The sequence below is a fragment of the Mercenaria mercenaria genome, chromosome 17 (assembly GCF_021730395.1).
Source record: "Mercenaria mercenaria strain notata chromosome 17, MADL_Memer_1, whole genome shotgun sequence".
Taxonomy (NCBI): Eukaryota; Metazoa; Mollusca; class Bivalvia; order Venerida; family Veneridae; genus Mercenaria; species Mercenaria mercenaria.
The window spans coordinates 10,472,396-10,616,574 of NC_069377.1; the positions used below are offsets into that span (position 1 = coordinate 10,472,396).

At 35.6% G+C, this 144,179-nt stretch overlaps 5 protein-coding genes and 2 long non-coding RNA genes across 23 annotated transcripts; 2 read left to right on the forward strand and 5 right to left on the reverse strand.

The window, feature by feature from the left end:
- Positions 1 to 377: 377 nt before the first annotated feature.
- Positions 378 to 63,269, reverse strand: LOC123537616 (protein kinase C and casein kinase substrate in neurons protein 2-like). Of its 14 annotated transcripts, none has more exons than XM_053529001.1 (12): positions 56,371 to 56,507; positions 36,865 to 37,136; positions 35,777 to 35,976; positions 34,768 to 34,905; positions 30,607 to 30,633; positions 22,830 to 22,955; positions 18,160 to 18,260; positions 15,581 to 15,701; positions 12,759 to 13,009; positions 7,155 to 7,265; positions 3,884 to 4,059; positions 378 to 2,881 (listed from the first exon to the last, which is right to left on the reverse strand). In XM_053529001.1, the coding sequence occupies exons 1-12, from the start codon at positions 56,406 to 56,408 to the stop codon at positions 2,769 to 2,771; spliced, it is 1,674 nt and encodes a 557-aa protein (XP_053384976.1). In that variant the 5' UTR covers positions 56,409 to 56,507; the 3' UTR covers positions 378 to 2,768. The 14 variants fall into 14 exon arrangements, with proteins under 14 accessions (XP_053384976.1, XP_053384978.1, XP_053384977.1 ...); XM_053529003.1 differs by lacking the exon at positions 7,155 to 7,265 and adding an exon at positions 9,885 to 9,911; XM_053529002.1 differs by lacking the exon at positions 30,607 to 30,633 and having other exon boundaries at positions 56,371 to 56,506.
- LOC128550275 (uncharacterized) lies at positions 17,086 to 18,031 on the reverse strand. The gene is made up of 2 exons (XR_008368190.1): positions 17,443 to 18,031; positions 17,086 to 17,278 (listed from the first exon to the last, which is right to left on the reverse strand). It is a non-coding gene; the product is annotated as an uncharacterized LOC128550275 (long non-coding RNA).
- LOC123537618 (uncharacterized) lies at positions 59,154 to 60,594 on the forward strand. Its single transcript, XR_006683577.2, has 2 exons — positions 59,154 to 59,660; positions 60,044 to 60,594. It is a non-coding gene; the product is annotated as an uncharacterized LOC123537618 (long non-coding RNA).
- Positions 63,270 to 75,533: 12,264 nt separating the features above from the next.
- LOC123536052 (GDH/6PGL endoplasmic bifunctional protein-like) lies at positions 75,534 to 89,939 on the reverse strand. 4 transcript variants are annotated; one of them, XM_053528996.1, is made up of 5 exons: positions 89,743 to 89,849; positions 86,969 to 87,088; positions 86,093 to 86,741; positions 85,445 to 85,536; positions 75,534 to 79,545 (listed from the first exon to the last, which is right to left on the reverse strand). In XM_053528996.1, exons 2-5 carry the CDS (start codon positions 87,024 to 87,026, stop codon positions 77,921 to 77,923), a joined length of 2,424 nt encoding a protein of 807 aa, XP_053384971.1. In that variant the 5' UTR covers positions 87,027 to 87,088; positions 89,743 to 89,849; the 3' UTR covers positions 75,534 to 77,920. The 4 variants fall into 4 exon arrangements, with proteins under 4 accessions (XP_053384971.1, XP_045174770.2, XP_045174773.2 ...); XM_045318835.2 differs by having other exon boundaries at positions 89,793 to 89,842; XM_045318838.2 differs by lacking the exon at positions 86,969 to 87,088 and having other exon boundaries at positions 89,793 to 89,939.
- Positions 89,940 to 90,003: 64 nt separating this feature from the next.
- LOC123536053 (isochorismatase domain-containing protein 2-like) lies at positions 90,004 to 98,402 on the forward strand. The gene is made up of 4 exons (XM_045318839.2): positions 90,004 to 90,216; positions 93,294 to 93,404; positions 94,280 to 94,412; positions 95,876 to 98,402. The coding sequence occupies exons 1-4, from the start codon at positions 90,033 to 90,035 to the stop codon at positions 96,057 to 96,059; spliced, it is 612 nt and encodes a 203-aa protein (XP_045174774.2). The 5' UTR covers positions 90,004 to 90,032; the 3' UTR covers positions 96,060 to 98,402.
- A 3,013-nt stretch (positions 98,403 to 101,415) lies between these two features.
- LOC128550208 (uncharacterized) lies at positions 101,416 to 105,701 on the reverse strand. Its single transcript, XM_053528739.1, has 3 exons — positions 105,620 to 105,701; positions 102,053 to 102,177; positions 101,416 to 101,539 (listed from the first exon to the last, which is right to left on the reverse strand). Exons 1-3 carry the CDS (start codon positions 105,683 to 105,685, stop codon positions 101,416 to 101,418), a joined length of 315 nt encoding a protein of 104 aa, XP_053384714.1. The 5' UTR covers positions 105,686 to 105,701.
- A 19,674-nt stretch (positions 105,702 to 125,375) lies between these two features.
- On the reverse strand, positions 125,376 to 132,560 carry LOC123537214 (uncharacterized). Its single transcript, XM_045320851.2, has 3 exons — positions 132,198 to 132,560; positions 131,112 to 131,761; positions 125,376 to 130,512 (listed from the first exon to the last, which is right to left on the reverse strand). Exons 1-3 carry the CDS (start codon positions 132,398 to 132,400, stop codon positions 125,681 to 125,683), a joined length of 5,685 nt encoding a protein of 1,894 aa, XP_045176786.2. The 5' UTR covers positions 132,401 to 132,560; the 3' UTR covers positions 125,376 to 125,680.
- Between the last annotated feature and the right edge of the window lie 11,619 nt (positions 132,561 to 144,179).

The window sequence follows — 144,179 nt, forward strand, 5'->3', positions numbered from 1 at the left end:
ATAATCTAGCATACTATTTTAAATAATGAATGTTGATGTTAACAAGATAAATGAATACATTTTCTCATATATATTTCCTATAAACAGTGACAGTACAAAAATTGACCTACTTCCTGTAAAAACCTACCTGAAAAAGACTATATATAACTATAGTCTTTTTCCTAAATTTTACATCAGAATAATATTTTGTAAATAACAAATGTCAAAGGTCAAAGGGAATGATGTTTTGAATTATGAAACAGATGATTTTTGAAAAAGTGAAATGAGCTGTGCCATGAGAAAACCAACATCCGCACAGTCTGGTCAGGATTCATGCTGATCGCTTTCAAAGTCTATTGCAATTAGAGAAACTGTTAGGGAACAGCATGGATCCTGTGCGCAGGCTGGTCTGGATCCATGCTGGTCGCAAAGCCACTATGTTGGTTTTCTCATGGCACTGCTCAAATTATACATCAACACCCTATCTCTGAATACATATTAACTATTGTATGTAATAGTTTCTCTGTGACTTTCAACCTTGCAGCATTTTTTTTCTCCTTTCAACTGAAAAGGCTCTTAACTAAAGAGTTACAATTTTACGTGCAGATATTCACCTGGGTAATATGTAAAATGATATTTTAGGAAGTTTAAAGTTACAGTTACAAATAATAACATTTTGGCTACATAATTTAAAGATTTCAATTACTGGTAATTCCTAACTCAACTATAACGAAATATTTTTGTACTTTAGTATGCCCTCTTTTTTAGCAACATTCTTTGGACAAAAAATCAATTCCCCCTTGTCTGAAAATATCAGTCATAAAAAAGCTGTTACAAACTATAGCAAACTCTGAATACAGTATAAATATACAAAATACTTTGTGCATGAAACTTCTTATAGGCGGGCCGAAGATTAAAATACAAATATGACATTCTTACGGAACCGCCAAAGTCATTTAACATTCATTCTATTCCTAATTAACATTATTTATGTAACATTATTTTGTACAAAAAAAGTATCAAATGTTTATATATTACACATTTATAAATGAACAATTACTACATTATTACATTAATGTATATCAAAAGAAATATAATCTGTATTTCCAGAAGAAATATAATGTTAACTACATAATCTATATTCCGAAAGGAATATTATGTTAATTACATAATCTATATTCGAAAAGAAACATAATGTTAATTACATAATCTTTATTCCATAGTCAGTCTGACTGGAATAAAATTTATATTTTAATATATGAAACCTTTTTGCATTTTTGTACAGCTTTTAAACGTCCATTAGCAATACACAGCTTTACCCAATGAAAATCATGAAATATTCACAATTGCCGCCTTAAATAAAAATTGCTGGATGACTGTCATGCATCACGAGTACGAAATACCAATTTTTTTATACAACAATTTCTGTAATGCCCTTTATCTAAACAGTACTGTAATCAAATTACTTACATAGAAGCATTTTTTACCAAATATGGTGTCATATGCAAAATCTAAGACTAAATCAGAACAATCTAAATGTAATTATGTGATTATTTCACATTTTCATCGGCTTATTTTCACTACACAGCTCACTTTATACAGTTGAGTATTTTTTTTTCAAAACAGATCATTATTTAAGGGTTTCTTTTTTTTGATAACTGCCTCTTGTTCTCTAGCATTTTTAAAAAGAATTTTGTTACCTTCCACACTGAAGCATTTTAAACATATTCATGCTAAGCCAATTTTTACATTCTGTTGAAATTTATTAGAAATTTCACAAATCAATTCAATTACTTTCAATAGTGTTCTACCTTGCCCCTTTTAAAAGCTAGTCCAAAGCTATGAAGACAAGTTTTGGAACCAGTCACAAAACTTGGGCATCTGATTGGATAACTCTGGGCCTGATCTTCAAATTGACCGTTCTCTGACTGGTCTCCAAATTCAGATGTATAACCATTGGGCATGTTCTACAGCACAATCACTTTTCACATTTTTATCTTTAACAAAATTGTTAATGTACTTTTACTACACCCATAATGCTTCCGACTTAATAATTCACATCACAAAGTGAATGCAAGAGAAAATAAATTTTACTAATTTCATTCACACTGCCATCTGCAGTTACCATTGCACTTCCGAACTTTTCACACAAAATTGAATTATAACCTAGATACTGCAGTGGTAAATGAAATAAAGCTTTCCTTTGACCATGTCTTGTTTGTTTAATTTCTATCTGGACCTCCTTGGATGCAGCCATTGCTGGTCAGCATAAGGAACCACCTTCCCGTCTGTTTCACCAAAATTTTTTTTTTTAAGAGTCTAGGACAGGGAATCGAAATAGAGGCCGTTATGTCAGCACCTAGCACTTATGCCACAATGTCTATACAAAACTGCATCCCTGACAAAACCCTTCCCCCACACCTCTGAACCTAAAAAAGATTTCATAAATGATGCTAATCTATAACAGTCATTATTCTAGTAAATATAGGCTGTTTTGTGAATGTCTACATTTTTTGTCCCCGCACAAGGGAGAAAAATATTTTTCTTTAAAATGATATAACAATAACAATAGTATATCTACATATTACATATACATCTATATATAAAATTTTGTGTAACAATAACAACTTTTTTTAATATCTTCAACGTCTACCTCGGTGCGTTTACTGTGTTTTAACATATCATCATACAGTTTGTATACTGCTATACTTGTGTTACGAAAACTACACATCCATATTTGGCAATTATGTTAATGAGATAAATGCTGGTTCCCTTCCTTGTATACTGTATTATTGTAGATCCTCCAGATAGCTGAAGGGAATCAGGCCTTCTCTCCCATCTTTGCACATTGCCTTTACCCAGCCCATATCATCTTGGTCAGACAGTCTGGTAATTATATCACCTGAAAGATAAAAGCATAATTGAGCTGCGCCATGAGAAAACCAACATAGTGGCTTTGCGACCAGCATGGATCCAGACCAGCCTGCGCATCTGCGCAGTCTGGTCAGGATCCATGCTGTTCGCTAACAGTTTCTCCAATTCCAATAGGCTTTAAAAGCGAACAGCATGGAGCCTGACCAGACTGCGCGGATGCGCAGGCTGGTCTGGATCCATGCTGGTCGCACACCCACTATGTTGGTTTTCTCATGGCACGGCTCATATATTTGTGTCAGTAAACCTGTATAAAAACAAAGAAGACAAGTGGTGAGCTAGTGGTTGAGGTGTCGGTCACTCAACCAGGAGGTCATGGGTTGGACACTTTCTCATACAACAGAGTAGTGTTCTTTCCAAGGCTGAAGAGTGATTCAAATAAGTATAAAGAATAATTTCACATTCTGGAAGTATTTCAGGACAACTTTGCAAGTACTACGATCGCAGAGGAAGACCTCTATGAACAGTGACAAGCAGTAGCATGGGTGAGGAGCACTGCACTATGTACAGTTTGTAAGACTGAATCCTGCCAGTTACAGAGTTAAAGCCAGTGTCTTAATAACCCTTTACTGAAGTATTGACTGGAAGAAGTTGTTATGCATTTAAAAAAGATTCTGTTTTGAAAAACTTCCTCTATTATCAATGTCACCTTTTTTTTGGTACGGTTTTGAGCAGTAATGGAACAGTTTAGGTCATATGGCATCTTTACATCTATTAATGGTTGGGGAAGACCCTAGTTGCCTCTACGGCATTATTTCTGATATGGGCTGACCTCTGGATAGGATCACCTTTCGCAAGCCATCTGTATGGCTTTCTCACATGAAGCCATGAGCAGTGCTCAAACCACTTCAACAGTGTTCTTACAGTCAGATGATTCAAACTCTGAGCCTATTGACAAGGTGGCATCATAGGCCCCATTATTTAAACAGAAAGGTATTCAAACCGACCAAACAAATTTCCATCATAACCCTACCTGCTCCGGCACTTATTTCATCTTCCTCCTCCGCTTTGTACTCGTACAGCACCCTTGCCGGTACCGACATGCAGCCACCACTCCCTTGGGTCGGTACACTCCCTTGCGATCCATGCTCATCATCGGATTCTGCATCACCAAAAGGATTGCTCGCTACCTGTGGTGGCGCAGGAGCACTGTATAAATAGTAAACATGTAAATTATTTTAGGATGATAAGAACAAAGAAGCTGATTGGTCAATGTAGAAAACTGTATTTCAAAGTGACCAATCACAAGTTAATACACAAACTAATGTTCTACAACGATCTATATCTTAAGTCATCTCTAGCACGATCTAACTACATAGAGACATTTGAAATCTTACACATTTCCATCCAAGCAAACCTATTTATAGAACAACCGTAATGGAAGCATTAAGGAAATTCTACTATTTTCAGCAAGTTTATATACTACCATCAATTTTACATGCTACCAATACTTTGAAGAAAATCAACTTCTGCTGTTCTAGAGTAAAAGCTCAAGAAAAAACCCCTGGATATTTATAATCTTTTATTATAACCTGTTCAGACAGACTTAGATGACATTATCCCCGAATGCGTGAAATATTCGAGATGATGAGAAACTGTACAGTTTTTATAAAGTAACAATAACTGTCAAATAATTTCAGCAGAACTGACTTTTGCAATTAAATTTTTAAGCTTAGGTATATGTTAAATAACGTAAGGCACGAAAAAATTTAAATGAATAAAAAAATATGTGAGCATGTAAGATGTGAAAAAAAGCTGATAAAATGCATATATACGTGTGTATTGTAAACTGTAGGCATGCAGCAATACTTCATTCATTTTAATATGCAGGCTATTTTAAATTAAAAAATGCATGTGTTATTACTCAAAAAAACATTTCATTTATTTTACTTCAGTAGGAAATTACTTAACCAGTATGAGTTTCCTTTGATGCCAAAAATATACAGACTGCCAACAACTTATTTTGTTTTCATGAAATGTAAGTCCGACTGATTATGATGAGTAAATTATACATGTGCAAAATATCTTCAGTGACAATATTCACATCATAATGCATGTATCACCTCATATCAAACAATTCAATACATTTATTCTGTGCTATAGATCAATTCATCACTGAAACGAAAAATGCAGATTCCCATACACAAACATCAAATAATTATGCAGTATCTGTGCTTGCTGATGTAAAATGCACGTCAAGCTTGCAGATGTAAAATGCACGTCAAGCTTGCTGATGTAAAATGCACGTCAAGAAGCATCGGAAAGTCAAACAAACATTGTAAAAGCAACAGTTTTATGTCATTCGCAGCTGAAAGTGAAAACAATTCACATCTTAAGTTTGATGGCAATCAACTATCTTGATAAAAAATACTGGCAAATTTACTTTTCCGGTTTTCATGACAAAACTTGAACTTCCAAAGCTCTTTTTTTAATACTTAATTCATGGCGGAAGACGCTTAAGTCACTAGTAACTGCCTTCTGAACATTTTTTATCATTTTAACACACGGAATGTTTCTTCTAATAAGATTAGTGGATGAAAATAAAATATATCTCAAAGCTACATCTACAACAAGACTGAGATTTTGGAGTAAAAGGAACATACACTTTAAGTTCAAGATCAGTTAGCAAAAGTATTATGTAACTAAAGTTCTTCTCTCAATTTGAACATATACCCGTAATCAAAACAGAATTTACAATCAAAACCATTCAGAACTTTCTCATCCTACACTATATTATAATTCAATAGTCTTGTTTGTTTAACAATCTTCATATTGAATAATTGAACTAACCCATTATCATCTGGACGATGAAATTTGATTTCCTTTGCGACCCAGTGTAATCTATGATCAGCCTGCCATCTGCAGCTGATCAAGACTGCACTGTTCACTAAACAGTCAGTATCTTTTTGGTAAGCACCCCTTTTAACAGTTAATGGTACTGTCCAAATTGAAAGATGGACAAGTTCATTATAGAAATTCAGCAGGGAAAGGGAAAGGGAAGGTTCTACAGCGGGCAATATTTTCCCAGAATCAATCAGATTTATGATAAATATAATTTAATTTCTTTAGGGAATTCAAACAACACAAATACATTAATCTATTATATTTCTGTCTATCCTTTAGAATGAAACATGATCTTAAAAACATCTTAGCTTATTAAGAGAGCAGCTTTTGACTTTAATTTTCCATTTGTGCAATAAAGTCTTAGGCAGACTTTTTAGAAGACAAGGTACTCGCATCCCTTTAAAGCTACTTGCCCAGTTTGGCTGAATTTTGTCAGCACGTTCATTTTTTTTGTTTGTTTGTTTTGGGTTTAACGCCGTTTTTCAACAGTATTTCAGTCATGTAACGGCGGGCAGTTAACCTAACCAGTGTTCCTGGATTCTGTACCAGTACAAACCTGTTCTCCGCAAGTAACTGCCAACTTCCCCACATGAATCAGAGGTGGAGGACTAATGATTTCAGACACAATGTCGTTTATCAAATAGTCACGGAGAACATACGCCCCGCCCGAGGATCGAACTCACGACCCCGCGATCCGTAGACCGACGCTCTACCTACTGAGCTAAGCGGGCGGGCTTTCAGCACGTTCATGTCCACCAAGTTTGGCATAGAATGCATATATGACAATGAAAAAATGGTAAACTGAGTGAACCTAAGAGTCAGTTCTCAGTCAAAAAAAGCAGGAAGAATGAAAATGTTCTCCATTATTTCAAAAAGTGTTGCAACGCTTTATCCCCTTCTGCACAATATTTTTGGGTATTTTAAAGGCTATCTGGCAAAAAATCATGTCAGTAAGTTTGTACAAACTGCTAGTTTTCCCTAATACCATTGTTTTATGGATTCCAGAGAAAGATATTTTTTTGCCTAAAATGTGCAAACGAGTCCCTGCCTAAAATGTGCAAACAAGTCCCTTTAACTTTATAAATTAACATATTATAAAATACACTGTTAGAATGAAAGTTTTGAAATCTTCTATGTTAGAGTATTAGTGAAAAGTAATATCAATTAACATATGTTGATTAAACTGGCAAACATACATACGATTTGCATAACAATACATTGCACATAAACAACCAAAAATCAGGCAAAACTTAAAATACAAATTTACAGGGCATTCCTTAAGTGGAAAAAAATATGCTAAACAAAATACACTTGATAATTTTTGCATTCAAACAAGGAAACGTAACATAACTACTATAAATAGTAACAGCATTCCAAAAATCATTCAAATATTTGTTTACTTGTCTATAGATTTATTTTCAGCATTCGTATTTGCATTGTCTTTCTCACCCTCAGTATCTACTTTTTCTTCACCGCCAAACGGATTTAACGACTCGTCATACGAGTCCTGCCTAGAAACACAACAGAATACACCAACGTTAACTGTCAAACACTGAACCTTAAATGATTTTTCACATATACTCATTCATCTTGCCCATTACAAGAAAAAAACATGAAGCTGCGTTCAATAAACGCTTGATGCCCCCGGTGGCATCCTTGTCAATACAAAGCAACCTAAGTCCAAAACGAGGTCAAGTTCAAGGTCAAACTGAGGTCAGGTGATGTCTGAAGATGAGGAATGGTCACAGGTTACATCTGCATTAGTATCAAATCATTCTAGTAAGGGGTATTGATGCTAGACGTAATGGTCCCATTTGGTTAACCTTATACGTACGGACAAACAGACGGACGGACGAACGAACGAACAGGGTAATCACTATATGCCTCCCGCATCAGTAGATGCCGGGGGCATAACAACTTTTAACTGTATGTGTTGCGATAATTTCTTTCGGCCACCTGTTTAATTCATTTGATACTTTTGACGAATAATAGTTTGGTAAGAGGCAATGTCCAGAAATTCATTATAACATGGTATACTTCTTCAAATGGCCAGATGAAAAACAATGTCCGTCATTATAATGGTCTTTCTGTAGTCAACTTAAAACATATAATTTTGAGAACTGGTCTAAGGAATTGATTCAATTAGCCGATATGAAATCTTGATCTAGGCAAGATGTTACTGAGCAGCTGTAAAAAGATGAATACTGCAACATAAAACGTTTTTTTTTTACTCATCAAATGACCACACTCCACTCCACATAACAATTTCACTTTCAAAATAGCAAAATAAACTTTGGTTTAAGTGCACTGACCCCTGTAGAAGGACAAGCTGTATGCCAGTTAACAGAACTGAAAGTATTGGGTTAATACTGATAATAATCATATGAAAGGAGAAGGCAGGCTCCAAGTTTACAAAACTGAGTCTGGAGACCAGTCACCAGAAAGCAGCAATGTCATTGGCTAATTTCAAAAACTGTGTTAAGAAACTACCAATCAGACGCCGCCGCTCTGAGACTGGTCCCTTAACTCAGTTTCTGAAAACTAACATCAGTCAACAGTATCTTTAAGCGTCATTAATTCTGTTCCTCTGAGCAAGATACAGGTTAAGACATATAGTGTATGAACAATAGGTAATGTCCCTGAAATACCGCAACCAAAACGCAGAACTGGTTCCACAGATACTTGAGCCGTGCCATGAGAAAACCAACATAGTCGCTTTGCGACCAGCATGGATCCAGACCAGCCTGCGCATCCGCGCAGTCTGGTCAGGATCCATGCTGTTCGCTTTTAAAACCTACTGCAATTAGAGAAACCGTTAGCGAACAGCATGGATCCTGACCAGACTGTGCGGATGCGCAGGCTGGTCTGGATCCATGCTGGTCGCAAACACACTATGTTGATTTTCTCATGGCACGGCTCACTTCTTTTTTCTTCTCCTATGCCTACATGGGTTATAACATACAACTGACCAAGAAAAAAAACAAAACACACACCTGCATAAAATGAAAATTTTCACTAAACTTATTACAACAGTACAATATCCATGTATAATATGGAAAAAAGGTAAAAAAAACAAAAAAACAGCACGTCCACAAGATAAACTCTATGCTAAAATATGAAAATAAACCAAAATGTGTATACAGAAAGGTACATCAGTGCACCGGTAAATGACAAGACCTATTTCTTTATTTGGAAATGTAAGTCATTTTTTCTTCTCCCGTTTTTGGACTTTTCAATGTAACTCATTTACTGATCAACCATTTACTGCATACCAAGTTGCAAAATAAATTCATTTTATGTACTGACATTGTGTATCAATTAACACTGTCATGGTGAATGGAAGACAATCTAGTGCACACATCACAACATGTTACAGTGACACAAACTCCAGGCTCAAAACGCTGCTCTTTTCAAACCGACAATTTAGCCAGAATTCGTAATGTTTAATTGTTTGTTTTTGGTTTAACACTGTTTTTCAACTGTATTTCAGTCATGTAACGGCGGGTAGTTAACCTAACCAGTGCTCCTGGATTCTGTACCAGTACAAACCTGTTCTCCGCAAGTAACTGCCAACTTCCCCACATGAATCAGAGGTGGAGGAGTAATGATATCAGACAATGTTGTTTATCAAATAGTCACGGAGAACATATGCCCCACCCGAGGATCAAACTCACGACCCCACGATCCGTAGACCAACGCTCTTACCTACTGAGCTAAGCAGGCGGGCTAATGTTTAACTGTTATCAGTGTCAAGTTCAATGTCAACCTTGACCTATGACCTGCAAAACAATAGTGTCATCTACTACCCATAGACGAGTGTCCTATGAAGATTGACCATTGTAAGCAAAAGCATTCTTTAGTTACTGATAAGAAATTATAATATTTCAAATGGTATTTCAACCTATATACAACCATGTCTGGTAACCTGTAACAGTCATTGAGAATTGTCAACACTGACTGAAGTACAGTGATAAATCATTCCAAGGTAGTTAACTTTTTATATCTTCAAACTGCCAAAAGTTATCTTTTCTCAACACAAAAAGTTCCACAGCTGTATTGAGCCTGGTTTTGATACATGTATTATCTATTTTATACACAAAAACGTCTATATGTGATCATATATATATTACCCCCAGCCAAAATTATTGTCGAATAAGCTGTAAATGGGAATGTGGTATTACTTTATATACATGTATAACTACATAATATATTCTAAGAGAGTAGAATAATAAAACACAATAAATAGTAATATAAAACTGCTATACACTTTTCAAAAAATAAATTGTATACCATGATATTATTATTTAAATTCTTTTGAATTTTAAAGGCGTACACTAGAGTCTCTGTATAGCAGATGGGCGAAATTTTTCCTAAAAACAGAATTTCTTCAAACTTTGGATATTGAAGGACAATCATCTAAGAAACAAAGACATGCAATAAAAGTCATAGGTCACCAGTTTTGAAAGAGTTATCTGCCCTTGAAAACAGCATTTCTCCTAATTCTATTATTAGGAAAAGTTTTGCTCATCTCATATACAGTCTCTAGCATACGCCTTTAAAGCTCATGGTACCTGCCAAAATGGCTTTTTCATGAGAACATTGATGTACAAATTGCAAACTTTTAAAATAAAATTACATTTAGTTTTTATTTATTCCATTTGACTAAAGCAACCAAAAAATATAAGAAAATCAGTCCTGTCCAAAATAAGTTATAAAGAGACTAACACGTTCATGGTATACAATTTCTGTCTACTTAGATATACAGCTCCATTCCTTTACAAATTCAAAGCAATCTAGTATAGAATTATGTTTGCAAAGATGCTTCTGCAAAATCCTAGAATGATGTCTTGTGGCAACTCAAACATTTTCAAGTAAAGTGAATTAACAAGAAAATAGCAGAGATCATAATATATTTTAGAAAGCTTTATACAAATGGCAATATAAAATGCATTGATTTCTGATACTGCTGTGTTTCAAAGCAAGAGAATACTTCTGAATCAAGGAAATTATAGGGAAGATCAAATATTTTCTTAAATCTTTATAGACCACTTTTCTATATTAAATGCAAATTTTGTCTACAAGTATCACTATTTTGAATTCACCAGTCTTTTTTGCCTACACACTGGGGAAAGACAGTCAACATATCTGCATCGTGATATCACAGACTACTGTGAAATCATTAATATTCGTGGGGGACTAATTTTCGTGGATTTCGTGGTTGACTCAATCCACGAAAAATAATCCCAACGAACAAGTAAAATTTCCATTCATTTTATGTTCAAAAGTTGAAATCCATGAATACATATCCCCAAGAAATTGCTGTTTTGAACAAAACCACGAAATTTCATGCCCACGAAATTAAATGATTTTACAGTATTTACAGAATTCCTGTGCACAATTTACGATTTATTGCATCTCCTAAAATGTTAAAACCACATTAAGCATAGGTAAGAAAAGTGACATTCCTCAGCCCCAAGGACAAGGAAGATCACGTTTTCTCATTCCCTGTCAATGAGCTTGAGAAAACCCTGCTTCATACAGAGAGACATGTAGGATCCTTAGTGTCTCCTTCAATGGGTCAGTAAGTAAGAATGAGTATAGTTTTCCTATTTCCAAACTTGTAACTATTGTGCAGAACATCCTAAAGTGTATAACAGTCTTACATGTTGATGTAGTCAGAACACAGAGTAATCAAAGCAGAGAAAGGATGTGATACAGTCACCAGTAAAGCATACTTTAGCAATTCCCAAATAAAAATAAAAACATATATGAATAAAAGGTGAATTTATTGAATACACAGTTATTCCTGAATAAGAGCTGTATCTTTTGAAGAAATACCATATTTCAAGCGATAATATTTCTTTTACTTCAAGAATATAACCATAACCAAGCTTCAAGCATTATGTTTTCAGTACTAGCTTATGACAGGGCGGCCAACTCACTCAACTTATCGGTATAATACAAACGGAGTAAATCGCTCGATTCAGGTATAATTCTTACCTATATTTTCCATATTACTTGATAGATTTTAATAATACTAGATGCACACAGGCAACATGTCCAATCCACCCTTTGACCTCTAACAGTGACGTTGACCTTTGAGACAGAGTCAGTCTCACCGAGTTCAACATTCATACAAAATATAAACAAGATTCCTTAATGCATGTCAAAGTTATGGGTCAGACAAGATCTGACATGACCTTCGACCTCCAACTGTGACCTTGACCTTTGAGGTAGGAACCTGGGTTTGCACATAACACTCTGTCTCACTGAGGTTAACATTCATGCCAAATATAAACAAAATTGCTCCATGCATGTCAAAGTAATGGTACGGACAAACAAATCTGGATGGACACACGCACATACACCAAACAGCCATTTGGACAACTATGTCTTCGCTTCTGCAAGCGGGTTAGACAATAAAAAGCAGCAAAATTTTAAAAATTGGTGCTTTCTTGCCACAAAGCATGTTCCAGAAATTTTTGGTACTTTTCTCAAACACTTCGCCCATATGTTTATTTCATGGTCCAAATGTATTGATAAGGTACACACAGGAATTGGGGTGAAGCATTTGATGACAGTATTAAGTGCAGAGGACATTTTGTGCCGAGGAAAGCACTGTTTTCTTTTGTCTTTGACATTTTTTATTTCATTAACATCCATAAGTTACACGGAAATCACAAACATGTTACATGAATCGAGTGATTGTCCCCTTGTGTACGATATTAAAAAAGTCACATGGGTTGGGCAACCTGTATGGATATATACATGTAGTTCGTTACGACATTATTTACAGCAGACGAGTAGAATGCAAGACGATTTTCGCAAGCTACCATAAAAACACCTGAAACTATCTTCAGAAAGGCAAGAAATATAATATAACATAATATCCTATCGACCATTACCATTAATTTCCCATTCCTTTAGTATATACATATAACAAATTCCCAAAATATACCTGACTGTAGGACAGGATTACAAACAGGCGACAGGACAATACATACCTGGAAGCATTCGTATTCACTGTATCGGACGTTTCTGCCACCGTGTTGTTGTAGCCCTGTTGTGATGAATGAGATTGCTGGGAGTGAGTTGAGGTACGGCTAGTTTGTCGGTTGTTCGTGGTGGATGATGTTGACGGAACAAAGTGGTCCGGGTTCTGTTTGATGCTGGTTATAGTGATGCCACCCTCGCTTGTCGAAATCTGTGACTTCTTCTCCTTACCGTGTATGGGTTTTAAATCTGGTGAATACTCCTGTATAACATTTTAATTACTTTATATATACTTGGTGTACCGATTACCGGTGTATTAATGATTGATCTATCACAATATGCCTGATGCGACTATGCTTACTTAAAATCTCACTCATTTTTATGAAAAATCTTTTTCCCCACATTAAAGTTTAATTTTATTCACCAGAGAAAACATTTATTGGAAAGAATAGGTCATATTATAACAGACCGTGGGTGCCATCTGGGATATTTACAGTTACCAATTACTGGTGGAATTGTGGGAAATAATGCTACTGCACTAAACTTCCATCCAGAAGCACAAAAATAACAAGAAAACAAAGCTGAATGTTTTGGGTACTGGATTTTTTAATCTGCTGCAAACAAAAACTGTAAATTATAACATACAAAATGACTAAAAGTAAATAAATTTTTTCACAAAGAGAAATTTGTCACATTTTTCAGTAAAAAAGCATAGATAAGCTAGACTTATCGCATTCAGTAACTTAAACACAGTGGTGACACAAGAATTCCTCATGTTTCCTCAAAATTTTCACATTACAACAGTATTTAAGGTGTGTCCAGTGACCACACTTATCACATTGTCCCCACTGTACAAGTTCCAACGTGTCCGTCATGTTCATGGGCTCTGGCGTGAACTTTCCACAAACGCAACACAGGTCCTTTTCAGTGATATCCTCACTATCAAGGTCTTCCTCTGACTCCAAACTGTTACTGTCACCAGATGGACCAGGGATTGGTGACAACGGTGCTTTTTGTACTCTCTTTGTGCTTTTCTTTGGCACATCTTTCTCCCCAGATGGACCAGGTAATTCTAATACATTTTTGTCTTTTATGGTGACTTCAATTTCAACTGGAGTCATCAACATCTTCTTTGATGGCGATGATAAATCACACGTGATGGTAGCTCTCCTCTTTCTTGTACCCTCTGAAGTCTCCAGCACTTTCAATATTTTCTTACTGTCAAAGAATGATACATGCTCAGCAGGTTCAAGATTGTCACTGATGGACTGTTCTTCCTCACCTGTGCTTCCAATAGAAATTGTAGATGGAGCAGTCTTTGCAGTACCTATGGATCTCCGTTGGGGTTTAGCTAAAGTAAAGTCCGGGTTCCGTCTCTTGAATCCTGTATACCATGATGCAGCAAACTCAGGGTCACTCTGTTTTTTTCTTCCTAATGTCACAGCCCATTCAAATGCCAAGCTGAGAAATTCAGCACGGGTGTAACCATACCCAATGCTTGCCATATCACTGCTATGTTCGACTAATTTCTGCTCCTCCTGTGCAGTGAATATAGGAGATGGTCCACAGCTAGGCAGGTTTTCTTTCTCCCCTGTCACTGGCTGGATACCCAGGGTTCTATCACGTAGAGTGGACTCTGGTATACCGTATAACCTGGCTGCCTTGTACACAGACATCCCAGAACTGACTACATCCTCATATGCCTTTGCTATCAGCCCTGCATCATACTGTCGTTTTTTCTTGGTAACCTTGCCAGTTGTTGGTACCTGCAATGAAAATAAACAAAGAAAACTTACCACATGCAAAAAGCATTTGAATGCATTTTGGTTTCTTAATTTTTAACAGTAACAAATCCGAAGTTTAGTCCAGTAGCAGTCGCAAAATAACGTCAAAAGGCGCATGTGTGAGGCAGTACGTGATGACATCATTTACAGGAAGGGGATTCCTTCTGTCAAAATTTGTTTGGTGAATTATTCTTTATTCATCAAGTGATATTGATGTTTATGAATGAAATAAGTAAGAAAAATATATATTCCATCAATTCATATTAAACAAATAACTTACCCTTAGGAAGGACATATTTCACGGAAGATTTACTTTTGACGCAAGTCGTGTAATTTTGAAACAAAGAATTCCAGAAATACTCTTCAGGAAGTAAATATTCGGATATTTGGGATTCCACCAGTAATCGGTAACCATCAGTATTTAGTAAGGTGGGGATACACTGGAACATTAGGCGTAAAACTCAAATTTTGAAGTAGTGGGTCAATAAAAATTTCAAAATTATTTCATCCACTGGGCTCGGTTGTTCGAAACTTAAACAGACTGTTAAACTAATTGCCTGTCAAATTTTGGATAAAAATACTAGTCTTGGTGGGAAACACTAGCATGATGTTTTAATTTTATTGTAAAGGCGTTGTAGTGTTTATAATCCTTGAACCATTCATTTGTTTTTCTAAGTTTTCTAAATGTCGAAATATTACTATAAAAGTTAATCGACTGTTAGCTTAATCAACTGTTAAAGTTTCGAACAACTGGGTCTGTTGGCTAAATAACATGCTGTTAAGGCTAGTTGGTATAAATTGAATATCTCAGGTATGAACATAGCAAAACTATTACTGTTATATCCAGGGCACCATTTACACAAATTATTTCAAGTCTGTATAATCCTGTTTCATTAAGTCTAACTAAATCATGACTTAATTTGCTCTATTTTGCTTAAACATGCATAAAATCAAAATATTTCTTATTGAAATACAGGAAAGTCACAAAATTTTCACAAAATCATTTTCTATTCTTAAGTTCTGATTGCTAACACCGAATATTATATTACCTCAAATACTGGCCAAGCCATAGCCATATCAGCACCATGATTGTTTGACCACCAGCGGAGATCTTTGTCTGCATCTGTATTACTTATTGTGGAATGGAGCGTTGTGTATACTGATGAATATCTGAAATCACAAAAATAAGCATTTAAATATTTCATTAATTACCCTGCTAAATTTCTATAATGAACTTGTCCATCTTTCAATTTGGACAGTACCATTAACGGTTAAAAGGGGTGCTTACCAAAAAAGATGCTGACTAACTGGCCAACAGTGCAGACTATGATCAGACTGCACAGATGTGCAGGCTGATCTTGGGTCTGCACTGGTTGCAAAGGCAGTATCACTTGACTTGCCGCCAGCAGGCTAAAGGTTAATGCAGTTATTTTCAAATTCAAGCCAAATTAAACTAACTATATCAATAAAATCAGATACAAAAATTTGTAAAGATCATGGACACACAGAATTAGCAATCTTCCAGTGTTATTTTGCTGCAGCATCTCAATGTTTATGTCAAGAAAGATGTAACTTTATATCTAGTAAACATAACATATGTATAGCAGATCCTTGTATTACCACATGTCTGCTAAGAATTGCCTGATAAACAGCTGTTGATGAATATCATTAAGCCACCAACTACACATCACTCCACATCTAAAACTTCAGATTTTAGTATTATATTTCGAAAGTGCCTGGTCAAATTGTGTAAATAGCATGAAAAGTTTTTATTTCAACATCTCCGAAACTTATTGATCATTCACACATATACATGCACAACATTGCCATCTCTCTAGTATTTGCGGAACATGTATTCTTTCTAAACTTTATACAATCATACTGTCCAGGAGTCATTATGTGTACTTGAAGAAGGTGCTTGTGTATAAAGTCAATAAAAGCAAAATCAGGGTGTAGCACTCATTCAAGAATTTTATGTTGAACTTCAGACTTTACTATTTTGAGCCAGGGTATGAAATGGTAAAATTCCTTGCCAAAATTACTTGTAAGTCACAGCATACAACAATCTGACTAAAATACATCTCCAATTAACGCTACGCACATTGGATCTGGAAACGTGCTATTGATAGCCTCATATTGATGACCCTTCCGTTAGCCAATCCGAGCCTTACTTACAACATTCTGTATGTGATAGTAGATGTTTAAACAAGAGCTGTCGGAGGACAGCAACGCTCGACTATTCAACAGCCTTGTCAATTGAATGAATACAAAAGTTGAAAAAGGGGCATAATTTTGTAAAATGCAAAGTAGAGGTATTGAACCTCTGTACTGCATGTCATATCATGACAGTGAACAAGTGTGTGAAGTTTCAATCCTTTCCAATTTGTGGATACTGAGATACCAGCTTACATACAAAAACTTAACAAAAAATGCTAAGTCAAAGGGGCATAATTTTGTAAAAATGCCAAGTAGAGTTATGGGACCTTCACAGTGCATGTTAGATCATGACAGTGAACAAGTGTGTGAAGTTTCAATCCATTCCAATTAGTGGATACTGAGATATCAGATTACATACAAAAATTTAACCAAAAACTGCTAAGTCGAAAAAGGGGCATAATTTTGAAAAAAAAAGAGAGTAGAGTTATGGGACTTGCTTAGTGCATGTCAGATCATGATAGTGAACAAGTATGTGAAGTTTCAATCCATTCCCATTAGTAAGTACTGAGATACCAGCTTACATACAAAACCTTAACCAAAATTTCTAAGTCGAAAAGGGGCATAATTTTGTAAAAAAGCAAAATAGAGTTATGGAACCTGTGCAATGTAGATCAGTTCATCACAGTGAATAAGTGTGTGAAGTTTCAATCCATTCCCACAAGTGGTTACTGAGTTACCAGCTTACATACAAAACCTTAACCAAAAATTTCTAAGTCGAAAAAGGGGCATAATTTTGTAAAAAAGCAAAATAGAGTTATGGAACCTGTGCAATGTAAGTCAGTTTGTCACAGTGAATAAGTGTGTGAAGTTTCAATCCATTCCCACAAGTGGTTACTGAGATACCAGCTTACATACAAAACCTTAACCAAAATCGGGACGCGGACGCGGACGCATGGGCGAGTGCAATAGCTCACTATTCTATGAATAGTCGAGCTAAAAATCTATATTTAGCCTGGATTTTTAATATTTACAATTCTTATGACAACCACATTGTGACTACCCCTCGTGTTTTGAGAGATCATATGTCATGGTACGGACTTGGTCATGCAAGGTGTCAGACAGCCGGTTACCTCAGTCGGTAGGGCACTCACCCTGTAAGCCAGGGGTCCCGGGTGGCTTGACTGCACATTTTTCTCATCCTTTGACATTCGACACTATTCTGATTGTTCAGCCAAATGCTTGTTGAAACAAGTCGTCTGATTGGTTCAAATAAAATTAGATTTGCAAAAATAAAAAAAGCAATATCGGAAATCCAAAATATACAGAAGACGAATGTGAATGGGTCATTCTCAGATCTTTGTTTAGAAGATTGAGTACTTTAGTCAGATTGCAGCGTACAGATTATTTTTTTTCCTAAATTCCACATGACTGACCAATGAAAATCCTTGTATCTATAAGAACATATTCTTACCTTGAATCTACAGAGAGGTCTAAACATTGATGAATATCAAACATTATCTTCTTGAAAAAATCTATTCTTTGTCTCTCAAAAGCTTGACATTTTTCAAACACCTGAAAGCAGTGATATCATATATATATAAATACATGTAGTTCAAGCTGTGCAAAAACCATTTCTGCTAAACATAATTTCATAACTAAGAACCATGAATCAAAGTTTACTACATTTAAATCTGTTTAAACTGTTGCAAAAACAAAGAATAACCATATACTATGTATCATAAAACACAACCAGTTAACTTATAAAGACTTAAATTTGAATGCTGAAATGCAATTTGCGTAAACATTACAGCTTCCCACTGCCAGGGAAGCCATGGAATCTGGTTCAAGATCCCCAAAGGAAACAAGAGGACCATGATGGTCCTGAATCGCTCACCTATCCCCACATGACCCAGTGTTGAACTGAGTATGACGTCGTTATTTCTATTATTTAACATAGTGACCTAGTTTTTGAGCACATGTGACCTAGATATCATCAAGATAAAAAATTCTGACCAATTTTCATGAAGATCCATTGAAAAATATGGCCTCTAGAGAGGTCACAAGGTTTTTCTATTATTTGACCTAATGACCTAGTTTTTGAAGGCACGTGACCCACTTTTAAACTTGACCTAGATATCATCAAGGTGAACATTCTCACCAATTTTCATGAAGATCTCGTGAAAAATATGGCCTCTAGAGAGGTCACAAGGTTTTTCTATTTTTAGACCTACTGACCTAGTTTTTGACCGCACATGACCCAGTTTCGAACCTGATCTAGATATCATCAAGGTGAACATTCTGACCAATATTCATGAAGATCTTATGAAAAATATGGCCTCTAGAGAGGTCACAAGGTTTTTCTATTTTTAGATCTACTGACCTAGTTCTTAATCCCACGTGACCCAGTTTCGAACATGATCTAGATATCATCAAGGTGAACATTCTGACCAATTTTCCTGAAGATCCATTGAAAAATATGGCCTCTAGAGAGGTCACAAGGTTTTTCTATTTTTAGACCTACTGACCTAGTTTTTGACCGCACGTGACCCAGTTTGGGACTTGACCTAGATATCATCAAGCTGAACATTCTCACCAATTTTCATGAAGATCCATTGAGAAATATGGCCTCTAGAGAGGTCACAAGGTTTTTCTATTTTTAGACCTACTGACCTAGTTTTTGATCCCACATAACCTAGTATCGAACTTGACCTAGATATCATCAAGGTAAACATTCTGACCAATATTCATGAAGATCTCATGAAAAATATGGCCTCTAGAGAGGTCACAAGGTTTTTCTATTTTTAGATCTACTGACCTAGTTTTTACCCCCACGTGACCCAGTTTCGAACTTGACCTAGATATCATCAAGCTGAACATTCTGACCAATTTTCATGAAGATCCATTGAGAAATATGGCCTCTAGAGAGGTCACAAGGTTTTTCTATTTTTAGACCTAATGACCTAGTTTTTGACCCCACGTGACCCAATTTCGAACTTGACCTAGATATCATCAAGGTGAACATTCTGACCAATATTCATGAAGATCTCATGAAAAATATGGCCTCTAGAGAGGTCACAAGGTTTTTCTATTTTTAGACCTACTGACCTAGTTTTTGTCCCCACGTGACCCAGTTTAAAACTTGACCTAGATATCATCAAGGTGAACATTCTGACCAATTTTCATGAAGATCTTGTGAAATATATGGCCTCTAGAGAGGTCACAGGGTTTTTCTATTTTTAGACCTACTGACCTAGTTTTTGATGGCACGTGACCCAGTTTCGAACTTGACCTAGATATCATCAAGGTGAACATTCTGACCAACTTTCATAAAGATCCCATGAAAAATGTGACCTCTAGAGTGGTCACAAGCAAAAGTTTACGGACGGACGCACGCACGCACGGACGGACGACGGACGCCGCGCGATCACAAAAGCTCACCTTGTCACTTTGTGACAGGTGAGCTAAAAAAAATCAAGCCAGTAGTTTCAGAGAAGATCCTTAAAATTTTCTGTTCAGCCATACAGAGAAACTTGACACCAATCATCTAACAGCCATGTGAGCAGGTGAGCTAAAAAGCTATACAAATACAATGTCAAATATTTTCTATTACATTACTTGGGATTCTTTTGGCAGGATAACTAACCAAATACAAGAAAAATAATATACTTTTGTATACAGCAGCCATACATGACATTTAATACCGAGGTCAGACACAGAATACAGCATTGAGACTGGCTTTTGAAAACTTTTTCACTCTATCTATTGTTACATAAAGTGTTACACCATACCTCAGTTATTATCTTCTATCTCTTTTGAGTGATATCAATTCTAATACAGATCTTCTATCTATTTTTGAGTAATACCATACCTTATTCATTATATTTTCATGTAATTTGAGTTACAGCACACTTCAATAATAGCTTCTATATATTTTGAGTTATATCATACCCCTGTCATATTTTCCAAATATTTTGAGTTATACCTCGGTCCTACCTTCTACATAATTTGAGTTATACCATACCCTAGTCTATGCATTTTGATTTATATCAAACCCCAGTCCTATCATCTATATATTTTGATTTATATCATACCTCAGTCATATCTTCTATATATTTTGAGTTATACCCCAGTCCTATCATCTATATATTTTGACTTATATCATACCTCAGTCATATCTTTTATATATTTTGAGTTATACCCAAGTCCTATCATCAGGGCTCCGGAAATTTTGAGAACTCAATCGGTCCGAAACGAAAATCCTGACATCGGCGCTACCCCACCCACCGCATTACCAATATACCATATTTGTAAAACGTGATAATAAGCATGTCATGCATTAAAACTGAGTTACCGGTCAACGCGAGTTACTATACAATGAAGACAGTTATTCAGTGTTATGTGTGATCGTTACTTTGTTTAAATTTCGATGTTTTTCCGAGAAAATACTTGCAAGGATAAAATTACCGAAGCATACACCGTGTATCTAACTAGTCTAAAAGCCAACGCACGTGACTTCGGTACCGTATACACGGCAAATAATTTGTGATGTTTCCTCATTCTTTGACGGAATTTTATAAAATACAATGCGTCAAATTGAATTACACGACACATATTCTCTGCTATACATCCTCAGTATTTTAAGAATACTCTGCCGCGGACCAAATGTGTACGTTATGTGATCGCTGAGATCGAATTTCCCGCATGTGTAGTACCATTTTGTCACGCGGGTTGGCCACGGATATTTCATTTCACTGGCGTTGTACTTCAATAAGCAACTACATTTTATTAAGTTATATGTTCTCTTCTTATGTAAACAAAATTTCGTTTTGAAACGTTTTTTAAAAGACCGATTTGATAAACAGCGCCACTCCGGTTTTCTTTATCATTCGTGTTTCATGGTGTTTGTCAGTCCATTTTTTTTCTTTCTTTTTTTTTTTTGGACAGTCGGGTTGCAGAGACGATTTTCTGCACTTGTTTCAACTGGAGCCCCAACAAATGTATCATGTAAATTTTACAAACAAGTAATTATAAAAATTATATCGGTTTCCCGTGTGATGTCTCATTAAATGCAGTGACCATTTGTTTTTTACCCGTGATCAAACATAGCCTTTTGAAATAAACATCCGTCGGATTCTAAATAAAAGAAGTGGATCCCCGTCGAAAGGATTTGGATCCAGTCAGAAACATTTGGAAACCAGTCAAAAATGTTTAATTCATTGCAGATGGCTGTCTGCAAACATTAAAGGATGTGCCGCGCGAGCACTGATTGCGTCACGTGCTAATTACGGACCGATTATCAAGGTGACAATTAGACCGTCTGACACGTTTATTGATTATCTGAGTGTGTGACCAACAATTTCCTGCTTGGCAGGTGATCGTGTATTGAGATTTCAGACCGAAATTTATACTTTTCTCCATTTTTACGGGACCGATTTTTTTCGTTTTTTCACTTCACGAATCGGTCTGAAAAGTCAAAAATCAGTCCAAAACCGACAAACCGGCAAATTTCCGAAGCCCTGCCTATCATCTATATATTTTGATTTATATCATACCTCAGTCATATCTTTTGATTTATATCAAACCCCAGTCCTATCATCTATATATTTTGATTTATATCATACCTCAGTCATATCTTTTGTATATTTTGAGTTATATCCAAGTCCTATCATCTATATATTTTGACTTATTATATACCCATATAAATCCTGTAAAACAATTGGCTTGTATTTCACAATTAAATATGAACAGACAGACAAAAATTCCGTATTGTACCATTCAAATTCCGTATTGTACCTTCCGTATTGTATGCTTCCGGACTATTTTCATTAATATGCATGACCCAACACATTTCTATAAATAGCGCACATAAAAAATTCACTTAATTCCATTTAATATCGATAAACATTGAAGATTTCGTTCAAGAACAAAACAAGAATCAAAATGGTAAAGGTATATAATAAAAGGGTCATTATAACAGTAGCTAGATCTGGGACTTTGTATTCGGCTCTCATGGATTTTGCAAAGTTGGATCACACTAGGCGCTTGCGCGCCTTGTGAGATCCGATCTAGCAAAATCCACTCGAGCCGAAAACTGCGTCCCAGATCGAGCTACTGTTATAATAACCCTATTTTATATCATACCTCAGTCATATCTTCTATATATTTTGAGTTATATCCATTCAGATCATTCAAGCAGGCGTTGTATTTCTCCTGAGTTGATTCTACCTCTATCTGACATTTTTTCAACTTCTCTTGCAACTTCTTTAACTGAAATTAGAAAAGGAAATCATTTTTATTTATATGTTTCATTTTTATATATAATTAAACAATAATGCATGTGCATCAAAGTATTTATGCAGCAATTTGATTTTGAAAACCATCACACAATCCTAAACTGAGAATATCCCTGTGATAATGTGCGGTAAAATTACAATTATTATAATCATAAGCTATCATATCAAAAAGAACAACCTCATCAACATTAAAATTAAGGTTAGATTATGCGAATTTATGTCTGCTTGACTATGAAAATTATGAATTACTCTTCAATTTATTTGGAGATAAAATCCATACTGGTGCCGGAACGAGGCAAAGTCCCCACCCCATCAGGGTTTCTGCCCCACTACTGCCCCGGGAACCTAAAGTTTAGACAATTATCACAGTCATCCTCTTCTCCACTAATATTGTTTTTTTACAGAAGCCTTCCATTTTGATTCAAGTCTTACTACATCACATTTCTGACAACTGATCAGGGCCATGTTAAACAGTTATTTATCTAAAAACAGGTTTTTTTTAGTGATACCTCTGTACACTAATACATCTGACTTACTGTCATTCAAATCAGGCAGACATTCTTCAAAAGAAAAAAACGTCAAATCTATGGTGAATTTTTGTTGTTGTTGTTGGGTTTAATGTCGCATGAACACAATTAGGTCATATAGCGACTTACAAGCTTTCATGGTTAAAAAAAACAAGAGCACCGCCTTGCGGGTGCTGACGCTCATCTGATTTTTTTTAGTGTAATAGAAATATTGTCCTACCCATGATTTTCTAAGTCTAAAAAGGGCCATCATTCTTGCAAAAAGCAGGATAGAGTTATGTTTCTTGATGTACAGTGTCCACTTATGATGGTGAAAAACTGTTGCAAGTTTTAAAGCAATAGCTTTGATAGTTTATGAGAAAAGTTGACTTAAACATAATACTCAACCAAGAAAATGATTTTCTAAGTCCAAAAGGGGCAATAATTATTGCAAAAAGCAGGATGGAGTTATGTTGCTTGCTGTACATGGTCAGCTTATGATGGTGAACAAGTGTTGCAAGTTTCAAAGCAATAGCTTTGATAGTTTAAGAGAAAAAGTTGACCTAAACATAAAACTTAACCAAGAAATCTGATATTTTCTAAGTCCAAAAGGGGCCATAAATCTTGCAAAAAGCAGGACGGAGTTATGTTTCTTGCTGTACAGGGTCAACTTATGATGGTGAACAAGTGTTGCAAGTTTTAAAGCAATAGCTTTGATAGTTTAGGATTAAAGCTGACCTAAACATAAAACTTAACCAAGAAAACTGATTTTCTAAGTCCAAAAGGGGCAATAAATCTTGCAAAAAGCAAGATGGAGTTATGTTTCTTGATGTACAGGGTCAGCTTATGATGGTGAACAAGTATTCCAAGTTTCAAAGCAATAGCTTTGATAGTTTAGGAGAAAAGTTGACCTAAACATAAAACTTAACCAAGAAATCTGATATTTTCTAAGTACAAAAGGGGCCATAAATCTTGCAAAAAGCAAGTTGGAGTTATGTTTCTTGCTATACAGGGTCAGCTTATGATGGTGAACAAGTATTCCAAGTTTCAAAGCAATAGCTTTGATAGTGTAGGAGAAAAGCTAACCTAAACATAAAACTTAACCAGGCAACGCCGACGCAGACGCCGACGCCGACGCCGACAACCGCTCAAGTGATGACAATAACTCATCATTTTTTTTCAAAAAATCAGATGAGCTAAAAACCAAGTGCCCCTCCATGCATTATTTCACCACAAGCAGGCACCTGGGTAGAACCACTAATCTTCCGTTAGCCAGCTGGATGGCTTCCTCACATGAAGAATTCAATGCCCCAAGAGAGGCTTGAACCCACATTGGTATGACACAAGGGATTCAAAGCCAGCCACCCGGCCATAGAGGCACCCAAATTTAGAGTGAACCCTAGGGATTAAGTCCATGTTCTGGCCTGAATGGCCCACTCAAGATGGCCCTTTGCACTAGCCCTAAGACCCAGCTTAAAAAGAAGGATTTTAGTGTGGTCAACTTTTATATAACTTTAAAATATTTTTTATTTTCATCAAACAGAGGAGCTAAAAATGTCCTAATTCAAAATATTGTATCATTGATAAATTGCAAACATTGATCTAGACCCTAAATATTCAGATATGCTTTGTCAATATTCTTTTATATTCCAGACATATCCAATCTGCAATGTAATGTAAATCTCAGAACTTTTTTTCCAAAGCAAGCTACAACTTAATCAAGATTTCTCCTTCCGCAGCAATGCATTAAACCAAGTAGATACAAATCTTCCCCGGACATACAACTCACAGGAAGTTTTCGAAACATTCATCAAAGACAGTGATTCACTTCTTCTTGATAGAATGAAGTATCTTTTACCAAACCAAACAACAATCGCATTTCTGTGTTGCAGGTTTTGCATAGATACATAATATTTCAATTAACCGCCCTCTGTCCAAAGTTTTTTTATTTTTTTATTTTTTTCTTTGCTGTAAAAATCATGAACTTGTATAGGTCAGACAATCAATCATGAAATGTTCAACTGCTATGCCTCATACCAGTATCAGTACACTAAAAAGGGAAAAACAATTTTTTGTACAAAATGTTTTCTTTTCAAGCTCATCAATCAATCATTGAAAAGACATCAAAAAATGTCATAAGGCTTTGTTCAATAACCATCAAACAGAATTCTGAACGTTTTCTTTTTAATTTATCATTTTGGCTCTCGTTTTAACAAGTCAACAAAGTATTGCCATGCAAAACAGAGTCCCCTTACGGGAATGGCCTAATTTATCTTATTTATTTTATTTTGTTTGGTTTATTGTTGCACCGACACAATTATAGGTCATATGGCGACTTTCCAGCTTTGATGGTGGAGGAAGACCCTAGGTGCCCCTCCGTGCATTATTTCATCACGAGCAGGCACCTGGGTAGAACCACCGACCTTCCGCAAGCCAGCTTCCTCACGTGAAGAATTCAACGCCCCGAGTGAGACTCTAACCCACATCGATGAGGGGCAAGTGATTTGATGTCAGCTACCTTAACCACTTGACCACGAAGGCCCCTCCTAATTTATCTCATCTAATTATAATCTTATTATCTGTCAATGGTGCATATACAAGATGCTATATATATGCAATTATGTCATACTGGAAAATGTTTTGGTACGAATTTGAAAAGTATGAACTTTCATCAAACTCAAATGCTAGAGTCCAACTTTGGTCAAGTATGACAAGCTCTCGTCTAGTTTAATTATTATCTCATTTTTATCAAGTTCAAGAAAAATGGCAATTTCAAAGAAATTTTGTGAATTCAAATTTTTTTTATATAATTATCGGGATTTTTTTGTTTGTTTAATTATGAGTAGTTTTGTGGACTGAGGCAAACAAGAAATCCAGTACACTAAAACAATTAAAAGGAAGAGCTTTAGAGCAATAATTATTGTTCCATTTAAAAACACACAATCTCTTTGCTCAAAGTTCTCGAAAATTGATTCAGAAGAACAAGAAAGAGAGTATTAAAGCCAATTACGATCATGTTATGTGATTACAGAAATGACTTGTTCCCTCTTTATTCCACTTTTACGTGTCTAAAAACCACATCATATAATTTGTTCAATAGCTGTTGGGAAGAAGGAAACAAAAAACACAACCCATTTAAAGATACATTTTCAAATCCCGAACTACTTTTCTGGGAAGCAGGAAAAAAAAACACTACCCATTTAAAGTTACATTCTCAAATCCCGAGAACTACTCTCTTAGAAATCAGTGCTGTTTACAATCAATAAAAATCTCTTGGAGCGGTAATGACTATCAATTTTATTGAAGTGTCCTGGGATTTTGTTTGTATTATCTTGGATTGAAAGGGATGAATGGCTTTTTCACTTGGCAGGAAAATTTTGTCCTTGCCGAGACAGCAAATATTTGTTCTCTGATTAAATCCTTACCACATATTGTTATATTATTTCATAAAGGGTCAAACATTTTACTCACTGAGTAATGTCTACAGCTAAAATATTTTGTTAACTTGGTTAAGATTTTACACATTTTTTGTTTGGACAGGACATTATTTTATCATGAACTGTCTAAACAAATTTTTTAAAAATGCTGGTTTCTGACAATTAAAAAAGCCAAAAAACTTTTTTATGTTTCATTTTAAACTTTGTACTTTGTTTCCTTTTATCTCTGAAATGGCTTCTAGTTATAGAATGTAGTTATAGAATATCTCCAGTATTTGGACTTAACAAAGACACAAGTCAAAAAACATGTTTTTATGTAAGTACAAGGGTGGAATTCATGCACATATTGTTCACATTCTACAGTGATTAAACTGAATTTGGTAACCAGTCGCAAAACTCCTGCATATAATTGGTTGTTGTTTAGCACAAATTTGAAATCAACCAATGGCAAGGCTGCTTTCAAAGACTGGTCTCCAAAATCAATTTTATAACCTTATTCATGCTAAAAGGAATCAAAAGGAATCTCATGAACATGTGAAATTTAAATGCATGAACACTTACAGAAGCTATGTTCGCTGCACTACTTTCTGTCAAAATTTAGCTTAGACTAAGGAAACAAGATTCCGATGGCTGAAAAACTGGACACCGTTAAATTGTTAACTTAGATTACACATTTCACCTTTCATATATTTTGTTACTTCCTTTTTTTATAAACTCAATATTTGAGAACAAACTGACTGGTTTCATATATCAAAATATTCAGAAAGTGCTTTACAATATGCAAAATGTTGCCTCTAATCTGCTGAAATAGCAATATTCATAATGATTTCAGACAAATGCTGAAATGAAAGGAAGCTGAAACTGGTAAAAAAAGTATTACATTTACAACGTGAACTATGTATCTAGCTACACAAAGAAATTTCCTGGCAAACTCAGACAGTTTTCAGACAATAAGCGAAACGCTTCACAAAAGACACGGCCATGGCAACAACCAACTTCCGAATTACACGGACAATTGTCTGCAGCAAAATTTCCCTAAGTTGATTCTTAAAGTAGACAAGATAAGATGTATTCTATCTGTCAGAAAATCTATTTTGCTGAACTGATTTATCGTGTTTTGAAAAGGCCAAATGCCGTCTATGAAAAATAGAATATTTCCTGCTTCTGGTGCTGATACAATCTTACTGGATATTTTTCTCCCATAGGAACACTGTAAAACCATCATCAGCTTTAGATGAAGTCTTTGATTAAGATCCCTCTATTAAAGCTGCAGCAGTTGATGAAACTACGGCCATACCTATCTTAACGTGCAAATCAAGAGAAAGAGCAATATTGACCTTTTTGGCCTAATATGAGGTAAGTTACGGGAATCAGCAAATGTGACTGCTTAAAACAAGCGGCTCCTTAACAGAAGTTACCACTAACACAAGTTTGACCGTATACACATATATTTACATATTTTCAGCTTGAGCAATGTACAGTAAAACATTTATAGAGTAGTACTGCTGAGAACACTTGGGACACTGGAATTCATTCACTGTACACAGTTGTTAACTCAACAGAGCAGCACTGCTGGAAACACTTGGAAACTGGAATTTGTTTGCTGTACATATGTTGTAACTATAGTTTTAAAGCCATTTTCCACAGTATTTCAGTCATGTAACAGCGGCAGTTAAACTAACCAGTATTCCTGGATTCTGTACCAAATAAATACAAACCTGTTCTCCGCAAGTAATTGCCAACTTCCCCACATGAATCGGAGGTGGAGGATGAATGATTTCAGATACAATGTCTTTTATCAAATTGTCATGGAGAAGAGATTTATTTATTAAAAGGATACAAACTGATGGAATAGTGGATGAAAAATCAAAATCCTTTTAACTACTGTGGAATTGTTGTTTCTTATATTTTAATGACATGCTAGATTATTTTCTTACTATGATGATTTCCATTATTTTGCTAACCTGACCTATTATGTCAGGTTTTGTTTGAGGTGCCATTAACAGAGATTTTACTGTAGTGTATGCTAAAACAATAAGCTAAACATTTATGAGTTTACTAGAACGTGCAATGACAACATTTTAAAAAGTTTACACTTGGGCAATATTTTTAAAACTGTTACAATTAATATTAACATTTCTTTAGTGTGACTAAACAGTATTATTTCTATCATTAGTATTCAACTTTACATTTCAATAAACAGCATATGTAGCTAATCATTGCTTTATCTCATCAGTAGGTCAGTTTGTTATTTTGGGACAAAATGAACTGGTCATTTTCTATATAAACATTTTTTGCATCACAGTTTGACATAATGTAGTCATTCTGTCTGGGAAGGTTTTGTGGTCTGCAATTATTTACCCGAGTGAACTTTCAGATTTTAAGGAAATAGACTGGTATGACAATTGGCAATTTCTGTTCGACAATGTTTTCTCAGTTCGTGAATTCGCCATTACTCGACTGGTACAGAAAGCAACTGAGCAAAGAGCAACTACGTAACCAACCAAAAACTGCCAAAAAAACGCAAGAGAATAAGTAATATCAAGAATTGCGACTGTAACTACAGTAACACTACCTTAAATGGAAACGATTTTTCATTGCGTCAATTTTTAAAATCTTTTGCTTAGAATTTAAGTGATTGAAAAAACATGCAGCACAGCTTGATGGTGTTAGTTTCTTTACTATTACATCAATCAATGCAATCATATGATAGACGTTTGGACAACAAAAAGTGATTATTCAAACAGACAAAATATCTTTCATATCACTTGTGAAACAAAAAGAAATGAGCTGCGCCATGAGAAAAACAACATAGTGCGTTTACGACCAGTATGGATCCAGACCAGCCTGCGCATCTGCGCAGTCTGGTAGGATCCATGCTGTTGCTTACCATTTCTCTAATTGCAATAGGCTTTGGAAGCGAACAGCATGGATCCTGACAAGACTGCGCGGATGCGCAGGCTGGTCTGGATCCATGCTGATTGCAAACGCACTATGTTGGTTTTCTCACGGCGCAGCTCAAATGTTAAAAGGGACATGTACAGGCATTTCAATGACTATCAAGCAAATAACAATCATAACGTGTGAGAAAAAAATATCAACCGCAAGTCAAGTAGACCACATTCTTAAAAACTTCCCATTTTTTGGGGCATTTTTTTCTATTGTAATCTTCCTCATTTTTCTGCTTCTATCAAATTGTGATGCTGAATACAGAAATTTGAATAATTAGAGTTGTTAAGTAAAAATAGATTAACCATTTCACTTTTATGCGGAGAACAGAGGTTGCGATTTTATCATTTATGTGCATACGCATCTACAAAATAAGTCCCTTAAATTTTAATCGAGCCTCACTTGCTGCACATGAATCAACACTATTAAGACTTAAAATTTAGGTTTTACATGTACGTTCTGAATGTGTATGAGTAAACTGTGTGAAAACTATTCTGTCCTAAACTTTAATAACTCTGGCGCTTATCAAAAATTAAGAAGGAACGTGCAGGTGCCCATATAATTATGAAATCGTAACCTCTTTACTGTCTCAATATTACAAGCAAATGAAACAAAAAACATTTAGCAGTGGTCTACCTTGGTTGAATATACAAAAACAAATGCTCATAACTGCAGTCAATTATCATTTAGAACTTGTCAAGTAAATAAAACCTTTTCTACATAAAGGAGTTACCCGTGGTGAAGCCGTGCCCGACTCAATCTATAAATACAGAAAAACACCATTTACAGATATCGTTTCGGTATATCAGGAAAGTCTAGCATACGAATATACTACAAGATTTATTACCCATACAAAAAAGATCATTGCCCGAGCACTGTTCCTATCGTTATGCCGATACAGAAATGACATCTGGCGAAAAATGATTCAGCAAATGAACTGCGTAAATAATGCTGCAGCATTATATCTACCATTACTTGCAGACATACAATTACACTTTTTGCTAAAATACTATGGTTCAGTCTGCTCAATGATTTATTTCTGAAAATGAGAACAAGAACAGCACGACTGGTGCTATATCGCTCATCTCAGCATTGTTTATAAAACTGTATCTTTTAAACATGAAATCGTTGTTCAAACACTTGGCTCAACTTAGGGCAGCTCTTGACAGGATATAGTAGAATTTGGTTGAGTATGAGCCATGGATGTCATGTTCTCATTGGCTAGACTTCTTCCTAGACCTTGACAGAAAATAGTTGCAACCTTTCTGGTTGGTTACCTCTAAGACAAAATCATATGATAAGGAAGATTTTTAGACATTGTCCAAAATAGCATCACATGACACTGTAATATTTCTAAAAGTTCCAAATAAAGTTCAAATATGGTAAATGTTTTGGTTGTATAAAAACAGTGATCATATTTCGGAAAAACAATAAAAACAATTTAAGAGAAACTTTTTTTTTGTCAAGGAAAGAAAATAACTGAAAGAAATACCAGGGAATACTGATGGTACACCTGTTACTGGATAATCACACAGTGATACAGTCCTAAGAATTATTGACAGTACTGTTGCTATCATTGGAAAACTGTCCACTACATCAAGCCATCTTGGCAGTGTAGGCAAAACAATGCAAGATTTAAAATACCACAGTTCACGCTGATAACATTTTTTCCCCGATTACTTTCACAATGGAATATCTGATATCAATATTAAACTTTCTTGTAACCTGGTGCATGTATGAACATTTCAAAGCAAACCTCCACCATCTCTTGCCCTCTCCCCCACACCCCGCTAAACTCCCCCCACCCTTCATGGTCAAACACGAAATCATTTAGCATCCTAAGTAAGTTAATGATTCTTCAAATGAGCCGTGCCATGTGAAAACCAACATAGTGGCTTTGCATCCGCGCAGTCTGGTCAGGATCCATGCTATTCGCTAACAGTTTCTCTTATTCCAGTAGGCTTTGAAAGCGAACACCATGGATCCTGACCAGAATGCACAGGCTGGTCTGGATCCATGCTGGTCGCAAAGCCACTATGTTGGTTTTCTCATGGTTTTCAAATGAATATACAATTTCCAATTTGTATGCTTCTCTTTTTCAAATTATGAAGGCTTCTTTTTCATTTTCTCTCCAAATACTTGTGAGCACTCATAAAGTACAATTATCAACTGAAAACTCTTTTAAATTTCGGTTAACAAATGCACAATTGTCACCTGAAGGCAATTCATGCTATTGTGTGCTCTCTTTCCGTAAAATTACACTTACATGGAGTACAATATTTTACAATTCTATAAATTCTCCAAACGCTCAAATTTTAATTAGAATCTACTGTTAAGAAAACTTACTACATAATGGATTTCCTTATTAATGCATCCGAGATAGATAAAAGTAAGACAAAAATCCAATCAGTTCAGCTCTTATGGAAATTCTCTTCGGAAATTTCACAATTCTTTGGCCGAAAAGACATTCCCAAAGTAGACATAAGGTGCATTCATTGGCAACAAAGTAATTTGGGCTATATGTTTCACAAAATGAAACTCGAAATTCAACACACTCATTATTATCAAGACCCTATCTTCAGCACAATACCCCATTACTAAATATAAATTCTAATTTCTAATTTACCAATTTATTTCTTGACAAAAAAGAACGACTGAATGTGACCATATTATGCAATAAAACTGATCTTTTACATAAATGTTGTCAAACATGCTCAACTTACAGCTCTGACGATAATAGACCAGTGATATGACCTGGAGTATGTTCTCATGGCTAGACTTCTTCCTAGACTTGACAAAATAGTTCAATTTCTGTTTTACCTCTAAGACAAAATCATAAGATAAGGAAGATTTTGACATTGTCCAAAATAGCATCCATGACACTGTACTATCTAAAGTTCCAAATAGTTCTAATATGTGAAATGTTTTGGTTGAAAAACGTGACTCATATTTCGAAAACAATAAAAACAATTTAAGAGAAACTTTTTTTTGTCAGGAAGAAATACTGAAGAAATACCAGGGAATACTGAGTACACCTTTTCTGATATCACACGTGACTACGACCTAAGATTATTGACATACTCTATCATTGGAAAACCTGTCCACTAATATCATCTGCAGTGTAGCAACAATCAAGATTTAGAAATCCACAGTTCACGTGAAATTTGTCCCCGATACTTTCACAAGGTATATTCATTTTAAACTCTTGTAACTGGTGCAGTATGAACATTTCAAAGCAACCCACCATCTGCCCTCCCCACACCGCTTAAACTACCCCCACCCTTCATGTCAAACACGAACATTTAGCATCCAAGTATTACATGAATCTCTCAAAATGACCGTGCCTGTAGAAACCAAACAAGTGGCTTTGCTCGCCATTTTGGTCAGGATCACTGCTATCCTAACAGTTTTCTCTTATTCCGTAGGTTTGAGCGAACAGCATGGATCCTGACCAACTGCAGGTTCGATCCATGCTGTCGCAAAGCCACATGAGTTCATTAAATATGGCTTTCAAAAATACATTCAATTTTCCTTCTTTTTTAATTATGAAGCTTCTTTCTTTTCTCTCCAATACTTGGAGCATCATAAAGTACAATTTACTGAAACTCTTCATAAATTTCGGTAAAATGCCCAATGTCACTGAAGGCATTCATGCTATTGCTGCTCTACTTCCGTAAAATTTGATCACTACGGAGATACAATATTTGACAATTCATAATCCCCAAGCGCTTCGACATTTTATGAAACTCTACTGTTAAAAATATGCACCTAATTGATTTCCATATTAAATGATACCGAAATATATAAAGATGTAAGACAAAATCTCAGTTTCAGCTCTACTGGAATTCTCTTCGGAACTGTTGCACAATTCTTTGCGAAAAGAACATGTCCCAAATTTAAGACATTAAAATGTGCTTCAGGGTCACAATAGTTAATTTTAGTATGCTTTTATTTGACCAAGTGAACCTCGAATTCAAACCTCATGTTATCAAGAAACCCTATCTCACAGCAAACCATTACTAAATATAGGACTCTATTCTAATAACCAATTTTTTCCTTATCAAACAGAACGGGAATGTGACATTTTGCACAAAATCACTCTTGTACATCACAGTTGTATAAATCTTGCAATCCTTCGTAGCTGTGCACTGAAAATAAGTACACCAAACCTAAGCAAATGTTCAGAGTATATCATTGAAGATGAAAATAGTAATACCTGATACTGTCTTAGAATTGAAATAATATATCTCAGTGATTTTCTCTTTAATAAAATTACTTTGTTTTGTTCAGAGGAGTATTATTATATCACTCAGTCTGCGCTCTTGGGATATTATTCCTATGCATCAGAACTCATAACAATGATTTTATTCAACAACATGTCAATGTTTGAATATATTCTTTCTTGAACAATCTGAATATGTATACTGTTTTATCAATTTTTGAAAGAAAAGTGACATGAAAATTACCCAATCAAACAGTATATAAAATTCTTTCAGTCATTTCAATGATGCCATTTTTTCCCTTCTAAAGTTAATTTCAGTGAAATTGAAACAGTAATTCAAGTTTGATTAATCTGCATTTTTTGTCTTGCTGAAGAAGGTCTTGATAAGACCGAAACCGGTCCTGAAATTAAAATAGTCTTAACCTATCCCGGTGTTGGTCGTTTAGTACCCTTTTCCCACCTTTGTATTCTGTTGCATTTTTTTGTGTTAACACTGAAAAATAAGGTCCTTGCAAAAATTCAGGTTTTGATTACTTTTACAGGAAATATTTAATTATGGCACTAATGTTTTAAATTTTGTGACATTTTGTTCTCTCCTAAATATCTGATACTATTGCTATTGTCTGTATGTAGTTATTATATATGACAGGAGGGTTTTGAGTACAGTCGTACCTGATCTGATGACATGGCAGTGTCAGCCCGTGCGTTATTTTCCTGATTTGCTGTACTCTTCTCATTTCTACATGCTGCATGGTAATCTTTCTTTGCTGTTAGCACTTTGTTCAACTTCTTCTCCCACGGTTTTTGTACCTGAAAGTCAGTTAAAAGTGTTCACTTTGTTCAACTTCCTGTCCTGTGCATGAAAATTTGGTTAAAAGTGTTAACTTTGTCCAATTTCTTTTTGTACCGCGTTCAACTTCTTCTCCAACAGTTTTTTGTACCAAATATTAGTAAAAAGTCTAAACCAATTTTGTTCAACTTATTCTCTCATAGAATTTTTTTGTACCTGAATGTCAGATCAAAATGTGAATTTAATTGCGTTCATTTACTTTTTTCAATAAAATTTTAATAAATAACCTCTAATGATTAGCTTCTGGCAAGAATTATTATGACCTATTATCAAAAGTGGCTAGTTGCTCTGCAAACATATATTGAAACTGGAGTCATTGATTACAGCATTATAAAACCACACTCTATTTAATCTCCTGACAATTGTTATTCTGACCAATTAAGCAATCGGTCTAAAATTAGAGCAAACTAAATAATATATGGACCAAATAGCTCTGAAAAAGGCATAAAGATTGATATTTGGTTCATAGGGACAACCTTATGTTTTCATTGTACCCTAAAATATGGTAGAGCCACCAACCCCTAACATCCTGCATGGCTTACACTATGAAATAGTTTGATTTCATGGGCACAAACTTTCATGGTTTTAGCCAAAACAACTGTTTTGTTGGGATATTTATCAGCTAATTAATTACAACTTTTTAACATAAAATGAGTCAGAATTTTACTAGTTGTTGGGATTAAATTTTGTGGATTGACCAAGCAATGAAATCCACAAAAATGGGTCCCCTAAGATTATTAATGACTTCACAGTTTATAAGAATTTGGCAATGCCGAAAAACAGTTGCTAGGGTTCAAATAATTTGAACTGTGTCATCAATATTATGTTTACCTTTTTGAACTGATCGTCAAGTTCTTTTGTTTCCTTGAAGTGCATCATGGACTTGTGATAGTTTTCCTTTTGCCATTGTTTGATTGATGTTGTAACGTTGTTGACCAGTTTGTCGCCAACCTCGGTGTGTAAATCAGCAAGTTTGTCTGATTCTTCCAGCACTCCCCGCCATGCGCCTTGTGTTGTACCATACTCTGGACCTGATATTTTACAGCAAAAGTTTAAATTTCATCAAAAAATTCTTATGAACTGTTGTTTTTTTCTCTAACCATCATCAAGAATAAAAAGTTAAACTTTAACTTTTAACTTTGAAATAACAACAGTTTAACAGCATCAGTTTGAGAGACCAAGTTTCGCAGTATCATTATAATTCTGTCCACTTGGTCCAAATTACAGTCTCACTTCTGTGTTGGCTGAAAAATTCTTCTTTTATACTCAAAAGTATCATCTTCGACCTAACCTTTACAACTAAAAACATGGCATTTGCATTTTCAACAAGAATTCAGTCAAAACTTTCGAATCCAACATTAATGTAATTCGAACAATATACATTTTTTTGTTGTTGTTTAAACCATCATAATTTTAAGCCATATGGAGACTTTAAAGCTTTTAAATGATGGAGGAAAGACCCTAAGTGCCCCTCTGACAATATTTCAAGCACAGAGCATGTTCCAGAGTAGAACCAATACCCTTCCATGAGCAAGAATGAGATGGATGACTTCCTTTCATAAATTAAACTCTTCATAAAAAGCAAGGGTTTCAAACTTACTCCAGTCCACAAACTAATGGAAATGCCTCCATAGCACAGAAACATTTGACATTAGCCGACTGTTATTCTTAAATTGTCAATAATGTAGAATGTAAACACTAAAAGAAGACACATAGTGGCCCTCAAGACAATTTCAGGCATGGATAAGCACCTCGGTAGAACCAGTGACATTCAAAAAGCCAGCTGAATGGCTTCCTCACAAGATGACTCAAGCAGGGCAAGCTATTCAAAACCGACCAACAACTCTTCTCAACCACAAATACCCTCTCTTCATTCTTTCAATGAATACAATTTACATGCAACCATAACCAAAACTTACCTTTATCCAAGAAATCATTCCATTTTTTTGACCACTGTGATAATTGTTTAGCATAAGCTTTTTCAATCTCAGCTCGTGAGGTAATTAACTGTTTTAAACTACTACAAAGTTTATATCCATTGTCAATTCTGGTCACAGTTCTAGCATATTTTCCCACTTCCCAGAAGCTGTCACTGGACGCCTGTACAGGCTCGTCCCCGTTGTTTATCGACATTTCGCTAATCACGCCAGTATCTGATGAAGGTTCCTGAGATACTCGAGCAACTTTACCTCTGAAACACAAACAAGGCATCAATGAACTTTCTAGTCTCCAACCAGAATAACATTTGTTATAAATGTAAATTATCACTATTCATGTATAACCAGGATAGTATTTTTCATAATTTCACAATTTTCACTATGGTATATGCTATGATATACATACAAGACAATGTCTGCAATTCAACATACTGGTAATACACTTTTGTATATGTTTTCATGATTAAGCAACTAAGTGAAAACAACTCTGATTAAGAAACACATTTCACAAGAACTAATTCAGTTGAAAACTCAATGAAGGCCAATTCTGATAGGCTGCCATGACACACAAAAGTATAGAAAACAGATGGAACATGTAGTGGAGTAGCTGGAACAGTTATTAACCCTTAGCCTGATGCAGGCGAATTTAACAGCCTTTGCAAACAGCTTGGAACCAGATCAGACGCCGATTAAATCGGCGTCTGATCTGGTTCCAAGCTGTTTGCTTCTCTGACAATATTTCTTCCAATTTTGGAGCAAATTGAATGAACTTTACAATTTTAGCAGACGACATTTCCAGCAGACGACAATTTATCTAGCATGCTAAAGGTTAAAGAAGAGGCTTAGATACATGGACAAATTTCGAGTGTGAAGAACTAAGTATGATTAGCACAGGTCCAAATAAAACTGATTAATAATGCCTCAAAATTATAAATGTGACTTGAACAATCCTCTCTGAAGTACCATACATTAAAATCAGCTGTCAAAATTTTTAATATTCACATATATCAAAACCAAGCCATGAATTCTGAAACTAGAGCAGATTTCTCACAAGGAAGTAAAATATACACTGACAAAGTACACAAGTCTAAATTCCTTTCAACAAATTATAACAATCCTAATAACATCCAACAAGTGCAAAGTCGAAATTCCTTGTTAAGATATTCATAACCTTCAAGAAATAAGGAAGATAAATGTAGAAAATGTCAAAAGTGCATAAATAATTCAAAATGCTGTGTGATTTTAATTGTTTTAGAATGAAGAAGCAAAAACAATAGCTTACTCTTGAGGCCATGAAATATTAAATTTTCTTGAAAGAAGTGAGCCATGAAGGCTCAAAGTTGCTAACATGATCTTGACCTTGATTCCTACAGAATAACCAGAGAACCATTGGACCGGACACGCCCATCAATGCACTATCCTTTAATGTCTAAGTGTGACCTTGACCTTTGAACTACGGACCTGGTTTCAACAAACAAGACTCCATACTGGACGTCTAATTAGTCCAAGTATTTATAAATCTCATGCTGCACAAATGATATGACCAATGGACCAAACTTGCCTATTTGACAGTGCTGACTTGTGGTCAAATAATTATGTACATTATATAATATTTTAAAAAGTTGCATGAAAATTGCTCAAGACAGGCCTTTAAAATGTGTTAAAACCGGGATATATGATAATTTTGACTAATTCAAGGGCTGTAACTGTTGTGTTACAGAAGCAATCTTGCCCATTTAATACAGAACTCAACAGAACCCTTGTAGCCAAATACATTCTCTGTAAGTTTCATGAAGATTCTGGTAGTAGTACAGATGGAAATACCCAGAATACTTAACTGTTTTGGCCATATCAATACAACAGTTACATGAGAGCCAGATATATCCATTTGCAAGTACAACCAGTCATTTGCTGGCATGGGTAAAATCACTGGAAACACCAGTCCAGTGTGCATGAATGTTTTACAATGGCTTTCTAGTGCATTGAACAACTAAACTGCTAAAAACAACAGAGAAATTGTTATCACAGTGGTCAGGTGAAAACACTTGTCTTTTTTTTATGAATATGTTCTCTTGATGGTTTGCTTTGGAAATTCATACAATTTTTCACAAAATTAGATTTGTTTGCTTTTCTGAACTTCTTTATATATTTCTCTACAAAATTAGATTTGTCTGCTTTAAACATCCCCCAAAACAAATCTAGCCATCATTCCCTTTTGTCATATTATAACTTATCTACTATTCATTGATATATGACCTTCTGCTACTATAACAAATACAACTCCCCGATGGTCAGACATTGTGAAACTCAAGTAGGTAAATCGATAAAATAATAGTTCCATGAAGAAAACACTGTAATTACTACATACATTAGTACTGTATCTCAAGGGGGGTATCAACCTAAAACCAAAGTCGAAAATGTCACCCTTAAGGTGATGAGGAAAATAATTTTGTCTCAAATGTAAATGAGCCGTGCCATGAGAAAACCAACATAGTGGCTTTGCGACCAGCATCCGCGCAGTCTGGTCAGGATCCATACTGTTCACTTTCAAAGCCTATTGGAATTACAGATACTGTTAGCGAACAGCATGGATCCTGACCAGAATGCGCGGATAATAGTGTTCACTCTAGAGATTTACATTACAATGTACCTGGATTACATAATTATGAATGTACCCGTGTAATGCCAAAGATGCCAGTTGCAATTTTTACACATATCAAAATACAGCATTTCTTCAATTTTTAATTCACCGAATAGGTCTTATATAGCTTCAAAGGCCATTGTTCTACATTTGTCTTATATTGCCTCATAGGCATTAAGTTCTGCCCTATTTTTTCTTATTATAGCTTTCTAGGCTAAAAAGAGATACTCCTAATTTTGTATTCCTCTTAGAAACCTCTCTGTCGTTCATAACTGATTTCTCAATTGACTTGCGGAAGAAATTCTCTGTCTTATGAATACAGATACTTTATTTGGTAATAATATTTCCATAAGACCGTCTCTATGCCAATCAAGCTTAGAATTTGGCATACTTCTAGTGATAAATCATGGCAAAGTTAGGGTTGTCGTAAGTCAGGAAAAATACATCGTTATTTTGCACCCTGTAATTTCGGTTAATTCCGTATTCTGACGCAAAACTGTAGAAAAAGACGCAAGTAACTGAAAACAATTTCGAAGCATGAAGCTATAGCCAAATATAGCATTCATAAACTACAAAAAAATTACATAGACTTTTTTATCCTTTGCAACTTAAAAAATACTGATGAAGAAATTTTGAAACTTTGTCAAGTTGAGACTAAAATGAATGTTGAGATTTTGTCACGCTGAGATCCATCTCTTCTCAAACTTTCATAATGATAGTTTGATAAGAAAGATACGCATGAAAGTTTAATCCTGCCCTGAACGTTTGCTACATACTAACAGTACTGAAAAGTAATAACACTGCAGTCAAACTTAATTATTATACTCAATTGGGGTGGGTGTGTGTGGATGGTATCCTCAGACTGTTGTGCATCCTCCAAATGAAATTTTTGACAGTTCTGATGTATTTTGACATATATTTGTATACATAATTTTACCGATTTTGAAATTACTCAAAATTAACCATGCTTGCAAAAATCAATTGCAGGCCCGAGTCTAGAAGGCAGCTATTTTCTTTAAGTGGAAGTCCTAGGCCTATGTTTCTCTCTTTCGATCAAAACGAAATATAACTATCAAAGAATTAAGCTTTGTATACCTCTAAAATCTCTACATCTTTTCCGACATTTAATCATTGCCCAGCAAGTCTCTGACATAAAGAAAACAGTACTGAAGCTAAGACAATAGAATCATTATTGGATAAATCAGATACAAAAAATGTTTCTTCCAATTTCTCTACAGTGATCAATACCCTAAGTGATGAAGATGGCCCACTTCAGAGGTCAAACAATGCATTATGGGAATTAAGAGAAAAAGTTTTATTACAATAACTACAAATTTGGATCAGTCAGGGCAAGATAACCACTTGGGAGATTTATGAAAATTATGATCTACAATGCTATTTTACATAAATTGTATGTTGCCATCCAAGTACAAAATCTTTATTCATGAGAGGCATTTCAGTGCAATATTTTCAGTTGAACAAGTGCTTTATTTAACAAACATTTATGACAGTATATGATATATACACAAGGGCATTAATAATGCAAAATTATTTCATTTTGTTGGCATTAAATATTATGGTTTCTATGAGAACATGAATTTGTGGATTTCAAATTTTAAAAGATTAATAGAAACAGTACATATTCATCAGGATTTGATTTCCTGAATTGAAACGACCCCAAGTCGAAAAAGAGGCATAATTTTGAAAAAAATGCAAAGTAGAGTTATGGGACCTATACAGTGCATGTCAGATCATGACAGTGAACAAGTGTGTGAAGTTTCAATCCATTCCCATTAGTGGGTACTGAGATACCAGCTTACATACCAAGAATTTCTAAGTCGAAAAAGGGGCATAATTTTGTAAAAAAGCAAAACAGAGTTATGAAACCTGTGCAATGTAGGTCAGTTTATCACAGTGAATAAGTGTGTGAAGTTTCAATCCATTCCCGCAAGTGGTTACTGAGATACCAGCTTACATACAAAACCTTAACCAACAATTTCTAAGTCGAAAAGGGGGCATAATTTTGTAAAAAAGCAAAATAGAGTTATGGAACCTGTGCAATGTAGGTCAGTTTATCTCAGTGAATAAGTGTGTGAAGTTTCAATCCATTCCCACACATGGTTACTGAGATACCAGCTTACATACAAAACCTTAACCAATTAAGAATTTCTAAGTCGAAAAAGGGGCATAATTTTGTAAAAAAGCAAAGTAGAGTTATGGAACCTGTGCAATGTAGGTCAGTTTATCACAGTGAATATGTGTGTGTAGTTTCAATCCATTCCCACAAGTGGTTACTGAGATACCAGCTTACATACAAAACCTTAACCAAATCGGGACGCGGACGCATGGGTGAGTCCAATAGTTCTACTATTCTTTGAATAGTCGAGCTAAAAAGTACAATCTTAATAAATAATGTTTCGTTTCTTATTAAACATGTATTTCAAGCTGATTTTCAACAGCATTCAAAATAATTACAACCTGCACACTAGCGCAATTGTGACCTTTTGATGATAGAGGTTGAGCTGACCTGGCAAGCTTTGGATTTTTTACTAAATCTTTATTTTTTTCAGGCTTGATCCACAAAAAAAAGGCAGTCTAAAAGACAGCTAAATCCCCCGCCACTGCTCTGGATAATGAAAGGATAAACCCTTGACCTTTAGCTGTGACCTTGACCTTGAACTGACATGGCTGACTCCTGAATTCTGCACAACATCTTGATAAGGTGATAATTTGACCCAAGTTTCATGAAAATCCTTCAAGAGGTTTAGGAGATACAGAGCTCTAACCTATGACCTTGACCTTGAATTGACATGGCTGACTCATGAGTTCTTGATGAGGTGATCATTTGACCCAAGTTTGACGAAAATCCTTCCAGGGGTTTAGGAGATACAGAGTGAACACAAAATGGAAGGCTCAAACCTTTGACCCTAAGATGTGACCTTGACCTTGAGCCAGCATGGCTGACTCATAAGTTTTGCAAATCGTTTTGATAAGGTGATCATTTGACCCAAGTTTTATAAAATTCCTTCTAGGAGTTTAGGAGATAGTGAGCGGACACGAAATGGAAGGCTAAAACCTTTGACCTTGAGTTGTGACCTTGACCTTGAGTTGGCATGGCTGACTCATAAGTTCTGCACATCGCCTTGATGAGGTGATCATTTGACCCAAGTTTTATAAAATTCCTTCAAGGGGATTAGGAGAAACAGAGCGGACACAAAATGGAAGACTCAAACCTTTGACCTTGAGTTGTGACCTTAACCTTGAGCCGACAAGGCTGACTCATGGGTTCTGCACATCGTCTTGATGAGGTGATCATTTGACCCAAGTTTCATGAAAATTCTTCAAGGGGTTTAGGGAATATGAAGCGGACATGAAAGTGTTACGGACAGACAGAAGGACAGAGACCATTTCTATAACCCCCCACCACTTGTGGCGGGGGATTAAAAATCTTATCTTTTTGCAATAACTCAATTACGTCAAACATCGAAAGTTATTTAAGCCATCAAAATAACTTCATATGATAATAAGTTATCTTTGAGGAGCAAATATTTACCTACACTATTGTTTTTGAGAATTTCATTCCAGAAGATAACCTATGATCCTCTTGTTATAAAGTTTATCATAATGTCAATATGATTGTGTCCCTACCCATTCATCAATATGATTTAGCAGACCATTACTATGTTTGTAACAGCTCAATTCTTTAAAAAGGGTTTTGCCGAGAATATCTAGTCATAGTAAAGCATTGTTGAGAATTTCCTACTCTGTTTACATATTGGTGGCGATCTAAAACCAAACTGACGTAAGTAAGTCAAATAACTTTGTGATAAACTTGTAAAATTGTGGGATGATATCTGATAGTAACTATCAAAATATTTGATAAAAACAAGGATGATCTGTAATGTATCATGCACACTTATAAATAAAATTTTGTGACAAAAATTTGTCATAAATTAGAGTTTACAAATTGTACCAATTGGCATTTTCCATTCAGTTACTTATTTCAGCCTTCTCCAGTATAAACTGCTGTAATGGAAAGCTGTATGTTCTTATGAGCTATGGGCATAAAATGCCACATACAAGAAGACACCAGTGTGTGCATATGTTTGGTGTTTTCTTCAACAATTTTCAGCCATATAAACAATGGTGTTTACTTCAAGCAGTGCGCACAATGCCCAACTGTATAGTATTGGCTAACTGGAATATCACGTTGTGGACAATCGACCGATACCCACCCAGTCACACCATACCGATGCCAGGTTGACAATTCCTAAAACTATCCTCTTAATGCCGAGTGCCAAGCAAATAAGCTACAAGTACCTTTTTTTATGTTATTGGTATGACGGGGCCAGGAAACAAACCTACTTCCTCCAGCACTATGAGTAGGTTTTTGAGGCGGTACACAAAACAGAATTGCAAGAAAACTGCTTAACACCTTATGGCCCAAACTCTCACAACTAACAACAAGACATTACAATACTTCCGTTCAACATCCTAAACCTAACTATCATGATTATAATAAAAGAAACAACCAATCTGTCGACAGAATACCAAGTTTCTCACAATCAGACAATGAACTGCATCGGAAGTGAGCAAAAACTTCGATTGTTTACGAAAAGTCACAATACCCCACATGACACTATTAATCTTTTGATGTTTACCGAGCTCCAATGAATTATAGTCATTACATTACACCATATTTATGGTATGTTTGACAGTTACATGAGACAAACAAGCAAAGAAAGTGTTCACCTGTCCACAGTAATGACAAACATAACTAACCATGTATACTTACTGTACAAGGAAGCAATTAAGACTTATTTAGTGCACAATGAGTGATATTTATGGCAATTAATTGCAAAGTGATTCACACAAGGACATCTCCAAGCCACATTTCAGTATCTGTTTCATTGGTATGAAATGATTTTGATTTTATGACACAGTTAAATCACCGAGGGTCACTGAAAACTGTAACACCTCATTATGCAGCATACTGCTGAGTAAGTACGCATCATACTCCTCAATAAAGATGCAGCTTACTACTGAATACGCATACTGCTGAAAAAGAAGATGTCTGGGTCAAAAGCTATAAAAATGAAATTGAAGACCATTCTTCGAATGAAAACGTAACACTGGCCAATTCTTAAACTGTGTTCATAAACAACAAAATTTTATAAGATTGCCAGTATATTACCATGAGAACTGTGACTGTGACAGACATGTGCCTACTGGGTCTAACAGGAAGGACACCAGTAAGCATGATCCCTTGATGGAGTGAATATTTTCCATGATGACTTGATTGTGAGCAGTAATACCTATCTGCATTAAGGTGTCCTTCATCTCTGATTCAAGCCAGAACTTGGAAAACAAGACTATTAGTCGGAGAATCCAGGAACACTACTGTAAAAGCACATATTTTCGCTGGGTCAAAATTTCACAAATTTGAAATACAAAATGTATCAAGTATGTTCGCAAGGTTTTATATTCGAGAAATTGTAAAAAAGTTAATCTGCTTCTTTCGGCTTTCCAGTATGTTGGGTGTACATAAAAGTTACACCCGTAATGGCAAAGGGTCATTCCTGTTCAACATGTGATTTTGGCAATGCATAGCTGTGTTGAAAGCCACATGTGCCAATATAAGTTATAGTTTGCTAAACAACACTTAAGTATGACAAGGAATGCATAATAGGATGGAAGTTGCCAGTTAAATAAACAAAAATACAGTTGAAAAGTAGCTTTAAGCTGGCATCTTAGGAAGTTCTTTACCCAAATTCAACCATAATAGAAAACTGCACTCCGTCTGTTTACATAACTACATACAACAGCTGCATCATTTTAAACACTTAATCTAAACACAGATCTTTAAATACATAGTAAATACAGAAGCTTTTTTGCACTCTTATATAAAAGAATGTGTTTTAAACTGACCTGTTACATAGCTACTCCATTCCTTTCAACAACAAATATTAATCCACTCTAACTTTAGTATGAATGAAAACACTTCAAAATTTTCTTTAAAACCACTTAAACACTGCATGAAGACAAGGTATGCCTGAAGGGTGGAGTTGTCAATATGTGATATAACACTGATATAACACTGATATAACCTCGATACCAAACCTGTCAGCCAGATACACTAACTCGTCTTGTACCTATCCCTGTTTTTAAACTGGACACCTTCAAATCAATTAAATTTACAAGATCTTTAATCTAAGATCTATCAAATTTCAGAAGTGTTTTTTCAATTTTTATTTAAAGATCTTTGAAAATAAGACTGATTTAGTGATATAAACACAAATTTCAGAGAGAAATTTCTATTGTGATTGTGCGGCCTTTGAGAAGGTATAATAACAGCTCTTCTTCCCTAGTTAAACACCCCAAACGGAAACGTAAGACACAAGAAAACTGTCTTTAGATATTATACCTTTAAACAAAATGGTCACTATGAACAATTTCTTAAATAGAGAACAATTTCTTAAACAGGAAATAAACATGTATTTCACTTCCCAGGACTGGTAGGAAGATAATTTTCTTAACAGCTGTAGGGCGTTGATGAAAGTAGCAATTAAATCAGAATTTGCTGGACATGATTCAATCTACCTTTGCGACCAGCGTAGATCATGATCAGCCTGCACATCCATGCAGTCTGATCATGATCTGCACTGTTTGTTATTCAGTCAGTATCCTTTTGGTAAGCACCCCTTTAAATAGTTAATGACTGAAAGATAGACTAGTTCATTATAGAAATTTAACAGTGTAGGGGTTAAATCATACTTTGCTGGGGCTATGTGCCGGAAACAAGAGGTACAAAACTGAGCCTGATGGATCCTTTAAGCTCTAAGCTTCTGACTGGCTGTTTCTATCAACCATCGTGAAATTGACCAAAGGCACACTGGTGTCCAGCAAAGTAAGTGCAACAGGATTAAATTAGTTCTGAATTTTTAACATTTCTAAATTATTTAAGGCTTATCTTAACATAACCTGAAATAAATTGATAATAAATCATACAGGACCATCAAAGACACTGTTTTACTGTTCCAAATGTCTGTTTAAACACATTTATCTGCAGTAAGTAAAACTTAATCTTATTTCTGTTATAGTGAAACAAGAATGTAAATACTGTAGGCTATTTTAACCTCATAAGTGTGATACAGAGTTCTATATCTCCACACAATATGAAATACATGCTACTGACAATGTTTCCATCAGAATCCACTTCACAATATGAAATACATGCTGACTGACAATGTTTTAATACAGAATCCACCTCACAATATGAAATATAAGCTCACTGACAATGTTCTAATACAGAATACAGGTGGACGGATAGCTCAGTGGTTTGCACACTGGCCTTCCAATCCTGAGGTCGGGGGTTCGATCCCCGGCAGCTACTCGGGAATTTTCAGAAACGCTTTTCAGTGTTTCCCACCTAACTAGAGGTGTACTGGTCAGGAACCCAGGCAATCCTTGCGTGTATCAGTGCTATACACTGGGCACGTTAAAGAACCAGGCTGTCTATTCGCAACGAGCTAGGCTAAGTTAGCCGGACAAGCCTGTATCTGATTTCTGATCTCTCTGTCGTGGGGGCTTTGTCTCACTCTGTCCCTCTGGTCAGATCGCTCTGTGTCTGTACTAGTAGAGGATGAATTATGCGCCCTGTGTGGCTGCATTTGAACTATGTAAAGCGCCTTTGAACGTGAAATTGATCATGAAAAGGGCGCTATATAAATCTGGTATAATAATAATAATAATAATAATCCACCTCACAATATGAAATACATGCTGACTGTCAATGTTCTAATACAGAATCCACCTCACTATGAAATATAAGGTGACTGACAATGTTCCAATACAGAATCCACCTCACAATATGAAATACATTCTGACTGACACAGTTTCGATACACCTCACAATATAAAATATAAGCTGACTGACAATGTTTTGATACAGAATCTGCCTCATGATATTTAATACAAACTGACTGAAAGTTTTAAGGGGAAAGACAGATTTTAAATAATACCAATTTGTTGTACCTTTGGGCAATGCTTATCAAGAAACACAAATTGAAACTTCCAGGAAATTGCACTAAAAGTACCTCCCTAAGATGTATAAAGTTGCCTCTAAGATAGTCTCTAAAAGATAGCATCAATTATCCAAATATAAACTAGAATCAATTACTTAGTAATTTACAAACTGAATTTAGTAGTACAGCGAACCAATCAGAGTGGAAGTCATCATATTCCTTCTTAATACATCGGAAAGGCTTTGCATGCCAATGGGACGAAAATCGGCATTCAATCGTTAATGGATTACAGAACAATGTGGTGGAATCCCTACATTAAGAAAGACATCTGAAAAGCTTTGAATTCACCAAGGAAAAGCATGAAACAGATCATCAACCACCAAGAGTGTCAAATCATCAACTTTTTTGCTTCCTAAATGCAAGAGAAACAAAACATCGCATTCAATCAATTAGGATAAGAGAACAATGTAGCGAAATCTCTGCACGAGTAGAAAGTCAGCAATACCTTTTTTTTTTAAAAAAATAGAGAGGGTTAAAATGATTCTATAAGCTATCAATTTAGCTAAATGTATTAAATTGCTGCAAACATTTCATCAAAATCACTGACCGTATCATTAAACTCATCATTTTCTAAATGACTTGCCATGTACAGAATCTGATGATGAAAAAACAAACTTAATTCTGTTTATAAGTGACTGAGCATTCCCATTCCATCTACAAATATTGATCCCTACTGGGTGGAGAGTATGAAGCTGGCGGATCTAATAATATCATATGCCCTGTTGCATCTTATACTTGTGCTTGTCCTTTTAAATCACAAAAATAACTATCATACTACTTATGCATGTTAGTACGCAGCATTAATTACAATTCTTTAAAGCTCTTTTTTTTTAAAGAATCCAATAAATTTACAGTGATCTTTTCCTAATGAAAGTTCCAAGACAGTTTAAGTGAATGATGCGGTGCCACTGTTACTCTCACTTAAGTTGTTAATATAGAACCTGAGGAATATAGTAGCCTGATTATTTTCTTTTCTGGTTAAAAAAGGTTGAACTTGGAAAGCACTCGCATAACAAGTATATGAAGATTAAACAGGGAAACCCTTTTTTTAGAAATGACAATAAGAAAACATTAATATCTTTTAAGCTTAGAAGCTTTCCTTTGAAAAATCTATAAATTAATTTTAAACTTACCTTTTCTTTAATTTCCAAATGGTAATTTGTCCAAGATAACTAATATATCCTGTTACAAATGAACAGATTTCAAACTGATTGTAAACATTCAGAAAAAAACTCTCTTCTAACAGGAGTTAAAGAATATATAGCAATGTAGCATAGATTTTCAATACTGTAGCTTACAGAAGCTTCCAATATTCATCTCACCAGCTTAAACTGTTCCCAGCCCAAAACCGTTTCACTTACAAAAAACAATGTTCATTAAAACTACCGAGAAACACTGGAATATCACAAGTTTAACCACAATTCAGGTACAAAAATCCTTACAGAAAGTCGCAGGGGTTGTAAACAGTCGTACATTCTTAATAATGTACAGCCTTTTGTTAAACATTGAATGACGAGCCGTGGTATTTAAGACGTACATGGTGTACATAGTAAAGAATCAGCGGACCTGACAAGGGTGGTATAATATCAGTTTATGTCACAAGCTTTATTGACTGTTTGCAATTTTATTGACTGACAATAAACCTATACTGGTCATAATCTCAATCAGTTGATACAAGACCATGGGTGTTAACAATCAGCTGCTAAATATACGAAAAGTTATAAGGGAAGGTTTGCAACCCTCTATGCTGCTAAATCAGGCTTCTTATGTACCAGAAGAAGCTATTATCAGCTCGTAACAGACAAAAACCCTCCTGCTTACATCTACATACTTAGAAAAAAAAAACGTGTTTTATAAAAAAAATCAACATTTGATTAAGGCCACACCAAACTGAATCTATGTTTACCATCCCAGTCATTTTTACAAAACCTACCTATCCTTGCCATTTTTTTCAGTAGCTCTTTTGTTATCAAACAAGCCAAGTACATAAATCCAAATCCGATTTGATTAAAGATAGCAAAATGTTAACAATCATCTGAATGAGATTGTCAACAAGTTAAAAAGTCAAGTAATATTCAGTATATCATAAAACTAATCTAAAAATTATCAGTATGTGCAAGATTGCAGGTGGTTTAAAACAGTGGCAAAAATATTACTTTACTAGCTCTCTATATAGATTTCAGGAAAAACAAACATAATGTTTAATCGGAAAACAAAGAAGAAATCGGACATAAAAAAATATTAGAAGATGTGTACCTAGCCCACCATCAATCACTCAACATAAAGTTTTTGTAAAATCTCCACTATATTTTAAATTCACCTCTACTTTAAAAGGAAATGCCCCAAGGGTTGTAATAATCATCAGCGAAGCATAAATAGAACGATGTAACAAGATCGTCAATGACAGTATAGTGTACCAAAACCAGCATTATACAGTCCTTCTTGTTATTGTTGAGAAATTTATACGTCCTTAAAATATAGGTTAGGTGCAAAATGTACAATTTTATCAGATCTATTATTTGTTTCCGACACTGATACGAATGACAGAAAATTGATTTGTGGCACTTTTTACCTTTAATTCAATACCGATTGTCAAAAATCAGTCTTTTAAAACCAATGGTCATCCCCATTCTTGCGGAAAAAAATCTTTTGACATGGTCAACCTTGTGCGGACCTATTTAAATGGGACATACCAATGTTATCTGATCTTGATTAAATACATCATCTAAATGTAAATCAAATTCAAAGCTGAATGAAAATTTTACAACTGAGTGGGATTGTTCAGAAACGTAGAAGTACATAAAAGATACAATCTTTTGAGGTAAATGTCAATACAAGTAGAAATAACAAAAATCTTTTATAAAGTTCTTAACTTTTATGTTTTTATAAACAGATTTTTAAAAATTTCATAAAAAATATTATAGAAAATCATTAATTACTGAATTATTATTTATGGCAAGGATTTTACCTGATTTGAAGAACGACTATAACTACATTGTAACTAGTATTAAAACTACACGGAAGGCAAATGATATTAATATTCTCAAAGTGTGGTGGAAGTATAATTACATATAATTAGAAGGAAATAAAACAGCTATAAACCTTAACTGAAATACAACACATTTTTATCCACGATGAATTATGATTTTTGATAATTTATACGCTATAGCACCTTTATTATGCATAGATCTCAGCTGTTTACTCCCCTATGTTTGCTAATGTTGGGATAAAAATACCCAATGGTCTGAAACATCCTATCCAGTTGCACTAATTCAACAAATATTTTACAAGATACAAATTCTTATTTATAGTCCGGTGTTAACAAGATTTCGATATTAGGTACGATTTAGCTACTGACCGACTCAAAAGTAACTAAATTAAAGAAGTTTATACTACCTCTTGCAACGTTTTGTAACTTTTAACTAAACATAAACGTGTCTTGAAGTAAGCGGATGCAAGACTACATTCAAACCAATCTAAAGCAAAAACATCTTGGCATTCGCCAAGAATCACTACAGTATAAAGCAGTATTAATTAATTCCTTTCAACAATCCGATTCCATAACCCACTCTACAACATGTATTTTCGGAATTATCCTACTTATAACAGATGGAAACATCACAGTACCTTCTCAGATTTATCAATGCATAAACTTCAGTACACAGTGTATGACATCAAATCAAAATTTCTTTTCTCAACAAAATCAAATCTGTTACAATTGTAGACTATCTGTCACTCTAAACTTTATACATCAATTAATGTTACATTTATATTGCTTTGTTTGACTGATCATGTAGGTAGATAAAACTATCAATTCATCCTATCTATCCAGGACAAAAATTTATTCATAGACCCATAGAATAATATACTTATGAAATCTGTTTCATATTAAAGTTTAGCAGTGTATCACAAAACAACAGATTTTTTTTTAGTAAATGAACAGCATCTTGACCACAAATTATCTGTCCAATACATGTTTTACTGTTTGTCCCACAGAGTTGGATACTTAAAATATTCTAAAGGAGTTGTCCCCCTTTAAATAAGAATGTTATTTATAAAGAAATAAATGTAAACAATTGTCAAAAACAATGTTTTTCCTATTTATGTCAAGTTTAAACACTTGAACGATGTTGCAAATGCGTCAAAACGAAGACATGTAACAGCTTTTTAAAAATGTTGTTTTTAAAGGCGCTGAACTGTTCAGAAGTGTGGCCCCTTCATGCAGTCCCTTTCCGGAATTCAATATATATATGAGTAAATTGACACTGGTTTTGTATAATAATATAAATGTTTTATATGCTGTTAAATTTTCATGTAAAACAACGCTTAATCTTTCTACAATTTGATGATGTTCGAATTTTTTTCTCCGAAACATGGACCTAATATATCTTCAAAAAACTTTGTTCTTACAGCTTTATTTATGGCAACTCTCCTGTAGACAGAATGACACACTAAGTATGTGATTCAACCATCTACTTGGTACTCATCTACTTGCTGGATGGCAACCTGGGTGGGCTGGAGGTCTAGTGGTAACACGCTTGACTTGTCAATCCAGAGGTCCGGGGTTCGAATCCCAGTCCAGGCACTGGGCATTTCTGAGATGCTCTTGAGTGTCTCCCACCTAACTTAGAGGCCTGTACTGGTTCTTCCTAGGAAAGACGGTTTCACGTGTATCGGTGCTAATTACACCGGACACGGTAAGAACCAGACTGTCTATTCGCAACGAGCTAAGCTAAGTTAGCCGGACAAGTCTGTATCTAAAAGAGGATTTTTCTCTATCTGGGGGCTTTATCTCACTCTGTCCCTCTGACCCTTTGGTCAGATCGTTCTGTAGGAGGATGAATTTTGACACATCCGTGCAGGCTGATCTTGGTCTGCACTGGTCGCAATGGCAGAATCACTTGCCATCAGCAGGCTAAAGTTAGCAATATTGACCAGCAACCACAAAAAGATCCAACAATTAAGAAATGGAAAGTTCTAAAATATCATTACTAACAGAAAATTTATATACCTGAATCCAGGTAGAAACTACCATTCTTTTACAAGACTGATTCCTATATGAGCCACACCATGAGAAAACCAACATAGTGGCTTTGCAACCAGCATGGATCCAGACCAGCCTGCGCATCCGCGCAGTCTGGTCAGGATCCATGCTGTTCGCTAACAGTTTCTCCAATTCCAATAGGCTTTAAAAGCGAACAGCATGGAGCCTGACCAGACTGCGCAGGCTGGTCTGGATCCATGCTGGTCGCATACCCGCTATGTTGGTTTTCTCATGGCACGGCTCATATAAAGTACATACTGAGAGCTGCAATACACAGTGGAAAAATTGCTACAAAGAACTGCTCTATTGCAGTTGTTTTTTCCCGACAAACATTACAACTCCATTCTATCGTCATACTTATTAACCCACAAACACCTTGATAGAGAATTGCCAGCAAAACTGAAACTGAGCTTCACCAAAGAGTTGAAAGAATCAGTACATGCATGTTACTGCCTGATGCTGTCATGATATAGATAAACGCATGATTAGGTAAATTTTAACATATTTTAAGCTTGAAGTAATCATCAAGAAACATTTTATCTTTACACTATCATGATAAAACTATAGGAGTACCAAAAATGGCCCATTATGACTTGACCTTAAATCAAACTGGTGCACACATCTGGAAATATTTTCGAAAAACAATTTAAAATTTACATATCTTATTTTTTTGTAAATGAGGCAAGTATTTAATTCTTTGAAATGATGATAACAATTGATAACACAGGCAAATCAACCCATTTTATAAGCAGCTGTTTGATAAATTGTTGTAAACAATGTACCTTGTACACATACATATGTTAAGAGTAACTATGTGCAGAAAGTAGTGCATAATTATATTTTACATAGTACTGCACTGCATAAACAAAATGTTGTTTCTGTTAATACAACAGTAGTTTATATTTTACTCACCCTTCTAAAACCATTACTCCAAAATTTACTTCACTACAATCACTTATACGCTGAAAAATTAGGTGCGTTATACCGTATCCCAACCTAAATAACTGTAATATACTATTTCACCTGTTGTATTCGGTGACTACATGAATAAAATTCTTGATCAAACCGTGACATTTTATACACAGCTATTGTCAAAAGAACGTAAAATACCAAAATGACACTTTACCTGCGAATTACTTTAGTCCAGTATTACACACTGAAAATATTTGGGAAGGCCTTTATACTGCAATGAAACTGAAATTAAACACCTTTTTCTCATTCTTAACTCATATTTTAACCCACAAAATTCCTGTTTTAGCACAGAAGAATATAAGTTATAGTGTTATAACAACAATAATTACGATTCTTATAACATTTTTTTATTTTGAACCAATAATGTGACCCATACAAAGCCTTTGTGTTAAAACAAATGTTCAAATGAAAGCACTGCACTAAAGAGGACCGAACCAACCACAGGTAATAGGAACTTCACTTGCCACTTGTAGAAGGGATACGATTTATTTGGACATCATTATATATGAACTCATAAACAGTAGCCTGAAAATGCAATCCTTAGTTATCAAGATTCTGCAGACAAACCACAACAAGACCATTGTGTCTGTTTCATCATCCCTAAGCAATATGACAACTTTCTCACAGATAGAAATGCTACAATTTCACTTTTACTTTAGAATCTTGCCACTACCACTTCAAACAAAAACTTCTTTTCTACAGCCAAAAAAAAAGAAAGCAGCCATTACTTCCATTACTTTGTGTTACCATCACAATTTCAACTGATACCCCAAACCTATATACATGTATCCTGGTAAAAATAATTACAAATATAAACCTGTCATCACCGACAGAAAACCAGCAACTGCCGACACAAGAGTCTACCATCACCGAAACAAAACTTGCAACAACAGACACTGAACCTGCCACCACCAACACAGAATTTGTGATCACCGACAACCGACATAGAACCTGCCACCACCGACACAGAGCCTGCCACCACCAACACAGCATCTGCAACCACCAGCAGAGAGCCTGTCATCACCAGCACAGAGACTGCCACCACCTACACTGAACCTATTACTGTAGACATAGAATCTGCAATCAACAACACAGAACCTGCCACCACTGAGTGACTGACACAGAATCTGTCACCTAAGATATAGAACATGCGATCACCAACATATAACCTGCTCCCAAGAATGTTTACAAGTTTGTTTTGGGTTTAACGCTGTTTTTTAACAGTATTTTGGTTATGTAACAGCGGGCAGTTTACCAAACCAGTGTTCCTGGATTCTGTACCAGTACAAACCTGTTCTCCGCAAGTAACTGCCAACTTCCCTGCATGAAACGGAGGCGGAGGATGAATGATTTCAGACACAATGTCTTCTATCAAATCAACAACAGAAATTATGCCCCACCCGGAGATCAAACTCGCGACCCCAGGATCTGCGCTGTCCCAACTGAGCTAACTGGGCATTAAGAACACAAGAAAGAATCTTTTATTAAGAACCTGTCATTACATGACTTAAGAGTCTGCACTCCTGAACAAACCTACAATTGGTAATACACATACCTGATTTCCCCCTTTAAAAAAAAATCCTCCAGTTAAACAACCAACATAAGACCTTCCATCCTTCAAAGTGAAACCTTAAAGTTGATAGCCAGCAACTTAATATTCCAACCAACTCTCATATTCTTAACTAAACTCTTTCTGCAAATGCCAAACATTTTAGTACAAGAAAATCAGGCATGAGTCATTTAGGAGTAACCACAAGCATTAAATTCTATGCACAAGACTGTATAAAATAACATGACAGTTATGCAAATTAATTGCTTGTCTTTATTTGCAAACAAATGAGCAGTATTTAAAATGTCATATGAAAATAACTGGCAAACGCGGTCAACTAAAACGTAAGATATTTGTTTATCACGTTCCTAACATGTTTGCAAAAACTTTAGACATGAAAATAGAACTATACATGCATTCCTAGTTGTTGTTATAACAGCTAGAATGTAACTATCTTAAAAATGTCTGGTATACACAGAAGATACATGTTCTGTCTATGATACAAAGACGTCTGAGTTTCCAGGCTGTATTCTCAAAACAGAGGAGTATGCAGTCAAAGATTGAAAGACTTTTAAGGCTTTATACCCAAAGCAGAGAAGTATGCAGTCAAAGGTTGAATGAGAATTTCAAGGCCATATCCCCAGAGCAGAGAAGTATGTTCAAAGTCAAAGGTTGAGTGAGAATTTCAAGGCAATATCCCCAAAGGACAGAAGTATGAAGTAATAAATAATTGTTTCAAAATAAGAACAGATGCACTTAGTCCTTTAAGGCTTACAAATGCAAAGTATTCTATCAGTGTTGGACGAAAGCTTTTTGAAACATTCTGTTCCATTTCACAATAACGTTGTCAATCAAATGGTAGAGGGTGTAGCATTCAACAAGAAAGCATGAAAGTCTAGGAAAAACCCAGAAAAGTTACATCTCTGCCCAGAAAAAGACATACAATTATAATAGCATCAGGGAGCCCCATCTAAGTCTTTTCATCTTACAGTGATTTTCAAATTTCCTTTATTCCCAGCAGTCTTAACACTTCAAATCGGAATTAAAACATGACATGTACATGTACGTCAGCTGTATCAAGCGAAGGATTCAATTTCTAAATTTAATTCCTCGTTACCCGTAAGAAATCTGCCAGGAAATAAATAATTCATCAACAGTAAACACCAAAGCTAGATTTACAAGAGACATAAATAACGAACCGTTCAGCATTTGACAGTCTTCTGATAATAGATGCCATAATTATGTTATAATCCAGTCTTAAAAACGATACTAATCAATATTCAGTTAACATATATGAATAACTCTCCAAATAGATGAAAACTGTACTTACAAATCTACCGTATAAGACCAAAATAGCACACCACTTTTACATATTAGAATGACGACTGACCAAACAAACAGTTGGCATTTTCAAGATACAGAGAACTAAAATATAGTATCTAAAACTGATCTACCTCTAAGCTGCTCTCGTATTAAAAAGATGCACGCAATGTTTTCTTTACAAGTGCATTTTCTGGAACCAAATCCTGAACTTATCCGTGACAAAACTATGATTTCGAGCATGAAAAATCATCCCTTTACCCCATACAAGCACCTTTTGATATATCTCCCGAATCCTACAAGCAAGCACTGTTAGCTGCTTTATTTACCATTACTGGGACTCCCCTCACCACCTACCCTCCCCGTAACATAACAAAATTTCTTATGCTCTTATAAAAGGAGATAAAAGAATAATTTTAACAAGAAAGCTTTACATTTGATACAATATAACACACGCTTTCAAGATTTAAAATAATACTTGGGTCAAAGGTGACAAAACTGAGGTTAGAAACCAGTTTCAAAATTCAAGCAGCTGATTGGTTGATTCTGAGCTTAGGTTTTGAAATTGCGCAATGGCAAGATTGCATTATCCAGATTGGTCTCCAACCTCAGTTTTGTAACTTTTAAGTTCAGTTCTTATTAGGCACTTTACAGTAGTGTGTCTAAACAAGAGTGTGTACGTATGGAGGGAAAGTGATTGTGTTCAGCCACTGCAGTCTTCCTCAGGAAGTCAGTACTTTAACACAAACTATTTATCATCTTATAAGATGGCAACAACAAACTTTCCAGTAAAGATCTAATCTAACAATGGTCTTCATTCAGGATGACAAATCTACAGAGACAAATCAAATTCATTTTTTTCTCTCTAAAAACTGAAGCAAAAATTGCAATATATCCTCTAAATTTCAATCCTAAATGAAAGATTTCCGAAATTTAAATTTTTTGGCAGATTCATAATGTTTACATTTTTTTTCGCAGCTATGCTTTGACATTAAATCAAACAAACAAATAGGGCTTTTTATGATTGGATTTAAGATCCTAGTGGCCAATGTTACTGTTTCCGGATAGGGGCTTTTCTTTTCCGTATAGACAGTGTATCAAATCTTCATAATAAATTTCCAAACAAATCAACTATTTTGATCATACAGGAAGTTGAAATTTTACAAATTTATAAGTATCAAATTTGCTGGTACAGAACCTTGAGACTACTAGAGTATCATTAACAGGGTTAACATTAACAAAACAAGAAAAAATCTTGCAGTGTTCCAGATAATTTTTTGACCCCATGGGTAATTACCCCCACTTTTCAGAAGATGGGGGTAAATTCAAAATTCCAAACTCGGATAAAGAGTAATTTTAACAATACTTACCGTTACTATAGAGACAAAGACAGACATTATAACAACACCATAAACTGTCCTTTTCAGTAAGTTTTATCCAAGGATACGATTTTTTCCAACTTTCAATGGTAGATTCTGTGACAGCCACATGCGACTTTTTATTTTTTAAAACGGCAGAAATAATGTCTTCGATTATTGGTAGCACCAAGCTCTTAGTCGGTAGAGGTGTTTTAACCACAAAAAACTTATCAATTTTTCGCTGTTTTGCTTCGGAAGCCATGATAAAAAATAATGTGTCTACTTTCGTTTTAATACAACGATCAAACGCTTGATTTTGATAAGACATAAAATTTCTAGAGCGCCTAGACGACGCAGATGTTCAAGTAGACTAGTTTACGGTTTCTAAGACAGGTAGAACGTTTTAGCGAAGTTAATAGTGGTTACCCGTCGCATTGTTTATACGGAAGTAGTGATCAGCTGTTTTCAACATGTTTTCATTTAAATATAATTAAGGTACGCTTCAAGTTTTAATGTCGTGCGTAAGTTCAAAGTCATGTACGTATAATGTACGCATCAAAATGAAATCATGTGCGTTTTTAGTTGATTTTTATGCGTAAAATACGCCGATACGCAGCTTATCTGGAACACTGTCTTGTTGTTTTTTCTTCCCTATGATTAGGCAAAAGAAAGGAAGAAATACTTCTTATTCCTTTGGAAGTTCCATGTGCAACATAGAAATGTTGAGGGAATTTGGGTAACAATGTAGTCACTGCATTGCTCATTAATTCCATCAATGACATGACAAATATCTTCTAGATACAGAGTTTCATCAAGACCTTCCTGTTTCAAATGTATGGGTGATTTTTTAAAATAATTTATACATAGTATTTCAATTATTATGTCATTTGTTTCAATGAATATTGTCTGTAATCAGCCACTTATAGTTTAGAATTTACTATTTTGAGGTGGGATAAAACAAGAAATAATATAATGTGAAGTAGACCTCGATGCATTTAGTAATCTCTTTTATTTTTCAAGTTATCGTCTGGAAACGGTTTAACTATTCCAGTCACTGTGACCTTGACCTTTGACCTACTGTTCTCAAAATCAACAGGAGTCATCTGCTGGTCATGATCAACCTCCGTATTAAGTTTTGTGATCCTAGGCCCAAGCATTCTCAAGTTATCATCCTGAAACGGTTTAACTGTTCTGTGACTGTGACCTTGCTCTACTGATCTCAAAATCAATAGGGGTCATCTATTGGGCATGATCAACCTCCCTATTAAGTTTCGTGATCTTAGGCCCAAGCATTCTCAAATTATTCTCCAGAATTGGTTTAAATGTTCCGGGTCAATGTGACCTTGACCTTTGTCTTACTGATCTCAAAATATATAGGGGTCATCTGCTGGTCATGACCAACCTCCATATCAACTTTCATGTTCCTAGGCCAAAGCGTTCTTGAGTTATCATCCAGAAACTGATTGGTCTGCGGACTGACAGATCGACCGACTGACATCAGCAAAACAATATACCCCATCTTCTTCGAAGGTGGGCATATAAATTAATTTCAGCAGGAAAGTATTGTTCATGTGACATTCTATAAAACAATGCTTGAAATATGAACCCATACATTCTTTGCTGGTTTAATTCTGTTACACTATATATGGAGATTAGATTGCAGTTGCTTTTAAATTACCTGTCCAGCCAGTATTTACATCAAATAAGTGATTATAAAGGTCTTAGATGTCTTTCATGTTTAGTTATGTTATAATGTAGTTGTGTATTATCTTTTTAAATAATCTTAATCTTTTATGAAAGGAGCTTGAAAGGTAGTATCTTATTTTACCATACATTTTTTTAACTTTGCGCATTGAAATTAGATATGTTTTGAACATATTCAAGGTCAGGAGAATTACCACTAAATGTTTCCATATAGTACATGAGTTTTCTTTTACTATACTAGAGAAAACAATGTTTCATATATAAAGAAAAGTAAATTTCTTCCTTTTTAAAAGAAAACATGGTATATTTTTCTACTTTTGTTTTTCCTATTTGCATGTTCGTACAAAACAAATTAATAAGTGCAACTGAAACAACTAAAGAATGGTGTTTGTGTAATAGTATGCTGTATAGTGTGACCATTTTTTCTGAACTATGCTGTAGACTGTAATGAAACCTCTATTTTTGTAGTAATGTTGACTTCTCTCCTTAGTGGTACAGTCATGAGTGCAGTCCAGCTTGTTAGTTGTGATGAAAAGAACTTGAAAAATGCTTATGAGTTCAACATAGGCAAAAGAACAGGATAAAAAAAAATGTTAGCATAGTAAGTTTAAAGAGGAAAGAAGTAGGATTTAAAGGTACTGGATGGTTGAAACAGCTGCGTTAATTAAAGGATGGTAACTAAATGGCAAGACAAATAATTCCAGAGAACAAAGAGCTGACCTGCATTGAACCACAATATATGCACTGACACTATATAATATGAAGTTAGTAGTACATGACTGATTTTGAATATATATCAAGATGATCAAAATTTTTTTCTGTATTTACAAATAATGATTCTACGCCGTATGTTTGTTTTCCAAGCTGGAGAGTATACCTGTATCCATCATGTGACATCAGTACCAATTTGAGATTCATGCAGGACTTTTGTCATTTATTAAAAAATGTGTTACATGCTTCAGTTCAAAAGCTCATTCAGAATTTCAGAGCTTATGTTGTACTGTTATATGTCTTGATGACAATAAAACCAATCTTACTGTATGATTAGTCAGTCAAAAGTAAAATGGATTAATGTAAAAGTAAGCATATGAAACGATGAACAATAGCGTGCCAGATTTTTGTTAATCTTTAGCCCGCTGCTGGCAAGTGATTATATGTCTTTGCGACCACCGCAGACTAAGATCAGCCTGCACACCCGTGCTAGCTGATCATGGTCTGCACTGTTCGCTATTCAGTCAGTAAATTTCAGTGGACACCCCTTCAAATGATAAATGGTATTGCCCAAATTGAATGATGGACCAGTCCATTTTAGAAATTTAGCAGGCTACGTTTAAATGACTCCTGATTATTATATCACTCTAGTCAAAATAATTTGACGTTCAGATTGTTTTATATTTGTGACTGGTAATCTAAACGTCAAAACTTTGAAGGACCAAATGGAGGATGAATCACAGCACACAGTCATGTAAAGTTATTGGTTTCATCGCTTGCGCATACTGGCATGTATTCACGGTAAACGTTATTGTGTACAGTACATACATAGGTTTAAATCACCAGAAAATTCGTAATTTTGGATATTATTTGATAATTTTTACATAAAGCAATGAGGAATTGAATCCGCTTTTGATACATGTAAGTTTTATTTGAATTTATGGCCAATTCATGAAATAATCGGCATTTAAACCTATAGCATGTAAAGTGTCGGCAGCGATAAAAATTTCATGGAAACTGCTTCAACTATTTTGGTCTTGAGAGTGTTTGACGCGAGTGGGGATAATGCCCATACGAAAAAATTATCTCAATATTTCCTAGGATTGCCTCAAATTAGTTGGACTATATATCACTCTAGTGCCCTTGTGATGTAATTCCTTCAAACCTTAATGCCTAACAATGATTTTATTCAAGGACAAATAACTGCGATGTATTATTTCTTAAACAAAGAAGGCAAAAGATGGACAAACAAAACTTAACTCTAACAGTGTACGAAATTCAGATTTGAATCCAATAGCCCGTTCGGGCTACCAGATTAAAAATTTTCCAAGCCCGACACCAATTTCACTAGCCCGAACTTTAACACCTTAAAATACATAATTTTTGCACCATATAACATTTTGTTTCACAGACATCTCTATGCATGTTTGAAGTAATAAAAAAGACATACAGTACATGTTTGCCATGTTTTTAAAAAATTTTAACTCGAAATACTCCAGTCCAGATCAGCATCGTCAGAGTCCAAAAGCATCGGACATGACACTCCTTGCCAAAACGAAATCTAAACTGTTATGCCCGATTTCTTAGGATCCGCACTCGCCAATTACTGCAACTCAGACTGTTGACAATTTGTAAGATGTGATATCGAGTGCTGAATACACATTACACACACGCTGATAGCATAATTTAAGCTCCACCTACTGCAGGTACTTGTGAGATTTTCGCGAGAAGTGTGAAAGCTAATCAAATTATCCGTTACGCTAGAGGTGATTGTATTCAGCCAATTAGAGCTGCGGTTACGTCTTTGACACTGTTGTTTGATTGTCAACACGTAAGAGTGCAAAAACCAATAATTCCAAGCGTTTCTCAGTCTGGAAAATCACGATGCAGTACTCGTTTAATTAGCAAGTTTTTAACAAATGAGGAAAATTCGGTAGCCCAGTCGGGCTTGTACCTGTGGAAAATCGGTAGCCCGAGCTGAAATTTGGTAGCCACGGGCTGTCGGACTACCGTGAATTTCGAACACTGCTCTAATAAACCACAACGCTACGCCCCTGCAAGGAAATGTACCAGTTCATTTATGTACCAGGTACTTTATGTACCACTTTGAGACTTAATGTACCACATATATTATATAGTAGCTATACTTTCTATCTATATACCTATTGTGCATAGGTGATAATAGGTGATAATTTGGTTGTAATTTACTGTGAAATTGTTGATTAAATCAACAATATGGGCCGACATTTTAAATTGACTTAAATTAAATATTTAAAGTGATTAAACAGTTTAACAATGCATTTCACAAAATTGGAATAAGGAACAATTCATAGAGATCAATTAATGCTGGATTTTTTTTAAATTTTATCTTATTTTATATATGTGGTACATAAAGTCTCATAAAGTGGTACATAAAGGGCTGGTACATAAGTGGACTGGTACATAAAGTCCCACATTCAAATGTCAACACCTGACGGTAAAGAAAAGATCAACACGCCAAATTCGTCATTATTACACATTTCAAATGAAAAATTATGTCAGATGGACAGGAAATAGACTCAGCTGACATTTACTCTGAAGGAAGAACATGACAACCGTTGTTTAAAAGACAAATGTCCTCTTGAAAAATAGCAAGAATTCCAGGTGTGTCAAACTCTCGTGCCAATAAACAACAAGTTCGATAAACAATAGTTTTTATCAAATTCCTCCAAGTGACATATATGTTACTCACGTCTGTTAAATATAATAGATTGCATTAACTAATAATGCCAAAAACGAGCACTTTATACAGTCATGTTCGCTAAATTTTACAGTTAAATTGGACCTACTGTGTGATATATGCTGCTGCTGTCAAATCCAAAATGGCTGGCACGAGATAGGTGTGTCCATTGGTCAGTTGAGATAGAACGACATTTTTGATTGGCCGAAGTATCAATGGGACTATCTCAAAGTTATTAAAACGGTGCAGTAATGAAATTATCTCCCTTGAAATCAAGTTGGTAAAGATACAGTTATTCCCCTTAGTATTTGCTGAAAGAAATAATGAAAAAAAAAAGTCAGAAATCAGTGTAATAAAAATAAAGCAATAGAAATGGCAGTTCATTCAAAATCATTTTTGCTAAGGTAGCACATGCTAGTTCTGCATGTTTGGATCAATTTTTTTTCTACAATGAGGAATTTTATTAAACTCTGATTTTTCAAAACTGTAGAATATATCTAGAAAATTTAGCAATTAAAAAAATAGGGCTGTGTGCTTGATTTTGTGCTAGACTAATTTGAAAAATTTGGACCTCACACAATATTTCATAATGGGAGTCTATGGGAAAATCAAAACTTTCATAGCGTTGTCACGAATAGAAATTATTCTACAATGTAGATTTTGATGAAACTTCTTTCAGTTGTAAATAAACACATGACCTATAATACTGTGAAATAAAATTCATACTATTAGGTCAATGTGCTTATTTTTGAGATATTTGACCATGATTAAAGTGAACTGAACATTTCATGCTAATTTTAAGACATTATTTTGCATTGATTTAACCTGTCATATGTTTAACTATCATATTTTCACTTTAGAAATATAGTATTTAGTGCCTTTGTAATAAATTTACTCACAGATTGCCATTAATTCATAAAATGATTTTCATTTCTGTATTCTTATTCTACATTTTCCGGATAAATGACATTACGCCATCACTGTGCAGAACTACCTTCAATTTGCGGCTTGAACCCACATCGGTGAGTTGCAGCGACTTTAACCACTTGGCCACAGAGGCCCCCAGTCCCTCCCCATCTAAAAAAAAAACCCAAACGATTCTCCCCCATCTAAAAAAAAAACAAAACGATTTTCAGTCTTAAAGTAAATTTGACCTTGACCTTTTATCTACTGACCACAGAAACGATACACAATAGGCAATCATCCTATGAAGCTTTGTTGTATGTTGGCTTTGATATTCTCCAGTTATATGAAGCTTTGTTGCATGTTGGCCTTGATATTCTCCAGTTATATGAAGCTTTGTTGCATGTTGGCGTTGATATTCTCCAGTTATATGAAGCTTTGTTGCATGTTGGCCTTGATATTCTCCAGTTATATGAAGCTTTGTTGCATGTTGGCCTTGATATTCTCCAGTTATATGAAGCTTTGTTGCATGTTGGCCTTGATATTCTCCAGTTATATGAAGCTTTGTTGCATGTTGGCCTTGATATTCTCCAGTTATATGAAGCTTTGTTGCATGTTGGCCTTGATATTCTCCAGTTATATGAATTTAGCTTTGTTGCATGTTGGCCTTGATATTCTCCAGTTATTAATCAGGAATAAGAATAAATAGTCCATCCACTGGACAACCGACTGACAGGCATACCAATGTACCACTACTTCTGTGAAGGAAGTACTTGTGTAAAATGCTTAATCAACCTGGCTCTTAGGTAATGAAATTGAGTCAAACTGCAATTCTAAATTACCATTTGGTCTATTTCAAGACTCAACTCAAAAAGAAATCAGATTACTGACCCCAGTTTCATGAAAAATACTTAACCCTTTATCCTGCTAAATTTCTATAATGACCTTGTCCATCTTTCAATTTGGACAGTACCATTAGCTGTTAAAAGGGGTGCTTACCAAAGATACTGTCTGAATGGTGAACAGTGTAGACTCAGTCATGTCCAGCATGATAAGTTAAGTTTGTTAATTGACTTAAGTATGTTAATTTGCTTAAGAATAACTGACTTGATCAGTGTTAAAATTTTGAACAAGACTGGTTAATTCTTTCACTGCTTTTTGATTAGTATTAGACGTATCATGTCAGATGCAGTAGCCATTTTTCCTTTTTCACATTCAGGGGCCTCCTCTGCTATTTCCCAATGTAGCCAAACCCTTACAGAAGCAAGCCTCTGTGGCGTACATGCTGCGTATTTGCTGTGTATATGCCGCGAACACAGTAGTACGCCAGAGGAGTACATTTTATATACACCGCATGCCGCGTACATGCCGCGTACTATTTCGACGAGTACACAGCATGTACGCAGGAGGTCACTAGTACACTTCAAGTACGCAGCACAGACTCTGAAAATTTAAGGAGTACACTGCATGTACGCAGGAGGGACTTGTACAAGAAAATAGTACACTGCATGTACACCGCAGATACTTTGAAATTTGTGCAGTTCACTTCATATACGTGGGAAAGACTTGTACAATTTCTTTTGGCATTTATACTTAGTTTTTTTTTTATAAGTTAAAGTCTGAAGTAAACTTCATATACGCAGGAGGGACTTGTTCATTTTCTTTTGGTGTTTATACTTTGAATTTTTTTAGGTAAAAGTCTGAAGTACACTTCATGCAGGAAGGATTTGTACATTTTTTTTTTTTTTGGAAGCAAGAACTTGATTTCCGAGTAACTTTTATCTTAATAGCATTCTGAACAATGAAAATTTGACAAACTATTTGCAATGTTCATTTGTGAAGCTTACATCTTAGTGATTTCTGAGCTGCACCTTGCATGCAGTGTAAAAATATATTCTTTTTCATTTTGAATTAATTCTGGAGCTTTCTAACTTGGATAATTGAAAAGCCTTATTTGAACTTCGTTGCATTACATTTTGTAATACATGAAATAATTACCAAGATATTATGCCTCAACAGCGCCCGAATGAGAAGAATTAATAGCTCTCACTGTTATTTGAATACTCTTAAGCAAAACACCATTCTATCATGTTTTATAAAGGCTTTAATGCTCATTATGTTAACTCATTAAGGCCTCACAAAATTAAAAATTTGTTCATCTGATTTGCCGCTCATATTTTCAGAACGTTTTTGGCTAATTGTGCTCGCCCCATTGGAAAAAATCAATCCAAAATTTGTTGGTGCGCTACTTTTTACGGACGTAAAAGTGTATAAATGCTTAAATAATTCCAGTCCTAGATTGTTCTCAGATGGATTTTAATCAAAATAAATACATAATACACATACATCGTCTATAATAAATCATAACACTTATATTTAGTTGCATTAAAGTTGTTTCCCCTTGATGCGGTTACGCCATTTTCTTCAAATGTTTACCAAATTACATGCTACAAAAATTGATTTATTTCATTGAAAAGTGGATGAAGAAAAGCATACTAATTTATTTGATAACATCAATCTACATTATTTTGGTAAGGGTAAATACTTATTGATGCATGTCACTTATCTTTTTTCTGTTTTTTTTTCTGTCCAGATGATCAGCATTTGCATAAGGAAGTTGGTGGGGTAAGGAATTTACATTATCACAGCAGTTTCGTCACAGGAGTACACAGCATGTATGCAGCAGGAGTACACAGCATGTACGCCGCAGGAGTACACAGCATGTACGCCGCAGGGGTAGTACACCGCAGGCTCATTTGCATGTGAAAAGTGTATGTGCCGCATACATGCTGCGTACTATTTCCCGCATACTAAATTCCTCCAGCGTACATCCTGTGAACTATGTAGTCCACAGCATGTACGCAGCAAGTAGTACGCGGCAGAGCTCATTTGCATGTCAAAAGTGTACTACAAACGTACTATCAGTGTATGTGCGGTGTATATCCTGCATACTATTTAAAGCCCTTGATTTCAGTACACATCATGTATGCATCATATACGCTGTATGTACACAGCAAGAGTACGCAGCAGGCCTTTTTCTTCTGTAAGGGAATGCTACAAATTCAAAGAACTGGCTACAGATTTTTGGAAGTGGCTACAAGAATTTTATAACAAGAGCTGTCAGAGGACAGCAACACTTGACTATTCAACAGCCTTGTCAATTGAATGAATACAAAAGTCGAAAAAGGGGCATAATTTAGTAACAAGAGGGCCATGAAGGCCCTGTATCGCTCACCTGACCTATTGACCTAAAGATCATCAAGATTAACATTCTGACCAAGTTTCATTAAGATATGGACATAAATGTGGCCTCTAAAGTGTTAACTAGCTTTTCCTTTGATTTGACCCAGTGACCTAGTTTTTGACCCCACATGACCCAGATTCGAACATGACCTAAAGATCTACAAGATTAACATTCTGACTAAGATTCATGAAGATATAATCATAAATGTGGCCTCTAGAGTGTGAACAAGCTTTTCCTTTGATTTGACCTAGTGACCTAGTTTTTAACCCACCTGACCCAGATTTGATTGTGACCTATAGGTCATCAAGAATAACATTCTGACCAAATTTCATTCCGATATTATCATAAATGTGGTCTCTACAGTGTGAACAAGCTTTTCATTTGATTTGACCTGGTGACCTAGTTTTTGATCCTACATGATCCAGATTCAAACTGGACCTTGAGATCATTAAGATTAATATTCTGACCAAGTTTCATAAAGATATAGTCATAAATGTGGCCTCTACAGTGTTAAGAACCTTTTCCTTTTATTTGACCTGGCGACCTAGTTTTTGACCCTAGATAACCCAATATCGAACTTGTCCAAGATTTCATTAAGGATAATATTCTGACCAAGTTTCATTAAGATTAGGCCAAAAATGTGACCTCTAGAGTGTTAACAAGCTTTTCCTTTGATTTGACCTGGTGACCTTGTTTTTGACCCCAGATGACCCAATATCGAACTCTTCCAAGACTTTGTTGAGGATAACATTCTGACCATGATTCATTAAGATTAGGCCAAAAATGTGACCTCTAGAGTGTTAACAAACTTTTCCTTTGATTTGACCTGGTGACCTAGTTTTTTACCCCAGATGACCCAATATCGAACTTATCAAAGATTTTATTGAGGATAACATTCTGACCAAGTTTCATTAAGATTGGGCCAAAATTGTGATCTCCAGAGTGTTAACAAGCTTTTCCTTTGATTTGACCTGGTGACCTAGTTTTTGACCCCAGGTGACCCAGTATCGAACTCGTCCAATATTTTATTACGAGTAACATTCTGAACAAGTTTCATTAAGATTGGGCCAAAATTGTAACCTCTAGAGTGTTAACAGTCAAATTGTTGACGCCGATGCCGACGGATGGACGACGACGGACACGGACAGAGGGCGATCACAAAAGCCCACCTTTGAGCACTTTGTGCTCAGGTGAGCTAAAAATGCAAAACGGTTATAAACCTATAAAGTGCTTATCAGCTCATGACAGTGGACAAGTGTGTGAAGTTTCAATCCATTCCCATTAGTGGGTACTGAGATACCAGCTTACATATAAGAATTTAACCAAAAACTGCTAAGTTGAAAAAGGGGCATAATTTTGTAAAATGTGCCGTATAGTTCTTGAACCTTTGCACTGCATGTCATTTCATAACAGTGAACAAGTGTGTGAAGTTTCAATCCTTTCCCATTAGGGGATATTGAGATACCAGCTTACATACAAAAACTTAACAAAAAAGTCGAAAAAGGGGCATAATTTAAAAAAAACAAACAACAAAGTAGAGTTATGGAACCTGCTTTGTGCATGTCAGATCATGACAGTGAACAAGCGTGTGAAGTTTCAATCCATTCCCATTAGTGAGTACTGAGACACCAGCTTACATACAAAACCTTAACCAAAAATTTCTAAGTCGAAAAAGGGGCATAACTTTGTAAAAAAGCAAAACAGAGTTAAGGAACCTGTGCAGTGTAAGTCAGTTTATCACAGTACATAAGAGTGTGGAGTTTCAATCCATTCCCACAAGTGGTTACTGGGATACCAGCTTACATACAAAACCTTAACCAAAAACTTCTAAGTCGAAAAAGGGGCATAATTTTGTAAACATGAGGGTCATGATGACCCTGGATCGCTCACCTGAGTAATATGAGCTACATGTTTCAAATGTCAAACTGATGATAAAATATTAAGAAAGTCAGTAGGTCACATTCATGGTCAATGAAATTCAGTTTTACGATTTGTGTGCAAAACTGTGTATGTCATCAAAATTTCAAGGCTGTATCTTAAAAAACAAGAAAGTAGGTCAGTAGGTCAAGGTCACAGTCAAGTGACATCATATTACTTGGGGTCATCAGGTAATTATAATTGTTAAACAGTCTTGGAAATAGGATCAGATTATTTTTTAAGTATTTTTCTTATGTAACTCACATAATAACTAAGTGACCCCAGGGTGGGGCCTCTTTTAATCCCAGGGGCATAATTTGAACAATTTTGGTAGAAGACTACTAGACAATTCATCATACCAAATATCAAAAGCCTAGGTCGTATGGTTTCAGACAAGAAGATTTTTAAAGCTTTTTCCTATACAAGTCTATTTAAAACTTGGGACCCCCAGGGCAGGGCCTCTTTTCACCCAAGGGGTACAATTTGAACAATTTTGGTTGAGGACCATAAGACAATGCTACAAACCAAATATCAAAGGTCTAAGTGTTGTGGTTTCAGACAAGAAGATTTTTAAACTTTTTTTCCTATATAAGTCTATGTAAAACTTGGGACCCCCGGGGTGGGGCCATATTTGGTCCTAGGGGGATAATTTGAAGAATCTTGGTAGAGGACTACTAGATGATGCTACAAACCAAATATCAAAGCCCTAGGCCATGTGGTTTTGTAAAAGAAGATTTTCAAAGTTTTCCCTATATAAGTCTATATAAACCATGTGACCCCCGGGGCAGGGCCATATTTGACCCTAGGGGGATTATTTGAACAATTTTGGTAGAGGACCACTAGATGATGCTACACACTAGATATCAAAGCCCTAGGCCCTGTGGTTTTGGACAAGAAGATTTTTAAAGTTTTTCCTTTCGGTTGCCATGGCAACCAGAGTTCTGCATGGAATTCAATTCTTTGAACAATTTTGAAAGGGGGCCGCCCAAGGATCATTCCTGTGAAGTTTGGTGTAATTCTGCCCAGTGGTTTTCAAGAAGAAGATTTTTTTAGAAATTGTTGACGCACAACGCATGACGGACATCAAGCGGTCACAATAGCTCACCTTGTCACTTCGTGACAGGTGAGCTAAAAAACAAAATAGAGTTATGGAACCTGTGCAATGTAAGTCAGTTTATCACAGTACATAAGAGTGTGAAGTTTCAATCCATTCCCACAAGTGGTTACTGAGATAACAGCTTACATACAAAACCTTAACCAAATCGGGACATCGGCGCACGGGCGAGTCCAATAGCTCTACTATTCTATGAATAGTCGAGCTAATAATGTGGCCAAATTTCAGCAATTCAACTTCAGTTTGGCAGTTTCTCTCAAAAAGTGGCTACTATTTTCTGAGGCCCAGTGGAGGCCCTGACATTTTAACCAAAAAATCGTTTTACATGGTACTCTCCTTAATATTTTAACTAAGGGACCTTGCAATTATCCTGCTTGAATGTCTTGCATTATAATTCAGTTTTACAGAACAAAATAACATTTAAATGAAGGAAGCACACCTGTGAATGAGTGGAGCATCCGACTCCTGGAGGTTTCAAGATTCAAATCGTGGTGTGAGAGGATCTTACCAGTTTCCACATTCTATTCTATGTATCAGAAATCCAGGAACCAGACATCAAGACATTAATATACCAGTAATTAATAGGAACTTTCTTTACAGTTAGTTTATACTAATTCATCTTAGCTCGATTGTGATGAAAGCTTCAAGCTTATTTGAACCATTATCAAGTCTGCTTCCCGGAAAAAACAGTACTGGTGTCATATGAGGCGTTGTTGTGAACCCAGTGGTGCTTGAACCAACGACCCATGGGTTGCGTGGCTGACACCTTAACCACAAGACCACCGCTCCTCTTTATTTACAATTCAAAAGAAATAAAAGTATTTTTTCAAAACTTTTGCAGCAAATGGTGACTATGATCAATTATTTGGTTTCATACCTATACTGGATACGATGATCAAGAAATAAAAACAGCAATAAACTTTAATTCATGTTTTATTGTCATCAATAAAATAAGTATCAAAAACAAAAAAGGTAATTCATCAAAAATCAATGTTAAATTTGACTTACTACATAGGCAAGGCAAAAATTACAGCTTTGTAGTCTCTTATAATTCCATTTTGTTAGGCTTACTGAACCAATAACGATATATTATGTCCAACTTTTATATATGAAATTATAAACTTAAGCTCCACCTAACAGGGAATAACAGACTTCTTCGCAAGCATTAGACAGGACAGTAGAAGGGGACACTTAAAACATAAAGAGATATGTGCTGGTAAGGACTTGGGGAGAGCGGACACAGAGGTCCAGTGGTAACACTGTCTTACTATGAAACAAGGGGTCGCGAGTTCGAGCCCACGCTCCTCCAACTAAAAATTACTTACATGGGAATAAGAGTCCCATGTATGGGTGCGCTAAAGAACCAGGGAAGCTTCTGGAAATGGAGCGTCTTCTGTATCTTGCACTATCCTCCTACTTACATTACTAACAGTCTTCTGGAGGAGTCTCCCATATAGGTTACAGTTGGCGACTACAAAAAAGCTTATATACAAACAAACAAGGACTTTGGGCCTCCAAAAATATTAAGTAACACAATATACAACAGGTGAAAAAAATTGGTGTGGGTGTGGGATGTTGGAAGAAGATACTTATAAACAAGCAATGGAAATTAGAAGAAAAAAATTACAGGAGCAGAAAACTGGGGGAAGCCTGAATGTGTATGACTTAGGATATTAAGATACAATATCAAGAATCTGAAATAAAAGTAAACAAGAGGGCTGTGATTGCCCCATATCGCTCACCTGAGTTTAATTGCTTGTTTGAACAAATTTCTTTGCTGAAGCTTCAAAAAAAAAAAAAAAAAAAAAAAAAACTAGGTGAGAAAGGTTATGGTAAAGATTCTTCAAGATAGTACTGAAATCTATTGAAAAAATTAAACAGGTGGTCCAAAACTCTTTGCTGTAGCTTCAAAAACAAAAAAGTAGGTCAGTAGGTCAGGGTTAATAATGTTGAAGATGAGTATTGAAATCTGTATCAAAAGTTCTACATGTGGTCCAAATTTCCATGCTATATCTTCAAAAACAAGAAAGTAGGTCAGAAGGTCACGATTAAGACTATTCAAGACGAGTATTGAAATCTGTATAAAAAATTACACAGGTGGTCCAAATTTCTATACTGTAACTTCAAAAACGAAAAAGTAGGTCATGATTAAGACTATTCAAGATGAGTATTGAAATCTATATCAAACATTATACATGTGGTCCAAATCTTTTTGTTGCAGCTTAAAAAAAAACAAGAAAATAGGTCAGTAGGTCAGGGCTAAGAACATTAAAGATGAGTATTGAAATCTTTATCGAAAGTTATTGACGTGGTTCAAATTTTTATGTTGTTAAGATTGGTGTGCAAAACTGTATAAAGATGGGTGTGTAAAACTGTATTTGTCATCCAAATTTCAAGGCTCTATCTTAAAAAACAAGGTCAAAGTCAAGTGACCCCTAATTACTTGGGGTCATAAGGTAATTATAATAAAACAGTCTATGAAATATGATCAGAAAATATTTAAAGTATTTTTTCCTATATAACTCATATAACAAGTGATCACTGGGACAGGGCCTCTTATCTCCCCAGGGACATAATTTGAACACTCTTGTTAGCGAACCACTAGGCAATGCTACATACCAAGTATGCTAGGCCTTTCATTTAAAAAATTTCCTATATAAGTCTATGTAAAACTTGGGACCCCCGGCATGGGGTCACTTTTCACCCTGGGGTAATAATTAGAACAATCTTGCTAGAGGACCATAAGGCAATGCTACACACCAAATATCAAAGGCCTAGGGCTTGTGGTTTCAGACAAGAAGATTTTTAAAGCTTTTTCCTATACAAGTCTATGTAAAATTTGGGACCCCCTAGGGCATAATTTGAACAATCTTGGCAGAGGACCACTAGATAATGTCACACACCAAATATTAAAGCCCTAGACCCTGTGATTTTTAACAAGAAGATTTTCAAAATTTTCCTTTATATGTCTACGTAAACCATGTGACCCCCAGGGCGGGGCCATATTTGACCCTAGGAAGTTAATTTGAACAATCTTGGTAGAGGACCACAAGATGATGCTACACGCCAAATATTAAAGCCCTATGACCTGTGGTTTTGGATAAGAAGATTTTTAAAGTTTTTCCTTTAGGTTGCCATGGCAACCAGAGTTCTGTATGGAATTCAATTCTTTGAATAATTTTTTAAAGAAGACCATCCAAGGAACATTCCTGTGAAGTTTTATCAAAATTGGCCTGGTAGTTTAGGAGATGTTGTTTAAAGGAAAGTGTGGGCAGATGGACGGACGGACGGATGGTGAGCGATCACAATAAAAAAAATGAAAGAACAGGTGTGTGTGGTAGGAGCTGGGGTGCATGATATGGATGAGGGATACTACGATACTATAATAAGAAACTGAACAAAAGCAGAAATTCTACCCTTGGAAGCTTCCTAAGCTGAATAAAAAGAAGCAAAATTATCAAATTGTATGGAGAAATTCAAATATGAATATAATTGGGGACCACTGGTATTTTGGCCAACCCACATGACTTACACATTGGAAAATTAACTCAATGCAGGTGACATTTTTGCTTACAGTACTTGACAGATTTTAACAGAGGGGCCTAGAGTAGACATACAAAGTCTGTTGAGATCAAGTAATCTGTAATAAAGTTTATTTCTTTCTTCAGTATGACACTGATAATTTCTAAGAAAACCCTTTTCTCCCTAGGCTCAACTCAAAAGAACAGAGTTAGAGTCAGAGATAAGAGATACTGTTTTTTTTTCTTTCAGAAAGTGCTATTTGAGAGGATTTAATGGCAGGGATATTTATTTTAATTAAAGGACTCTAACAAGTAATGCCAGTCTAGGCCAAGAGCTCACATTTGAACAAATTCGATAGAAGACCTTACAATGATGCTAAAGACCAAGGTTTGACGATGTTCCATCTTGTGGTTCATAGGAAGAAATTGTTTAAAGAGTTTTCTTTTTTAAATTTCAAGTGCACCCCCCCACCCTCCCCCACCCCCCCTTGAACAAATCTGAAAGGGGATCTTGCCAGGATGCTACTGACCAAGTTGGGTGTATTTCAGAGATAAGTTCATTAAGTAAACTAGAATGTGTCTGTAGAACACTGGATGTGCCCCCACTGGTACATTTGTCACAAATAAGGGGCAATAATTCAAATGTTTGCAGTCTTAAGGAGGTATAGCCTAAACAAACATTTTATATAAAGGATTCATTGTTCTAGGCCATATACTTCTTGAGCTATGAGCATCACAAAAAAAATCCACTATTTTGGCTATTTCAAGGGCCTTACCTCTGTAATTAGTGCTAAAATCTCAAGAAGAATGCAAAATGTGCAAGGTCACATAATAACGACTCATGCACGGTTTCATGAATTTACATCAAATACTTCTTGAGTTAGGCATGTCACAAGATGAAAATGTGCATTTTGGAGAATTTCAGGGGCAATAACTTTGGAAATAGGGGGTGGAGCCTGACGAAAATAAGAGGTGCCCAAGTTTATATCATGATAAAGTCTTATGCAAGTTTTCTTAAATTTAAATGCAATACATGTACTTGGAGCTAGGCGCGTGAAAATGTGCATTTTTGACTATTTCAGGGGCCATAACTCTGGAAATAGGGGGCGGAGCCAAACGAAAAATAGAAGGTGTGCAAGTTCATATCATGAGAAAGACTCGTGCAAGGTTCCATCAATTTAGGTATATCAAATACTTTTTGAGCTAGGCGCGTCACAAACTTCCGACGGATGGAAACAGGGACGCACGGACGAGACCAAATCTAATATGCCCCTTTCACTCAGTGTTAGGGGCACAAAAATGCTGACAACAGCCGCTGAATCATCCACCTATACTTACTGCTCATCGCAAACCCTTGGTTCAGGAGAGCTAAAAATAACAGGTTGGTCATCAACGTCATCAAAACTCAACCCTTTGAATTCTTCTTGACTGTCAGAAAAAGCCTCCGCAGGTCTAGAGAGCAGGCTGGATGTTGGACAGTTTCAATTTCAAACTGAAGCAAGTGCTTTCCTGATAATCATGGATGTATGTGGAGTAGCACTGTCATGATGAAGACAAAATGTTCTATATTTCTCTGGTCTCACTTCATAGTTTTGTGCCAGATTAATTTTTAATTCATTTATTGAAATATGCCACTTATTTACAAACAACAGACTGGAAAATGATGTTGGAAACATCATTCAAATAATCTGCAAAGTAATGTTAACAAGCATTATAATCATTTTGCAGTGTTAAATCTGATCATTAATGTCAATTAAAGCAATTAGCTTTACTGATTAATTCTGATCATTAATGTCAAATAAACGCATAGCTTTACAGATTAATTCTGATCAGTAATATAGTAAAAACATGTAGATTTACAGATTTATTCTGATCATCAATGTCATATAAACATGTAGCTTAAATTATTTTAAATTCGGATTGTTAATGTCATATAAACACATAGCTTTACAGATTTATTCTTATCGTTAATGTCATATAAAGACAAAGCTTTACAGAATGATTCTGATCATTAATGTCAAATAAACATGTTCCTTAACTCTGCCAATGTGCTCCACTCATGCCTACTTGATGTTACAACAGTGACAGAAAAATCATTTGGATAGATAAATACAAATACAAAATGTAAGGTATCCTACCCAAAAATTAGTTAATATATGAGTCTAATAATACCGACAATTTCAAAGGAATATATCTAGAAAGAAGTATGTTACAGCACTTATCCCTAAACATTCTGAACACCCCACATAGTAATTAATGTCGGAACATAACTGTGAAAAGATAGTAGGATTTGCAAGAGTTCTAAATATAACCTATGATTCGAAAGTATAAATTATTGTAAGATGCATCAAAATGTATGATTCTGGACAAAATAAAACAAGGAAATACAGATAACTTTCCCATGAAACATACATATACTGAATGTTGACCAATTAATTAATCAAATGAAACCAACTCTTCTTACAAATGTAACAATATAATATCCCCAAAAATTATCATTCTAAATGTAAAAGAAAGTCTTATCAAAATTCACTATATTATAGTACACTTTTTTAATAAGTAAGTAATAAGAAAAAAATCAGAAAGTAAAACCATCTATATCATTGAACATCTCAATTTGACCCACATGTCATAACAATAACTTATCCACTGCAGCAATTTTTATTAACCTTTAGCCTGCTGGCTGCAAGTGATTTTGCCTTTGCAGCTAGTGCAGACAAAGATCAGCTTGAACATCCGTCCAGGCTAATCATGGTCTGCACTGTTCGCCGTTCAGTCAGTAAATTTTCAGTGAACACCCCTTCGAATAATTAATTGTATTGCCCAAATTGAATGATGGACCAGTCCATTTTAGAATTACAGCAGGATAAAGGTTAAGATAGTAGACCTGAATTCAAATCTGAAAATATAAACAATTACTTTATAGTATCTATGCAAACATAAAATAAACATGTTTGCGTGTATAGACAAATAATGTATGTTACGTTTAAAATAATACAAATCTAATACATATATAGCGCTGCACAGTATAAAAGTGTACTAATGTTAAGAAACTGCAAGTTTTTTTCTTAACAAATGACTCTTAGTCAGACATTTAATTGTGAATGTAGCTCTACAAACACAGTCAGTTTATATATTAAGTTAAGTTAAATTCATTTGATGAGGATTTGTAAAATAAAGTTAGTATCTAAAAAAAACGAAAAACAAGAGCTGTCACTAAATGCCCCCGCAGCGCCTTGACCTTTGACCTGGTGACCCCAAAGTCAGTAAGGGTCGTGTACTCAATAAGTACTATCAGCATGTGAAGTTTGAAGGTCCTGGGTGCAGTGGTTCGCGAGTAAAGTACCTTCATGCAAAAAGTTAACGTTGTGACGAACGAACGAACTAATGGACGGACAGTTGAAAACTAATATGCCTCCCTTCGGGGGCATAATAAACTATTCTAGAGAAAACATTGGATATCTTTAAAGACAGTTTTATTATCCTTAAAGTTAGTAATTTCAGTCTTTGAGCTGTAAAAGCTGCTTCAAGAACACACATGCCCCAGTATTAGCCCATTTGAGGTAACAGATACTGTGAAATCATTTAATTTTGTGGGCATGAATTTTCGTTATTTTGACCAAAACGGCTAATACGTGGGGATATGTATTTGTAGATTTCATCTTTTGAAAATAAAATGAATAAGAATTTTATTTGTTCATTGGGATGACGCAACCACAAAATCCACGAAAATTAGTCCCCCACAAAAATTACTGATTTTACAGTAGGTACTTTGCAGCCTAAAGTGACAATGATCTTTGATTCCAAACAATTGGGGACAATCTACTGGCCATAAGCAATTATTCTATGAAACCTGGTTTATGTTGGCCAAGCTTTTCTCAAGCTATTAACCCAAAATAGTTTGCAGCCTAAATGACCTCTAGGCTTCTGAAACAAGAACTATATCATTTATAATGTAATATGAAGGCTGAGGCTGTAAGCCACTATTTTCTCCAGTGTTTTCAGGCTCTAAGTCATTTGTGCCTTAAAATATAACCTACTTACCCCTCAAAAATAATAGATGTCATCTACAAACCTCTAGCAAATCATCACATAAAGCTTGAAACATTTTTCAGTTACTGATCAAAAAACCAATGGTTCACAGACCAGCATGAGCAAAACATTTTACCCCATCTTCTTCAAAGCAGAGTATAACAAGTTGGCATTATCAGTGCTGATATAAATGGAGTCATTTGGATTTACTGTCCTAGCCAAGCTTCTATATCTATGAACCATGACATATTTCCTGATACTGGTGAAACATATGTTATTGGGTATTGTTTATTACGTGTCTGTATATCTGAAATTTTCTGTAAAATACTGTGTTTCTCCTTCGTTGTGACTAGAACAGTTACCTCCCTTGCATTATTGATCAAGGGAGGTAATAAACTCATCCTATCAAAATTACCGTCTGCTTTCGATTTTGTTAAAGCTACAAGTCTTTTATCTTTTTTAGAATGTGTATACCCTGGAAATAAAGATGCTGTATGGCCATCTGTACCTAGGCCTAGCAAAATGAGATCAAATACTTGAGCTGGTATAAGATGATTTATCATGTCTTCATATAAATTATCTCCCTTGCTTTCATGCGCACAAATTTTTCCTGCAAAGCTCACCGGCATCGGGTGTATATTGAAATATGGTATGTTTGTGAATTTGATCAAGTTGTCATGGAGCGACAAAAAGTTAGAATTTTCATGCTTTTGTGAAACACAACGTTCATCTACTTGCCATATATGGGTTTGTTCCCATGGAAACAAGGGAAAACTGCCTAATAACTCTTTAAACAAAATAACTGGGGTGTTACCCCCAGAAAAAGCTATATGAAAAATATTTCTTTCTTTGATTGCATTTTCAGCGGTTTTAAATATGTAAGTAGCAAGAACTTTAACCAAATCTTTCAGAGGTTTACAAAATAAAGTTTTATTTCTAAATAATGGTGGAATTACTGCAAAATTTGGCATTTCAAGTCCATCAAATTTTCCAGAATACTCGGACTGCCCTTGACCTAAATATCTAAGTTTTAAGCCATCCACTGTAAAATTCAAATTAACAGGGCTAAATTCTTTGTAAAGTCTTGGCACTGTGAGGCTTGTTTCTTTTATAACATTATCCCAGATCTCCCACAGCAGCAACATCCTAGCAGTTGTCACGAATGATTCCCTGTTATTATGGTAAAGATCATGTATAACCATAGTATACGCCTGAGTGTCAACTACTGGAACAGCGTAATGAAAATCTCCGGGGCTTTGTCCATGTATAGCACTGTCTTTTGAAGTCATGGGGAGTTCTTTCATGCTTGAAGGCCAGGACGGATTAAAGAGCGACTTGGATACAAGTATCCCTGCAGAAGGGACAGGACCATGTCCAATTTGAAAAATCAACTGCCTAGGGTATTTTGTGAAAGTTGAATTCCCGTCAGCACATCCACTCACACAGAATTCTTTTTCCCTGAATAATATTCTCACATGACTTGTCCGTTCATCCATATGTTTGCCTGACGTAAGAATGAAAGGCACCCCCCGCCATCTTGGATTATTTATTTGCAGCAGGGCTGCAGCAAATGTTGGGGTGAGATGTGATTGATCAATATTTTTAATTTCATCTTTTGCTTCTTCTACATATTTTGCATATTGTCCAAATAAAAGGGCATCACTGCTGACTGGTTTGACTTGCCGTAATAGATGGAGTTTGTAGTCTTCAATCATTTTACAATCTGAGATATTGACTGGAAGCTCCATAGCAACAAGGGCAAGTAACTCTGTAAGATGATTCTGCATTACATCTCTAACCACACCAGTCTGGTCATAAAAATCTATCCTTCCTAAAAAGATAAAATGGACATATCAGTTATTCTTGTTGTAAAAGTTTTGAAATAGTTCTTGGATTTTATAAATAAGGTTTCGACAACTTCAAACTGACTATTACATCATGCAACTAGTTTTCTAAGTCTACTTATAACTGTAACTTATGATGACCTGGTCCCGTGTTCACAAAATGTTTTTCGGTCACAGCTGAGTTAGAGTTTGAAATTTTAATATCAATTTTACTAAAGCTTTAAGGTTAAATTCCAATTTAGACTGACCATCAGTACTGAATAGTCACTTGAAATTAGTTATTAACTTAAAATTTAGATTAAACATGCTATTTAGATATAAATGACAAATAAAGTTTCATTATCAAACTCAGTTGAGACTGAAAATGTTTTGTGAACACCGGGCCACAGAGTTGATTTGTTTGTTTTGGGTTTAGCATCACTTTTCAACAGTATTTCAGTTATGTGGTGGCAGGAATTTAACCTAAACAGTGATCCTGGATTCTGCACTAGTACTAACCTGTTCTCTGCAAATAATTGCCAACTTCACAACACTAACAAGTGCTGGAGGACACAATTTTAGACGTAATGTCTTTTATAAAATCATCAAAGATAATACCAGTATACCGCTCCCAAGGAAATGGAGCAAACAATCACGCGATCCATAGATTTGCGCTCTCCCTAATGAGCTAAGCTGGTAGACTCCACAGAGGTGAGGGGCAAGTGATTCAAAGCTATGCCATTACTTGCTTGGACACAGAGGCCCTCAAGAAATGAAGCAATTTGCATATTAACAAAGTGATTTTTTACAAATTCAAGAGATATCACTTTAATGTTTATCAAGCAATCCTGCCCATGATTGAACTTACCTAAGAACTTGTGGTTATGTACATTTTGTTAATAAAATGTGGCCTCTTATGTGTTTACACACAGGGGTGACCCCAGGTCTTTGGGTTTGAGGTGGGTGCGAAATTTCTAGTGGGGTGGCGGATGGGGGACAGGTTGCAAGTGACATGTCCCCTCGGAAAAATTGCTCGCAAACGTACCTCTAAAGGTTCAAGCCAACATATGCATGACAAACATAGGGCCTAATATAATGTCATCTCTTAAATTTGTAAATCAAAATAAAGCTTAACAAGGCAGTCTGAAAGACAGCTAAATTCCCCGCCACTGCTATGGATAGTGAAAGGGTAAACCTTTGATTTTAGCTGTGACCTTGACCTTGAACTGACATGGCTGACTCATGAATTCTGCACAAGTCTTGATGAGGTGATCATTTGACCCAAGTTTCATGAAAATCCTTCAAGGGGTTTAGGAGATACAGAGTTGAAACCTTTGACCTTTAGTTGTGACCTTGACCTTGAGTTGACATGGCTGACTCATGAGTTCTTGATGAGGTGATCATTTGACCCAAGTTTGATGAAAATCCTTCAAGGGGTTTAGGAGATACAGAGTGGACACCAAATGGAAGGCTCAAACCTTCGACCCTTAGTTGTGACCTTGACCTTGAGCTGGCATGGTTGACTCATAATTTCTGCACATCGTTCTGATGAGGTAATCATTTGACCCAAGTTTTATAAAATTCCTTCAAGGGGTTTAGGAGATATAGAACGGACACGAAATGGAAGGCTCAAACCTTTGACCTTCAGTTGTGACCTTGACCTTGAGCAGACATGGCTGACTCATAAGTTCTGCACATCGCCTTGATGAGGTGATCGTTTGACCCAAGTTTGATGAAAATCCTTCAAGGGGTTTAGGAGATATAGAGCGGACACAAAATGGAAGGCTCAAACCTTTGACCCTAAGTTGTGACCTTGACCTTGAGCTGGCATGACTGACTCATGAGTTCTGCACATCGTCTTGATGAGGTGATCATTTGACCCAAGTTTTATAAAATTCCTTCAAGGGGTTTAAGAGATATAGAGCGGACACAAAATGGAAGGCTCAAACCTTTGACCCTGCGTTGTGATCTTGACCTTGAGCTGGCATGGCTGAATCATGGGTTCTGCACATCGTCTTGATGAGGTGATCATTTGACCCAAGTTTTATAAAATTCCTTCAAGGGGTTTAGGAGATATAGAGCAGACACAAAATGGAAGGCTCAAACCTTTGACCTTGAGTTGTGACCTTGACCTTGAACTGACAAGGCTGACTCATGGGTTCTGCACATTGTCTTGAAGAGGTGATCATCTGACCCAAGTTTGATGAAAATCCTTCAAGGGGTTTAGGAGATATGGAGCGGACACAAAAGTGTTACGGATGGAAGGACGGATGCAGACCATTCCTATAATCCCTCCGCCACGGCGGGAGATTAACAAGGCAGTCTGAAAGACAGCTAAATCCCCCGCCACTGCTATGGATAATGAAAGGGTAAACCCTTGACCTTTAGCTGTGACCTTGACCTTGAACTGACATGGCTGACACATGAATTCTGCACAACGTCTTGATGAGATGATCATTTGACCAAAGTTTCATGAAAATCCTTCAAGGGGTTTAGGAGATACAGAGCTCTAACCTTTGACCTTGAGTTGTGACCTTGACCTTGTGTTGACATGGCTGACTCATGAGTTCTTGATGAGGTGATCATTTGACCCAAGTTTGATGAAAATCCTTCAAGGGGTTTAGGAGATACAGAGTGGACACAAAAAGGAAGGCTCAAACCTTTTGACCCTAAGTTGTGACCTTGACCTTGAGCCGGCATGGCTGACTCATAAGTTCTGCACATTGTTTTGATGAGGTGATCATTTGACCCAAGTTTTATAAATTTCCTTCAAGGGATTTAGGAGATAGAGAGCAGACACGAAATGGAAGGCTAAAACATTTGACCTTGAGTTGTGACCTTGACCTTGAGCCGACATGGCTGACTCATGAGTTCTGCACATCGCCTTGACGAGGTCATCATTTGACCCAAGTTTCATATGAATCCTTCAAGGGAATTAGGAGAAACAGAGCAGACACAAAATGGAAGGCTCAAACCTTTGACCTTCAGTTGTGACCTTTACCTTGAGCTGGCATGGCTGACTCATAAGTTCTGCACATCAACTTGATGAGGTGATCATTTGACCAAAGTTTGATGAAAATCCTTCAAGGGGTTTAGGAGATATAGAGCAGACACAAAATAGAAGGCTCAAACCTTTAACCCTAAGTTGTGACCTTGACCTTGAGCCGGCATCGCTGACTCATGGGTTCTGCACATCATCTTGATGAGGTGATCATTTGACCCAAGTTTTATAAAATTCCTTCAAGGGGTTTAGGAGATATAGAGCGGACACGAAATGGAAGGCTCAAACCTTTTGACCTTGAGTTGTGACCTTGACCTTGAGCCAACAAGGCTGACTCATGGGTTCTGCACATCGTCTTGATGAAGTGATCATTTGACCCAAGTTTCATGAAAATCCTTCAAAGGGTTTAGGAAGTATGGAGCGGACACGAAAGTGTTACAGACTGACGGAAGGACAGAAGGACGGACGGAGACCATTCCTATAACCCCCCACCACTTGTGGCGGGGGATTAAAACAAGAGGACCATGATGGTCCTGAATCGCTCACCTCTTCCCACATGACCCAGTTTTGAGTATGACGTCGTTTTTTCTATTATTTGACATAGTGACCTAGTTTTTGAGCTCATCTGACCCAGTTTTGAACTTGACCTAGATATTATCAAGATAAAAATTCTGACCAATTTTCATGAAGATCCATTGAAAAATATGGTCTCTAGAGAGGTCACAAGGTTTTTCTATTATTTGACCTATTGACCTAGTTTTCGAAGGTACGTGACCCTGTTTTTAACTTTACTTAGATATCATCAAAGTGAACATTCTCACTAATTTTCATGAAGATCTCATGAAAAATATGGCCTCTAGAGAGGTCACAAGGTCTTTCTATTTTTATATCTACTGGCCTAGTTTTTGACTGCACATGACCCAGTTTCGAAACTGACCTAGATGTCATCAAGGGGAACATTCAGATCAAGTTTCATGAAGAGCCATTGAAAAATATGGCCTCTAGAGAGGTCATAAGATTTGTCTAATTTTAGACCTACTGACCTAGTTTTTGACCGCAGGTGACCCAGTTTCAAACTTGGCTTAGATATCATCAAGATGAACATTCAGACCAAATTTCATACAGATCCCATGAAAAGTATAGCCTCTGGAGAGGTCACAAGGTTTTTTTATTATTTGACCTACTGACCTAGTTTTTTAGGGCATGTGACCCAGTTTCAAACCTGACCTAGATATCATCAAGGTGAACATTCTGACCAATTTTTATTAAGATCCATTCAAGGGTATGGCCTCTAGAGAGGTCACAAGGTTTTTCTATTTCAAGACCTACTGACCTAGTTTTTGATCGCAGTTGACCCAGTTTCAAACCTGACCTATATATCATCAAGATAAACATTCAGACCAACTTTCATACAGATCCCATGAAAAATAAGGCGTCTGGAGAGGTCACAAGGTTTTTTCATTATTTGACCTACTGACCTACTTTTTGATGGCACGTGACCCACTTTCGAACTTGACCTATATATCATCAAGATGAACATTCAGACCAATATTCATGAAGATCCCATGAAAAATATGGCCTTTAGAGAGGTCACAAGGTTTTTCTATTATTTGACCTACTGACCTACTTTTTGACCACACATGACCCTGTTTCAAACTTGACCTAGATATCATCAAGATGAACATTCAGACCAACTTTCATACAGATCCCATGAAAAATATGGCCTTTAGAGAGGTCACAAGGTTTTTCTATTATATGACCTACTGTCCTAGTTTTTGACTGCAGTTGACCCAGTTTCGAACCTGGTTTAGATATCATCAAGATGAACATTCAGACCAACTTTCATACAGATCCCATGAAAAATATGGCCTCTAGAGAGGTCACAAGGTTTTTCTATTATTTGACCTACTGACCTAGTTTTTGTCGGCACGTGACCCAGTTTTGAACTTGACCTAGATATCATCAAGGTGAACATTCTGACCAATATTCATGAAGATCTCATGAAATATATGGCCTCTAGAGAGGTCACAAGGTTTTTCTATTTTTAGACCTACTGACCTAGTTTTTGATCGACATGACCCAGTTTCGAACTTGACCTAGATATCATCAAGATGAACATTCAGACCAACTTTCATACAGATCCCATGAAAAATATGGCCTTTAGAGAGGTCACAAGGTTTTTCTATTATCTGACCTACTGACCTAGTTTTTGAAGGCAAGTGACCCAGTTTCAAACTTGACCTAGATATCATCAAGGTGAACGTTCTGACCAATTTTCATGAAGATCTTGTGAAATATATGGCCTCTAGAGAGGTCACAAGGTATTTCTATTATTAGACCTACTGACCTAGCTTTCAAAGGCACGTGACCCAGTTTCGAACTTGACCTAGATATCATCAAGGTGAACATTCTGACCAATTTTCATGAAGATCTTGTGAAATATATGGCCTCTGGAGAGGTCACAAGGTTTTTCTATTTTTAGACCTACTGACCTAGTTTTTTATGGCACGTGACCCAGTTTCGAACTTGACCTAGATATCATCAAGATGAACATTCTGACCAACTTTCATAAAGATCCCACAAAAAATGTGACCTCTAGAGTGGTCACAAGCAAAAGTTTACGGACGGATGGACGAACGGACGGACGGACGACAGACGCTGCATGATCACAAAAGCTCACCTCGTCACTATGTGACAGGTGAGCTAAAAATGTGGTATCCAATGTGTTAACAGTAAAGTTGTTGAAGGATGGACAACCGAAAGGACAATGACAGACCAAGAATGATCACAATCAACAGCTCAGTCTTGAACACTTACATGAGCTATTTATCATTTTATTCAATAGCCTAGAAAACACATTTTAAAAACTTCTCATTCAAAAACACCTTAAGATCAACAATGAATACCTTTATTTCCTATTCTTTCCTTCATAACAATCTCAATTCTGTCCACAAACTGTCCATTCAGTAACTCGTCAAGTATTTCTCTGTTTTTAGCCCTGAAATTCACACCAAAACTATAGTTTTCTAATAGTCAGCATACACGATAGTATGTCTTAATACCTTAATTATACATTTTCAAATAAAGGAAAGGGAGCAAGATGAACAGATGATCCCTACGTAGAGAGACAGCAGTATTTAATGCCATGATTATTAAATAATAACTCTTTTACTGTAGACATTCAAGTCACAACAAAACAATTTAAGTAATAATTATGTCAACTTTCCAGCTTTAATGGCGAAGGAAGATCCTGGTGTCCCTCAGGGCATCATATTTAGCAATGACAATTACTCTGTAAGACAGCATCCTCATATCAAAAACTGGGTATCAAACCCACAGCAATAAAATGAAAGTGATTCAAAGTCAATGACTTAAATCACTTCACCACAAAGGCCTCGCTATACCATCCATGTCAGGACACATTCCCTGATGTCTATGGAACACTTCTGCCAAATCCGACAGTGAAAATTTTACAAATGTATATGCTTGTAATCATATTTTCATGCAACAGAAAAGAATTTTAACTAGCATTAGAATTACGGTATTCTGCTTACCTAAAATTCAAAATCTGCTTGGAAACTGACTTAGCAAGATAATGATCCACTCTATGGACTTCATCGTCATGGAAATGTTCACTTATAACTTCAGCCTGCTTGGCAGCACTCTCTTTGTCAAGGCCGAATGGTTTCTCTAGAACTACTTTGGTTGACGATATCTTCTCATGGCGACAGTTGCTATGGATATTATGAGTAACACTCTGATATGCTGAAGATGGTATAGACAAATAGAATATTTGGTGTATGGTTATTTCTGGACCCTTTTCTGTCCTGAAGGTGTTACACAGATTTGTGTAATTTTCATCATATTTAAGCACTACATATTTTGCATTTTCAAGAAATTTTGGTCTCAATTTTTCGCACTTTGGATCATTTGAGTCGCATTTGTTGCTGTTTAAGATATCATTCAGGGCTTTGTCGCCATCAGTTTGTGAAACCCTGGCTCCAGCATAGAATGAAAAAGTATTGTTCTCACTGAAGTTCTCGACAAACAATCTAAGAGCACTTCCCCAGAGATATTTCCGTGCTAAATCTCCTGTACCGCCCACAATCACGAAGTTGGTATGTTGTGCAGCCTGGGATTTAGACTCGTACAGCACATTTAAGAAGAGCAGTGAGCATAACAGTAACGGTACCATCTTCAGTCCTAAAATCAAAGATGAAATGTATAACATTTTTTTAACCATTTTGATATCACATGAAATTTAAATACATTTGATGAGGATTTTATACATTAAAAGAAAATATCTAAAGATAAAATATTTAAGTGAAAGATGGCCATTGGAAACTTTTAGCTTTAGGAAAGTATCTGATTTTAACACATTTTTTCTCCTAGAAATGTAAATATAATGATAGGAGACAAGTGAAACCTACCAACACTTTTTCTAATGTTCCTTGTTATGAATCTAACCATTGAGACAGAAATCTTCATGAAAACGCCATGGCTTGCTTCATTAAGCAACACTGACAAACTAGCATATGGCTATGAAGATGCTGTAAAGGACATTGAAAATATATTCTGCATTATTTAAGTTGGAAAAATTAATTCACACTTCTTGCAATCCAAGCTGGCGTTTCCAGTGATCTTAAAAGGTATGTAAGATAAATAATCTACCACTGGTTATAAATGCAGATGAGAGTATCAGGCTGTCAGTTAACTGTTTTGGTGGTAATAAGGTTCTGCTAATTACCCTTGAACCAGATATTCCTGTCTACACCTACAACCAGTAACATATTATTATAGTCTCAACCCTAACTCATAACTACAAAACAAATGCAAAACAAACACTGTCTGTAAAACACATGCTTCCATGAGTCAAATCATAATGGCCTGTGGTGGCTGACTTCAGCCATTTCGTTCTGGCGTGTCTGAAGAGCCCAAACATGTCATAACGACAAACTAGTGTACCAATTCAACAAGAAATGCATTGTCATATTGGCTTGCTAATTTGTTGTTTTGTTGTTGGTGCATTTGAAGGGCACCAACATGCCATAACAACAAATTATCATGCAAAAACATTAAAATTATAATATCATACATTTGTTTTATTGTCCACCTGTCTAAAGGGCTAAACTCATCAGAATGATAAAATATTTTTTGTTCTGTTGGTTCGTGTAAAGGGTGCCAGAACAACAATTAGCTTATCAATACCGCAAATACCTTTTTGTTGTCTTGGCCCTACTTTGTCATCTTGATGTGTTGGTGCTCTTTAAACGAGCCAACGTGCCAGAACAAAATGGCAGAAGTCAGCCACCATCTTTACCCTTGACCTCCAAATAAAACTTGACTGCTGTAGAGTCAAACATTCATCAACTGTCTTCAGCACCAAACGACCTTGACCTTTAACCCTAATAATTTTGAAAAGATAACATTTTCGTCAGCACAAATGCTAACAAGCAGCGCTGACCTTGACCTACTACTGACCACTTGCAATGGTCCTGTGAGTTTGATGGCTGTAGGCCAAAGCATAATGTTATAATGGAAGTCTATGGGAAAACAATTGGTGTTCTCTAACCAAAAGGCCAAAGCATTCTGCAGTAACTGAATAACTGATCAGATTTTGTCTGAAGTTCTTTCAAGTTTGACGGCAATAAAGCTAAGCATTTCAACTTACATAAATGAAACTTGTTTTCAGCCTGCAGGTTCAGGCCTGTGATTCTGTCAAGAAGCAAAAGCCTGAAAATCTACTTTCTTAAGCCTGAAAAGTGTTTTTTTTCCATAGAGTTATATAGGGAAATTCTGGCAACCAAAAGCCTGAAATCTGGACCAGTCCTGAAAAATCCCAGGCCTGCAGGTTACACTGTCATTAAAAAAGTTAACAGTTTCAAACTTACTTTTTTATGTTTTGCCCACACAGCAAGTCAGACATAATGTTAACTCGCATGTGTTGAATTTAACTTCCAGTGGGTAAGTATAATACAATGACTTAGAATTCATTGAAGCTATATACACTTTCGACATATACTGACACTACAGAAATGTCCATTTAGCAACAAATTTTCACTGGTACGTAAGTTAACTGAGATACTATTTTCACATGCCCTGCTGAATTTCGATTTTCAGTTATTTCTAACAATGGACTTCAAATTGAACTACAAAACTCAAAAACAATACAGGCCGTCTACTGACTACTGGCATTTAAAATATGCAGTTTGTAAGCTGTAAGCCCAAACATTCTTTATAGATTCAGTTGCTTTGAAGCTTCAAACTGCGCTCAAATCTCAAAGCGAAATTCAAGTCAGCCAAATCTTTTTGATCTGCACTCGTTAACTACCGCTACTCGAACTGTTCACAATTTGCGCGATGTCAAAATGAGTGTTAAAATTGAATACACATACAGACGCCAATAGCATAATTTAAGCTCCACTTATTTCAGGTACTTGTCTTTGAGTTTGCCACACTGTGTTCCACTGGCAACATGTGCGAGTGCAAAAAACGTTTTATCAAGTTATATGGGTAAACTAGTCAAAATAATTCGATGTTCAGACTGTTTTATATTTGTGACAGGGCAATCTAAACGTCAAAACTTTAAAGGACCAAAATAATGGAGGATAAATCACAGTACACGGTCATGTTAAGTTATTGGTTTTATCGCTTGCACATAAGAAAATTCATAATTTTCGATATTATTTGATAACTTTTACAGAAATCATTGAGGAAAGTCAGGAATTGAATCCCCTTTTGATACATGTAAGTTTTATTTGAATTTATGACCAAATCGTGAAATAATCGGCATTTAAACCTGTATCATGTAAAGCGTCGGCAGCGATGAAAATGTCATTGGAAGTTGCTTCAACTATTTTGGTCTTTCGAGTGTTTGACGCGAGTGGGGATATTGCCCTTATGAAAAAAATATCTCAATATCTACTAGGTTTGCATCAAATTAGTTGGACTAATGGGTAAACATACATTATAATATCTACCAATGATGTAGATTTTGCAAAGCACGGATAATGACATTATCTATTTACTACAGGTTTAACTAAACCAAGAAAAAGTAAATATTTGAAGTAGTGAAAGTCACAATCGATCGTTATTACGCCATTTACGGGACCAAATTAATTGGTAATGAAAGTTCAGTAACTGTTTAAGCAATCATGCGGTTAAACTGAAATAGACTAAGCAAGAGAAGACAAATGAATGATACTTTTTTTACGATCATAACAGTTCTTTAATTGGATGATAGCAGCTTATTACTTTCGTTTTCGCATTCCTTCCTATTGTGACACCGGTTGTGGATACGACTAGCTGGCTTTCTTTTTATTTTTATATTATCCCAATTTGTTACATAAAAATTTAAAAGAACTACATTAGACTTTACATAAAGTATTAAAGTATTTTCAAGGTGTCAAGTTTGCTTAAATAAAGTCAATACAATATAATTCCAAAACACTTGCAAATGCGAATACATTCTTGTAAAGCTAAATAAAATCTAAAATGGCAGCCTCCAACATTGTCCGACTTACAACAAAAAACTCTGCTTTATTTCTGTGTGACATGCAAGAAAAGTTCCGGAAAACAATATCTTATTATCCCCAAATATTAGCGGTATCTGCTAGGATGCTGAAAGCTTCACAGATTTTAGACGTTCCAGTGGTTGTTACAGAGCAGTATCCCAAAGGTTATATTTACATAGGGGGCGTCTCAAACATTACTTTGTGTGTCAAAATAGAACTGTATTGAGTTAGGTAAAAATGTTATGCCTGGCTGTATTTTTGGGCCACAAGAGGTAAAAATAGAGTAAAATCATTGAACAATTTCCTGTGAAGCGTGTGATGGAGCTTTGCTAAACTTGGTCAATATACTAATTTTGTGGACTTATCCTGTTTTCTCATATTCTCAGGGGCCTAAGGAGTTGTGTTTATTTACAGTAACAGATTAACTATTTCATAAACAGCATTTGAGTATTATTTTGTAGACAATTCACTTGTCTTTCAGATGGAGCCATGACATGTTATGGAAATTATCCCATTTAATTATTTTGTTACAGTATTTGATACCACCCTCAACCACAGAAATGGACCAAGAGTTTCTTGTTTTCCCATGGATATAGATTTGACACTTCATCACAGATAAGTTGACTTTAAAACATTAAAATGACCATTGTGTAATAAAAATATATAATCTGTAGTAAATACATCAATACGAAAATTAATTACATAATAAATAATTTATGGCAAAGGGCTTTGCTAACACAACCAGAAAAAATAAGGATTTTTTTGAAAATTCAGTAAAATGCCGATAGTTTCATCAACTTGCGTTCAAATCACTTGAAATTTTCAGTGTGTCAGTTTTGTACCATTCCTGTCTAGAAAATAACAAACATTAAATCATTTGACAACTTTAAGGCAAAATACGATAATATGAGAAACCCTGAAAATAAGAGAAACAGGATAATTCTCTCAAATTTTTGCAAATGATTTGGCTTTGGCCCCTTTGAGGTATGCTAGAGCAGAAATAAAAAAAACAAACAAATAACTTTTAACAACTTCTCATGAACTGTGTGACAGATCTTTATGAAAGAGTTGATGCATTCCCCTTTGTCAGATTTGTTAAATAGTTGCCTCAGTCATGGCAAAATCCTATCGGGCAGTTGGACCTGTCCGACAAAAAATGGCTAGGTCAGACTTGGAGCGCCGAGGCATCTGACCATATGTGAAACGGTACAGAGCGGGTTTTTCTACTGCCAAATTTTTTTATCGACACACTAGTAAATTTTTAGCTTGACTATTTGAAGAATAAGTAGAGCTATCCTACTCACCACGGCGTCAGTGTCGGCGTCGGCGTCACACCCTGGTTAAGTTTTTTATACCAGTCCACATTTTGACAAACTCTTTTGAGATAAAGCTTTGAAACTTTCAACACTTGTTTACCATCACCATGTCCAGTTATAGGCAAGAGTACATAACTCCATCAAGCATTTTGACTGAATTATGGCCCCCTTTGACTTAGAAATCTGGGTTAAGTTTTTCGTACCAGTTCATATTTTGGCAAAGTCTTTTGAGATAAAGCTTTGAAACTTTCAACACTTGTTTACCATCACCATGTCCAGTTGTAGGCAAAGTACATAACTCCATCAAGCATTTTGGTTGAATTATTGCCCTTTTGACTTAGAAATCTTGGTTAAGTTTTTCGTACCAGTCTCGTTTTGACAAAGCTTTTGAGATAAAGTCTTTGAAACTTTCAACACTTGTTTACCATCACCATGTCCAGTTGTAGCAAGAGTACATAACTCCATCAAGCATTTGGCTGAATTATGGCCCTTCTGACTTAGAAGTCTTGGTTAAGTTTTTCGTACAGTTTATATTTTGTGTAAAGTGTTGAGATAAAGCTTTGAAACTTTTATATCTTGTTCAGTATTATAGTCTCTATCAATAGGCAAGAGTACATAACTCTGTCATCTTTTTTGCTGAATTATGGCTCTTTTTGAACTTGGAAATGGTTCTGTTTTCGTGTATGTCCATGTTTTTCAAGACTATTTGACATATGGCTTTAAACTTTAAACACTGTTTATATCATTATGATTCCATCTGTAGGCAAGAGTACATAACTCTGACAACTATTTTGGCTGAATTATGGCCCTTTTTGGACTTTGCAATTTTTGTCAAAACTATTTGAACTGTGGCTTTGAAACATTTAACACTAGTAAATCAACATGATTTCCATCTGTAGGCAAGTGTACATAACTCTGCCAACTATTTTGACTGAATTATGACCCTTTTTGGACTTGGAAATTAGTTAAACTTTTCTTACAAGTCCATATTTTGCCTAACTTATAATTAAATAACATATTTGCCATCATGGTCACACATTGCCACTTAGTGCAAGACTAATTGAAATCCACAAATACAGGAACTTTTTTTGTTTAATCCATTTTTTTGTTTTGTCTGAAAATCTATGGAAATATTTTGACCCCATTCTTCAATCAATTCTTCGAATAGTCGAGTGCGCTGTCATCCGACAGCTCTTGTTCATTATACTTTTGGTCAGACAAGTTTCCTGAGACTTGCCTGACATTCGGTCAGATCTCGACGCAGTCATAACCCAGGATAACTATCTATCTGAATCCCATCAGTCTGAATATCAGACAAGTCTTGAAACTTTTCAGCCATGACTGATGCCTGCTCTGCATTCGGGAGGTAGAAGGTTCAAGTCAGGGGCAGGTCTTGTTACTGGAAAATGGCCGGTTGATAAGCTAGTTAAAGTTAGATAAATAATGTTCACTGATTGCCTACATGTCTGGTGCCTGGCATTTAGAATAGGAATCTGGAAGTAAATGCTGTTCAATGTAATAATATGTAGTTGTCTCATAAGCCAACATGGCAGGCCCTTTCAGTATGGGTGAAGCTATAATAAACAAACACTTTACTTTTAGTAAAAACTTTAAACAACTTCTTCTCAGGTAGCATTTGATTGATTTTCACCAAACTTTGTATGTAGAATCAATATTTGGACCTCTCACTTGCGCTATGCTCCATTTACAGGCTGCCAGATCTAAATATAGGAAAAAAACTCTCATGAACCACCATCCACCAACCTTGATCTGTGGCATCCTTATACGGACCTTTCTCATGTTATTGCAAACAGTTGTGCTTGGCCCCTTGTAGGTCTACCAGAGTTAAAAATTCCTTGTAAATGTTACAGTAGCATGGCTGAAGATAAAATCAACATTGAACATTTTTCCTTTATATTTTTTAGGTCTTGGTCCGACAGTGTCTGAATTAGACGTGAGCAAGTGTCCAGTGTTCCCAAAGATGAAGTTCTCTATGTTGATTCCAGAAGTAGAGGAGCATATGAAACAGTTTCCAAGTATGCATTCAGTCAGTTATCTTAATGAAAATCAAAGTCTTGTAAGGCTTTTAATACAGATAATTCTACTGTCCAGATTGAGAGTATGCATAGTGACATAGTTAGAAACACACTTAATATTGACAGTAATCTTATAAGATAGCACTATAAAGGGAGGTAATAAAAAGGATATGATTTAGTAATACTTCTCACTAATTGAAACAAAATTATATCTTTGACCATATATCAGAATATGATATTTATTATCAACAAAGTCATTTGAGCCTGTATGTTATGTCAAAATAAATTATTTCATATTTCAGTACATGTAGATGTTGTTTCTGTTAGTCATAATAAGATATAAAACCATTTACTACATGTTTTCAGAATTTTATATAATTTTCAGTGTCCCATAATAGTTGTTGTTTTGGAATTCCATTTCCGTAGCAGTGAGTTGAGTTGGGAAAAACAACTCTGTTAAAGTGATTGATCCATTTAATGATGAGATTCAGACCCTAGTGTTTAAGTGTGACAAGTGTACTCATTTACCCCTAAGGGGTTTCTTTGGTTAAGGTAGCTGACTTTAAATCACTTGCTCCTCATCAATGTGGGTTCGAGCCTTTATTGGGACGTTGAATTCCTTGTGTGAGGAAGCCATCCAGATGGTCAGTGGTTCTACCTAAGTGCCTGCCTGTGATGAAATAATGCACGGAGGGGCACCTGGGGTCTTCCTCTACCATCAAACCTGAATTGTGTGGGTGCGACTTTTAACCCAACAAGACTAACAAACATTTTCTTTATCTCCAATTTCTCCTTATTTAGCTTAATAAGATAACATAAACTAAATTTAATTTATACCTATCTCTTTTTTATGTATCTTAAATTGTACTTTTCAGATGTTAACTCAATTATGTTGTGTGGTATAGAAGGCCATGTATGTGTTCAGTCAACAGTACTAGATCTCAAGGAAAGGGGTTATGATGTCAATGTTATTGTTGATGCTGTATCCTCAAGAAGTATGGTAGACAGGTAATGTTATTTCAACTCTTGCTTTTTGAGGTGGGGGATGGGGAGCACTTAGAGTTGCCCTTGTTCCTACATCCAGCAGAATTTGTGTTGAAAAGTATTTGATCCAGATACATCAAACCTCACAGGATTGTCATTCAGTATGTGAGTTGTGCACCTGGAATTTTAATTTGGATTTCACACAGCCAGACTAGAGTTACGGCCAATGACTTAGTCTAAAATATGCAGAAAAAGGGGCTAGAAGTTTGTATCACATGTATCTCAAAAAAGTGTTCGACCTAGGATTTTGAAACATTATAGCAATATTATTTCAGAATTTTAAGTTGTGCACCTGGGGTATTGTTTGAGATTTCACTCAGCCAGACCAGACTTAGTTAAAAATACACTTAAATAGGCATAAAGGTTTGTGTGGCATGTATCTTAATTGACCTACATGTAGGGTCATGAAACATAGTAAGACTGACCTCTGTGAATATATAAAGAATCAAGTCAATACATTGCTTAGTATTCGAGTTATGCCACGGACAGAGTTTTCATACAGAGGGAAATAATTCAAGATTGGGACCACCCAGAGTTATGGTTCCTTGTCACTGCACTCCCATTCACTGACCTCTATCAATTTGTAAGTATCAATTCAATATCTTATTAGTATTCAAGTTATGCCCTGAACAAGGTTTTCCAAAAAAAAAAAAATTCAAAAATGTGATGATCTAGAGTTATGGTTCCTTGTCACTGCCCTCCATCAATATATTAAGTGTCAAGCCAATATCTTACATTATATTTGAGTTACGCCCCGGACAAGGTTTTCAAAAAAGGGAGATGATTCAGAAAGGGACCACTTAGAGTTATGGTTCCTTGCCACTGCACTCCCTCTCACTGCCTTCTATCAATATTCAAAATATGAAGTCAATATCTTACATAGCAGTAGTGTTCGAGTTATGCCCCGGACAAAGTTTTAAAAAAGAGGGAGATATTTGAAAAAATGGGACCAGCTAGTTAGTATAGTTCCCTGTCACTGCACTTCCTCTCAATGAGCTCTATCATTTTATAAAGTTAAAACTTGGTACCTTCAATACTTTTTTAGTTATCCTCCGGACAAGGAGTGTGATGGTTGGACACACCGACAAGATGGCGACTATGTCTTCCCTACTTTGGGGAGCACAAAAATAGGGGGCGCCTGTGTCATATGGACTTATATCTACTTAATTGTCTTCCTTCAGCTTCAAAGGGCAACATAAAAATGCACGTGTCTTTCCATCAGGTTGTTGAACTTCAAGTTTAATCCATAATTCAGCCATCCATTGGTGAAATTTCCTATTTTAAATTTACTGTACTGTCCACACAAAAAACATGTTATGGTCAGGGCGATAGAATGATTGGCAAATTGCATTTTTGTATCTGAAAAAAAAATACAGGAATGTCAACGATAAGTGTTTTATGACTATATTGTTCTGTTTATGTTTTAGGATGTTTGCTCTACAACGTATGAAGGAAGCTGGTGCCCATTTGACTACAAGTGAAAGTGCAATCCTCTCAATGTGTGGGGGCTCAGACCACCCAAACTTCAGAGAAGTACAGAAGATTATTTGGGATGCAGCTCCAGATAGTGGACTCCTAGGACATACAGTTGGTGGAGAAACTCCTGTCTGATGGAATAATTGTCCTAAACTGAAAACTAGTGCCAATTACTGTAAATTTGTGATTTTGATACAAGGCAGTTTAGTAATATTAAGGTAGCTCTGCACGTTTGGATCAAAATTTTTTCTACAATGTAGAATTTGATTAAACTCCAATTTTTCAAAACTTCAAAATATACCTAGAAAATTCAGCAAATAAAAAAGATAGGGTCGTGTGCTTGATTTTTTGCTAGGCTGGTTTGAAAAATTTGGACCTCACGCAATATTTCATAATGGGAGTCTATGGGAAAATCATATCTTTCATAACATTTTCGCGAATAGAATTTTTTCTACAATGTAGATTTTGATGAAACTTCTCACAATTGTAAATAAACACATGGCCTATAATTTGGTGAAATAAAATGTATAGGTCCGTGTGCTTACTTTTGAGATATTTTACCATGATTAAAGGGAACCGGGCATTTCACGTTAATTTTAAGAAATTATTTTGATTTTTTTAACGTGTCATATGTTTTAATATCATATTTTGACTTTAGAAATATAGCAACAGTGCCATTATAACAAATTTACTCACATGTTTCGATTAATTCATAAATTGATTTTCATTTCCGTACGCCGAATCCAGGCTTTATTCTATGTTTTCCGGATAAATGACGTTACGCCATCACTTCCGGTTTTTCAAACGTGCAGAACTACCTTAAATAGCTTTTAAAAGAAATAAACTGCAAATCATCTGTAATTAAGTGATTTTATAAATAAGTGATTTGAAAATAATGATTTTTTTTGGTAGACCTACTGGTAACTGAAAATTTGTGTGTATACACATGTGATTTTTTGTTAACCGTCAAAAAAGAATTATAACCAAGTTTATTGGAACATACTGTTTTACATCATTTCACAAAAAAGGTCCGGTGTTGTACTTGAGCAGAAAAGTGTCGATGTCATTTTATGATTGAATAGAAATGCTTCCAAATATTGAGCCGCCAATCAAGCAGACAGTATGGAAACTCAAACGTGTTTATTCGGGTGTTGTGAAAAATGGCATGCACATGTATTGCTAAAGATTTTTTAGTATTAAAGTAGCAGGATTGCCATTATTTAAAGTTTTTGCTATATAATATTCTGATGAATGGACACTGTTGTTCAAAATGTTGGTCAAATTCGCCTTTTAAGTATTTCACATTATTTCTTTTAGATATTTTTGAAATTCTGACACTTATGAGAAATGCCATGATACGTATCAATCTGGACATTGGTGTTAGTGCCAAGTGGTCTAAATTTTTCTCAAAATGTTAAGAAATATTAACTTGGCCCTGAGCTGGACTTTAAATTTTCAAATATAATTCATTGATTCTGTATGCCTGGATGTTTCTGTTGTCTTTGAAAAAAAATAATTTCAGAAGCATTGCTGATGTGAGAAAGGAAACTGAAAGCTTAATTTAGCAAAGACCTTTTAGTACAGACTCAAAATAAACCACACGGCTGGAAAAACAATAGTAAACTTTTATAGCTCAACTATTATAACAAAAAGTAGGGCTACTGTGCCTGCCTGTCATTGTTGACATTGCATTCTGGTTAAAATTTTATGGCAAGCTTCTCAATTTTACTATATGAGCCATGCCATGACAAAACCAACATAGTGGGTTTGCGACCACCCTGGATCCAGACCAGCCTGCACATCCACGGTGGTCGCAAAGCCACTATGTTGGTTTTCTCATGGTGTGGCTCATATCTTCTTCACTTCTACCCCTTCAAAGTTCACATAAGAGTAGGTCTTGGTAAAGAGCAGGCACCTGACAGTTAAGTGTCGGATTTTCTTAAAAGTCAAGGTCACTGGAATCCAATGTTGTGATAGTGCAAGTTGATCAAGGTTTCAAGGCAAGCTTTTCTGTTTCACTAAAATTTCTTAACTTCTGAAACCCGACATAAAGGTTGACCTTTGTAAGAAGCAGATGCGGCCCATGCCCCTTGGGTCAGAATGCTTCAAAGGTTAAAGTTTTATGGCTTGCTTGTCAGCTTTACCATCTACAGTTTCTTTTGTACCCATAACCCTCACCTTTACTTCTATCCCCTTCTCCTTCTATCACACGTTACACGTACCCTACCCTTCCACAAAATACTTCTTCCTTACATTTTTCCGACTTACTTTTACCTTATCATATCCTATATCATATAGCAGCAATAGTTACATGGTGTATCATTCCAACAGCTATTATTCATTAAGAGCAGGTTTATTATTAGCAGTTTTGCTTAAGTCAGTAATGTCTGTCCTGTAGTAGCCATTTATTGTTGGTGTTTTGTTTATTGTATTGTTTTTCATAATCAAGATTAAAATATATTTGATATAACTGTTTTACTTCATTCTTTGTACATTGTTTTACATTCATGTTACTGTTATGCCAGTAGAATGGTAGAACTTGATGCAGGCAAAAATTTAACAAGAGGTCATAGAATACCAAGCAGTGACCTACTTCGAAAAAATATTACCAAAACAGCAATGGTACCTTCAAAAATCGTCAATGGATCTGTGCGAAATTCCAGATTTTGGGCGATTTTTGTGGTCCGGATATTTTGCTTGCAACTGATGCTAGGATGGTTATAGAATACCAGGCAGTGATCTACTTTTAAAAATTAGTACCAAAACTGCCAGCAATGGTACCCTCAAAAATCGTCAATTTTCTCCAGTTTGGGACCAAAATCGTCAATTTAAATTTCTGCAGTTTGGGACCTGTGCGAAATTCCAGATTTTGGGTTATTTTGCCAGTCCGGGTATTTTGCTTGTTATTGATGCTAGGATGGTCCTAGAATATCAAGCAGTGACCTACTTTGAAAAATTAGTACCAAACGGCCAGCAACGGTACATTAGAAAATAGTCAACTTTCTACAGGCCTTGACTTGTGCAATATTTCAAAGTTTGTGTGATTTTTGCAACTTGGATATTTTGCTTGTGATTGATGGAATACCAAGCAGTGCCCTACTTTGAATAGAAAGTACCAAAACGGCCAGCAACGGTACTCTAAAATTGTCAGTTTTCTACAAGGCAGGTCGGGACCTGTGCGAAATTGCTGATTTTGAGTGGTATTGGCGGTTTTGATGTATTGCTTGGTAGAATGGTCGTAGAATATACAAGCAGTGACCATTGCTTTACATTAATGTTACTGCTATGCCAGTAGAATAGTAAAACTTGACAAGGCAAAATTTTAACAAGAGGTCATAGAATACCAAGCAGTGACCTACATTGAAAAAAAAAGTAGCAAAACGGCCAGCAACGTACCCTCAAAAATCGTCAATGGATCTGTGCGAAATTCCCGATTTTAGGTGATTTTGTTTTTTGCGGTCCGGATATTTTGCTTATGCAACTGATGCAATAATAGTTATCGAATAACAAACAGTGACCTTTGAAAAAATAGTACCAAAACGACCAGCAACGGTACATTCGAAAATCGCCAATATTCTATAGGTCGGGACCTTTGCAAAATTTCGGAGTTTGAGTGATTTTGGCGACCCGGATATTTTGCTCAGAGAGTCATAGAATACCAAGCATTGACCTACTTTGAAAAATTAGTAGCAAAACGACAAGCAACGGTACCCTAAAAAAATAGTCAATTTTTTAAAGGTCGGGATCTGTGCAAAATTTCGGTGTTCGGATAATTTGCTTCCCGTTTCGGGCCGTTTCGGTAGTTATTTTTCAAAGTAGGGCATTGCTTGGGTTTCTAGGACTCATAGCATGAAATGCAAGCAAAAAATCCGGGTCCTCAAGCTCATCCAAAAACCCTGTCTTCTCACAGGTTCAGACCTGTGCTGGAATGATGATTTTTAAAGAGTACCGTTTCGGTAGTAATTATTCAAATTAGGTAAATGCTTAGGCTTCTTAGACAGTCCTAGCATGAAATGCAGGCAAAAACTCCGGGTCCCCAAAATCATCCCAAAACTCGAATTTCTCACAGGTCCATTTTTTTTAAGGGTACCGTTCGGGGCCGTTTCGCTAGTTATTTTTCAAAGTAGGTCACTGCTTGGGCTTCTAGGACTGTCCTAGCATGAAATGCGGGCAAAAACTCCGGGTTCCCAAAATCATCCCAAACATTACCAACTTTTAGTAACATCGATCTATTGGAAAATCGATAAATTTGCCTATATAAACAAAGAAGAAAAAATACTTAAACTTAAATAGAAAAAGTTCTATTTGGAAATCAAAAATTCGATACCCCACAAATTAAAGTTTAATTTATTCCGGATATTATAAATATTTTTTAAAAAAAATATTTTAATATTTGGTTGGTCCTTTTGTGACTTTAAATAGACCCACCTCAGTTCATACAGACTCTGTAGGAAACGGATAAAAAAACTGACTTTTTCAAATATAACAGATATTTCCGCAAAAAATCAAAAATTCGATACCCCTAAAAATGTAGAAAAATTATTCAGTTTTCGTTATGTGTAATTTGTTTTAAATTTTATAATGGTTTGTTTGGTCCTTTTTGCATTTTAGTGTGTACAGTGAACATTTCTTAAAAAATTCCGGCATTTTCCGCCGTTATCCGTAAGTACTCGGAAGCTGTTACGGAAAGTATTGTCGTCTGCTAGTCTGACTTTGTCGGTACAAATTGTTATAGCCCAAAACCTATAAATTGTAGGCAACTTCACAATGACAAAAAAAAAGATTATAATTAGACAATTTAAAACAAATTAATTGTTGAACTCAGAAACGCCGGAACCTAGATCCGCTGTTTAAAATAACGCTAAGGAGGATTTAGTGTTCAATTCGCATTAAATATACAAATGCTTTTAATTTTCATCGCAAAATATACTTAAAGCAACTAATTCTCATGTTTTTCTGTAAAATATAGTCTGTCAGTAATTGAGTTTCAAAGCATTCTTAAGAAATTAATTTATTAATTTCCAGATACCTATATTATATTGCCGCGGCGGTCCGGGTCCGATCTCCGACGCGGTCATCTTTTTTTCTTCATATGGGATTTTTTTAAATGATTTTTAAAAAAGAAAAAAAAAACATTTTCTATTATTTATAATATGACCAAACTTTAATTTGAAAGATAGCCTTGATGAACTGATAATTCTGCTTCTTTCCGAACCTTCTTTGTATCTATTATTCTGTATTCTTTAAAAAAAACCCCGTGTTAAACATAACATATTAAATAGATTAAACATTGATTTGAACAATTGTTTACTTTCATTTCTTTACAAATGGCAATTCTTTTAAAAAGGGGGACAACTTTTGAGAATACTTTAAGTACAGATGTAATGTGTGTCCTAGGACAGAAGTACTTGTTTCACCATCAGTGTAAGATCAATATGAAACAAATGCCATGAAAAAACTGTCATGCCAAGCTGTCTGCTTAATACAGGTTTTACTGTACCTTTAAATGAGTATCAATTATTGCACATCTTCTAAAGTCTTCATGGAAGAAATGGACCACACACTTCTCTTCACCTGTTGTCAGATCTAACACATCTTTTTCATTTTCCAATTCACTGAATGTGAAGAAAAACTTGCATACAATTATAATATTTATAATCTTCACCATTAGGAAACCATGGACAGTTGCTATGCTCCCTCCCTTTGAATTCACTTTATAACCTCTATTCCATACAATGCAAACTATTTAGACAAGTTGCTAATTTTTAACAAGTTCTATTTTTATTCTTTTTGTTTCTGTTGAATGCTGCCATGTTAATGCATGTGCATAATATTTAAAACAAAACTCTTCATGGACTAAATTATAGAATATTTTTCATCAAACATACTCAAGATGTGCAACAAGATGTTTATAATTACAATGAAATACAGCCTGCTTAAGCATATATTACTTATGTACATTTTTTTTTGTACCTAAGCCAACTTGAGCAATATTCTTATGGTCCCAACCGTTTTTTACCAAGATGAACTATGTTTAGGTCGCTCAAGACCCAACATAACTAAAGTATTTGGCACATCCCCTTGCAACCCCAAGCAATCAGTGTTTAACTGTTTCAATGTACATGTACCTGTATCTACCATATCCTTTTTCGTGCATATTTCTAAACTGACTGGCCTGTTGTTTAAGAGTCTGAAGTCTGGCTTCACGAATGTAGGCAGGAATCTCCTCATTCTCCAGCTCCTCTAACAGTTTCTGAAATCATTATAAGTATGTATGTCAAAATCAACATTCCATTTGGATAAAATGTTTTAAACAAATTAATCTGAATCTGAAATAACGATAAACACAATATAAAAAGTGTCAAATATTCTTTAGTGACAAGCAATTTTTATGGCACAGGCAGGCGCTAGTGTAGAACCACTGACTTTCCACAAACCAACTGGATAGCTTCCTAATGTGACATCCAAGCAGAGCTTGAACCAACACAGGTTAGCGGCAAGTGATTTAACCTCACAGTCATAAGACACTTTTCATGCCTAGCTGTCTGAAATGTACATACTACATGTACTCAAAAGACAGAGGGAGAGACGGATACCAGTGTCAGAACATAAGACGTCCCTTAGGGTATATAATAAATGCAAATTGAATGGACAATTAATTCATCAATACAGTTTCTTATGTTTTCTCTCCATAACGTACACTAACAACTTCAATTTCTGACCCATGTAACTACAACATTTGTGATTTCTATTAAAAAACAAAACAACAAAGAAGCTCATTGTAAAAGATGAAAAGTTAAACAAGGATACAATATTACATTCTAAAACATACAGTGAGGTATATTTTAGAGTTGATGGAAGTTGGTCGAGTAAGAAAAAATACTGAGAAGGAAATGTCTAGCTATCCAGGAACCGGACTAATTATACTTATTACATTTGATGCCATTTAAAATAACATGGAAAAAAGTTAGTTACGGATATGGCATCTCCTTATTATCAAATCAGAAAAAAATAATTTGTGTGGCTGGGTGTACTATTAATTTTTATTTTCAGTTATGAAACGGAAATTTTTAAGGATTCAAATTATTTATGCAGTCATGTTCCTCAAATAGTGAGTGATATAAAGCACTAAGCCTTCATTCTGACTGGTAATCTCTTTAACTTGTTTGCTTAAGAAAAATTTCAATGAGCATTTAAAGCCGTGATTTATAATTTTATACTGACAACAGGTTCATTTATATTTTTATTTCATAACACAAGCACACGGCTCAACTGGTTGTCTAAAATGAGATTTTCTAAACAAAAATGTCTAGGGGTACAGATCCGTACCTCTAGATTCTACAGGAAAGGATCCGTACCTCTAGACAAGCACATTCGGGGTTGTCTAGGGGTATGCCCCTCCTTTTACCAGATGTTTCGTGTTGCTAATATCAATTGTTTTGTTGGAAATGAACTATCAAATAAGACGAATCACAGATACCATCTGGCATCATTCACCCAATAATGAATTGTTTACATTTTCTTTCGAAATGTAAATAACCAAAGAACACCCAATAAATTGCGAGGAATCGATCTGGCACAAAATAAATTAGACCATTATGACAAACCATTTTAATAATAAACAGAGTATTTATGTTTTCAGAACATTAGTTGACCATTACGAGATACAAGTGAAGATTTCACAATCAGTTCTTTTTACTTGTGTAAGTTAATTGATTTTAAAACATCGTCAAGTTGTTCCATGCCGATCATTTGTTAAATAATAACATGCCTTGTCATGTTGTAAAGTTTGTTTTAACAATTTATTTGTCTTTTTTTTCAACTGAATTTAAAACATAGTCCATTTAACGGCAGGGCTCTCGCGACTGGGCGACTTGAGCGAAATAGGCGCTCTAGAACTTCAAACTTCGCTCAAATCTAACCTCAAAGCGAAATGCAAGTCGCCCGATTTTCTTTGATTTCCGCACTCGCTAATTACTGATTTCCGCACTCGCTAATTACTGCTACCCAGACTGTTGACATTTGCACCGTGTCATAATGAGTGTGGAATACACAAACACACGCCGGCAGCATAATTTAAGCTCCGCCTACTCAGGTACTTGCGAGATTATGCCGAGAAGTGTGAAAGCGAATCAAATTATCCGATACACCAGAGTCTATTGTGTTAAGCCAATCAGCGCCGCGTTTACGTCTTTGACACTTCGCGTTAATTGTCAACATGTTCGAATGCAAAAAAAACAACAATGTTTTATTAAAGAAACTGCTGATTAACCATGCGATTAATTGGAATATGGTTCACAATTATTTGTTATCTATGATAAAAGAACGACATGTAATGTATTAACTACGTTAAATTGACTTCCATCGATGAATTTATTTGAATATGTATTTCTAGATTACTGTACACATTTTACTTTCAGTTTTATATTTCGAGTGAGATACTGACATTCTTCGGTGAATGACTCTGTGCAAAGAGCTATAAAAAATAAATACAATTCTACTTCTTTGCTCGGTGTTAATAATAAACACTTCATACATGTACAAGATATAACCAAAATTCGGCGTGATACATTTATAGCATCGGCTTGAATTTTGTAAGAAAACAATAACCACTGTATGGGAAATGATCTAACTAAGAAAATGAACGGTCACATCAATGCTTTTTATCAAGAAACAAGAAAATTACAGCCACCTTTCGAATCACTCAACATCATTGCGGTAGAAAGTCTTCCCACTTCTCCCTAAAGTCTCCCCACTTCTCCCTAAAACAGCTTGAGGGAGAAGTGACTTCTCCCAAAAATTTGGACCTAGCTAGACCCCTGAACGGTTCAGTAAGCCAGATTTGACATCCCAGTTATGATCAGAAATTGATCGATTGTTGGGAGTATCCCCATAGATATAGATGAGCTCGTTAATGTTTTATCATGTTTATTTTACGATAGATGCATGGAACAGTACATATTTAGAGTTCATTGGAAGAAAATACAAACAATCGGGTGAACAATGGGATCTGTAAATCATTTACTGATGTGTTGTGTATTTGGCCACTTCCAACAGCCTTGCTGTTGGGTTAACCCTTCAGCAATGTGGTTGAGAGTCTACCTTAGGATTGAGGGGTTCGAGTCCTGTTGGAGGCTTGGGTTTTTCTCCTTTTACCATAATGGTGACAAGGATAATTAGGTGTGCCGGTTTAGGCGCCAGTGGAAAGTGGGGAGCTGTTGGGATGTACAGTTGAGGCTCGGCTCCAGAGAAGCGGGAACGGGATAGAAACTGTTAGTATTTACAGTTGAGGCCCGGCTCTTGAAAGGTAAAAGAGGGAGGAGTGTTGTGTATTTGGCCACTTCCAACAGCCTTGCTGTTGGGTTAATTCTTTAACGTCGTGGTTGAGTGTCCGCCTTATGATGGTGGCTTGGGTTTTTCTCCGCTAGTTTACCATAGATGATTTAGATTAAAGTTTTAGGTGAATATTGTTTCGGTCTATTTGGATATTTCATTTTCAGCAAAAAAAAATTATGTAAATAACTATATATAGGGAAAAATATTATTAGGTAAAAGGTGAGTTTCATCGTGACAGATTTCTGGCACAATTTCTGGCTAGGTTTCATTAGCTACGTGGTTCTTTTCTGCTCTGTGATTCATAATCAGACATGAAGTAAAATACCCAATCAACAACATGAGTAAGAAACTTCTATCACCTCTTCAGCAAGAGATTCGTCGTCAATTATCTCTCGTGCCTGTCCTGCTGTTGTGTGGGCCGCCATGTCTAAACAAACTTTCTGAGTCCGCAGGGGCTTTTTAATCGGTTCCCGCCCAAATATGGGTTCCGGGGCCCATTAGGGCTTGTCCCTTTTATCCCGTTTTCCTGATTAGGGAAATGTCCTATGATATAAAATTTATGTTTCACAATTTATTTTTTTATGACATTGTGTAAACAAAAATACTCTACTATCCCCTAGTAACATTTCTTATTGCACATTAAATAGGAGACCATGAGCAAAACTCAGTGACATGCAACTTTTGTTAACAAATTTTGGGGTTATTAAAAAAACCCCGGCCCGGCCCTAAACCCGGGAAATACCCGTTTCTGAGTACGGAAACCCCCGGAAATTTACGGACGGAACTAATATAATTACGAATGATACGTGCGTTTTCAATTTAAATTTATTTAAATGTAAAAAAAAGAACACTGAACTTTATGATCCCCGCGGAAACTTCTTTGATGAATGGGTTAAAACTGCGTGTTCTTTCGGGTTGAAAAAAACGTCTTAATTAATTTGAAAACTTTTCCGGGAAGTCTTATACTACTTTGTTTTGACGGCCTTCTAATTAGTTCCCGTATTTTGTTCTTTATCTTATACTATTTTTAATACGTTTTGCCCAAAAGTTGTTTTTTTCGAAGAAAGGAATTCCCCCGGGGCCCTCAAAGATTTTTTGTTTCACCTTGCTTCCCCAAAACCCTAAAATTTTTTGTGTCGGTAACATGCCAAAAAAAATGGAAAAAAGGGCAGGATTTTTTATCTTTTTTGTTCAATGGACTTTACGGAATTATTTTTATGAAAAAAAAAATGAATCAAAATTTTTTCTAATTCATGAAAATTTTTTGAATAAATAGCAGTTTTTTAAAACTTTTTTTTAAAATTTTTAAAAAAAAACTCAAGACCAAAAAACTTTTGGGGTCATGAAAAAAAATAGGATAGGTGGGATCCCGATTACGCAGAAGAATGCAGCGTTGAATTTTGAAAGTTTTACACTCGGTCCCCATATTTTTAAAAATTTTCCCTGTTAAATATAAAACAAAATGGAAGGTTTTTCCCGCAGTATTCTATTCTCTTGAACTTAGTCGACAAAATTGACGTAAATAAAAGTCAACATTGAATTTTTTTGGTACATTGCGTTTGGGCATAGCTTTGACTTTCGATAATCATTTCAAATTGGCGGGTTGCTAAATTTTTTTCTTTTTTTTTTTTTTTTTTTTTAAGTTGAAGTAATCTCTAAAAAAAAAGATTACTTAAGTTTATTAAATTATTCAAAACTATATAGATTTAAAAAAGAGATAAAAATTTTTTCCTTTTTCATTTTTGTACAGTGTCTCGAAAACCCGAGGTCGGGGGGTCAAATCCTGTCGGGGATTTTGACCGGTCTCCAACACCCCCGGGCGAGTACGGGTTATTTTCCGGGAAGCAGTCATCGAGTGTTTTTACATTGTTGGTAAAACCAAAATCGCGCGAAAAAGAAATCGTTAAATGGAACAAAATTCCCTTTAAATGCACTCAATATACATAGTTTGTGAAAAAGAAAAGTAAAAATTTGTTGGTTTCTTTTGGTATTTCCCAATTTACCTTTCAGATTTGCATTTAGATATTAAAAAATTAAACTTAAAGGTTAACTATCTTGAAAAACTTTGCAATTTATTTAGGTTGATTTAAATTTTTATTGTATACAGAAGCCTTTTCGTCATTTTGCTATGTTTGGGCTTTTTGAACAGAGAAACTGAAGAATGGGTTTGGGCCCGCAATCATGATTTACAAAAAAGTCTCAAAAAAGAAAAATAAAATTTGAACGGATGTTGTTTTTAAAATTCAAAATTTCTTATTAAGTTTTTTTTTTTGTAAATTTATAATCTCACAATTATGGCGTTTACCAAACCCTCTTACTTTACTATGGTTGTGACCACCCCGAATAATTTTTTTTGGGATCTATATTGAGCACTTAATGCGTCGCATTTGGACCTTCTTTTGTGAGTTTTTTTTGGGTAAACCAAACCTTTGTAATTTGCAAAAAAAGTTGTCTTTTTTGTTTTTTCCGAGTATTGTACGAATTTGCATTTTTTTTACGAAAGATCGATGAAATTCTTCACTAAAATTGGTTTTTTTTAAACTGCCCATGTGTGGCAAACCCATAAAGCACTTTAACCTTTACTTTTTTTTTTTCAACTTTAGGGTTTAAAGAAATGAAATGACGGGATTTTCCAAAAAAATTCACCTTCATAACTTGTTTAAATAATAGAAAAAGTTGATCTTCCCCCGAATTCCCCATTGTTTAAAAAGGGAAAAAATTCGTACCCCTTACCAAACGCGTCGAGAAATACAGTTTAGCTCACCCAATTATTAGTTGTGGTTTCTGTTTAGGAGATTAATTTTTTTTTGAGTTTCCATATTCCAAAATGAAATTATTTTTTCATTTGGTATAACGGGGCCCATTAAAAACCTATATTTTTTAAAAGGGGAATGACAAGTAGTGTGTTTTTTTTTTAAAAAAATTCAATTATGATAAAAAAAAAATTTTGAATTTGTAAATGGCGAAAAATAAACAGGGTCTCCTTCTTCGTTTTCGCGGCTTTGTCTTAATTTTCTCCTACCTTTTTTCCGCGCGCTATGCCACTCTTTTTTTACATAAAAATTTTGAAAAAAGGAAAAAAATTTAAATCACCACAAAAAAGTTAAAACAAAAAAATTTTCTTTTAAATTTAAATTTTTTTTTTTTGTTACCTTTCCCGATTTTTTTCCCGTTCTTTATGTTAGGGCGTGATCCCTATACAGTTACACACAAAGCGGGAAATGAAAAACAAATATCTTCTATAAACATTTTATGATCTTTTCCCCACTTATATGTTCTTTTATTTTCTAAAAAATGTTCCTGAATTTTTGAATGAAAAAAATTATAAAATGACTATCAGGTTTTTCCCCTTTTTTTTTTGCTGTGGTGCTAGGAAAAAATTTTTTGTGCATATCAAAGTCCCGACCAAATTTTAAAAATCAGAATTTGCCGGGGAAATTATTTTCTGTTGGGCCTTTTAGGGGTTTTAAGCCCATTTCGTCAACATTTTTTAACTTTCATTTTAAATACTAAATTCTTTCTCTAAATAACTTCAATTGTCGCATTGAAAATACGGATAGATTTTTTTTGAGGACACTCTCTCGGAATAAATTTTATTTTTTTATACCCAAAAAATAATGAAAAAGATTTTTTTAACATTGAAAAAGTTATTACTTACCAAAAAATGAAGACAGACTTAAGGGGCACTTAGAAAAAGTCGCGACTTTGTGTATAAAAATCATTACTTTTTGATTTCTATGTCTTGAGGGTTTCTAACGCTGTATTTAGGGGATACTTCGACAAAATCGCGCGTTTAAAATTCGAAAAAACGGCATAACTACGGACATTTAAAAGAGAGCACTCATTTTTTTTAGTGTTATAGTTTGTTAATTTCCAAATCTGATGGTGATATTTCATTTGTATTTGATGAAAAATTTTTTTAAAATGTTGCTTTTTGGGAAAAATCATTCAAAAACAAAAAAAAAAAATAGGCCCGGGGTTTACCGTATGAACACAAGATAAAGTAATTTAATCTATGTATAAAAAACGCATCGTATTTTAATCGTCAAAGTATCGACTCTCATGGGGGACATTAAAAGTAAATCACTGCGCAAAAACAAAATAGCGTTTTGCGCATGGATATGAAATTTTTTTTTATCTTAATCTATATTTTTGTCCTTTCCATTGTTCGAGTATCAATGTTTAACGTAAAAATGTATTTTTCGAAGGGGGCCAAACACACAATTACCTCCGCTGTGACGTCCCGCGTTTTTCGTTAAAACAAAGCGACGTCGTATCAATTAAAAACGAAAGATGCCTAAGGCTCAACATTTTTATTAAATTTTTTTACTTAATAGGCTGGATTTGAAATAAAACATTGTCGTTTTTATGTGGGTCGAAATTTTTGGATTTACACCTGTTTAAACGATATCAAGTCGATAAATTCGCTCGAGGGTTAATTGCTTTTATCAGGCCCATAAATCCCATAGAGCCAAGCCATAGAAAACAACATTGTCTATTCGATTGTTTTTTTTTTATACAAATTTGTTTTAGCTCAAATTTTGATGAAAATTTTAAACTTATTGAACCACTCTCGAGTCCCCTTTGGAAAAACCGTATGGTTATTTAGAAATCATGGCGTGACCCCCGTGGGCTCGAACCCACGACCTCTGGGTTGAGCGGCCCAAAACCTTACCCTAGACCCGTCCCTATTGCGTTTGAGAAACCGTACAAACAGCTGGTTCCCGCCAACGGGGGATGTTGGTTTTCTCATGGGCCGGGGTCATATCGACCTCCCAAAAGGGAATTAAATTTTAATATCACATGGCCGGGGAATTAAATAAAGATTTTGCGCCGAGATATAAAAACCTTATGATAGATTTTTCAAGTTAAATAATGGAAAAGTGCTTTTACATTGTGGGGTATAATAATTTAAAACTTAATTGCAACATTTGTAAACCATGCTTTTAAATGTTCTTTTTAAAACAAAAAAAAATAAACATTTGGGGGCATATTTATAAACTTAGCAAAAGCATAGTTTAGTCCGACCGGACTTTTTTTTTTAAATTTTGTGTTAAAAAGTTGCTGATTATTTCAAAACAAAAGAAAAAAAAATCAAAAAAAAAAATCTAAAAACAAAAAAAAACGTTATCACTACCCCTCCCCTTTATCCGTATTAGATTTTACCCTTTTTTTTTTTGGGGGGGGGGGGGGGGGGGGGGGGGGGGGGGGGGGGGGGGGGGGGGGGGGGTTTAAATTTGCGACGTCTTTTATATTTTTTACTCCCTTCATTCTTTTTTAAAAATTTTTGTAACTCGGGGACCTCCAACAAAATCACCCCGGGTTTGTTTTAAGTAAATCAATGATTTTTTATTTGGCAACATTTTATGATAAATTTTTTTTTATTTTCTTGTATTTCAGGGAAAAAGACATTCATGAGTTATCCTCTTCTGGGGGTTTCTTTGATTTTTTTTTGAAATTTTTTAATTGCCTCCCCTTAATATGAAAAAATGTAAAAAATGGACTTTTTTTAGATTTTTAATAATTTTTTTGTTTATTTTGTTTTTTAAATTTAAAAATTTAATACTTCAACAACCTGAAAAAAATGGCAAGCATGAAAACAGCGCATGCTTCGTAGTTCTTTATTTTGATCTTCTTGTTTCGCACCGAGATAGGGGAAGGGGTTTTAATAAAATTTATAAATTTCATTTTAGTTTAATTTTTGCAAAAATGTATTTTTTTTGCAAAACTTGACAACAATTAAAGGTTTTTAATCTTTGTTCCCAAGACAAATTTTTCATTAATTAATTTAATATCAAACGCTATCTGGTCGGGCAACCAAATTTTTAAAAACTTCCAGTGCACGTATGACCCTTTGCCTTTTCTACACAACCTATGTCACACGTTGGGTAAATCGACGACATTTAATAGCCTGTCCGGTTCTGTTGAAAATATCCTGCAAACTGCTATCTCGTGTCTGTCCGGTACACAAAATGACACATCGACTGCCGAACGTATTACTTCTTTGATTGAGTGTGATTCAAATATCTTGTTATTTTAGGTCTTTGCTTATGTCAAGTGCAATACTTCGTCAAACATACGTATCATCAATATTAAATACTTTGCTTCTGCTTTTGTAATAATGAAATAAAATACACATAATTGCCTTGATAAAGATGACGGTATCACCATTCGTAATTATATTAGCCTTCCGTCCGTAAGTTTCCGGTGGTTTCCGTACAATCGGAATCGGCTATTTCCGTGGTTTGGGCCGGGCCGGGTTTTATTAATAACCATTTTATTGTGTGTAAACAGGTTTGATAGTACTGTTGAATATACTGTGCAATAACTGAGGGTATTAATTTCACCTCTAGAAGCTGAAATAGGCTAAAATATCGGAAAATTCCCGGTCTGGTTGACGGCGTGCTCTGGCCGCCATCTTGCCTGAGTAAAAATCTTGGATGAAAAAATAACTTTTTGATAACGATTGCAGAGATAACTACAAAGACTACTTAATAATAGAAGTTAGAATTGAGAACGTTATAAACATTTTAGTATGTTAACATTAACTTTTAACCAGGTTTTAGTTTTATCACCAGTTGTTTGAGCGAAAACCTTGGAAAAAGAAACGATAAGCTTACTGATACAGTCTGCTCAATAATAGAAATTAGAACTGTGAACTATACAAACATTCGACTATTTTATTACCAAATTTTAACCAGATTTTACTTTTAAAGGAAAACTCGGAAAGCGATAGCTGGGCAATTTTTTTTTTAAAAAAAAGAGAGAGATTTTAACAGATGGACTGTGTGTCTTTGATAGTACATGACTTTTTAACTTTTAAATAGAAACTTTTTAGTCTATGAGAAACCAGTCTACTAAGTCATAATGAAATCGACTTGATGAGTAAAAACCATGTGTAAACCTGTCATAGCCCAGTAAACATTCCGGGAGAAAGCATTGATTAGATTCAGTGTATTGATTCATTAATCAAATTTACACAAACTTGCATCTGCATTACCGAGTTTGAGCGAACAAGATCAAACTGCGAACATACTGACATTCTTTTGCCTCCCCAGGGATAGCGGTCTATCTATGTGCAACAGTATCTTGAGCGCAAAATACCAAAATTCTGTCTAAGATAAATTCAGAACATTAAATAAAATGGCAATGGCTTTAATGCAGAACCAATCAAACATCAAACACAATACAATTAAGACTTGCTGTCAAGACCAAAGACTACACTCTTAATCAAGAAACAAGCTTAATGAAGAAAAGACTAGCATGTGATAGACAACATCTAAAATATTATCTAGAGATAGTGGCAAACAATCCAGGGTCGAGTGCAGTGCTGGTTATTATGAGCTTCTGAAAGAACAATTATTAAATAAAAACATTCAAGAACACATAAGCAGTAAACTTGGTATGATCATTGAAGAACAACAAGTAGAAGATAATGCTGGCAATAAGTCGGAACACGTCATAAAAATCTTCAAAAGAAATGCAAATGGCTCCAAAAGCAGAAAACAAAATCTCACAATAAACTTATATAATACACAATGTACCCTTCTGATAAATGGTTCTAGCCACTCTCTATTTGAAGAAGAAATTCTTCCTGATTTGCAAGATCAAATTGAAAAAAATCCTAAAGTTCAAGATTTAGATAGAAACTTAGCAGAAATGATAGACAGCTGCATCCAGTACCAGCAGCTACAGAAACACAAGTCGAGGAAAAAAGACTGTCTCCTGGCTATCGCAGATACAGATGAAGATGAAAAGACAAAAGCAGCAATATGTGCACACTGTGACGAACCAGTAGAAGAAAAGGGCATAGGCTGTGATAGATGTGAACAATGGTTTCACTATAGATGTGAAGATTTGAAGGATGATTTAATAGAATACTACGAGGATGAGAATAATGACTATGACTGCTTATCGTGCAGATATATAGATATCAACTGTATGATTCCTGTGTTATACAACCACAATGAATCCCTTCTAGATCTTGAAGAAGATGAATATACTCTAAGGTCTGAAATAGTTGAAACACAAGAAATTGACTCTGTTACTGATATACTTCATACAAATGCTAACTCTAGCCCATCCATAATAATAGGTGGAAAAACACTATTAACAAACAAAGAAGATATAATAACACTTGATTTGACCAAAAATCAAAGGCAGAATACGAGTTCTGAAGTTGTCTTGACAAAACACAATTCTGAGATCAATGATGGCACGACATCTGACCTGGTAACACAAATAAAACCTACACAATAAAAAAAGTCAGAACTGCAGAAACAAACAGTCAGTGATATAATCCATCCTAACAAGAAGATATCAGATACAGAACCAGTACAAGATCAGAACATGGATGAAAGCGCGGTAAATCCGAAGCAGTTAGGGAAAAAGAGTGATGCTGACGTCATGGGAAATGATCAAGATCGAGAAACAAATACAGATCAAACAATAGAAACTGACAAAGCTAAGACTAAACCCTCAAAACGTATAGGAAAGCGCACTGACACAGACATACAAGAAATGAAGCAACAAGCCATGCATGCCTCTAATATGATTAAGAAGATGGAAGCAAAGCTGAATGAAATGGAAAAAAGCAATAATTTACTTAAGCAGTCACAAGGCATCAATCCGGAACCTTTAACGGATACAAGAAAAGCTGATGGTCACAGAGAATTTTCACAATAATCAAGATATGCTAAGAAGACTTGAAAACCTTGAACTGAATATGAGACTGTCACAAATAGAAACCAATCAAAAATTGTTACAAATGCAACAACAACAAATGCTTGTGCAAATGAATCACATGCACAATCATACATGGTCTTCACCAAATATAATTAGTAGTTACCCTATAGGACAAGGATATGCTAACCCGACACCATGGCAGCCTCAACTCCAAGCCAACTGGACCCAAACTCCCTCAGTATTCCTACAGAAGGCATCTCCCATGCAACCAATGCATGCTACTTCAGGATACATGCAAACTCCAAATACTCCATTTACACAGGTTCCGACCCCACCAAGGTTCCCTCCTGTGCATATAACACATCCACCCTTCTTTAATAATATGAAATCTCGCAAACACCACATGGTTTTATAAACTTACCACCTCCGCAACAATTTACAGTGCCACCCCCCCCCCCCCCCCCCCCCCCCCCCCCCCCCAACATTCAGCACAGACAACAGATGCTGAATGGAGGTCCACATCAAAGAACAACAGAAATTGACCAAGCTACTCTTGCATCAAAAATAGATGTATCCAAACCAACAACCTCGATAATGGAGGAAGTAAAAAGAGTATCTGGACATCCACTTCAAATGAGAGAAAATTATAAAATGAACTCAGAAGCTTCAAAAAGAACCCAGGAAGATGAGCATATCACTACAGTTGCACCTTCTTCAATAAGAACCCAGGAAAATGTGTATATTACTGCAGTTACACCTATCACACTGCATGAGGCAACAGGTAAACCTGTAAATGAAGACCCAACTCCTACCAGCATGAATGATATGCCAGTACAGGACATGGCGAATGGTGAAACCTCTAAAAGACATGACGAAAAACCAGTATCAAACCAGAACGAACAACAGACAGATTTTTTAGAGTACGGCAGAGCAGCTACGAGGATAGATCGGACAAGTCAAATCCAGGAGACTTTTATAACATCTCTATAGCAACCATAAATGTGAAAAATATTAAGACAAACACACTATACATTCAGAATTTATTACAAAAGCATGATATTATATGTTTACAAGAACATTGGCTATTTCATTACCAACTCGACTTATTAAATTCCATGTGTTCTTCACATACGTCACATGCAAAAGCGGTGGATACTAATAATCCTATTGCACTTACACAAATTCCGAGAGGCTATGGTGGCACAGCAATTCTCTTTAGAAAAAAACTGGGATATCAAAACAACAAAACACCCTGATGGCCAGGAACGCATGATCGTACTTGAACTTGAAACAAATCCAAAAACTTGTATTATTGGGTGTGTACATGCCATCCAGAGGAAATAATACAAAAGATGAATATCAGACAATACTTGATGAAGTTGGTGAAATGATCCATAAGTTCAATAATACACTGTTTATATGTGGTGATCTCAATGCATCTGTTTCTCGGCACCCGGAAAATCAACATGATATACTTTAAAAAAAATTCATCTCTGAGCACAATCTGTATATTAAACAGAATGGAACTCCGACATTCTTCCACCCGAATGGAAAAGAGAAGTTTGAGATTGATTATATACTTATGAATGAAACTGCCTTACACACCGTAAAATTTGTTAAAGTTGATCTAAATGATCATCAGAACACTTCTGATCACCGTTGCATAAAAACTGAATTAACCTTATCCTATTCCAAGAAAGATGAAGGACTCAATGACATTCAAGGTAAACCAAACTGGAGAAAGTGTGACATAAAAACATATAAGAAAGTAACTAAAGAACTTCTTGAAACAGAATGCTATCATGAAAATGTTACATCACAAATTAATCATCTGACCGTAACTCTTAAAACAGCAGAAAGAAAAAGTCTACCTGCTAGGAAAACTCGATTGAAGCGACGTAACCTGAAGTTAGCCAGCAGCCCTATAAAGCATGCGTCCAAAGAAAGTAAAGCAGCCTGGTGGGAATGGAGGAAATCTGGATCCCCTAAAGATCCAACTGACCCAAAGCTGCAGACCATGATGGCTGCTAAGAGGGTATTAAGGAAGGCACAAAGACAATATATGTACAAACAAAGGAGAGATAAATTAAATAAGATTATGGCCTCACGAGGTGACTCCCAAACATTCTACAGACTTGTTCGAGAACAACGATCCACGTCAAGTTCACAAACAGAGTTCCTAACAATCGATGGGCTGATGGTCGACACCCCTAAGGAAGTAACTGATGCCTGGGCGAGATACTTTGAACATCTCTCCCCTCCCTTGCAAGATGAAAACTTTGATAGTGAGTATCTGGAGAAGATCATCGACGACGTTGAGCTTATTGAACAGATCTGTGAACAAAAAAATGTTGAACCACGGCTAGCTACCATGGAAGAAATAAAAACTGCAATACAAGGCCTTAACAACAACAAATCAGCAGATGTATTTGGACTCACGGCTGAACACTTGAAACATGGAGAAGCACCTGTAGTGACTGCCATACAAGATATTGTGAACACGATTCTGAAAACCAAGAAAATACCTGATGAGCTAAAAGTCGGTATCATCACACCGGTATTCAAGAAAGGAAAACCTGACAACCCTGGAAACTACAGAGGCATATCTGTTACACCAATAGTCCTCAAAGTTCTAGAACGTATTTTATCAAATAGACATGAAAATATCTTGCTCCATACTCAATCAAAACTACAATACGGATTTACGAAAGGAAAATCCAGTCTTATTTCTGCATTGATTATCACAGAATGTCAACTTGAAACAAAAGCTAATAAAGAAATGTTGTTATTAACTACCCTTGATACACAGAAAGCTTTTGATGTAGTTTCCCACAATATGCTTTTACAGAAACTTTATTTTGATGGAATACAGGATGCTGATTGGCTCCTTATCAAGGACTTGTATACAGATATGACAGCACAAGTTAAATGGAAAGGACATATCTCGCACAAATTCCAATTACTCCAAGGCGTCCGTCAAGGCGGAGTACTTTCCTCGTCACATTATAAAAGATACAACAACCCATTATTGAAACATCTAGAAGACAATTTCACTGGTATAACAATTGGCACCATAAAAATACCACATGTTACGTGTGCAGATGACCTTGCTCTTCTTTCCAAAACTGACAATGAAATGCAACAAATGGTGTTAGATGTAGAAGACTACAGCAATAAGAATAGATACCGTATTAATCCTATAAAGAGTTCAACCATTCAGTACAACTCTAAAACAAGTATTAAAAATTCAATCCCGCAAGGTAAGACAATTGATAATGCAAACAGACTGGTCACCTCGGAGTAACTAGAAAGCTGACGGAAAGATGACGTAGAAGAGAAAGTTGCTCTTGGAAGACGGACAGTATACTCATTGATGGGTGCCGGTTGCCATGGTAAAAGTGGTGTTTCCCAGAAGACCAAGGCACATCTATTACTGTATATGTACTCCCAAGACTTACTTATGGTTTGGAGACGGTACCCCTTACCAGGAAGAATGAAGTAACACTGGAAAGATTTGAGAATAAGATATTGAAACAAATTCAGCACTTACCAGATAGAACTGCCTCAGTTGCAGCAACTACCTTACTAGGAGTTCTTCCAATCAAAGCTGTAATACACAAGAACTTGCTCAATATCCTCTATACAACCCTATTAAACCCAAATACCAAGGAATACGAGATTGCTGAACGTCAGTTAGCTGTAAAAGACATAGAAGAGTCCAGTATGTTCTCTATAGCTAGGAAACTACTTTTAACTTTTAGAATATGATCTACCCACAGCTTATGACCTTTTGTATAACACCCCTTCAGACAACAACTGGAAAGACATGCTAAAGAAAGCAATTAATCGCAAAGTTGAAGATAATTGGAGAAACACACTATCTGAAAAAACATCCCTAAGATACATTAATCCGCACTCACTATCTGTTGGGAAACCACACATACTGTATTCAACTGTTCGCGACAACATACATGACATCCAGAGAGCTGAGTTGAAGGCGAAGATCTTGACTGGCACTTATCCACTACAGGCAAACAGAGCCAAATTCAATCAGTTTGAGGTAGATCCCACCTGTTGGCTGTGTAGAGAGGATCCTGAGAACCGAGAACACTTTCTCGCGTCATGTAAAGCCACTAGAACCATTAGACAAGACTTCATTGAAAAAGCAGCTCAAATTCTCTGTATCTCAAAAGATAAGATACAATCCCTTGGTACTGGACACCTCACACAAATGATTTTAGATAGTACACACCCTGATAGCAAATTGACTTATAACATAGGAGAAAAGACAGCAGAACTCTTTGAATTGTACACTAGACAATATATACAAAATCTTCATTATACTAGACTCAGGCTTCTTAAACATATTGAACTGGATTAAAGAATTCAAATGTATTTAGAAAATTGCATCACCTGATAATTGGTACCCACCCAAAGCTTGAAATGACATGGGAGAAACACATGTGTATTGTACTCATCAAAGTGAATATACATTCCAGTATATAAAAAAAGAAAGAAAATAACTAAGAGAATAATTATATAAATAAACATTAAACCAAGTGACTTAATATTGGAACAGCTTAAAAAGGAAATACTGGGGGGGGGGGGGGGGGGGGGGGGGGTGGGGGAAACAACCACTTTTCACTCATAAAATAACAATTTGGATTAGTATAGGAATAATAATACGACAAAAACAAAATATCTCTGTAGTGATTTAACACACAACATAAAACAAGAAGTATAGAAATTGACATAAAATGTAAAATAATATTTACAAAGAATTTCTACCAATTCATATAAAACTTATACTGGATGAGAACCTAATTAAGCAGTATTGAATTTATCTGGGGAGATAACACATAGTTAAATAAGGAGTGCCATTGAAAAGAATTGAGGAAAATAATAATGTTCTAATAGTTGTGAAATATTAAATGAAAATTTTGGAAAAGTGAAGTTTGAAGTAAATACAAGTGAAAATCATTTGAAAAGTTCAGAAAATTTGTTATTTAATATCTTGAAGAGAGTGAAATCAGGCTGCAAGTTATCTGCATAGTGTGTGTATATATGTGTATATATTCTTCTGCTTGGATATATGTGATTTATTCGTTGGATTAACCCATTCATTGTCTTCGCCAATTACCAAGGATTACCCCTTGGGTGCCTCGCAAAATCAACGGGGGAAACTTCAAGATCAACAACAACAACAACAATATGGCCGGCTGACTACATTACGGTAAGTTTTCTAATGAGTTCATGTCTGAATGGAAACAACCAGTGAGACAGGAGACCACATGTGTACTCTTCCAGCCACAAACATTGTTCAGTGCACTTCTTTGTCGTTAATGTAAACACTTCTGTACAGTTTGACGAGGGACTACCTTTTTTGTAGGGATAACGCATGTTTTTTCGTGTTATAACGTCTGCAGAATCTCTCGGGATTCTGCAGATGTTATAACACGAAATGAACATGCGCTAACGCTATTCTAGCATAAGACGCGGAAAAAATACTAATAAATGAATACATCCTATCTCAACGTCATTAAATTTCCATGAAATGCGCGGGAATGTCTGAGCTGTTTTTTACGTTGACGTCATTTCGTTTTGAATTATCCGTTTTGGGGCCGAATGACGTTTACGCTTTGCTACGGAACTCGCATATATAAAAAGGTGTTATAACAGCACGTGAGCGCGAGAATCTCTCTGTTAACACACGTTTTCTCTCCTGTTAAAACACCCCCGAAATGTGACAATAACAGCAGTTTTATGCTAGAATGTAGATTTTCCATTAAAAAGGGTAAAATATTGTACAAAGCGACCCCGGAGCACGTCTGCATCACATTGTAATTAAGTAGGACACTGACAAGCAAAAGATTTCTGAGATTTGGTGAATTTTTATTGCAGGCATTTAAAGAAAAAACCAAAATAGATACCAACGCGGGGGGTGGGTACTTTGCAACGCATGCGGGATTTCTTTTAGAAATAAACTTTTTGTTTTTACACTCCGTTAATGAAACTACACGAAAAGAAAAAGCTTAAGTTTTGATCTAATTTCTGTATGAAAAAACCCCAGTTCTTTGTTACAAAATGTACTTCAATTCTGTTTTGTTTATATAAAGGGAATGAAATAGTTTAACTTCTTTTTTCCCAAAAAAAAAAAATATCAACTGAAAATTTCGCTTTTTTGATTAATTGTTGACTACATGCGATTTTTTTAACCATATAACAATCAATTTGGCCCAAATGTAAAAAAATTTACAAATACGTAGAAAACCCTAACAAAATGCCTTGAGCAGTGCTATTTGATTTTTTACAAGTAGGCTGATTATCTTACCTCACAATGTTTTTTTTTTTCTGGGGTTTTTCCCACGGGTTTTTCAAATTTCAAGAGAAAGGTTTTTGTTTGTTTTAAAATGAAAATAAAAAAACAGAGAAACAGAGTACAAAAACAACAAATGATAACAAAAAGCAAAGATATAACAAATAATAGAAAAATAGTTGATTCCCCTAAAAACTGTCCATCCCCAATAAACAAAAGAAACATTTTACCCCCTTGTTTCCAAAAAGACACAAAGAAACAATGTTTAAAGGGCCGAAAAATATAAAGAAAGATTGATAATCAACAGAATAAAATGGTTGCGATTTTTTATTTATGAAAAAAAGGGGGTTTTCTTAGAAAATCTTCTGGGGGAGATTTTTTTTATTTTTCTCTGTTCCAAACCTTTAAAAAAAACCCCCTTAATAAATCGCTCATTTTCATTGTGAAAGGTAGAAAAATTGTACCCTTCCGTCTTCAACAAAAAGCGAGCGAAATTATAAAATGGAATTTTATTTTTTACAATTGCCCGTATTTTTTTCTCCGTTCATTTTTCAGGGTTTTAAACAAAAAAAAATAACTTTTTCTTGACATTTTTAAATCCCCCTGAAAAGAAAAAAAAAGGACATTGTAGAAGAGAGATACATCGGCCTCTGTAAAAGTGAAGCTATAAAAAAGCTCTCAAAGGCAATTTTTTTATGGGATTCTAAGTATTAGTAATTGTTTGTACATTTGCCCCAAGTTGATATGTTTATGAAAGAAAAAGTCGCTGTGATCAGCATTTGATTAAACAATCAATTTTCAGTTGATATTTGTATTATTTGGGAAAAGACTTTAACAAAAATTTTTTGTTTTCATATCAACAAACATAATTTATGAGTATTTGGTACGATAGAACATGGTGTTATTTCTTGGCAGGAGATTATGGTTCAACACATTAAGCTTACTATTCGTGTGTGTATTAGTTTATACACAATTTATTTTAGGTCGATTGTGAAGGAAGTTCTACAACTTATATTAATCACTCTCGACACCTCATTCCTGATGGAATCCATCGTCACGAGGGTATGAGAGAAGAGGCCAGTTTCCCTTTTAATGCTGAGCGCCGAGCAAGGGGGCTACTGGTACCATTTTTGACGTCTTTGGTATGACGCGGCCGGGGATCGAACCCACGACCTCCCGCACTCGAAGCGGACGCTCTACCAATAGGCTATCGAGGTGGTGCGCATGTATTCAAAAGAATAGAAGAGTAAATCAATAGAATATTATTTCTAAACATTCAATTTCTGTTGCAGCTGTCTAATGTAAAAGTGATTTCATGTATCTACCCCGATCAAAATCTCGGGGAAAATGTTATTTAGTTAAGTTAAAAGTCCATAACGAACATTAAGAAACAAGATCCACCGCAATGCGTTGCAACTGTACCCACCGCCACTGCGTTGGAATCACTTTTTGGTTGATTACTCAGAAATAGTTTCTGCTTGACATTGTCCTACTTACGATTTGATGCAAACGTGCTCAGGAGTACTCTTGTACAATATTTTACCCATTTTAGTGGAAATTCTACAGAAACGACAGTCCCTCGTCAAACTGTACAGAAGTGTTTACATTAACGACAAAGAATTGCACTGAACAAGTGTTTGTGGCTGGAAGAGTACACATGTGGGCTCCTGTCTCTCAGGTTGTTTCCATTCAGACATGAATGAATATGGGAAAACTCATCAGTAGAAAACTTACCGTAATGTAGTCAGCCGGCCATATTTCTTCACCGCTTCTGCGACGAATTCTCCACCGCCGCGGCATTGGAACCACCGCTTCTGCGACAGCTATGACCAGTGTGATATACATAGAGCTCCGCATTCGGCTATCCTTATCGGGCCTCAGTTATATTGAATTGCGTGTTTTACAATGCAGTTGTTTTGCTCACAATGTTACATGCCTGAAATCATTTTATGTATTGCTTACATCTACATCGTACGTCAAACTGTCAACTTTGACCATGACTGTCCGGTTCGCAAGAAAAGCCACGTATATAGGCTTAGTGGTAAAATAATTGTAGACGTCACATGATTATAAACAAAAGTATCCTTTTTATTAAATTTTGTACGAATTATACGACATTAATGTTCAAGAGTACAAAACTAGACGAAGAAGAAGAAATAGGAGTATAATTATTAGTTGTAAGTCTTTTTACAGATTTTATAAATTGGAGTTATGGCAATTAAAATATACAATTCATAATATTCTATATAGTTCCCCTACATCTTTAGTTTATACTACTAATAAACTTTGATAATGTGACAGTTGACATCAATACAATCGACACTGTTTAATTTCCAATACAGGTAAATTTCAGGGCGTTCGGTTGACCCGAGGTCCCGGGTTTTGACCCCCGAAAATCGAGAAAAACTCGTATTTGACCCGCATAAATTACGCCACGTGCGTCGGCTTGACTCGCGGAAATTTACTTTGATGCGTCTCAAGTTCGAAAGTTCTGCCCCTTGTCAATCAAAATCCCAGTGAATTTCAATATTGTTCGCTGGCACAAGCGGAAATATGGCAGTAGGCGGAGCGTCGTATGTTAATTAGCTACCGACAGATGTCAGTCACGCCACGCGCCAAATGACACGTGATTATCTCGTGGTTTGTATTTAGAACAATATGCCTTGTCATTATCAAAGGTGTTTATTGATCAATGTGTAAAAGTTAATTGATAAACAATGCAGTCTTAGATTATCGTGTTTGTACCACTTGTTAATTATTTAGTGTGCTCGATACGATTACATGAGCCGGTCGGCCGTAACGGTCTATAGCAAATTTATTATCATTGCCGAGGCTTTGTTTGGGCCAAAATAAATTAAATAAGCAGAAATTATACGTGGTATGATGAGAAAATGAAATTTAAAACAGTTATTTTTTCAAGAATTTCAAATGTTTACGTTCGTTTTCCGTATTTGTCACTCGTTTTCGAGACCGCCATTTTCGAAAGTTTTTATCATTTCTTACAAGATTTTTCTAGTACAATCTGAATAAAAAGCCAATAAAACGTCTGCATTTAAGAAAAATATGATCACTGTTGCCAAAGCAGCTCTTATTTAGAAGAATTTGCTGAGAATAAAATCATGCAAAGCACCAAACCCCACCCACTTTTAGGCAATGTGCAGAATGAGACAAAAATATAAATTGCTTAAGAAAATCTGTTATGACGAATGTACTTGTTTTAGATAAAGACTGTGGGAGTTGCATTAATAACAGTATACATGTAGCTTGACCCCTGAAAAGCTGATCTTGACTCTTGAAAATCTGATTTTGACCCTTGAAAATTTAGGCTGAAGAGTCAATGACTCTTGAGATTCAGAACCTACCGAAAGCCCTGGGTAAATCCAATATTTGCTTACAATAGACCTATGAAGGATTATCTTGAACACCCCTGGACTTATTGGACTCAACTGCCACATTATCAAAGTTTATTAGTAATTTGTTTTAGCTCGATTGTGAAAGCTTCAAGCTTATTGGAACCACTCTCGAGTCCGCTTCCTGGAAAAAACCAGTACTGGTGTCATATGAGAAGTCATGATCGTGACCGCAGTGGGGCTCGAACCCACGATCCCTGGATTGAACGGTCGACATCTAATCCACTAGACCACCGTTCCCATCTGCACCTACAACCGGTGAAAGAATCTTATAATATTTAACGTTACAATTAAATTCTTACAGATCAGACTTTTGAATGAAGCAAATCAAAATTGGAATATGAAGCAAGTTACCATATTTAGTAACAAATATTATTTCTATACAAAACATGCACGAATGTTCACATTTGTCCGTGCAAAACAACAATATTCTTGAACATCCGAAACTTACTGTTTATTTGTCTCAGTAGCATCCATAACAGCCTGCAAAATATTTTTTGTTCATTACTTTGTTTATTTTGCAATTCAGATGTATAAAGATGTAGCGATTATCAATGCAAAGGACCCAAACATACTTGATAAGGGCTTTCATTGGCGGTATAGCCACGAACACATTTTTCCAACTCAATGTATCGGTCTTCATTCTATTCGCATTGTCCAAGCTCTTCACTTGTGTAGCAAATGTGTAAAACATATTCATTTAAAACATACGCTTGCAAAGAGTTGTTTAAGACAGCGGTTCTTTTTATCAGTTATTCCATTCTTCATACACATTTACAGCGAAATATCAATCTAAATATTTTTATATAAATTTCTACTTTCTTTCTACTAGATTTCATAAAATATCTTGCATTTCAGGATTCATTGTTCGGCATATTAAAGCTGCCTCCAAAATGAGAATATTCTATTCGTATTGCATTTATATTAAAGGGCATATGTGTTCTTCATATTGCCCTCTATCTAAATATAAACAAGTTTTCTTGAAAATAATTATATTGTACTTTTACAGTTATCACAGGATCCACCATTCGTCGTTGCTGTTCGGAGGTCCTTGACAAAGGAACATACGAACAGATTGTCAACATAACATGCGTATGTTTCATATTGCATTGAACTTGTGAACCTCGTTTCATTAAAAACTTTATTGCACTTTTAAAGATATTTTGCAGGATCTTCATTTTGTCGTATCTTTTACCACTTGGCATAGCACCAACAATGTTACGATTCCCGCCTAGGCGAACGGACGAACGGACTGAGGGACCAGTAGCGAATAAACCATTAGTATCCTCTGGCGAAACACGATGACGAAAAGTTTATGATACTGGCGACATGTCACCAAAGAATGCAAGTTTGGTTATTTAGTATACACTGATAAATATTGTTTTACAATTGAGAAAATATAAAAAATATTTTGGCGTGTTAGAATGATAGCAGTAGCAGAACTATGAATGCTATTACCAACTATTGGAATGTTTAAGAATATTTATTTATTTCAAAATAAAATGATGAAAATATAAAGATATATTCTTTCATTATACACGATTGAACTTTGGTATTATACGTAATCATTTTATATTAGCAAATATGCACCATCTCCTCCTAAGCTATAGCCCTGGTTATGAATTCACTCTTTGTTAAGTCGTGTCATACCAGTGGTTTGTAAGGCCTATGGTCTACCATTGAACTTAACACAAAAACAACCAGTTGATTGCAAATGTAAGTTTATATCTAAAACATATGTTTACAACTTACACATGTCATAAACAGAACCTATGAAATCAATATAATTTAGACAGAAACATACTGGGTATTTACATAGTATCAAAAGAAATTACATAAAGTTTGAGATTTGTAAGTAGGGTACTAGGTGGAAAAGCAATATCACACAATAAACTAATTTACACAATTTCTTATGTGGTATTTTGCATTTACATAATTTAGATAATTAACTCACATTAAATGCTAATGTCTACCGTCATCTTAGTTCAGTCAAGTTTACATGATCAGTTCTATACTTTATTCTGTATCATTTTATATTGGTACTCAACTGATAACGCTTCCCTTGACCACCTAGCATACTTAACTAAGTGATCCGTTAGCTCAATCCAATGCCAGATTTCAGCTTTAGTCGTGGTCTGGAGATACAAGACAAAGTCATCCTCGAAAACACTTAAGTTTTCAATTATTTTGATGTAACTGAATGCCCGATTAAATCTCAAGTAAGCGCTCTCTTTCGATAAAACGTTCAGTACATTAGTTTGGGGAAAATGAAACTGCGGTATTCTTGAGGCCATATGAGTTATTTCCGTAATAAAATATAATTTCAACATCCATACATTGTAGCGGTACTCGTTCCTTAAAATTCCCCATGTTTGTCTTTCGTTCATCATATCTCGTTTAAATTTAGGACATTCGCGCTCACTTGGATATTTGTCTATATCATCTTTATATTCCATTAAGGTTATCACCGATGCTCTATATGATTTTACTAAATTAATAACTATAATAAATTTATCTAACATGAAGTGAAGATTTACATCCATTCGTCTTGTTACGCGCCGAAACACTTTGTCAATCCCTTCTTGAGTTCTAATACCTGAATTTCTGTGACGTTTCTGGCACAAAGAAGTAGACATTTTCAAGTTGTTTAGATAGGAATACATATTGTAGATAAATTTTGAACTTTCCTCCATCGAATAACTACCAAGTTGTAAATATTTCTTCAACCTTTTTTGACATATATAAGACTTAAGAATTCTATACATATTTCGTGGAATATTCCAGCTGTAATCGAAAATGCACAGAACTTTTTCTCCATGTTTTTTCAGCTTAAAGCGTGTGTATGTTTGGAACAGAATTTGCTTTTCAACAAATGCGGTCACTTTAAAGTAGTTTTGAAACTCTTTAACTGATGCAAGATTTAATCCAGGTGTAAGTCGACTTGCTATATATAATGGCGAAATTAAGTGAATATTTGGGCATGTAATAACATCATCACCAAAATAGTGCCATATTTTCCTTAAAGTATTCTCCATACCTTGCAAAGCTGCTATATGCACGAAAGAAAATTTCCTTGCGAATTTCGAACATAAAGATGCGGGTTTGATACTTTTGTGATATTTATCGATGATTGCTGATGCTATCCTATCCATGTGTTCAGTTTTTAATCCAAATACTGTAACATTGTAACCACTTCTAATAAAGCGAACGAACAACTCATAAGTATTGCTGTACCCCTTCTCTACGCTGCGGGACCATTTACTATAACTAACATTTCGTTCAATTAATTCTGCCAATAATACTCCATTTTCATTAAGTTTTGTTAGAACGTAGTATTTCTTTTTGGAAGGAGTCACTGTCATCTGTAGCAGTTCTGTTATTGGTCGTTTGCTTTCAACTCCTATATCTAGGAGATGCTTGACAAGGTTTTCGTTTTCACCCTGTATTGCTCTCTCAAGAACAGTGTAGCCTTCTCTGTCCTGACATGAGCTGAGCATTGCTAAATTGTGTAAACCGAATGGTAAGAAGTATTCCAACAGAGATACTGTTTTGTTTAGATATCTATTAATTAGGGGGGTTAATTGTAGATCTGTAAGGGCGATTTTGTGATAAAGACAACGGTATAGTATAGCGTCGCAATTATAAAAACAGTCAACAATATCATCAAAAAATTCTTTTGAATAATATATTTTCAGCATAAGAATTTCAATTGTTAATAGCTCGGTCGAATCAGCCGGAAGAATCTTAGAGACGAAGTCTTGGTCTCGCACAATGTGCTTATTAATAAATTTTACGTAAACAGCCACGACTGAAACGTAATTCTTCTCAAGAAGTTGTACCAAAAACTCGTCCATCTGTTGTCTCGGTAACAGACTTTCGGAAAAATCCAGGGCTAATATTATTGAGAGTTCAACAGGCGACAGGTAATGCTTACATAAATCTATTGTAAATTCCTGGTCTAGATTATCAAAATTAAAGACGACCACAGTATGTGATGTTTTCTTTTTATGTGAAACAGCCCTCTGTAATGGTGTTTCGTTCATAGTATCGCTTCTTCTCATTAATCGCTCCGACGTTCTGGGATTTTTTTGAAACATGTATAATACCACATGAAAGTGTCCATTTGTTATAGCATGATGCAAAATATTTCTTTTGTTACCATCTACAATTTCGAAATCTTTATGTATTTTCAAAAGTGTTGTAACTATCCGACGTACATCAAGTTCAGATTCCTCCGAATTATTTGCAAAGGTGTCTTGAACTGAACTATCAAGAGCTGCGAAAGCAACACGTGTTAATATACTTTTTGATGGGTTATGTGTATGTTGCAGTATAAACTTGACTGCTTCAAGTGATCTACAATTTGCTGCGTACTGAAGTGGTGTCAGTCCGTTTCTGCATTCTGTATCAAAGTTCGTAATATGACGGTTTATTAAAAACGAGATAAATTCCGTTTGGCCACGACAGGCAGCAGTATGCACAGGCTGACATCCAATACCGTCTTTTATATTCCAGTCTATAGAAACATTGGAATTATAAAGATGATCAACGAACCATATCCGCCCAAATTGTGCGGCAACATGTAGGATGGAACAATTCAAGCAACAAGAATAAAGATCTATTTCGTCTCGCTCTTTTTCATTTAATTGCGCGATGTCTTTAATTTTACGAGCTTCAGTGCATCTAATATTTTCCCCAAAGTAATCTTTGTTGATAAAATCTTCGGCGATTTTTCTTCTGTCGAACTGAACTGCTGTCAGAAAGGGGGTTCTTCCACCTCTATCCTTGCAATTAATGGCATTGTTAGTGTAATGTGTCAGCAACTGAGAAATCTTTATCTTATTTAACCGTACAGCAACATGAAGGGCTGTTTCACAGGTTAGATACTGCCAGTCATCAAATAAAACATAATAACCTCTATATTCCTTTTTTAGATCAGTGACTATTTTTTCACCTTGGATTCTTGATTTGCCCTCTGGCACCCAGTTTAGCTGTGAGCTACATGGTCTGCATTCGTCTCTCATTCCTGATTCTAGAAGATATGATACCAGTTCATAATTTCCTCTTTCTGACGCAAAGTAAAGACATACGTTGTCTGTCATATTAATGTTGTAATCAGTTAAGTAGCGAACGATCTGAGTATGCCCCAGTTTACATGCCAAATATACTGGCAGCAAATTTAGTCCATTCTTCCTTTCCAGAGGATAAGATAAAACATTTGAATTATCCATGAGATATTTTACAACACTTAGGTGTCCGTTCTGTGCAGCTATATCTAATAATCCATAATCCCAATGTTGTAACTCAAAAGCTATTTGAACTGCTTTATCTAAGTTTATTATGTTATAAAATGATTCAGTTCTGTATGTTACATTCGCACCATACTTTAATAGTGTTCTAAGAGTTTCGACGTGTCCAAATGTCGCAGCAATGAAGGACGCTGTTCTGTTATATTCATCAAGTATGTCCACTTTAGGAAAGTATTTTAAAAGATGTTCAGTAGCCATTGCGTTATCAAAGCGCTTGGCAAGTCTGTGCAATGGATGTTCTTTGTTTTGACAATCTGCATCGGTAAGTTTGTTTTTTATTTCATTATCAATTTGTTGTAAATCATGCTGAAATTTTGGTGATAAGGAAGCATGGATAACGAATTCGACAACATCTATGCATAAACTAAAGCGTATGTGCATAAGCCAATGGTAGGTTGCAAGTAAGTGGTGACCATCAGACGAGTGTATCCCAAACTTACGATTGTTTGAATTGAACAGCCAAGATTCTAGCGAGTAGTGGAACAGGTGAATTTTTCCATCAACATGTTGAAAGAATTGCTCTAAGCTACCCATGATATATTCATATGTATCGTATTCGATTTCAGTTGTGTTTCCAACAATATACCAGATATCCCAGTATGTGAAATCTTTAAAGGATGACAGAAGTATCGATAATATTGTTTTTGTTGGTCGTATATAATTTTTGAAATATCTGCGAAATTGTTGTTCAAATAATGCATCTACGGTATAGTTTACGGTGCTTAAAAGTTGTTCTGACTGAAATATAGTTGCCAAAAGAAAATTTGTGTTGCTGATGTCAAACACGTATTCTTCAGACTGACTTTTTCTATTGTTTCTCAAAAATTGTTCAATATCACGTCTATTTTCCGGCTGATTCGAATTTAGACGAAGAATTTCAAGTGTTGACTGAAATTTTCTACACGCTGGTACATCTCTGCATGATATCAACAACTTTATCCATCTCGGAAATGTGTTTATGCGATTTGTTAACAATTCTGCTAATTTATTTTCATTATTCAGCGTATCCTCGCATTCATCTAAACCATCTATAATAATAATTTTGGATACATTATTGGCAAAGTACATATCGATTAGCGGAAACCTAATGCATTGATCGAAGCACCCATAGGGATCCTCTTCACATTCCCTCTCATCAAAATGACGGATGCACGCCGTGTAACTAAGTTCAACTAATTCTGAAAATCCTGCAATATGACTGTGCAACATGGCGGCAATTCGTCGAATAAAAATATGTGGCTTTTTCGTTATTTCCGAATCAAAACGGCAAACATGGTATGCTATCAGTCGTTCCCGAAGTGAATAGCTGGTATCCGTAGACGTAGAACATATAATATTGGCGGCGATAGCTGATTTACCATATCCCATTTCAGCTAACATCATAACACCATGTTTCGTACTGTTCTTTATCGTCATATTCTGCAGAATGTGAAACAACCATTGCCTGCCTACGAATGAACTGCTGTCTGGGAGATACTTAAACACACGGATACTTTCAGGGAACAACCTATGACTGTCTTCAGTCAGACAACCTGCAATAATGCCAAAATCTATTAATTCAAGCAAACTGTATTATTTACCCGAAATGTACACACACTAGTGGACCACTTGATCATCATATTCATATTCATTTTTGTAAATCAGCATTGCCTCAATGGCGAATCGCATAGCAGTAATATTCGAAAAATGGCAATAACTTTCTTATTTCTAAATAAACCATACAAGTGAGAGTACTCGTTTTCTTCGTTAGACTATTTCCAATCTGACAATCATAGTTTCGATTCAAAAGTTTAAAAAAGTTGTTTTTAAAATTGACGGTTTTATCCAGGGTGTGCGTTATTCGACAGGGCCGCTCAGGCTGATGCCCACTATCTTGTTTGAAAAATGGATAAGCGCAGTGTAACAGTCCATGAACACCATAGTAACATATACAAATATCTATCCGCGGGTAATCTGCATAGGGACAAAGGTACATACGTGTTTATCAAATTTACAATAGTATATAGTGCGAAACCCATTGGAATTCTGCTTGTTTTAATGACTCCTAGACGTTCCATAAAAAAAAAACAACAATAAAAAAATAAAAAACAACAATAAAAAAACAACCCCACACATAGAAATAAAATTCTACCTTCGTTTTTATGCTTCTGTTTTAATGAACTTCCGAAATTGTCAGCTTCCCTCATATACACCAAACCTGTTGACACAGCGGCTATTACTGCTATTATTGTAACAAATATTATAAGCTTCCAATCTGAAATGTTACAGTCTTGTCCGGAACTGTTGTTTCTACCTTCTATTCTTTTTAATCTAGCATTTATTTTCTTCAAAGCCCTTTCGATGTTTCTGTCCATGCTATGTTTCTCGAGATATTTTATATCATTCAGAAGCTTAGGGTGGTTTTGAATAACAGATTTGATATTTGCTTGATTAACACATGTATTGAGTTTCTGAAAGTAGTCCCTCGTATCATTATCGTCGATTTTCAGGTTGGTGTTGTGAGCTAAATTGTTTCGTATATTTTTAATTGACTCAAGTGATTTGCCCATTGAACTCGGAACTTCCGAGCATCTCTTCCATATATATATTTGCGTAGAAGTATCTTTTAAATTGATGGCACTTTGACTCCAGTTGACAGGGAGAAATACTTCTGCTATATTGAGAGATGACGTTGGCCATTTCCAGCTCTCCATATTTCTCCATTTAGGTTGGTCTTTAAGCATTTTCTGCTTGAAAAACGTTTTCAGCTCATTCTTCCAGGATATACAAGAACGACACCATCTATAACAGTGAAAAGTTAATTATGTTCACGTTTGTTTTGAATCTAAAGGGATCACTTCCGTGGCACATTTAAGAATGTCGGCTAAGTTTGTTTGTATAAATGCATGAAAAAATATGATTAACGAGGAAGTAAATTACTCAATGACATTTTTCGGATATACTATTACGCTTTTGTTTTAACAGGAACTTGTTTATTTTCGTATGTCTCTAATTGACATGTACAGATTCGTACTTGCCACTGCGTGGATTATAACAGAAAATATAAAATCTAAGATTTACTGAAGACTGTTAACATTTTACAGTAAATAATACAACTGTATTGGAGTTATAATATTATTTATCACTATCGTGGCTGATATCCACTGCAGAAATAAAGTATGAATCTCTAATTTTAAATAATTATCTATTTTAAAAAAGATAAAAATCAAGTCCTTACTTGTTATGGTCCGGTATTTGCTGACTACATTGCTTAGTACAGGGTAGCAATGGTCCAAGCTTATTAGAAATTTTCTGATGAACCGAGTCTAGACACTGCACCGTGTAATTCTCTAACGAAGCCCCAACGACACATGTAGCTGCCTGAACACCCTTATAATTTCTATATTCCTTGCTTTCTTTTAACTTTTTTAAATCCTCCATTTTAATTTATAAACATGCAATATCTACATCAATAAATTTGTCAAGCACGTTATTCAATACAAGTGCTGCGTTGCACAATTTGTAATCTGATCTATTTCCTTTCATTGCCGTTTTTTTATATGTTAAATATTAAAATGAAATTTATGAAATATTCAAAAAAGTCCTTCTGAAATTAGGTGTCAGTGCCAACGTGTGGTTTTAAACTTCGAAGTTGTGTTTCCCTTAAGCTAATAGGAACAACGGAACGAATTATTATATGACCCGGTCCATAGTTTGTGTTATATGACCGGTAGATTGATTTTAATGTTGTCCGTCCGTCTATCTGTTTGTATGTTACAAGGTATGTTCACGCACCTATTACCCCTGATAGCCTAGTGGTAGAGCGCCCGCTTCGAGTGCAAATTTTATAATGTTTTGGCCACTGCTCTTATAATATTAAGCGGATTTCCACCAAACCTTACCAGAGTGGTCAGTGTTAAGCTTAGTTATACGCATCATCGGCATGTTCCTGTTCAGTCGTTTTCAGTTGAGTTATGGCCCTTGCTTTGTCGTAATGTACCTTGTCCGGGCAACTCCACCAATTCCACCAGGATGAGTTACACCAAACTTCACAAAAGGGATCATTTCTGATTAAATTATTTTCAACGGAGACATGAACCTCGATTTGTCAAATTCTTGAGCTGTGCTACTTCATCACTGGTTGGAATTTCACCAAACGTCACAGGAGTTACCAATACTGTAAATCTAGAAAAGTTCGCGGATACTATATTTAGCGTTTTTCAAAACGTGGACTTTTTCGCGGATCAATACAAATCTTCGTGGAATCATGTCCATCGCGAATCCCGCGAAAATGAAGTCACAAGTGAATATATTTAGTATAATAAGGTAAGTATCACTGCACAGTTGCATTTATAGTATTCTCGAAAACGTTCAGATTTATTGTACCCTTCAGTTATAAATGCACCCTAATCCTTTTCATCCATATCAACGGTTATTCACATCCCCAGTTATTCACAGTCAGTAAATTGCTGTTATTACACTGTCATTTGTTTGCCATTTAATTTAGCAGAAATAGACACAATATTTTACTTTCAAATAATATATCGTAGGCTGCCGACTGTAAATTACATGTATATGTCGTTCGATAGATGCATATTGCTTTTGTTTTTATCCCCTGTTTGCCTGACGGATCGATATTGAAAATGCTGTTGCTTCATAAATAAGTAACTTGTCAATCAACTGAAATAATATGGACTTGTGCACTCATGTAATACAATTACCATAATTGTATTACATGAGTGCACAAGTCCATATTATTTCAGTTATATTATATGCAATAATAAATGGGAATGTTTTCTGAAAAAAACAAAACAGGAAGAGTATGTCCACAGTATTTTCTATCTAAGGCTGAAATCGGGGTGGTTACCAGGCGCAAAAAATCAATTCTAAATTTTAGTGAGGCGCCAAAAGGGGACAATTATTTTTTCTCCATTTTAAAGGAAATTATGGTAAATTTTCATTTTTACCATTCTTTGATGAAATGTGCATCTGTGTTAGATTAAATTTATTGTAATATGAATAACCATGTTCATCACATTAATTATTTTGGAAATTGAGGCCCCTAAAGGTTTTTTTTACAAGGAAATTATTTCGAAGTCTTAAATAGGTAGATCTAACGCATATTTTCTTCAGCAATTAAATATTTGTTCTAAGGTAGTTACTTTTGAGGCTCCAATCGGGTTATAATTTCTCACTATGTTTAGTATATAACGATCTATAATTCACTATTTTATAGGTGTTGGGGTATTCGCATCTCTTATATACGATGCAAGGGGAACTTTAACTGATATGCCATAGTATGAATATTGTTCCAAGACCAGATTAATCCTAAATGTGCCTCCTCTTGATACATGAAGTCTGAATTCATGAACAATGTAATCTATACGGTACCCTTAAAAATCGCCATTTCGGCACAGGTAGGGACCTGTGAGGAATTCGAGTTTTGGGATGATTCTGGGGACCCGGAGTTTTTGCCTGCATTTCATCCAAGGACAGTCCTAGAAGGCCAAGCAGTGACCTACTTTGAAAAATAACTACCGAAACGGCCCGAAACGGTACCCTTAAAAATCGTCATTTCTGCACAGGTCTAGATTTATTTATGGGGGTTAGGGGCAGTAAATTTGAAAACTTCACAACTCTGCGCTGATACCAGTTCGAAAAAAAATCATTAAAAATCCAATTTCGACAAATTCAAGGCAATTGTTGAGCAAATGTCTTGCATAGACATAGCACTTCATTATGTGACATTTTCAGTCTGCCGATTCTGTTGCTTCTGTGAGAAAAACGAGTAAAACGCAGGTTTCAGGACACTAAATTTTGAGACAAAAATGGCCCAAATGCACACCTTTCGCGACCTGTACTATATTATCTGGAAATGACTGACCTAAAACACGTGCATATTTTTAAAGCATGTGGCCAGACGGAAATAATGGTGGGAAAAAAAGTATCTCATAACCGTTTACTTTTTCCGCAAATTTGAGCTGAAGCTGGCTGTATGGATGACCGTTTCCAATTCGTCTGACTTCCGTTACCTCAGGTAAGTTTTAGACCCGCCGTCTACATGGAGCTAGGAAAATCGATACATGCACATAATTATTTTACACCAATAATCACTCGTACGCAGGAATCCTTAGTTCTATAAACATCATAAATAACCAGTTGAATATATATGCCTGTAAAGTACATATGTCTATTTTATTTAAAAAACGTACCCGGGCCAAATGCGAAACTGGCCCCTGCCACATTACATTTAGTTGTGTTTGATTAAAACTTCTTTAGAAAGAATATTATCATCAGAGTAGGTTTGACAGGTTAAGTTGTACTTACCCTAAAAAAATGATAATAAATTTGTGAAGAAATGACGTTAAGGTGTTATTTCTGAGTAGCTTCTCCACAATTGCTTTCTCTAAATGTAAATTGTATGCAAATTTTTATACAAAGTACAGTCTAACCTGTACTAACGGTCACCTCCGATCAGCGGTCATTTTATGACGCCCCCGACAGATTTTCCTCTTTTTTATCATTTTCTTCAGCGGTCACCTGTCGTCGCGGCCAGCGGCCACCGAAATTGCCTCCCGACCGCCGTATTTGACCCCTTTCAGCGTCCATTTTTATTCCAAAACCAATTATTTTTAGGCGATAATTGCCGAAAATACCCCATTTTTGAGAAGCACGTGATTGCTAAGTTTCGCGTGCCTTCACCACAAAGATGACAAAATGACATGAGCTTCTCAATTAAAACTCATAATCAAAGGTGTATACATATGCACGATTAATATTGATATTCCCAATGACTTCTCTTAATTCGCAATTGTCTTATACTAATGTAATACCATTGTCTGTAGTTTAGTTTCCAACACGTTTCTAGAAGTCTTTGACAACTATCTCTCCCCATAGCAGAACAGCAAAGATGATATCATCGAATGACTAGATTTAAATACTTCTGATTTTAATAAATATAAATTATTTTTCTGACGATAAGAAACGACTATCGTATAATCGTATTGTTTTGGAACAATCTTAGAAACATGTCTCTGTTTTTAGAATTAAAATTACTAGCTGCTATTTTAAGTTATGGAATTAAGTTATCCATTATGAATTTGCACTAATGCCTACATAAAGTCTGCTACAATTTATTCACATATAGAGAATATTTGAGCCGTACCGTGAGAAAATCAACATAGTGCATAGTGCATTTGTGACCAACACGTCATTAAAAGGAGACGTATATATATACGTGCATATCCATATATATGTTCACCTACATATTTATTCGTGCACGTATATTTATAGGTTATTAACTTTGTATCGGGAAATATGCACGAGTTCTTCAGCGGAAATATTGCGCGACTTTAGGAGCGCAATATTCCTCCGCAGAAGAACGAGTGTATATTTCCCGATGCAAAGATAATAAACTTTTTTATTACATACGCATCTACACGTAAAAATATAATGCAAATTCATAAATTTGTTCAACAGCCTGAATAGGATTGACATAAATAGAAAAAAAACAGCTGAATTACGTCACGCACCCGATATGAAATTCAGGCGTCAGTGTATGGAAAAATATTGACGTTTCCGGTACCAGTGTAACTTAACGGGGAATAGAAACGAGTATGTAATAAAAATATTTACATGCACTTATATATTCAGCGTGCACGTATATTTTGAACCGTGTTCAAGCCTAGCAAATATTGTAAAGTAAAAAGCGAAGAGTTGAATCTGTTACATGTTAATGCATAGTTTTTTATTTTCAAATTTGCTTATACCGGTATATTATATACATTAAAAGATACCGACATGATTTTGTATCTGCTGTATAATTCATTTTAGATCGAATGTTAACCTCGGAATTGTTAACCTGCAAGCAACTAAAACAAGTCTGGAAGAAAGAAAAGTCCAAAGCGAAAACAGAAAAGTCCAAAGCGAAAACAGAAAAGTCCAAAGCGAAAACAGAAAAGTCCAAAGCGAAAACAGATGTAGCAGATATATCCAACAAGTCCAAATCGTCGTACATAACGAAAGGGTTTGCTCTGTCCCGTATATTACTTCATGCTGGAAGTTTAAATCCGTGTCAACATATTTCGCCGCCATCTTTTCTTAAACTACCTATGCCCAAGGTATTGCTGACATCAATCGAACGTTTAAATTTTTTCATGCCCCGTTATTCACGTGCTGGTTTAAGCGTTGTAAATATACTAGCGGAAAAAAGAAACTGTGCATGGGTATAATATGCTATAACTTAAGACGTACAAATGTATATAAGAAATCGCAAAAATAATTTCAACAGGGTTTTATCTGACCTTTATTTAACACCAGCTCAGTTGATATGGTTATTGCATTAGCAAATGACCGAGAGGGATACACAGCTTACCTGTATAAAGTTTCAAGCTTTAATTTATAAAATTAAGAGATACATGAACATTTTACACATGCACAGTTTCTTTTTTCCGCTACTATATATCAGACACGGCTTAACTCGGGGGTTAAGTCATTACTGAATAGTTGAAAAAACTGGCCAAATGTGTTTTAATTCTATCAAAACTTTCAGAAATAAATAGAGCATGGTTTCCAATTTGCCGCCAGCCCTACGTCACACACGCCCCATCACACTTTTATACCAATGTATATCTGTATTTCCAGGGTTTTATTCATGGTAAATACAATTTACAAAATTACGTGCAAAATCAGAATGTGCGTCGCACTGCTTGACACAGTATTATTATTATTATTATTATACCACATTTATATAGCACTCTTTTCATGCACTTGTACACGTTCAAAAGTGCTTTACAGAATAAATTGCAAAAATACAAACAAATACGTATACAAAGATAATGCATTCCACATTAACAAAAATCATGAATGAAAACAAGTATAATTTAAAAAAAAAAAAAACAAGATAAAAAAAAATAAATGTATCGGTCAGTTAACAAAATATTGTACGAAAAAGTGGGTTTTGAGCAGGCTTTTGAAAGCAGCTAGCGTGTCAGCTTCCCTGATTTTGACAGGAAGAGAGTTCCAAAGCTTTGGAGCAGTGCACGAAAAGCTGCGATTGCCATACATCATTGGTATTAGATTTTGGCATAACCAGTGACAGCGTGTCTTGCGATCTTAGGGTCCTGACCGGTTTATTACACTTCTAGCATATCCCTAATATAGGCAGGGGACTGATTGTGTAACGCCTTAAAGGTGTGGGTCAGAACCTTGTACTGCACCCTGTATTTCACTGGCAACCAGTGAAGCTCCTTCAGAACCGGTGTTATATGATTGCGACGGGGCGTCTTAGTGATTACGCGAGCTGCAGTGTTCTGGACATGTTGCAACTTGTTAAGTGTGCTGTTTGGTATACCACTTAACAAGGCATTACAGTAGTCTAACCGTGAAGTAACCAGGCTGTTTATAAGGGTTTTTGTGGCATCACTGGTAAGATACCGTCTGATGTGACCTATTCTGCGAAGTTGTGCATATCCAGCCCGGCACACCGAGTTGACTTGTTGTTCCATATCCATACCGCTGTCAAATACTGCTCCAAGATTCCTAACACATTTCGTGGATTTTATCACAGAATCACCGACCTTCACAGAAACGTCATCAATGTACTTGGAGTTACGCTTTGATGTCAATAGCATTACCTCAGTTTTGTCAGCATTGAGCTTCAGCATGTTGGAATTCATCCACGAGACAATTTCAGTCAGACAGCTCTCAATGCGGCGCAAAGCTTCACTTCTGGCCACAGCCTCTATCGGCTTAAAAGATAGGTATAATTGAGAGTCATCAGCGTAGAAATGATGAAGAAGTCCATGACGTCTGCATATGGCACCCACGGGTTTAGTGTACATGTAAACAAATATCGGTCCTAAAATTATATCATCTTTCACAAGACCGTCCCTTGAATTTTATCTATACAAAAAGTATTTAACTTAGTTTAAAACAACCTGTCTAAAAACACAAGCTTTCAGTATGACAAGCATATATGTTTGACGATTATAACTTACTTTCAGTGAAAGCTGCCCAAAACCCGTCTGCACTGTACCTTAGTCACCATGGATTGCACGTGATTTCAGTGGAAATTAGACAAGCTTATAAATCCGCACGAAATGCCCGCTGCTGTAATTAACTGCCATGGTTTGCACGGGTTTTCAATGATATGTGACTGATAGGTAAATAGTTACTATGAATAGAACATGTTTCCCTGTAGTTAATAATGAATGACGAGAAAAACTTGCGCAAGTAATTGTAACTGTGGGCTCTGACTCTAGAAATGGCGGCACTACATTGTATTGTGCATTGAATACCTGGCAGTAACAGCTAATAAATTGCAATAACAAAATAGCAATGCAATTTTAAAATGAATAAAATAACACCCTACAGACAGACTTAACTTTTTCAATGAAAAAAAAGCATTGCTGGATTATTGACCACTACGCCATCCTTGGAAGTTATCTGATCTAAATACAATAATGTAAAGTTTCCCCAAATAAAAGACGAGTCTCAAAAATAAACAACGTTTAAGCGTCAAAATCAAACTATATCTGTCTTAAACCACAAAACAAATGTAAACAATAGTAACTGTAAAAAGTAGATATTTGATGCACTAAAAATGTAACTAATGGTAACGTAAAAAGTATTAACAAAACGCGATAACTGTGGCCTTTATTTACTAATACCGGATCAACCCATACCAATGAAATAGGGAATCAGGTGGACACATTACATGACAAATATCTTACATATTGCAAAACCGATATAAGTAGCGGCGTGGTCTAGTGGTTAACACGTATGGTTTGTAAGCTTACGGTACTGCTTCGAGTACAGGACGAGCTCCTTTTTTTTAATTTTCTAACATGTTTTTACCTGGAGAAGAATACAGGTAAAACTATTTGTATTATGATTTTCTCGTGCACTTATACTGAGTACTTATTGATTTTTCAGAGGATCTCATATTAGAAGAATCATTAAATCTATAACCATGAATAAAGAAATCTCTTGCAAGAATGAAAGAAAAACTAAATACAAAAGACGATATAAAAAAGACCTACAAAAATAGAATAAGTAAAATCATTTTAAAAAAAGAAGGGCTCGACCCTACACCATACAAACATAAAAACAATAGAGGTCCAACACACTATCCACTTGACTACAAATCTGTTATGGATTCACGCCTCGTATTTAGAGTTAAAATGAACACCACTTATAGGATAAAACACCTGCTTTACCTGTTTTTGGATTTTACCAAGTACCGTTAAAATAAAATTATCGCGATCAATTAATAGATATATATTTATTATTTTTAAAAATACAATCATACCATATTTCATGTATACATGTATGCAACACCGTGACATTATGTATTCCATAAAATATTTTTATACTTATTTGGAAGAAAAATGATATTATTTTAGTGCGAAACAGACTTCCATGTTATATCATGTGTATGTAGTTCTCCTTTAAGAATATATTAATTCATGTTATAGAAGAACTTTTTTGAATTTGATTTATTTTTTTCAAATGACTCTGTCGGATATAAAATACAAAAAAAATGCAATGCTTATGCATTAAGGCACCTTTACTGTCACGGATATTCAGGTCAAACAGATTATTTTGCTTAAATTAATCATTATGCCGAATAAATTATTATACCTCAATGTCAGATCGAGCCCGCCCGCTTAGCTCAATAGGGAGACCGTTGGTATCTGGATCGCGGGGTCGTGCGTTCGATCCTTGGACGGGACGTGTGTTCTCTGTGACGATTTGATAAAAGACACGGTGTCTGAATTCATTCGTCCTCCAGTTCTGATTCATGTGGTGAAGTTGGCAGTTACTTGTGGAGAACAGGTTTGCACTGGTACAGAAAACAAACAAACAATGTCAGATCGTTCAATTATCAAAAGAACAGCTGACCAAAACGATACTGACTGAATGGCGATAAAAAGGGTTGCTGGCCAAAAAGATACTGACTGAATGGCGAAAAAAAGGGTTGCTGGCCAAAAAGATACCGAGTGATTGGCGAACGGTGTAGATCATGTTCAGACAGCTGATCATGATCTTCACTGGTCACAAAGGCAGAATCAGTCGTGTCCCGCATTAAGGTTAAGCAGCAACAAAGATATGCATGAAACGTGTCAAACTCAAACCTTTAAAGCCCTGCTCCCGTCCTACCTTTTAACCTTAAATTGTCACTGAAAAAGCATGAAATCCTGATTATGAACAGGCGCCTGTCAAAATAGAGTCTTTTTATATATAATTCTGGTTATGCGTGCTAAAGTGTGGCAAGTGGCCGTTAACTCTTTCCTATTGTAATCATGGGTTGCATACACACAAAAGAATCTGAATAGCAGCGGAGCAGGGCTTTAATGCTGTTGAATTTATCATGGATGAAATTAGCCGATACAGTTATGTACACAATCGGAAGAATAAAGTTCAGTTGCTCCGTCTGGGCGTTCAACAGACTGATGAAAATGAGGCCCAAAATGCAACTGAATATACTGATCAAAATATTTACCCCGTCATTTGCTATTTTGCCAAGATATCATGAACTGCTATGAAATTCTGTTTCATACTTTAGCACACGTCAGGAAAACGTTTCAAAATTTCAAACATCTCCATTTGAGCCGCGCCATGAGAAAACTAACATGGTGCATTTGCGACCAGCATGGATCCAAACCAACCTGCGCATCCGCGCAGTCTGGTCAAGATACATGCTGTTCGCTAACGGCCTCTCTAATTGCAACAGGCTTTGAAAGCGAACAGCATGGATCTTCGGATGCGCAGGCTGGTCTGTATCCATGGCATGCTGGTCGCAAATGCACTCAATGTTTTTCGCTATTTCATAAGTTTAAAACATTTGATTTTATTATTGTTACTTCCTAACAATGGGTTGAATTCGTAAAATGGATAAATTGGTAAAGTGCATTTTAATCGACCTGGCGGGGCGGGGTTCCGCGACAGTCCACTGCATTATTGTGCAGGGTATGTAGTGTATTCGGCAACTTGATTTCTTATTCACTGGCCATCTACCTTACACTGTAACCACTGTAGCTCTACCTATTTTGCTTGTTTTTTTTTTTAGATGACCATTATTTTCATAAGACAGAGATTAACTCCGCCCTGCCAGGTCGAATAAAACGAACTATACGATAGCACAGTTTGATTGTTGAATTATAGTTTTAGCAACAGCGTAATGTACTAAGCGTATGTTAAATGTCAGAGTGAATCTTAAATATTGATAAAATATCAAGTCATGGCTGGTCAGCTGTTTTATTCAATATATAGTTTGATAGTTTATTTAAGTCTCATCCAATAAAACATATAACAATTTTCACAATGCACATAATAATAATTACAGCCGAACCTTGATAACTCGAACTCGTCGGGACCGACAAAATTTGTTTGAATTATCGGTAGTTCGAATCATCGAACAATGTACATCATACAGGGATATTGCCGGGACCTGACGATGAATTCGAGTGAAGGGTGAGGTTTGAATTATCCAAGTTCGAGAGAACAAAGTTTGTATAAAGAATTATAAGAGACATAAAATCAGTGCACATTCATAGACTACGTACTATCGCTAGGCACTATATGCGCGTTATAAAAATGTTTTAAAACAGCAAATATCATCCATGATCAGATCAAGGGTGAACTGGTTAGCGATGATAATCTGGACTAAGATGAAAACTTTTATTTGTATATTTCTGTAAAAGTGGCTGTTTACATCTATATACACTAAAATTCATATCAACTTAAAAAAAGTGGTATGAATATATCAGCAGACACAGCAAGTATATTAACCTTAATGTAGTAAATGTTTTCCTTAGAGTTAAATATCATGTTATTAAGGAATACCATTTAAATACAATACAATTAAACAATTTACCTGTATGTATTTATCAAAATCTGTAACTTTTCCTTATAATTATAGATGTATTTATCGTTTGCTATTGGATCATTCCAAGTCATGCCATATATTTAAGAATACGGAAATTACGTTCAAACATTCTGTACACAAGACAGTGAATTTTTATAGGTGCTCTAAACATTTACAGAAAAACCTAGTCATGTTACAGAAATCTTGGAAGATGTTCCAGCCCCCCCCCCCCCCCCCCCACCAAATAATTTGACCGAATATGGTAATTATCTTGGCAATATTTTGAAAGCAAGTCAATTTTAGCCGATTTTCATAAGGTGTCCACCCCCCCCCCCCCCCCCCCCACGCACAACTCTGCATGGGGCCTCCGTGGCTGAGTGGTCAACTCTGTATGGGGCCTCCGTGGCCGAGTGGTTAAGGTCTCATACTTCAAATCACTTGCCTCATGGTCATTTTGGCGTCCGGATATTTTGCTTGCAATTGATGCTATGATAGTCCTATATAATACCAAGCAGTGACTTACCTTGAAAAATTAGTACCAAAACGGACAGCAACGGTACCCTTTAAAAAATCGTCAATTTTCTACCGGTTGGGACCTAGTTTGGTGATTTTGGCGACTCGGATATTTTGCTTGCAATCGATGTTCTGTTGTCATCCTACACCTTTCATTCTTTAGGTAAAGTTGTCAACTTGTCACCTAGTTGCAGGGAACATATTAGTCTGGAGTGGAATCCAGGAAGACTTAACTGAACCCAGTTACATCAACAGAAGTACTTTTGAGAAAAACATTACTCACTGGACTCGAAATTCTAACATAAAATCTCATGTCAGTATATTGTTTTATTGCCTTGTGACCCTTTGAAAATTTGAGGGCTGAAGCTTTCAACAATTCAGATTTTGACGTATTTATTAATGGCATCTCCAGTGTGGAGCTACATGTTTCCTGGTAATTCGGCAGTGAAGCAAGTACGAGGAGTATTTGAAAAGTAGTGGCAACAGTGGCAGGCTATCCATACCTCAGTCATTTTTCAAGAAATGACTACGTGAGACCTTCACAGTACTCTCCAACTGACTGTACACACTTTTCCAGGCGCAAAAGCCACTCAAAAATACACTTGGAAGCGCTCTTTGGGCAGATTTAGCCTTTCTTTTAAAATAAGAAAAACAGCTGACGACTTAAGGCCCAACATTCCCCTATATGCTCCACTGAGCATCTTTCTCGACTATTAATGTCTTTCTCAGACACAGCAGTCAGAGGGCGCCCAGGACGTGCCTCATTTTTTGTGCTGGTTCTCCCCTCTTTTTCGGGCAATAGTTCGGTATGGCAGTGCACTGTCCCCGTTCACTTTG

Excerpts from the sequence above, each read along its gene's own strand:
- LOC123536052 (XM_053528996.1), bottom strand. The coding sequence starts at position 87,026 with ATGAAGATTTCTGTCTCAATGGTTAGATTCATAACAAGGAACATTAGA. Across the intron at positions 85,537-86,092 it reads AAGCAGATTTTGAATTTTAG|GGCTAAAAACAGAGAAATAC; the intron begins GTAAGCAGAATA and ends TGTGAATTTCAG. Across the intron at positions 79,546-85,444 it reads GGAAAGAATAGGAAATAAAG|GAAGGATAGATTTTTATGAC; the intron begins GTATTCATTGTT and ends TTATCTTTTTAG.
- LOC128550208 (XM_053528739.1), bottom strand. The coding sequence starts at position 105,685 with ATGGCGGCCCACACAACAGCAGGACAGGCACGAGAGATAATTGACGAC. Across the intron at positions 102,178-105,619 it reads ACGAATCTCTTGCTGAAGAG|AAACTGTTAGAGGAGCTGGA; the intron begins GTGATAGAAGTT and ends TAATGATTTCAG. Across the intron at positions 101,540-102,052 it reads AAAGGATATGGTAGATACAG|TGAATTGGAAAATGAAAAAG; the intron begins GTACATGTACAT and ends CTTCACATTCAG.
- LOC123537214 (XM_045320851.2), bottom strand. The coding sequence starts at position 132,400 with ATGGAGGATTTAAAAAAGTTAAAAGAAAGCAAGGAATATAGAAATTAT. Across the intron at positions 131,762-132,197 it reads CAAATACCGGACCATAACAA|ATGGTGTCGTTCTTGTATAT; the intron begins GTAAGGACTTGA and ends TCACTGTTATAG. Across the intron at positions 130,513-131,111 it reads ACAGAAGCATAAAAACGAAG|GTTGTCTGACTGAAGACAGT; the intron begins GTAGAATTTTAT and ends GCATTATTGCAG.
- LOC123536053 (XM_045318839.2), top strand. The coding sequence starts at position 90,033 with ATGGCAGCCTCCAACATTGTCCGACTTACAACAAAAAACTCTGCTTTA. Across the intron at positions 90,217-93,293 it reads TACAGAGCAGTATCCCAAAG|GTCTTGGTCCGACAGTGTCT; the intron begins GTTATATTTACA and ends TATATTTTTTAG. Across the intron at positions 94,413-95,875 it reads TCAAGAAGTATGGTAGACAG|GATGTTTGCTCTACAACGTA; the intron begins GTAATGTTATTT and ends TTTATGTTTTAG.
- LOC123537616 (XM_045321443.2), bottom strand. The coding sequence starts at position 56,408 with ATGGCATCTATTATCAGAAGACTGTCAAATGCTGAACG. Across the intron at positions 35,977-36,864 it reads GAATGATTTCTTGGATAAAG|GTCCAGAGTATGGTACAACA; the intron begins GTAAGTTTTGGT and ends GTAAAATATCAG. Across the intron at positions 15,702-18,159 it reads GACCTCTCTGTAGATTCAAG|ATATTCATCAGTATACACAA; the intron begins GTAAGAATATGT and ends TTGTGATTTCAG.